This window comes from Centroberyx affinis, unplaced genomic scaffold (genome assembly GCF_046629955.1).
Source record: "Centroberyx affinis isolate AG114_WGS23_722 - 3 ecotype Tasmania unplaced genomic scaffold, CSIRO-AGI_Caff_v1 ptg001925l_1, whole genome shotgun sequence".
In the NCBI taxonomy this organism is placed as follows: Eukaryota; Metazoa; Chordata; class Actinopteri; order Beryciformes; family Berycidae; genus Centroberyx; species Centroberyx affinis.
In genome coordinates, this window is record NW_027280287.1 from 14,146 (window position 1) to 139,051 (window position 124,906).

The following is a 124,906-nucleotide window of genomic DNA, read 5'->3' on the forward strand; positions in this document are numbered from 1 at the left end:
CCCATCCGCCTTGCCGAAGTGCCCTTGAGCAAGTCACTGAATCCCTGCCAGGTCCAGGGGCGCTGCTCTGTCGCGGACCCAGCCCAGATAAGTGCCGTTCAGGGAACATACCAACTCGATTCAAAAATCTGTAAATTTGCTTATGGCTAAACGTACACACCTGGTAGAACATGACTTAATATATTTTACAAATGGATAGGGTCTTTTGGTAAATTTGGCATGCATGCGATCCACCAAGCAGCACTTTATTTCAATGAAATCTCAATTTTCATAATTCACTGTTCGCTGCCGCTCTGCACGGTGTTTTTGTGGAAGAAGATGACGAAATAACAGGCAATCAATGCTAAAAGTTATTATTTTATCTTTATTGAAATAAGTGCTGCTTGGTGTAATAGGTGTATGCCAATTTGAAGAGTGGCTCCTAGCTATTTGTTAAAGATTTAAGTCGTCTTGTACCACCTGTGTGCATTTGCAGATGAGCAAAGACAACATTAAACTGCCAGGTTTTTGAATGGAGTTTGGCATGACGTTCTCTCCATACAAGAAAGAACAGCACTTACCAGGCTACCGCTGAACCTGACAGAAGAAAAGAGCATTTCTCTACAAGGATCAGTACAGCATCTCATTACATTATCCCCCCCAAACTCCCCCACCCCTCTCTCACTTTCTCTATATGTCTCTCTCTCTCAGCAGACTGTTTCGGCCATGGCTTCAGCACTCGTACAGGCGGTGTGTCCTACATCCCCACCCTGTCCTCCATGAACCTGTTCAGCAGCTGCAGGAGAAGGGACCCCAGGGCCGTGGTGGCGGAGAACAGCCGCCGACTGGCCCTGCACGCTGGCTTCCACCCTCAACCTCTATGCATGGTCAAGGTACACCCTTACATGAATTGTTCCATATACGATATGATAACATAAGATTAGAAACTTAAACAATCCCTGTAAGGAATTTGGATGATGATGATGATGACACATGTAGTTAACTTAGATGTGCAGATGTACAGATGTGCAGACTTGCACACATGTGCCATTCTAGATGTTCATCTTATCAAAAACTCCAGATGGAGGTACCATATGTACAGAAAACCTGCTGATGTGCATTGGTGCATGCATGTGCATCATCGTCTCTGTTCTTGTGCTCAGTCTGGAAATATGCATCAAATAATATGCACAGAATGTAATGAACGTCCAAGCTTATGTCCTGTCCAAAAGTTAGATCTCTCACGCTGAAGAAGATGGTTGTCACTGTCCAGAAGTAGGTGGCTCCAGGTCCTATGAAATAACCTGTTGTTGGTTCTGTTTGGTCCTTGCAGGTGAACCATGCCAGCGATGTCTGGGTTATGGGAAAAGCCGAGCCAGAGAGCTATGATGCAGTGGTGACCGATCGGACCGGGATTGTCTTAGCAGCTCCAGGGGCCGACTGCATGCCCCTCCTATTTGCCGACCCGGTGTCAAAGGTCATCGGAGCCGCTCATGCCGGTGGGTGTCAGGATCACCTGGGAAAAATAAAACGGAGCATTGAGGCCACGATAGGTTTTGTTTCTTTTGCAGAAATTTTTTTAGCATCCTGAAGTATTTCAAAATTTATGAGATGAAACAAAACTTAAATAATCCCCGTGGGGAAACTGGGTCATTGCAGCGTCAAATAGTAATAGGATACAATTGGAAAAAATATAAAGTATAAACATAAAATAGACTATAAACAAGACTGGGTGTGCAAGAAAATAAAGAAAAGCCCTAATAAACATGATCAAAATGCATCTTAAGTTACCCTAAAATTCTTATACCATTGCTGATTCTTTTTTTTTTTAAGTAATGTTGCACAATTTTGCCTCCAAGCCCATTGTTACTCAGTTTATCCAAACAAACACATTATTTTCTACTTGCCCTTAGGTTGGCGGGGAACCCTGATGGGGGTTGCTATGGCAACCGTGGGCGCCATGGTGAGAGAATTCGGTTGCCAGGTGAGCGACATCGTCGTGGCGATCGGGCCGTCGGTGGGAGCGTGCTGCTTCACCATGGAGAGAGAGCAGGCTCTGGAGTTTCACTCCATCCATCCTGACTGCGCTCCTGATCCACACTCACCCAAACCGCACGTCAACATCCGCCTCGCCACCAGGTACAGCACACACCACACAGTTCACTACAGCACCGGAATAGAATAGAATAGAATAGAATAGAATAGAATAGAATAGTTAGGTATTCAACTGATATGAGTTTTTGAAGGCAGATGGCAAGAATGCTGGATCAAAGCTGCTCTTTAAATTTGACCATTTTCATACCAAAAAATAATAAGTATTCAGTGTTTCACCAGAAATTAATTCTTGTCAGGGTGGAAAAAGCCTTTGAAATCACATTTAGACCATGGGACACTAAAACACTCCATTGAAACCCAGGATAATACTACTACTACCACTACTACTACTACTACTAATGATAATAACAATAATAATAATAATAATAATAATAAATATAGTCGCAAGCAGCGATTGCGGGGTCCAAGCACAATTTGAAAAGACAGACAAAACAGACGGTAGAAAGACACACAAAAGCTGACAGGGTGTGAAGATCGGACACACAGTCTATTAGTTAAGGCTTAGCACCAGCTTTTGTGCTGGCCTGTGACTTCTGTAAAGTTCATCATTTCATTGCAACCATATTGTTGAAATTATTCACAATGGCCAGACTTTCTATTAGAACACATACCGCTTGTTCTTAACAACTAATGACTTCAGAAAGCCTGGATTTATACCCACAACTTTCCACATGAGAGGCAGACACTTTACCTACTGAGCTAAACTCCTGTTACAGGGTTACTGAGGAGAAACTAACTAAAGGGAGAAGTATTGTGATACTGCAGCCTATGATTGACAGCGCTAATCACTTTATAAAACATTGTAGTACTCTCCATTAATAAATAAAAGATTAGTAAGTCACATGGGCCAGAAAGCCGCTGCTGCACTGCTCTCTATGGGTTGAAAGGTCTGGCCACACCCCAATCAGTGATGACATTCAGGTATTTTGCCATTGACAGATGATGTCAAACACCTGCTTTGAGTTTTCTACACTCTGTGAAACTTCAAAATGGTCACAGTTCATGAGGGAGTTGAACTCACGACCTTGTGGTCCAAAGACCTGAGCTTAACCACTCTGCCAACTTCCACTTTGGTGTGTGCCACAGTGGGGAAACAAAACAAAGCGACAAGTGATAGGTCACAGGTGCTAGTCCAACCCATATTGAAAGCTTCAGAAAGAATATTACAACTGTACTAGCGTGCCACATTAATCAATTTACATATGACTTTACAGATATCATCTTGACAGTCCAGACATCATTTGTATTGTTTGTATTGTTTAGTTTGATGAAGATTGATCAAACTACCTTGAACATATCACATTGTCAATTTATCAAACTATTTGCAGCTGCACATTTCCATCTACTGTGCACTCAGTTTTCAAGATATCATTATAATTTTTGGGCTGTTTACTAATTAAGGTATGGCGATTTAAAAAATCATGTTGTTTTTTTCCTGTAACATACGGATTAGGAGGACAACACTGTGGGATCACAGTCAGTTTTTGCTATAAACAGAGGGGGGCGACATCAGAATCAGGGGTAGGTACAAGTGTACGAAAGAATTATCTCACTTCAGCCGACATGTTCTGAAAACTTCAGCTCTCTAGGACATACGGCTAATTTTTTATGAATTTTTGAAGTTGTGACTTTAAGACCAATGAAGATTTGGTTATTATGCAATAAGCCACGCCCACTTTCATCAATAATGACAAAATTTCATGGATCGACTTGGACATCATCCTAGAACGTGTAAAAATTTTCATAAAAATCTATGCAGTCAATTATGAGATATGAACTTTTTGCATTTGTAGCACCCACTAGTGGTAGAGCTGAAAATGCTTTTGTGGGTGTGTTCACGCAACACTTCTCAACTTGTGTTTCAAATTTTGCCTTGATTAGATGAACGGTTAATGGGCAATTTAGTGTTATGGCGTGTTTCGTTAAAAGTTTATTGGTCGATAAAAGCCAAACCATTTTGCCTATCAATAACCTTTATACAACTTTGAAAGAGGACGGTCCCAAGATTCTCCACACATGTGAATTGGATGAATGGCCTAGGAGGAGCTGCGAAAAATGTTTCTTAAATAATTCAAAATGGCGGACAATGCAATATGGTGGACATTGAAAGCAATATATGGGTTGGACTCGGCACATTCCAAAGAATCTAGGAACACAAGAATTTTCAGTCTACGACACACGGTTCAGAAGTAATTGGCCAAAATGTAAAGTTGCTTGTTATAGCGCCACCATCTGGCCAATGTGCATGGGCTGCCTTGCCTGAGTAGCGGTGCGCCGTAGGAGCCCACCTGCCAAATATGGCTGGTGTAGGACTTACGGTTTCTGAGCTGCAGATACTTTTAGCGGAAAGAAAGAAAGAAAGAAAGAAAGAAAGAAAGAAAGAAAGAAGGAAAGAAAGAAAGAAGAAGAAGAATTCCAGCAAATACAATAGGGTTCCAGCACTACGTGCTTGGACCCCTAATAATAAAAAAACATATTCATGCATAGTTGTGTGGAATCTGTCTGTGGACGGAAGTGGACTGATATCTGATTTATTTTTTTTAGAACAGATCAATATCAGCCTGATATATCAGCAAACAGATATATTGATCCAAACCTACTTTTCTCTAAAGCTAGGCTGTACGAGTTTCCTATTTGTATAAAAGTGACCTAAATTTTCAGTTCTGCTACTTGTGATGCGCTTTTTCAAAACCCTTAAGACTTTTATGACCTTTTGAAGCAAACTGGATTTTACAGCTCTCAGCTCAACATTAAGGTGAACTCATCATCAGGCTTTTATACAACACGTGTTCAAACAGAGTGAGTGGGTGACCCAGTTGATTTCCAATAAAGCCCTTGTCACTATAGCAACAGTTGGCCTGAAGTCACTTGTTTGATTGGATACAGAGAGGTCGTGACCTCCGAGCGTTCTCCTTCGTCACTCTGGGCCAAGCTATAGATTTATAGTTTCAGCATTGGCAGAAAGATTTAAGACAACATTTCTTGACAGATGACAAATGCACTTATTGACCTTTTGAACAGGCTGACCAACGACTGGCCAATGTGGTACCACATACACTGTTAAGATGGAGATTATCTGTGACATACAGTGAAATATTTGAGCATGTTGCAATTTTCTATGTGTTATACAGTATGATAGTGTTTGTCCGATATGGGTTTTAGAAAGCCAATGCCAATATTTTTTGATTGGAGCTGCCAATAGATTTTATGTGCCTAACCCTTTAAATTTGACCATTTTCACGTCTAAAAATTTCAAAACAACATCATGGGACACTAAAACTCCCATTGAAATCCCACTCCATTGAAACCCATACTAATGAAATTCTTAAGGTGGGTTTTGCAGACTGACACTCTGAAGCTGTGGAGTAAAATCCTCTCACACTGGAATGATTTCTCTGGTCAAACATATGAGCAGAGACGTATAGAAATTGGCTATTGGCTTGAAACGACATATATGAGTGACTTATATCAGCTGTTCTCCCCCTCTACCATGTCGCTAAATAAACCAAACGTCCAATTCTCCATCCCAGAATTCTTCTCCAAAAAGGCGGGATCCTACCTGAGCATATCCATGACGACACGGTGACGGACAAGCCTTGTGTGACACCCTGCACCTGTTGTCACCCCGAGGCCTTCTTCTCCCACCGCCGAGATGGACTCAACTTTGGCACTCAAGTGGGCTTCCTGTGGATCGAGGAAACAGGAGAACCGGGTCGGCCTTCAGCAGGCAAAACCGTCTGACGCACTTTTGTTGTTGGAGATTTACTCTATTCAGGGAATTCTTATGTAATAGTCAGTAGGTTGAAACAAATGGAGACAGTTTGGGGAAATTTCACTAAATGAATCATTGAAAGTTGCCTGTATTTGGAAATTTTGGTTGCTTGTAGGTTTTTTATTTAGTTTGCCTATTCTATTTTACCTATTCATTGTGAGTTGGATAAGAGTGTCAGCTAAATGCCTGAAATGTAAAGTAATTGTAAATATGATGATCATTATATTTTAATGGATTAATTTAAACTCCTAAATATACATGAAAGTAAAATGTTTAAAATAACCTCTTGTGAGGAATAATGACTGCTAAGTCTTACCGTACCGTTTTTTTTTCTCTTCTATTGTTTAAAGGCCCATTAACTGCACTGTAAAACAAGTTTTAACTGCGTTGTTGAAGTTCCAGCTGGGTAGATTTTATTTAACAGGACCAATTAAGACCAACAGCCATTCTTAATGTGTTTCTAATGTAGAGAAATAGAGATCAGTCCAGTATGGTTGCAGTGGTTTGGGTAATGGCACAAAACGGACACAAGAGGGAAGCATTTGCTGATTAATGAATCTGCATGTTCTTATGCAGAGAAGATGTGGGGTTGCAGGTGAATGTGCAGCTTTGTTATTGATGTAGAAAACTGTACTAGAAGACTGAGGTTGTACTGGGCAGCTCCCACTCCCAGTATGAATGTGTGGAACTGTATGAATCTGATTCAGGATGTTACTAGAAAAGAGCATGGTGCTGAGTTGAATTTCCCTGGATCAATAAAGGTTGAAAAGGGTATTTTGGTCTGATTGAATTGCATTGAAGTCCCACAGATTTATCACTTTCTCAAGGCAAGTGACATATCTTTCCTAGTTAAGGATCATGATTCTGTTGGTGTTAACTTTAGTACCACAGCAACACAGTTAATATACTATACATCATGAATACTGGCTATGTTTCCATGCCAGAGTCTATTGTCCATACTCTGGTTACAGTCTTATTCTTACATGAACCTTTGGTCCCCTGAGAGTGAGTCTCTTATTCCTGTTGCCATGAATAACCAGTTCACATTCCCCCTTCTTGTTTGACTGAGCAACAGTAGCTAACTTCTAAAACAGAAGAAAAATATGATGATCCCACTAGTAAGTACTGGTCGCTGCTATGTTTTTTGATGTGAAAGCAGTAAGATGTTTCCATGCCACAGTAACCAGTTTAATATGGGAAGCCAGGTGTCTTAAACACATTTCTCATAATCACAGTATGAGTTTTGCAGGTTATTCTAACCCAGTTATGACATTTCCATGTGTCGACACAAAGCAAGTTACATGGATAACCGGGTTAAGAAGGGAATTCTCTGTGAATGTAGCCGATGTTGATTCTGCACCTTTCTGCACTCTCACTGCTCAGGACAGGGCAACAGATGGCAAGTGTGTTAAGTGCCACTGATACCCCAGTGTATTACCCTGTCACCCTGCTGCCACACCTAGCCAGGGTGTGTGTGTGTGTGTGTGTGTCTCATTTTCTGATCATGGATTAGCACCTGTGTTGTAACAGGAGCAGGTATCCTCCATTATTCATTTGTCCTGTAGTTACTGACACTTGCGCGTGTGAAAAAGAGAATGTGTGTGTTTGTGTGTGATTAACCTGCAAAATGCACACTGAACAGGAGGAGGAGTATGATTGCGTCATTATCATACGAAGACAAGTATTTGTGTTTTATAGGCTTTAAAGCTGCATCAGGCAAGATTTTCATCCAAAATCCCCCCCTCTTAGTCTAAATCACAAAGTGGGACTGCAACAGTAAAAAACGTCCCATCCCCACTAATAAAGACGCTGTAGATTTCCCCCATTTGCCCAAATTAAATTCTGGTGTCGGTATGGACATGGATGGGAAATCTTCTCCACACAGGAAGTGACAAATCAAAACTTAAGAGCGAAATATAAACCGTGTCCGAAACAGCTGGGCTCTTTAACGATAGCAGAACCTTTTCACCACCCATCACCTAGAAGAAGACATTTACAGTAGTTTACTGATGTCACTTTACACGATTTCTGGGTAATGAAGTCCTCAAAATTCAAACATTTACCTCTCGCTGACATTTGGGGCCACCAACGTGCAAATTCGCCTTGTGCAGCTTACACCATTTAATTTAGGTATTTGTGTAATTCACTGTACTGTAGGTGCTTTATAAATTGACATTTGTGTTCCTGCATTGTAATCATTGCTTTGTCTCATTTCCCCACATGGATACAGCATTTAATGGGAAGGAACTCATTGTACAAGTCAGCATTTGATCACATCATCATGTAAACAATGTCTGAATCACATGAATGTGTGCTCAAGTGCATTTGAGTGAATAGTTTTGATTGACCTATTTCTTTTGTTGAGGAAACGGGAGAATTTCCTTGAACTTGTTTTTCCAATGTTCCCTCACTATTAGATTTAATTGAATTAAACTCCAGACCCAGAAAACTCCTGACCTAAAAATCAAACGTACAAAACCAGATTGATTCGATTCACTTGATACCGCTCAGACAGACGCTAAGATAACCTTTAGCTATGCTTATCAAATGTACTTTAAGGCCTCAGATGTCATCAGAGCTCCACCTGTCAACAAAAGGTCTTTCACACACACACACACACACACACACACACACACACACACACACACACAACGCTCTTCTTGTCTCTGCATTTACAGTAAATGATGTGATCTGCAAGATGATGAATCAAATTTTTTTTTGGAATTTTAGTGTTCTCAGACTATTTGGGTGCTCTCCAGAATGATCACACACACACACACACACACACACACACAGCCTGTCATTGAATATGTGTTTCTCAGTTGGTAGACTATCACAACACAGAGCAAACCCCAAAATAAAAGTACTCCAAAATAAAGAGAGTCTCTCTCTCTCTCTCTCTCTCTCTCTCTCTCTTTCTCTCTCACTCTCTCGCTCTCTCTCTCCCTATTGAAGAAGAAATTCTCTCTATCTAGTAAGTCCTCGAGTCTGAAGTCCTAATAATAAACTTCCTAAATAACAGAGTTCCCAAACAGTATGCAAGAGTGATTTTTGTGCATGTGACAGGTAGAATATGAATAATGGCCGACACTGAACCTCGTACACTTCTCATTCCATAACACATCTTGTTGTTAGTCCATACATTTCCTCTTTCCAGTCAGCCTCCATGACCCTGAACCAGGCAGTGAAACCAGAAGAGGTTCAGGGAAACACAGGATCTACAAAGTGTTTCCAAAATATCCAACCTGAAGGCTTTTGTTTTGGAAAGAATTTAGAAGACATGTCCTGAGCCCATAGAGACACACCAGCATCCTTCAGCATGCAACACACACACACACACACACACACACACACAGACACACAATATCTCTCTCTTAAGGGCTCATATTGCTCAAAAAGGATAAATGGAATATAAAAAGGGGATTCCAAACTTTTTCAGGCCAAGGATTCAGAAATAAACACACATTAGTCCATGGATTTGATAAGATGTTATCCTCTTGTTGAATTATATAACTGTGTAGACTAATGGTAGGGTGATAACCACACTGAGTACAGTGAAACCTCAGATGAGGACAGCCATCCTTATACACTCTTTCATTGAGTTAACCTTTAGTGAGTGAAATAATAGTGAAATTAATTCCTATTCCTTATATACTGGAGACCACCTGGAACCCCCTGAAGGACCCCTGGTGGTCCCCGAACCCCATTTTGGGAACCACTGAATAACAATATAGCAATACAAATGAGAATATAGCAAAGAGGGGGTATTGAAACATTAGAACATTCACAATTCACAATTTCAACATTAGAACATGTTAAGTAGAAATGTAAGAATGAAAAGTATGAAAAAATATCAATATAAACTGGATTCCATTTTGTAATGCTGTATTCTTAAAAGTGTGTGTGTGTGTGTGTGTGTGTGTGTGTGTGTGTGTGTGTGTGTGTGTGTGTGTGTGTGTGTGTGTGTGTGTGTGTGCGTGTGTGTGCGTGCCAGTTTGTGTGTATGTTTCTGTTGTAAGGTTTGTCCCTCTCATCCGGATGGAAGCAGACATGATAAGCTGTTATGTAAGAAGCTTTCTGCTCTTTTCTTGCCTCTCCTGCGATCTGACTGATTCTATCTGAGGTTTCAGTCTCCCTGACTGGCATCAGTTACATAAAATACACACAACTCTTACTCAGAGATATAGAATCACCACTCCCACTGCCAGACGCCCCCTTACTCTACAATATACAGTTGTATAAATAACTCTATCATCGTCATCCTTATCATGCTACCCACACAACATATTATATGAGGGAGCCCTATACAGTCAAACCTTATTCATAAGTCATAGCCCACACAGGGTCTGTTTTATAATATAAGTATAAATATAAGTTTTGATATTGGTCTTTGCCTGTCTGACTCTCCTCCTCTCTGCCTCTCCATCCTTCTCTCTTTCATCTGTCCTACTTCAGAAAGGAGGTGAACCATATACTGCTGCTACGTCAGTGGCTGTCAAAGTCGCACAGCACTGGCATATATTTATCTGGCAATATAAATGTATTTATAGCTAACTGACTCAAATAGCAGCTGTGGATGAAATGTAAAACTTGTAACTTACTACTTAATACTTCATGGTCTCTGCTCCACTTGCTTCAAATATAGAGCAGTGAAGTGTGTCAATGAACAAAGAAGTGAAAATCTTACGTCTGATATAACCCTCTCTCTACTACTACTACTACTACTACTACTACTACTACTACTGCTAATATTACTACTACTACTACTACTACTACTGCTACTACTACTGCTAATATTACTACTACTACTACTATTACTACTGCTACTACTACTACCGCTACTGATACTAATACTGTTACTACTACTACTACTACTAGTAATATTACTACTACTACTACTAGTACTATGGTTAGGATATTACTATTGCTACTACTGATATTACTACTACTACTGCTAGTACTAATACTAATACTACCACCACTACTACTAGGCCTTCTGCTACTAGTGCTGCTACTACTGTTACCACTGAAACTACTGTTACTACTACTAGTGATACTAACTAGCCTACCAGTGCTGCTACTACTACATTCAAAAGAAAACAGGTCAAAAGAAAAAAAATAATAAACACATAAAATAAAGTAAGATAAGTAAAAGATGACAGTGAATTAGCTAGCCTCAGGCAGGGCGTCCCACAGGTTAGGAGTCCTATTGGTAAAAGCAGGTATAGGCTGACTAACTCACTGGCTGGACAGAGTTAGTCACTCTAACTTACTGTCCAGCCTAAGGCCCCTCTGACCAATCCCACACTTAAGCCTGGGCACACATTGTTGGTTTCATAATTTGATTTTCATTCTTAACCGAACAGGCTCACTGCAGTGTGGAAAAGGTGAGGTTTGGTGTGTGTGTGTGTGTGTGTGTGTGTGTGTGTGTGTGTGTGTGTGTATGTGTGTGCGTGCGTGCTTGCGTGTGCGCATGTGTTCAGACTGGGTCCAGGTCTTGGCTGTGGCTTCAGTATGGATCTTTCCACAGAGCAGAGGCTGAGTAATGCTGAGGCAGCAGGGAGCAGCTCCTGCCTCCTCACCTGCAGGAGAGCCGCTGATACAGAGCCTGAGCCTCACATACTGTACCAGCAAATACATGCTGTATATTCTGTTTACAGCACACACTAATTCTGACAGACACAATGACCTAAATAGAGTGAGAAAAACACAAACTAAGAGATTCAGAGAAAGAAAGAGTTGGGGATAGAGAGAGTAAACAAGAACAAGAAAACATGTTGCCCCCCATGAAGGATGCAGGCACCCTTTGGGCCAATCAGTAACAAGATGCATCACCCTCCAAGTTTCATCAAATAGGACCAGTGATGTGTGAGATCACATTTGCTTTAAAAATGTTGACCTTTATCAGGCAAAGCACTTTCAAATGTCAGAACACAGTGCCAAAAAAATCGGAAAAGGAGTGATATCGGTGAGAGATGAGCAGAGCTGTAGAACGTCCTGACAGGCTACAGCACCTGGATGATGTTGAGCCATAACATTAGCTATGTTAGCAGTCAGTTTTACCTCACTTTATGTTGTTAAAGTTACATTTATCTCCAAATACGGTGACCAGACGTCCCGGTTTGTCTGGGATTGTCCCAGTTTCAAGATGGGTGTCCTGAGTCCCGACAAATATCTGTAAAACACTAAAATGTCCCGGTTTTCAACATTCACTACCAAATTGTCCCGGTTTTCACCACAATTGAAATAATAATAATAGTATTATACTTGTTTTCAGCACTTACATAGACGTTTATCATGTTCTGTCCCGCTCATTATTACCTAACCCAATCAAAAAACATAAACAATGCACCACGCGTCTGAATTCAACAATGATTTGACTGTATGTGTGTCAATCAATCAATGTGTCGTTGTCAAGGCTGTTGCTAGCCTATGACGCTTGTGGCTCTGTCTGACAGAATCTGTCAGTACGCTAACGGTTAGCTGTCATGCCAAAGAGAAAGTCGGTCTTTTCTAAAGACCTCCAGAAGGCTTACTCTTTTCTTCGTGAAGTGTTATTATACAGTTTTCAAATAAACTATGTTTTGGTGGATTTTTGGAGACAAAACATCATTTTTCGTTTGCTGAGGCACTGTCCATGGTGTTGAAAGGTGCAGTCACTAGGTGTGCTAAGCGCTGAAATAATTGTCCCCCATCCTGATGAAAACGCCTATGGTGCGTGCATAAGTGCATACATGTGCGCGTGCATCAACGTGCGGTACATTTAAGGGTGCCGGTTTGGGGGTTTGAAGATGTGGTCACCCTATCTCCAAACCAACTAAGCATAATTGTGTAAGTTGTAGCTGAAGCAGCAGTAAGCAGTATTTTTAACCAGCTAGCATCACTTAACACTAGCATTAGCTAACAGACACAGCTAACATCAACAATTTGACTGTTAAAGAAGTGCCACTAAGAATATGAAGCATAATGTTAGCAAATTACTAATACTAAAGAAGAAGGCTGTTAATGCTGATGATTATAAATTAGATCTGGTTGGTTTGGAGATAAGTATATTAATGTTAACGAAGTAGCTGAGTGCTAACATTAGCTTAGTCTATCAGTGGTTGTGAGGTTGCTGAAGCCTTTCATTTGGACCTTCTTAGGTAATTTGGCCTCCAGCTCTTCTCATCTCTTGATAATATTCAAGAATAATTTTGGAGTACTTTTTAAATTGTTTGTCCAAAGACCGGTTGAATTTACCTCCTTTGACTTCAACAATCTTGTGAGTGGGGGTTGGCTGTTCTTAGCCAGTGACTCTAGTGGTCAAAACTGAATAGTCGACTCTTTGTATCTGTTGATTCCACTTTATCGAACACTGATTTTTTTGGTTTGTGTACATAAAAGGTAATTTAATATGAAGGCGGGACTCCCTTTACTTGAAAAGGGAGTGGGCATTGGGCTTGGCCATGGAGTCAGAATTGACTCCAGATGTTGGGATTACCTTTAAAATTTGTGTGTGGATTATCCAGTACTTCTGGGTAGTGTTCCCCACACTGAGTCTATGGCGTAAATCAAACATGGCCACCGTGTGAATAAAGCGAATGGAGCTGTTAGCGTTTCTGGCTGCATCATCCAGCGAGTGCTGACGTCCAACTAATCTGCAGAGAGAGAGAGCTGAGGGCCTGTCAGAGCTGCAGGTCAGCAGGTTCAGGTTGGCAGAGTTTCTAAGACACACACACACACACACACACACACACACACACACACACACACACACACACACACACACACACACAGCTTGGTTGTATGCCCACATCTCAGCTGTGCTTCTCTGCAGAGAGGATGAGAGAAAGTGAGGCAGAACAGAGACAGAGAGAGTTAGAAGGATAGCGAGTGCCATCATGCCATCATGCCATCACTTTAACCCTCTTAGCTATCTGGCTGCAATTCTCTCTATGGAACAAACAAGTATACTGATAGCCTTAATGTGTTTTTATTGGCCCATGGTTAGCTTTGATACACACATCTAATCAGTTTAATGGCTCTCTTAAAACACTGCTGGCACGTAGAGGCGGACAGAAGAAAAAAGTGTGTGTGTGTGTGTGTCCATCCAATTGAGAGAATCTTCTAATATTCTTCCCCATGTGAAGAGCCAGGTGTGACTGTAATCCAGCAATTATCCCGAGATTCAACAAACTGCTCAGAGCGAACCTGACGAGTCTGGATAACATCAGACAGATCAACCGCCTGTTTCCACACATCTCGTCTCACAGTCTTAAATGAAAAGCTGCTGAGGAAACTTCAGAGAGGTAACCGGCTGAAAAATGTAAAGTTCAATACCCAGAAATCATGTAAGATGACACGCTCATTTTTGCCAACTTGAGAAAGAAAGAAAGAAAGGAAGAAAGACAGAAAGAAAGAAAGAAAGAAAGAAAAAAGAGGAATGAAGGTACAACGGTAGGAAAGGAAGAAAGGAAGGAAAGCAAAAAGGAGGGATTGCTGCTGCCAGGACTCCAAACACTGGTCTGCTGTGTCGGACCAGAGAGTCTTCCTCTGTCTCTCTCTCTGTGTTCCTCTATCTCTCTCTGTCCCGAGGGGGTGAAGGAGGGCAGAGGATTATGGGTAGTTGACCCAGTTACCTGCTCTGACCGCGACACTGGCCCGGCCCGGCCCGGCCCTCAGCTCCATAACTCTGCCATCGCCATTCATTCACCTCTAAACGCTTTCCATCCATACAGGAATACATGGGGTTTAATGAAGTGTCACGGAAACACATTACAGGGGAAAAGAAATAAACTCGTTCCAACCCGTTTTCAGTCAAATAAAAATCTGTATGGAAATATGTACTTTTAAGCGGTTGTAAATTACATACTAGGGTTTACAGGGTTTTTGAAGGTCAACGGCAATATATTTTGGATTGAAGCTGCCAATGGCCGACATTTCAGTTCAGTCTTGTGAGATTTCGTGAGATGAGCACAAATGTAAATATGTGCTCCATGCAGGAAAAGTGAGAGAAATATGTTTCCCCACTAGGAAAGCATTACGTGAAGGAGGTACGACTAGAAACAGGCAGGAGTTTGGTATTGAAATAGTGTGGTGGAAGGTATAGTAAGTATAGTAAGGGTGTTGTGGTGGATGGGCAGAGACATTTACCTTCAACTTCAACGACCCAGGTTCAATTACCAACTCATGACAAGAAGTTTTCTACTGGGAGTTTTCTGTTTTCAGCTAAGTTTTAGTTGCCTAAATCTAACCCTATCTCTATCCATTTTAGTTGCCTAAAGTGAACTGTTAGCCAAACTTTTCACGGGACAAATGTGAAAATGGCTTGTCTGGTTTGTGCTGTTAGGGTTTCATGATGGAAGAACACAATCTGCACTTCAGAGTTGGGAATTAGACCATATTCATGCCAAAAAATTATCAAAAATTCAATGTATCCCTAGAATTGGATTCTTGTCAGGGTGGAAAAAGCTTTGAAACAGACATGGGACACTAAAACTCTCCACTGAATAATAATAAATGAACAAAAATACTAGATAATAATAAGATAATAATAAGATAATAAAGCATATTCAAGCCTACTTGTGTGTAATCTGATCAAAATGTCTCAACCCTAGGATCAATTCAGGTTAATTGCTTCCTATTGACAACCAGTGTATTATTGATCAATTCTAAAGGAAACAAACTGCATCATATCCATCACATCAGAGGTGGACGACACTGACTTGCTCATATCCGATTTTGAATAAAAGGTCAATATCGGCCCAATATATTTGCAGACCAATATCTAACCCTGTCTGTCTAACCCTAATATATACACAATATTCACACAACACTGAAGTTTTGGTCACAAAGATGTGAACATGTTGTCTGTTTTAGCAACATCTCTTGCAACATTTTCCATCCGGGTGGAAACAACAACCCTGTCGACCCTGTCTGTTGGCTTCCAAGAAGGGTTTCAACTGCAAACTGACATTTCCTCACAGCCAAGTTGATTCCAGGCTCTCTAACTTCACTGAACCATCGTTTTCAATCTGTATCTCATCAAAATTCACACCTGAACCTGGCCAGGGGTATTTGTAACTCCATACGTCAAGGGAGGCTGTTTAACCTGTCTAACCTCTCAAGTAGTTGACCATTAATCCTCACGTGCTGCTTGTGCTCTTATATACACATATCCTGTCAGCTGCATATGCATATATATGTGTTTGTGTATTTTAATTCAGTCAGTGGTTTGAGAGAATGTGGGTTTTTGCTTGCGAGTGGCTCAGAGGAATGTGTGTACACATAGACCCCAGACAGAGGATCTGTGTGTGTGTGCGTGTGTGTGTGTGTGCGTGTGTTTGAACAGTTCTATTTGGCTTGGCCCCATGCTGTGTTGGATGTGTGTTTTTGTGATGGATGCCCCCGCTTCTCTCCTTCCTCGCTGCTGGAGAGGATGTTGACTGCCGCTGATCCTCAGTCAATAAATCTCTCTGGCAAACAAATTATAAATATGTGTGTTTTGGGCACTTTGACCTCCAGGTAGAAAAGTTTGCCGATACTGGCCTTATTATTTTTATATCAGATGACTGAATTTCATTAGTGTGGCTTTCAGTGTTTTTCAGAGTTTTAGTGTCCCAGGATGGTCTGAATGCTGTTTCAGAGGCTTTTCCACCCTGAGAAGAATAAAACACTGAGGGAGACACTGAATCCTGGTAGGTTTTTGGAATTTTCAGACATGAAAATGGTCCAATCGGCGCAGAGTATTGACTCTCAGCAGCTTCAATCCAAAACCACTCGTATCAGTCTTCAGAAAAAAATAATTAGGTTAGGATTTAAATCAGTCTTAAATTAAGGGGTTTGGGTTGTGCATATGTGTGTGCATATGTGTGTATGTGTGCGTGCATGTGTGCATGTGTTTGTTTGTGTCAGCCTGGTTCTGTGTCTGTCTAAACATTAGGCCTGTAACTAATCGCATGTCTTGCTGTCGTACTGTTTTACTATCTCACTGTCTTTCTATCCTGATTAGTTGACATTTTGAATTGGTAATCAAAAGGATCGCCTATCTAATAAAGCAATGGGAGCAGAAAATTAGATTTCAAATCACATGCATCACGAGTCTGTACCCCTCATTGATTTAGCTCATTGGCGAATTTGACAACAAGGTACATCTGTGTGAGACTGTGCGTGTGTGTGTGTGTGTGTGTGTGTGTGTGTGTGTACTGCTGGTGAGCGGCACAGGAGAATTAATGGGAGAGAAAGACATTTGACTGTTGCTACAAACCATATCATCAATCCAAACACGGAACAATGATGCAAGCAAACACTGTCGAGTGTGACGCTTTAGTTTCCAGGAGTCATCTGAATGGTATTACACAGGTAGACACACAGAGCAGCTGAGAGACAGAAAGGAGGACGGGAAAGGGTGTGTGTGTGTGTGTGTGTGTGTGTGTGTGTGTGTGTGTGTGGGAGGGAGGGGAGGGGGGGTTTGTATTCAGTGTTTTCTCCAGAATTGTATTCTTGTCAGGGTGGACTAAAACAGCATTTAGACCATCATGTGACACTGAAACTCTGATACCAATAATAACAACAAAACATATTAAATCATACTTGTGAGGAATCTGATCAAAATGTCTCATTAGAATCAGTTCAGGTTAAAGTCTTCCCATAGACAACCAGAGTAGAATTGATAAATTCTACAATAAATATGTAATCAATCAAACTGCATCTTATCCATCATATCAGATCTGATATTTAATAAAACCCTATATACACTCGCAAAAAATCAAGAAAGTGATGGCATGTTTTGTGATGACTGTCATAAAGTTTTGACTTCTCACTGCATTTCACAGACTCAGGACCAGCTGAAAGGAGGGAAGCAGATAGTGTTTGTCAGAGAGATAAAGCACTGGTGTTGCTGTGCGTTAATCAGCTGTTCCCACGCGATGTGCTCATTACTGCTACTTTCAGTGATCACTCAGGGTGTCATGTGTCACTACTGGGTAGGCTCCCTAGGGACACACACACACACACACATACACACACATACACACACACACCGCAGCCACCCGAGCCCTCAGACTGAGATGTCGGTGGAGCTATTTAATAAGAGCCAGGTTTGTGTGCTGTGTCAGCTACATGACAGACAGGTAACTCTGCAGCTCCCTGCCACAATAGCTCTTTGTCTGCCAAAGTGAAACCAAAGCAGCCCAGCATGGGCTGAACATCATGGGAAAGCTAAGGTTAGCCTGGGAAGGACCGCGGAGGGGTGTGTGTGTGTGTGTGTGTGTGTGTGTGTGTTTGTATGTGCAGGTGGATGGGTGCTTTGTTATTGTAAAATGACACTGTAAAATGTCCTTCGCTCAGACAAACCTTGATTTAATTTCTTTTATCTTTAGCAGACAAAAAATTGAGATCGTAAACATAAATGGCATGCAGTGATTTTTTTTTCTTATGGTCATTGGAAAAATGTATATACTGTATGTGCTTGTGAGTTTTTCCAAATTGAATGAGACACTAAATGAGTTATACAAATTATACTGACATGGTTCCTATGATAATGAACCAAAAACATCTCATTATGCTTATGGTAATGTGTCTAATAATCCTGGGTGGACTGAGTTTATTATTTTGGCTATCATGGCTTGAAGGATTCCGATAGAAGACTGACTGCTTGTTTGTCAGGAGCTTCAGTGACGAAGTCTGTTCAACTTGATGATTTTTTTTATAATGAACGGCAGCTAAGGTGATGTTGGCAGGGAAGTCTGAAGGTAAGACATCATAAGCTAGGGAGAAATGTAGAAAAAAGTGCATTTACTCCTCAACCACATTATCCATGCTTTGGTCAAGATGCAAGAGAAACACTGTCACTGTCTTCGACAAGTGAGTGGTGCAGAGAACGCAGGCATTAGTCTATTGGGTGGTGGAAAAATGTGATATGGTTAGATAAGTCACTCTTCACCATGTTCTCAACAAGTGGACAAGTGCTTGTTTGGCAGATGTCTAGAGAAGTCTGCGTGCCTGAGTGCTTGTTTTCCATGGTGAAGGGTTCTGGTGACTCTGTTATGGTGTGGGTGGCATTTTCCTGGCATGGTTTGGGTCCACTGAACCCTCTATCACTATTTATGGGCAGAATAGAAGAAGCAGGCTTTGTTTATTGGATTTTCCTTGTCAATAACACACATACACGAACGCAACCGTTCCGTAAGCATCATTTTTGAGACGTTTACTCCTTGTAGTCTTTCAAATTAAATTTGTAGAGAACTGGGAAGCTTTGAACGGCTGCTGGAATCAACTTCTCGGACATTTTGCACTTGCCAGGCGGAAATATTGTTCATAGAACTAAATCACATCAGTAGAGAAACTAGCTGTTGATGGCTGACGACCACAAAAAGTTCAGCCTTGGCTAAAGTTTCTGACTTGTTGAACATGTTCCTTGCAGTTTGAGCGCATGGTTACCTCCCGATCTTTGCGCTTCTTCTTTTGGTTGGGGGTAATGTTGGTGATTAGCTTATTCCACACCCACAAGTCCCAATGGATAAGAGAGTCAGATCAAATGTGCAAGGCCCTTACATTTTATTAAATCTAACAAACAAGAACAATCGCCATACATCTAATTTTCTGATTAGGGGTCCAAGCACCGAAGGTGCTGGAACCCTATTGTATTTGTAAGGATTCTTATTATTATTTTTCTCAGCTAAAAGTATGTGCAGCTCAGAAACCGTCAGTCCCAGAGCAACCACATTTGGCAGGTGGGTTCCTATGGCCCCCCACTACTCAGGCAAGGCCATTCACCCCATGTCGACCAGATGGTGGCGCCATAACAAGAAGTTACACTAAAAAGGCCATAACTCCCACACCTTAGGTCCAACTGACACAAAACTTAATCCACATATGCAGCTGAACGTGCTCTACAACTTTGCTACCATGGGACCACCCATGTCTGCCATACTGAATTGCTGCCATTTTGCATTTTATGAAAAACAGTTTTTTCCCTAAGGCTTTTTCAATTGTTGTTCTATCACCAAAGTTGTCAGACAGCATAAGGAGCTTGAGATACACAACGGTCTAAAAACTGGCCAGATCAGATAAACAGCATGTTCGCTGTCAACCATCAAACTTGAGAAAGTTAGTCTGGTAGCACACAATTGGTCATAAGTCATCAACCGTTTGTACAATCATCACGAAACTTGGCAGATCTGTTGCGTAAAGATAGTGAACCATATCTGCAAATTTTCATTAAAATCAATAAATAGGGGGCGCAACAAATGTCAAAACAATGGCATGGTGTTGTGAATTCCCTACACTCTTGGAAGAAATGGTTCCATAAAGAACCTTTTCGGGTTCTATGACTTACATATTTGGAACCCTCTAAGGTTCTATATACGTCATTTCATTTAATATGCCTTGCCAACTGCTAGCATACGTGCACACCATGCCAGCATGTATGCTAGCAGTTAGGGCCCCAGACAGAGAGACGTCTACTGCACACTGTCTAGTATTCTTTCTGAGGCTTTCAATATGGTTTGGACTAGCACCTATAACCAATGACTTGACCCTTTGTTTTGTTTCCCCACTGTGGCATAACCTGACTTGCCAGATGGTTTGTTACACAGAACCATCTGGGAAGTCGTCCTTGGAAACTGTTTGGAAAAGGGCAGGCCCTTTCAAAAAATACTTGGCAGGTGATTGGATGAACCATCTGTCTATCACCGTCTATCACAGGCTAACTTCAACCAATCAGATCAACGAACCATATAAGCAAACTCTTGCCGAAGCCGGTCGGGAGAAGAGCGAAAACATCTTTTCCATCCAGAAAAGCCTTCACTGCCGTTCTTTGCTCTTCTTTCAATGAAGAAATACTCTCCAGTTCAGAAATAACTGATGTTATAGCAGCATCTACGCTAGCCCCTTTAGGAGCCGCCATTGTTGTGAACAAACAGTCGCTTCTCGCTCTTTTCACACCTAAACCACGCCCCCAGCTGCCCTCATAGGACACTGATTGGTCCGCACCACTGTGGTTCGGCCACAAACGCATAACTTGAAGCCTGGCAAGATGGATTCTCGTGTGATCGTGATCTTGCGAATCCAGCTGCCTCACAAGGTAAACTGTGGCATGCACTAAAGTGGAAGTTGGCAGAGTGGTAAAGCTCAGGTCTTTGGACCACAAGGGTTGTTCAAGTCCCTGATGGACTTTGACCATTTTGAAGTTTCATGAAAAGTAGATCAACACTAAATCACACAATGCAGAAAACTCAGAGCAGGTGTGGCAAAATACCTGAATGTCATCACTGATTGGGGTGTGGCCAGACCTTTCAACCCATAGATAGAAGTGCAGCAGCAGTTTTCTGGCCCATGTGACTTAGTATTGTTTTATTCGTTAATGGAGAGCACTACAGTGTTCTATAAAGTGAGCACTGTCAGTCTGTCAATCATAGGTTGCAGTATCACACTACTTCTCCCTTTAGTTTCTCCTCAGTAAACCTATACCTGGCGTTTGACTCTGCAGGTAAAGCATCAGCTTCTCACATGGAAGGTTGTAGGTTCAAATCCAGACTTGTTAGTCATTAGTCACCATTAGTCATCAAGGACAAATAATAGGAAGTTTGGCTGTTGTGAACAACTCCAGCAATGTGGTTGCAATGAAAAGATTAACTTGACAGAAGTCACGGGCCAACACAAAAGCCGGTGTTAGACTGCATGTTTGATCTCCACAACATGTCAGTTTTTGTGTGTGTCTTTCTACCTTCTGTAATGTTTTGTCTATCTGTCTGTCTTATCAAATTGTGCTTGTCCTCAATCGCCGCTTGCAGCTATATTTTTCAATTTGTTCTTCCCCTCAACTGTTCCTGACACATTTTGGTATTTTGGTCTCAGCATGTGTGAGGCCCATTGAAGCACATGACTCCTCCTGTCATGTGGAGACCGACTGGGAGCCCATGATCCACAGTTAAAGACACCAGTTTCTAGAACATTCTCAGAGATGCCACGCTGTAGGAGGGGCGGGGTGTTACATTCCTATGTGTTGTCACCCCCCCACACACACACACACACACACACACACACACACATGCAAGTGCATCATACACACTCATACACTCCACACATGAGGGTCCTCCTTCACATCCACATGAGGAATGTTTGATTTAAACATTGCACACACACACACACACACATTAACACACACAAACCCAGCTAAACATTACCTCATGGGTGCCACTGGTATCGGTGTGTCATGGGACAGGAGTGTCACTCTGTTAGAGTGTGTGTGTCAGAGGAGTGTGTTTGTGTGTGGGGGACTGGCAGGGTTTCCAGAGAGACCGTTACTCTCCAGTAGGCATCCTGACTGCATGCATGCTATTATTTTCATGACTGACAGCCAATGGCTTTTAAAACCTTTTTAAAATCAATTGGAATCAGTAACAAACTAGATATGTACGCACAAAACACATGCGGTAAACTGGTATTTTTCACTGATATTGTTATTTCTTTGACGTCACACACTGACAAAAGAAAATGCCTCTTTGTGAATAAACCTCTTTTGTTCTGCTACTTTTCGAATCCGATTAAGACAAAATAAGGTTTGCGTCCATTTCCTGGAAAAGGATTCAGGTCCACATCAGAGGACATAGTGATCAAAATCGTGGCCACTGTCAATGCTGCCATATCAAAACAGAGACAAATTTGGAAGTAGTTCACAGTATTGTTTACAGTGTATGTTGATAATTTCATCATGAATCAGAAAATATTTTCACCCCACTTTGCTGATAAAATGCACTGCAAGAATTCAAAGCATCAGAGGATCTCACCGAGGCCAGCTTGGCAGAACTACTCTGTCCTCCAGCTGTCTAGTGCTGGGTAACATATTTAAACATGCTTTAATCCAGCAAATAAAGAAGAGTAAAGGCAGGAGACAGCACATTCATCATACATTGATTAATTCATTTCATTTAAGCTTGTCATCCTCATCTCTGTCATCCATTCATTTACCTGGAGAAAAAAGAAATCCTCTGTCATAATAGGAAGGGCAAACCAAAGTGTGCCATAGTCTTATCATAGTTAATTTGTCCATTTGTATTTTCAGTGGCATGTGCTGTTAAGAGCTAACTGTGCATAACAGGGTCAGGCACAATGGAGTTATATCTTGTTATGCTGTGAAGTGCTGCACTCTTTAAATATCTGTGATGTTTTCATATAAATAACTAAAAAAAATAACAAGTATTCAGTGTTTCCACCATTACTTTATTCTTGTCAGAGTGAAGGAAGAAAGGCATCTGAAGCAGCATTTAGACCATGGGACACTGAAAGCCAATTAAACTCAATCATAGAATAAATATGTGATCAAACATCATATCATATATCATATCAGAGGTGGGCGACACTGACTGGCTCATATCCCGTTTTTAATAAAAGGCCGAGATCAGCCTCATAGTATATCGGTCTAACTATAGCTACCACAATGGTTTCCCCATGTGACAGCTCCACAGTCCTTTTGGCACCAGGCGTGTTTATCACATTAATGTGTCACTGCAGAATATAAACATGTGGGAGTGTGTATGGCTGTATCTGTGCGTAAGGCGAGGTGAGTTTGGCTGTTGATGACTACAGAGCGTCCGTCCCCCTGGAGAGAATGAGTCAGCCTGTCTGGTATGAAGTCCCGTTAACTCATCCACCCAAACAGGCCGGTGGTGATGTCATCAAGGCGAGAAACGCTCCTCTGCGTTTCCAGGCAGTGGTTTTTCGGCTTCCAAAACACACCAGGTGAGTTCATGACACACACACACACATCCCACTCCGAGCCTCTTCCCGCATCGCCATCTGGGAGAGTCACGCCTCCTCCTCCTCGCTCCCTTTTCCTTTTTCTTGTATTTCTTGTATTTCAACACGGGCTGAAAACTGTTTTCCTCCGGGGATCGAGAGCGTTATATACGGCGGGGCCCGGACCTGCTGTTAATCTAAACACAGACTCGTTTAGACGTTACCAAGGGATGGCAGGGAGATTAATGAGCTACGGCAAACAATCCGCACTGTATGTTTATCAAGGGTTTCTAGGAAGCGGTGCGATTCATTTGGCTCTACCACAAACTCCTGAATGAATGTCAAAGGTCGCCGTCAGTCAAGTTGTGTCCAGTGGATTCTTGCTGTGTTGTGGAGTGGCCAGTGGGTGGATCCTCCAGTCCAAAACACTTCTATTAAAACACTTATTTAGGCTTGCTTCTGCTTGAACTATGCTCTGATTTCTGATCTTATCCTCTTCTGTTATTTGTATTTTTCCAAGACTTTTTACAAGTGCATTAAATACGTTTTTTTGGTTAAATGTTGGTGTGTTTATGTGTTTTTGTATCTTTATGTTTCCAGGGAAAGTTGACTGAGCTCCATGCTCTTTTCCAGTAACGTCCTGCTTCATATTCATACAGTTCCACACATTCAACTGGGAGCTGCCCAGTATGACCACAGTCTTCTGCTGTTGGCCACTGAGCAGCTCCACTGGAGACTGCCGTGCTTTCTTGTGTATCATACTGTATGCACATACCATACTCTCTCTCTCCCTCTCTCTCTCTCTCTCACACACACACACACACACACAGATGCTGAGAGCCTACTCCCTATGGAAATAAAGGATAGAATATCTAAATAAAGGAACAGTGCCATTTCTCCATGAATCCCTCCCTGGGCATCTGACACCAGCTAAATAGAGAAAGACACAGAGACAGAACATCTCTGTGTGTGTGCGTGTGTGTAGGTGTGTGTGTGTGTGTGTGTGTGTGTGTGTGTGTGTGTGCGTGTGTGTGTGTGTGTGTCTCGACCCAGTTTCACTGCTGTGGGCTGGCATCACCTGAGAGCCAAATGGACAGTGGGTCATTCACACACACGTGCTTGCACAAGAGAGAGAGAGAGAGAGAGAGAGAGAGAGAGAGAGAGAGAAAGAGAGAGAGAGAGGGTGTGTGTGTGTGTGTGTGTGTGTGTGTGTGTGTTGACCTTGGCTGTCTGAAAGAGGGACTCAGCACTCTTTAAACAGTTTTGGAGCATTTCATGGCAGGGCTGGGTCGAGGAAGGGAGGCCATTTTCCATGGTGTTTATCCAAAACACACACACACACACACACACACACACACACACACACACACACAGAACTATTTTTCTGATGGTAAAAATAAACATAAATTGGTGCATTTTAGTCTTCCTTGACGATGCAGTTTGACTGTTGTTGTTGTTGTTGTAGTGCTGCCCTCATCTTTATGTCATCTGGCACATACAGGGCTTTAGAAAACATGAGTTTGTATGGGCACACCCACACACACATACACACACACACACACACACACACACACACACACGCATACATGCACACAGAGCGAAAAAAAGGATAGCTGTGCAGAAATAATTATGTTATTCCAGCCTGCAGAAAAGTTTTGCGAATACGCAAAACTTTTGCGTATTCGTGGAGGAATTCATAGAGGAAGAGTATTTAAATGATGGAGGAAGACCAAACCATCAAAAGTCTTCTTCTTATCCCAAATTAAAATGCACAGTCAGACTTTGACACCTCATTGAGGGCTTTTTGAGACTTGTTTCCGTTAGTGTTTCCGAAGTGTTTCCATTATTGTGTGTGCAGATACGGAAAATATCTACAAATTTGACTATTTTCATGCCAAAAAATAAAAGTATACAGCGTTTCCCCCAGAATTTTATTCTCATCAGAATGGAAAAGCCTTGAAACAGCATTTCCACCATAGGACACTACAACTCTCCATTGAAACCCCTGATAATAATAAACTAACATCCAATTTTCAATAAAAGGCCAATAATCATCCCCATATCGGCAAAGCCATATATCGGTCTAACCTTCTTCGTTCATCTTATTTTTGTGGTGATGAGCAGCTTTTTCAGCCTTTCTGAGCCTTTCCACCTGCTTGTGTCCCATTTTAGCCGTTTGAGACACAGCCTGGTGTCATGCAGCCTTACAGTCTGCTCACAGGTGAAGGAGCACACCTGAACGAAGCTCACATGGCTCAGAGAAATAGAGGGGACGAACACAGGCACAAATATGACTGTAAATCCTGTAATTGCATGCTGCTGACATTTACAGAAGGGCAATAAAACCTTCAGGAATCTCTGTGTGAATTCTCAGACTGCTAAGCCGCAAGAGCAGACGAGTGGAAAACAGGGAGAATTGAGAACAAATGAAAACAAAGAAAAGATGATGGATACTGAGATAGAAAGAGAAAGAAAAGAAAGGCTGCAAAACAAGTAGAAAATGCCAAGGGCGGGAAAAGGAGAGAGGGAGAAAAAGAGGAGGTAGAAGTGAGGAATGTTGTTGTTAAGACAGGTAAAAAGAAGGCCAGGTCTCGGCTTACAGAGAGCCCAGCATCAAAGGAGTTGCTGTCACGCACGCACACACATACACACACACACACACACACACATTTGTCTTACTACACTTGTGAGGACCTTTCACTGATTACATTAATTTCCTAACCCATAACTAACCTTAACCCTCACCACTACATCCCTAATATAAACCTAATCCTAATTGTAATCCTAAATCTGGACTGATGCTCATATTCAGTTATTTATTTGTGCATTCTTAACACCAGAGAAGAAGAGCCCAGACAAGTCCATCATCCTTAACTAAAGCTACAGGGACTAGAATCAGATTTGTTTTGACTCTCTCCACCACTAAAATCTCTAACCTGGCAGAATGACAGGTTACTGAAACTCTGTCCAATAAACAAGCTACTTGTGAGTCATGTGACTTTTGTTTACAAGCCCTGGTTCACCTGTAATTAGGCAGCGTGAACCTAAACAAACCAAATACAAAAACAACAAAGTAACAACAAAGTAAACTTTGCCACAAACAATGGGTATGATCACACCCTAAAACTGAAAATGGATCTTACTAAGATAGAAGTACAACAACAACACACACACACACACACACACACACACAGAAGGCTGTCTGGGAAGCAGGGTGGGGCACACACACACATACTAAAGGAGAGAATGGGATGAGTTTGCATGACTTGCGGTGGCTGATTTTGCTGAATTTTTGCTTGCTTCTGCATGTATACTTGGGGGTTTTCCCACGTGTGTGTGCATGTGCATGTACATCTTTGTCTGTGCACATATAAGTGTATGTGTGTGTGTGTGTGTGTGTGTGTGCACCCCCTGTCCCTCATTCTTGCGTTCTCTCGGGTGTTCAGGCTTGCCGTCATTGTGCTTCTTTTGTCCGCTGCTGCTTTGTTCCCCTAAAGGTTGGTCAGTCAAACAGCAGCGGTTAGTTGCTAAACCAGCGCGCGGGTTTTGTCCCGCTGCAGCAGGACAATGTGAACCGGGTTGGGGCTACATAACCGCTAGAAGACCCGCACAAAGAAGAGCTTGGAGCACTAATCGTCAGGACAAAGAGGGATGAGCAGAGATCCATGGCTCTGGTCCTGTTAACCCCCCCCCCCCAACCCCCACATCCCCAAAAACCCTAAAACCAGCTCTCTGGCCCCTGCAGCCCCCCCCCCCCCCCATGTCCCCAAAACAGACAACATGACTTCAGTTCTCATCTCTCTCTGCAGTTTCTGCTGTCACTGATACAATAAAAACATTGTTTGTTCATTTTCAATATTGCGTTTCATTTCAAGATGTCTAATAGTCTATATATTTTGCAGAATTATTAAATATGATTCCCTCAGGAAGTGAAAAGGAAGCCAAGCAGGGAACTGGAATAGCCAAACCTAAATTTGCCGCAACATCTTTTTCTCCTGCTGATGATGCCAAGTTGACACTTGTTCAGACGTTCTTGCCAAGTTGTCTTGGAGGCGGAACAAAAGCTAGAAGGTAAGGACTGCCTCATGGGCCAAGATACACAAGAGACCAGCTTCAAATATATTGTACAACATACACTCCGCAGCAATCGGGTATAATATTCTCACTCTTTATTATTTTTTTCTTCTTCATACTTCATACTTGTTGTACCTTTCATCTTTTATATATAAGCCTTTCTACTCTTCCTACTGTTCATACTACTAGTGCCTTCCAGCTTTTCACATAAGCCTTCCTACTCTTCCTACCAACTGTATATTTTTATACCCTTTTACTTCTTAGTATTGTTACATTTTAGCACATTTTAGTACATTTCCACTCTATTTCACAGTAGTTTCTGCTGCACTGCTGCTCTCTTACACATGCAGCTCTTGTGCTTATTTCACTCTTCTTCATTTCAACATGTTTTTTACATATTTTCATACCTTTTTACTTGTTAGTATTATGACATTTTAGTACATTTCTAACATTATTACTTGTCACAGCCTTCCTACTCTTCGTACTCTTCATACTACTAGTACCTTCCAGGTTTTCTCTCACTCACGCTGTTGGATACACACACACACACACACACACACTTCTCATTTTTTCACTCTTCTCCATTTTAAAGTGTCTTTTACAAATTTGCTTACCCTTTTCTTCTCACTATTGTTACATTTTAGTACATTTCTAACATTATTACTTATCACTTGGACACTCATTACAGCTCCTTCAAAGAAGTGTTTTAAACTGCCACATTTCCCACAGTTTTAACATTACATACACATATTATACTTTGGTTCAGCCGTTTCAATTTGAACAGACGATCCACAGTTAGTCATGTTAAGAAACATGCACACGGACATGCCCACGCCCACACACACACGTGCCTACACACACCACATATGCTAGGTATTCGTTACTATGGGCTGTCAAGAGCACCAGTTTGCACGCTCAGCAATCACACGCATTTTCTCCAGAAAATGCACCTTTCTAGTATTCAAGAAAGAATTGTCTGCAGTATCAATGCATTGTGTAAGGTATCCATAGTAATTTAGGCCTTTAAACTTCTGGCAAGACTCTACCCATGACTCTCATGTGCAACATTTTGTAGGCACTTAAAGTGATAATCCATGAGAATCCATGTTTTGTTTGGTTTTTCATTTTGTCTCCATCTTTGTGTTCCACTTCATTAAACAGTCTCATTCTTAAATCATGATAATGTGGGCAATACAAAACAAAATTAATCTCATTTTCAATCAGTTGTTCAATGTTGTTCAATTCAGGTTGTTTGTGATACAGGACATTAGTGATGTGCGGATCGGCTCTGACGCCATCCGAATCCGCATGTACGCATAAATCATCCACCCGCCACCCACCCGAACAAATTATTTTCTACGATTTGTAGACCCGCACCCGCCCCGCACGGACATTTCACTCCACCTCTATAGTGCCTTTTAAATTATGTCGAGCAGCGTGAGCTTTCTATGTGATTTCTTTATTGTGTGTTCGTTGTATTGATGTATGAGTGTTTTCTTATCGATTTACTTTAAAGATTAGAGAGGCTGCTTTCAGTAATTAAACGTTTCCATGGTGAACTGTGCCTTTGCAGTACAGTTTCATGTTTATGCTGCGGTCCCGTTTCTCTCTTGTGTAATAGAAATAATTATTAGTGTCTACACAGCGTCTCTCTTAATGGGGAGACGCACTTATCGTTTCTGCTGCGGTGGGATCGCTGCAGGTATTTAATGAACTCAAAAAAGATTTTTTTTTTATGCACACCACACATTACCATTATTTCTCAGTGGGATATATGTAAGCATGATGATATGGTAACATATTACACTGAAGTAGGATGGTTTTAAATAAATAAACATTTATTTAAGTTCTTCTTTTTTGGTAAAATGAAAATGGCAACAGGTATTTCCACAATTTTAGAGAATGTAATTACTATTTTCCTCATTAATGATGTATTATTTCACCCACCCGCAACCCATCCGCTATTAATCAGAATGTTAATTTTTATGACCCGACCCACCCGATCCGCGGATATAACTGCAATCCGCGCATCACTACAGGACATTCACTATCAAAACCACATATGTCATCAATCACCAAGCATGCCAGTCATATCCCAACCTCATCCCAAACTGGACTCTGCCTTGTGTTTGATACCTCAAGTAGACTAGTCATAATGTAATTAGAGATATATTAAATTAGCATTTTGACTAGTCATAATGTAAAAAAAGATATCTTAAATTAGCATTTTCACTAGTAATAATGTAATTAGAGATATCTTGAAGTAGCATTTCGGTTGGTCATAATGTAATGAGAGATATCCTAAATACTAATTTACAATATCGCTCATTACATTATGACTAGCCAAAATGCTACTGTAAAATATTTCAGATATCTGTAATGAGAACTACTGGAATTACCACTGCTAGGCCTATACTGCTGCAGCAGCTGTAGTAGTAGCAGCAGCAGCAGCAGCAGCAGCAGCAGTGTTGTTGCTCACCACTACTGACTAAAACCACGCGGCTTAAAAGTACTGCAGCAGCAGCAGCAGCAGCGGTACCCACCGCATTCCCTGGAGCCCCTGGTAAAGCTCTTACTGTGGACTTTGACAAGGGCCTACAACTCTATAAGATTAGATAAAATGAGATAAGATAGCATTAAATGAAGCGCCACCACTAACCGCCAGACCACTTCTTTAGGTGCAGCAGGACACGAACCGTACCTCAATCGCGACCGTCAGACCATCTTTTGCAGGCTCCTAGCTGGCAGGCTAGCTTCAGCGGGACGCTAGAATTTCTAGTTAATTTTGATAGTTTGGACTGGGTAGTTTGGATAGTTTGGACTTATTTCTAGTTAATCTTGATAGTTTGGACTAGGTGGCGGGTTTGCATCTCTTTGAACCAACCACCAGCTCTTCAAGGAACCGCCATCGCTAACCGCCATCGCTAACCGCCAGACCATGCCAGACCACTTCTCTGTTCGTATCAACCACCACCTCTTCAACGAACTGCCATCGCTAACCGCCAGACTGCACCTTTGGAGCGGCTGGCAGGTTGGCTTCAGCGGGACGCGAACTGCGCCTTTCGTACCAATCACCAGATCTTCAACGAACCACGTGCACTAGCCGCCATCCACCCTGTCCAAACTATCAAAATTAACTAGAATTTCTAGTTAATTTTGATAGTTTGGACTGGGTAGTTTGGATAGTTTGGACTTTTTTCTAGTTAATCTTGATAGTTTGGACTGGGTGGCGGGTTTGCATCTCTTTGAACCAACCACCAGCTCTTCAAGGAACCGCCATCGCTAACCGCCATCGCTAACCGCCAGACCATGCCAGACTACTTCTCTGTTCGTATCAACCACCACCTCTTCAACGAACCGCCATCACTAACCGCCAGACTGTACCTTTGGAGGGGTTGGCAGGTCGGCTTCAGCTGGACATGAACTGCGCCTCTTCGTACCAACCACCAGCTTTTCAATGAACCGCGTTCACTAGCCGCCACGCCACCTGGTCCAAACTATCAAAATTAGCTAGAAAAAAAAATACAAATAAAGAGAAAGTCTCCAAACACGCCCATAAAAGCGTCCAATAGCTACTGTTCTGAAATTAGGGCCGTGTAAAAAGGTTCCCAAAGAGAGCCTCTTGCCGCGGTCCAAGCATCAGCTTTACCAGCGCCCAGGGGAGGATACCTTACCGAGGTAAGGTATGAAGCTCAAGACCTCGACCAAGGCCTTTTATCCCCTGGGCTGCTGCGACCAAACACCAGAATTCTGATTGTGATGTCATCAGTGCAGCTGAGACAGGCTCTGATTGGTGGACCAATGATGTCATAATCGGTCAGAATGGAAGCATGCCGAAGCGAAGCCGTGTTCTGATTGGTTCCGATTGAATGCCCAAAATGAGTTTGGATTATTGTGTGATTGCTGAGTCAGGTATAATCTTCTCGCTCTTTATTATTTTTCTTCCGTACGTTTTTTGGCACCTATCTACTCCTTCATACTTTAAGCTAGAAACTCCATTCAAACTTCTAAATGTTCAGCTTGTTTAGGACATGCGGGCTTGTATTCAACTTTTTGATATCTATTCTACTTTTTAAGATATTCTACTTTTTTCCACTTTTTTTTTATAATGGAAGTCAATGGACGGAATGTTCAAAGTCAGCACTTTTTGAACTCTAACTACTCGTTCATACTTTCAGCTAGAAACGTCATTCAAACGTTGAACTGTTCAGCTTGTTGAGGACATTATTACATGTATTCAACTTTTTTATATGTTTTATACTTTTTGAACTATCCAACTTTTTAGTACCTGTTTTTACAATGAAAGTCTGTGGGAGGACTGTTCAAACCATGCCCTCTTTGAACTCTAACTACCCTTTCATACTTTAAGCTAGACACTCAATTCAAACTTTAAACGGGTCACCACTTTTAGTACTTTATTACTCTTCTTCAGCTTTTTGATACCTTTTGTACTTTTTGAGAAATCGCAGTTTAAGTTTTATACTTTTTTCAACCTTTATAATGGGATCCTATGGAGCCAGCCTAGAGTGCGTGATGTCATAACACACTCTAGCAGACTGTACAAGCTGTACTTTTTACTAAATTCACACATTTTGAAACTGTGACAGTTCGCACAACTTTAACACTACATACACATATTATACATCAAACCCTTCAGCTACTTCTGCTCTCACTCACAGTGTCAATATCTAAGCGATGCGATGTATAGTTTTTGAGATATTAACGTTTGTTCGACACTAGTGTTCCACTCTATTTCACAGTAGTTGCTGCTGCACTGCTGCTCTCTTACACATGCAGCTCTTCTACTTAATTCACTCTTCTCCATTTCAACATGTCTTTTACATATTTTCATACCTTTTTACTTCTTAGTATTATTACATTTTAGTACATTTTAGTACTTGTCCCTTTCTTACTTTGTTTTTTTTTCTACTGAATATATACCTACTCTTCATAGTTTATACTTGTTGTACCTTTCATCTTTTATATATAAGCCTTCCTACTCTTCCTACTGTTCATACTACTAGTACCTTCCAGCTTTTCACGTAAGCCTTCCTACTCTTCCTACCTACTGCATATTTTTATACCTTTTTACTTCTTAGTATTGTTACATTTTAGCACATTTTAGTACATTTCCACTCTATTTCACAGTAGTTTCTGCTGCACTGCTGCTCTCTTACACATGCAGCTCGTGTGCTTATTTCACTCTTCGTTTTTTACATATTTTCATACCTTTTTACTTGTTAGTATTATGACATTTTAGTACATTTCTAACATTATTACTTGTCACAGCCTTCATACTTCTTCATACTCCTTGTACCCTTCACCCTTCACAAAATAGCCTTCCTACTTCATACCTTTCATACTCCTTCCACCTTTTACACATAAGCTTTCCTACATATTTTCTTACTTTTGTACTTGTTACTATTATGACATTTTATTACATTTCTAACATTACAGCTCCTTCACAGAAGTGTTTTAAACTGCCACATTTCTCACAGTGTTAACATTACATACACATATTATACTTTGCTTCAGCCGTTTCAGTTTGAACAGACGATCCACAGTCATGTTCAAAAACACGCACGCGCACACACACACACACACACACACACACACACAGCTGCTGGTGCGTACATAGTACCAGTATGTGTACCAGTATGTGTGAGTGCCAATGCGTGTATAGTCTGCCACATGCATTACACATCAGTACACATCCACCCGCATACACACACACACACACACACACACACACACAAACACACAACACACACACACACACACACACACAGCCACTGGTACATATATAGGACCAGTATCAGCACCAGTATGTAGATGCAGTCAGTTGATGTTACCTATCCCTGTTTTACCGAGAGAATGAGACAGCAACTGAAGAACAGGGAGAGAGTGAAGCAGATGAGACAGAGACAACAAGTGGAGACAGACATAAATATGTGACATAAATACAGCCATAGGATAAGAAAGAGGGAAAGAGGAGAGTGATAGACCAGTCACAGACAGCCAACAGAAAGGGTGAGCTGTACCCACACTAAACTGCACCAGTGTTTTGTATTGACAAGCCACACTTTGCACTCTCAGAAATCACACGCATTTTCTCCAGAAAATGCACCTTTCTAGTTAAGAATGTTGTTCTGAAGCACTGGCATGTTTTAAGTAGTGATCCTGCTGTGAAAGATGCTTTGGTGGCCTTCAAGAAAGCTCAGAATATAAGGAGCAGAGTTGTTAAGGCTTGCCCTCCTGTACAGTCCAAGCAAACTGCTTGAGACAAAGAATGTGATATACATGGTTTCATGCCCCTGTGAAAAAGTGTATATTGGTGAAGAACTGAGCGCTCTTTAAAAGAAAGAGAAATAATTAGTTCCATTAAGAGAGGCCCTTTGGATCTTTGAGGTTTAACATGCTGTAATGGTCTTGACTGTGAGATGGAATTATATGTCCTTAAGCGGTTGAAACCAAGGATGCCTCTTACACCAGGTGGTAGCAATTGTTTTTTAAAATACTGGCATCTGATTGGTCTACAGCGCTATTTGTTGCTGTCTATGCATGTAATTCTGTCATTCTGATGAAGGCTATTGCAGCTAAAACATAACACTTAATTCAACACAAATCACAAGATTTGCAACTATTTCACCAAGTGGAGAGAACAAGTCACAATCATTGGCTGAGGAGATGAATAAGCCATAATGGCACATGGCTTGTGATTGGCTGAGTGAAGAATCGTGTCTCTGACCCTGTGTGTTCTATATGCAGCTGTTTTTCCCCTTCCTCTGTACGTGTGTGTGTGTCTGGTTGTGTTGTGTGTGTGTGTGTGTGTGTGTGTGTACGCGGCTTCCTCTCTCTCCTCTTCTCTGACTCCAGTGCAGTGTTCTACGTGGCAGTGACGGGTGCTGCCCTGGCTCTTCGTCGTCAGTGCTGGCCTTGCTCTTCCCTGCCGCTGTTCCCACCTAGACGCTGAATTAAGACTGCTGCTCCTTTCACTGAATTTTCAATCTTGGAACCCATCGTCTATCGGTCTAAAGACGTTTAGACTCTGGGGGCAACGGCCAATATTTCGGGGTTTCCGGTGTGACATCCGGGCCAAGACTTCCTCTTCCGTGCACCGGTCATTGTTTACAGTCCGATTAACAACTTGAGACGCGAGAATGGAGTTGGAGTTGAGTACAATACACAAACATCAATACTTTTTGTAGGTGTTTTAGGTCCAGACAACATTTCGGCTAATCTCTATAAACAGATATCTGCATATGCGACGTCGTCTCTCAACTCCAACTCCATTCTCGCGTCTCAAGTTGCTAATCGGACTGTAAACAATGATCGGCGCACGGAAGAGGAAGTCTTGGCCCGGATGTCCGCTGGCTACACCGGAAACCCAAAAATACTGGCCGTCGCCCCCAGAGTCTAATCATCATCACACCGATAGACGATGGGTTCCGAGATTGCTGAATTTTTAGCGCTGACCTCAGCCCCTTCTTATCGCCACATGCTGCCTCTCCTTCTTTTTGTCTCTCTCTGTTTTCTCCTGTCATTATTGTTGCCATGACTCTGTCAGTGTTTTGCCTGGCATCTATTGCACACTAAGCCGTCCCGGGGCGGGATCCCTATTTGACTCAGCCCGCCCAAGATTTCTTCCAAGTTTTCCTACTCAGGTTTTTCTTGGGAGTTTTTCCTTGTGTGCATTAGGGTCTAAGGCTGGGGTGCCGGGTAGGTTAGGCTGTAGAATCGGTAGATTGTTTGTCTGCTCTCGCCTTCCTTGTGTTTTTAACTTGACTTGACTTGTTGGCCCACAGCCAACGAGTCGAACAAGGCGAATGCCTTCCAGTCGACGCTCAGGGAATAACAGTCCCTTGTGCCTGGATGTGTGTCTCAGGAAGCTGAATCTGAATTAAATAAACTGAATTTGTGTTGGGAAAACCAAATTTGAAGTTATAGCTAAAAGTTAAATTCAATAATAAACACGCTTAATTTTGAGTAATTGCATTTAGTTTCAAATTAGTAGTGCATTCAGCAAATTCATTTTTTGGATTCAAGGGTTCAGTATGAGCATGACAAATTAAATTCTGGACTATGCCAAGAGCATGGTTAGATTGGCAAGAAGCATCTCCAGTGACTGTGAACACCAACTCATGCCATCAGGAAGGCGTTCACGGAGCTCACAGTGCAGACCTAATAGATATAAGAGTCCATTTGTCCCAGAGCCAATGAGAATCCTTAATGAACATCTGAACAGAGAGATGAAATGTTACAGCTGCAGGGGCTCACAATAGCAACTCTGGGGGGTTAGATATGTCCAATAACTGAGTGATTACAATACACCATGATCAAGAATATTCAAGTGATTCAATGATGTATGTATGGAGGGTTTTAAGGGCCGAAACTAAATATATAAATACATAAATAATTATATAATTAAAGGCTTAAATAAATGAATAAATATGTAATTATATAATAAAATGCTTAAATAAATGAATAAATAAATAATTTTAAAATGTAATGCTTAATAAATATATAATTATATAATTTAATGCTTAATAAATATATAATTATATAATAAAATGCTTAAATAAATTAATAAATAAATAAGTATGTGATTTAATGCTTAATTGTCACCATAAATAAATAAATCACAAATTAAATGAGACATTAAATATATAAATGTTACATTTATTTGTGTATTTATTTATTTACATATATTTATATATTTACACATTTGTATATTTATTTATTCATTCGTATATACATTTATGTATTTACTTATTCATTTATTCACACATTTATTTATCTATTTATAATTGTATTTATTTATTTATATATACTTTCATTTATCCATAGTGTAACTTGCTGCAGCGAAATAAATAAATCTGTCAACTTCATCCATCAAAGGTCAGGGGGCGGACAATCTGTATGCTCTTTTCAGTCAACAGGAGAGTTGAACACACAGACCTTCACCTGACTCTGCTTCATCACCTGAGTCGTTGAAGGAAGAGACAGTGAATGGCAGTAAGTGTGTGTGTGGTGTGTGGGGTCAGGGTGAGAGCAGCACATCAGCAGCCTTAAGAACATGTTGATCATGATGTTTGTAAAGGAGAGCGCATGTTGAGCTGGAAACATCTGACTGGAGAACTGATGAAAGATCAGATAGTCACACTGACACACAGGAGGAAACTACATGAAAAAGAATTAAACTGTGAAGCAACTAAATCACAATCAAAGGCAGCTGCACAGGTGAGTCATATTAAATTGATTACCAATTAGCAGTATGTGTCAGATTTAAAAGAGTCTGACAGTCATCACTTTTATATAGGAGCTTTCAAAGCAACTAACAGAGATTCAATGAGGTGTGTGTGTGTGTGTGTGTGTGTGCATGTGTGTATGTATGTGCTTTCACTCAGAAGCACACACAGCATTCAATAGTTCTGATAAACTTATGACATAAATCTGACTACCAAGTAGAACCCAAAATGTGAGAGTATCAGCATACAAGCATATGCACACTTGCGCTCACAAACACACACACACACACACACACACACACACACACACACATACATCCCAAGGCAGTCCTTGAGTCTGGCATTCAAAGTGGGTCACATAGCTGAAGAGGGTGGGGGGGGGGGGGGGGGGGGTTAGTACATAACACCAGTACACCTCACTCTCCCAGTCTCAAGGGACAATTGGACCAGTTTAGGGAAGCCTGCAGCAACTGACCCCATGCCAGGATTTATTTTGGTCTTCTTTCTGTAGATTGGTGAGAAATCTCCCTGGCTGCATATTTAGCCTCCCAACCAACTGAACAGTAGACTACCTGAGTGCTCGTCTAGCAGAAACCCTCTGCATGTCTAATCCCTCCCCATACATCTGATGCTAGGTTCAACTGGGACTCATCCAAACTTGTGCTGTGTGGTGCATCAGTGATTCTAGCATCTATACTCAGCATCATGTGGGATTCCCCAGACTGTGTCACTGTGTCAGAGCAAATCCTGAAGCAAAAGTAAAGACAAATCAAGCCAATCATAACGCATCACAGTGGGTTACCTTCCTGTTGGACCACACCCGTGTTTTTCAACGCTGGTAAAAGTGAACTCACCTCATGCTAGGGAACACTGCTTCCTCTGTGTGTGTGTGTGTGTGTGTGTGTGTGTGTGTGTGTGTGTGTGCATCCCTATGTGGAGAAAGACTATCATGTTGTCCTGTTCTTACTCATTTTGCTGTTTCTTCCTCTTCATACATTTGACTATTCTTGTTGCTATGCCTTCCTTCAAAGCACTTTGTTAACTCTGCCATATTAATAAAGTTTACTGTAACTCCTGTGTGCTGTCTGTGTTTCTGTCAGTGCCGATCATTAACCGAAACAATAAGTAACTCAGTCCACTAAAGGAACACTGGCTGACCTTCATAGCACTGAACTAATCAGACACTTTCTGACTCCATCTGGCCCCGACTCTCTTCTGGTGTCACACTGATATTTCAGGGTGATATTGGCCTTTTATTAAAAAATCAGATACCAATCGATCAATGTGGTCCACCTCTGATATGATGGAAATTATGCATTTTGTTTGATTACATATTTAATGTAGAGCTGATCAAAAGCAAAATTTATTTATAGAGCACATTTCATTCAGTCATGCAACAAGTGCTTGACAAACATAATTAAAAAAGCATTTCAAACATTTGAAAGTATAAGTATAAAACAGATTATTATTTATTATTCTTATTCTTATTAACCTGGGTTTCAGTGGAGAGTTTTTCTGTCCCATGGTCTAAGTGCTTGTATTCAGAGGCTTTTCCGTTCTGAGAAGAATAAAACTCTGGGGGAACATTTGTAATTTTTTGGATTTTTTTTTATTTTTTTTTAAACTTGACTATTGGCACAAAACATCAGCTAACAGCTGCAATCCAAAAAATATCAATAATGTCCTTCAAAAAGACTAAGCACTAAGAACGATTTTCTCATTTTTTGCCTTCTGACTGAAAAAAAAACAAAGTTTTCTTTGGACAGCAGCCATATCATGTGATTGTGAACAGAGGAGGTGATGAATAAGTGAAAGTGTTGCCCGTTCTCCCTCCTCGGTCCCACATATTCTCTCATCACTGCTTTGCTGAGAGAGGAAGAAAGAGAAGGAGGGAAGTATGTATTCAGCTTCAGAGGAACAAGTCAGTTTCCTAATTAGTTTCGTCGTGACGTTCAACTTCTCTCTGTATCTGCATTGACACCGCCAGCTCAAATCTGCTTTGTTACCAATCAGATCTTTTCATTACAGCTTTTTCAAGGTTTGCGTCACGTAGGTAGAGAATAGAATTAATCAGAATTAGATTACAGCGGCTATTGAAGGGATTCACCTCCCTTGATGCTTTGCACATTTTTCGTGCAACAGAAATTTGGGATTTTTGGTTTAAAATCCACACAAAGCATCTAGTTGTTTCAATCAAAGTTGCATGGAAACTCAAGAAAAAGCACATATTCATTCTTCATCTATAGGTAATAGTAAGACATTTTGGATAGATTTTCTTTGTTTATTTTCTTTCCAAAATTGCTACATTTCTTGCTGGGAAATCTTATCCCAAGAAAAAATAAACTACTGTATCATTCTTCCATCACTAAGTATGGTGGTGTGTATTTGTCTCTTTTCCACCGCTTTAACAGGTTGATCTCAACACAAGCAGCCTGTTCGCTACTCTATTCTCGTCCTCCTCCTCCTCCTCCTCCTTCCCTTCAACTCCTCTTCTCCTCTCCCTGGGTGCATCCCAAGTCTCTCCACATTTCTCTCACTTGCGTCTTTTCCTTGCGCCCTGCTCTCGTGTCTCCTCGCTCATAGCTCCTCAGAGATCCCTCCTCGCTCCTCCATCCTCAGAGCAGAAATAAGAGCTTTGGGACGACCTTCAAAATGGCGGACCAGAACGACTTCCGGTTCAAGCGAGGAGCAAGGAAATATCAAATAAGAGACTTGAGACGTACCCTCTGTCTTCTGTCTCATTCTTTAAACGGAGGTTTCCGGCTTCTCTGAGGTGGGGATGACACATTTCCTCTTGATGCCGTGCAGGAGTGGGAGGGGAGAGAGGGAGGCAGAGGAGAAGAAAGAGCGAGCGAGCTGAACAACTATAACGCCGCATGCATGAGAGAAACTTCTCACAGCGGGACTCCTGCTTATAAATGGGATTCCCAAAATCCCACAGCGCGGGTGTTCCGTTACGCCGACGCGGGCTTCTTGATTGGCGTGCAGCGGGTGTCGGGAATCATTACTGATGATGTTATAGCGATGTGCCCCATAGGAAAGGCATGCAAGGTCATGATGAGCGTAGGTATGGTGAGGTCAGAGTTATATCATTATAATGGAGTGCAAAGTTCACCAGAAATCACCAGAAATCTATTTGGAAGCCATATCTAAATAAAACAAATCACATCAGAGGAGGCATTCAGGACTAATGTCTAATAATTGATCACATTGACCAAATAATAGGCTACTATACTGCCGTGCAAAGGCAAAAGGCCTTAATTTCAATTTTGGTCGAAAATGAGTTATTGTTGAGTTATTTAGGTAGGAGTTAAGGTACTCTGCCTTTGTTTTGCTGCGCATCAAAGTGAAGTTACTGTTTACCGTGCTGGAGTTACGGTGTTATGCCTATGTATTAATATTAATAATATCTGTCATCGAAGCATTTCTGACGCACACACAGTAGCTTGAATAAAGTGTAAAGTAAATAGTGTTGCAGTGATTGTTTTTACTAACGTTACTTGTTAGCTAGCTAGCTAGCTTAGGTTAACTACTTGACAAACAAAACCAAACCGCTCCCATATACGATCAGAATGCCAACAAAGCATTGGAAACAAACAATAACTAGATGGCTTGCCAGCTATAAGTAATCGTAAATCATACGCAAAGAATGCTTTTTTCATGTCATGCAGGCTAGTCAGTGCCAGCCTGTGACAGCCTGACACTGACAGCCAAGGGAACAGTGTGAGTGGGTTAGGGCTCACATAGACACACCACACACCTCCTAAGTAGCCTAATCACACACACACGAGCTCAGCAATTCACAATTAAATAGATAGTCTACCTTTTCTTGTAACCTGATAAAAATCCATTGCAAACAACATCCTCTGAGAAGTTAAATCCAACCAAGTGAGCGATCAAATGGAAGTTAATGCCTTTTGCCTTGGCATGACCTCTTATTATTTTGCAGACAATGCAAAGGCAGAGTACATTAACTCACGAATAAGGGTCAAAGGTCAAGTTTGAGCTCAAGATTTTATGTTGATAAATAACTTCATTAAAAAAAAACAAAGAATTGCCACATTTCCAATATTCTGCCTACAATTCATTTGGCTGGACAACAAAACAACTTTAAAGTCATTTTTCTCAGTTCTACACTCTGGCGAGTTAAGGTCTTTTGCCTTTGTAGGGCAGTATATTGTCAGTAGGGCTGGGTATCATTTAAAAAATTACGATACCAGTACCAATACCAGTACCCTTAAAGTGATACCGATACCAGTACTTCATTCAATACCTTTTTTTTTTTTTTTACGTTTTTACGTAAATCGAAGAACGCTTGCGGTGATTGGCTCCAAGCAAAACCATACAAGTAGTCATTTTTTTCTAGATCTGTGTACAAAAAGTATCAAATGCAGGTATCGTTTGACTGGAGAAGTTTCGATACTGCTTTGTACTGGGTTATTTCGGTCAATACCGAGTACCGATACCCAGCCCTAATTGTCAGTCATTGGTCATTGCTTCACTTTGTCCCCAGAAATGTAATGAATATAAGGCAGGTTTTGGTAGTAAGTGATATTTAACCGTCATCATCATCATCATCAAGGCCATGCACTGTATTTGCACATGTATTACACCAAGGATAAGCAGTGCAGAGCTGGTGCAGTGGAGAGCTCTCAGCAGAGCGCTCAGGTCCACTTCAGAAGTGTCGGTGTCATGTCACACTCATGACAGCGGCACCGAGGGACTCAGAGAGCGGCAGCAACACTTACAGGCCGATGCCCAATGAGATTAAACAGCTGCACCAAACCCACAGAAAACTACACAAGCTCTCTGACGTGAAGTAGACTGGGCATAGCGGGCGATAGAGGTGTCAGTGTGTTGGAGTGTGTTGAGGTCGATGTGTGTGTGTGTGTGTGTGTGTGAGGTATCTGAAATTACATGTGAATCACCGGCTCCCTAAGCAATTACTGCAGTATCGAGGCCAGTGTGTGTGTGTGTGTGTGTGTGTGTGTGTGTGTGTGTTATACAGGGGAAAGAGGGGAGAGCCAATGAGCCGAGCGATCAAAAAGAAAAAGGGAGCGCTTGTTCGGCGGACCGTAATGAGTTTCAACCCGGAGACCCGCCTATAAGATTTCATACAGAGCTTATTTTGTTCATGTGACACCCTCACACGCTCAGACATCAAACATGACCCCCCCACCCACCCCCTCCCTCCATCCTCCTCCAAGGCCACTCCACCCTCCTCCTCCTCTCTCTTTACCTGAATTCATCTCTCTCACGTTTCGGGTTTGTTTTGCTTAGCGCTAACTGCTATTTACCCTCCAAGTGCACGCTTGTGCTTTGCAGGCAGTGTAATTAGGAGAGCAGGTCTGAGGTAAACAGCACTGAATTTAGGTCAAGTATTCTCGATGTTACATTCCCAAAATAGATGCGGAACAGGGGGCTGCTGCGGGTGGGGCTGTTTGACAATGGAGAGGCTTTATAGTGACAATGGACGATGGGGTGGGTTTGCACCACGGCAGTGATATACTGCATATGTGTGTGTGTCTGTCTTTCTGTGTGTGTGTGTGTGTGTGTGTGTGTGTGTGTGCATTGGGCAAAAATGCCTCCTCCTAGTCCTTGAGGGCGACATCTCAGGTATTTCTCCATGGAAACGCCAGGCAGAGTCGCTGTGCTCGTTCTGCGTAATTATCCCCCCACAGCAGCCTCACCTCTGCTGTCGGCTTTCTGTTTAGTCTGACAGAGAGCTATAAAACAAAATACAGGCCGCTCCGAGCCATGTGCTGCACATGTATGTGTATTATTACCGGCAAGGTATGCTGTAAACTCTACGGAAGAACGGCCGTGCTTGCAATTATTTTTTTTTATGCCGTTACCTCGAGATCACGAGTTAATTTTCTTGTGAGCTCGAGAAAACAAGCTTTGTTATCTAGAGATAACGAGATAACCCATTATCACGAGAAAACAAAATGTGTCCTTATATTACTTATAATTTTTATCAGAGATCACGAGTGCCATGCCAGCATGCATAGATGGCGTCTTGACAACTGACAACAACGTAACTGCAGTAAACAAAACTACACATTTATGCCTTGACTTCCTGTTCAGTTATGAATCCTCCCCCGACAGTCATGACAGTGATCTTGAAGGCTGAAATCAGGTGTGATCAAATGAGCCAGACACTCATTTTCGAGTTCTCCATAATTATCCCGTGATCTCGAGAAAACAAAAGTCGTTTTCTCATGATAAATTATCTCGTTATCTCGAAAAATCTGCCTTTTGTTTTCTCGAGATAACGAGATAAATTAACCCGTTATCTCGAGAAAAAAAGCTTTGTTATCTCGAGATAACGGCATTAAAAAAATAATTGCAAGCACGGCCGTTCTCGGCTTCTGTAAAACTCGCATATTTGTTTTCTTCATATTCTTCCCATATTCTTGAAAGTAAAATCATCTACTGGCAACGATTTGGTCCAAAAAGGATGAAAAAGAGAGCGGTTGCAAACACTTACAGGCAGCTGTTGGCGTCGGCTATTCTTGCATATATTGATATTTTTGAATTTTTAACTAATTTCACACTGCATATATTTCATATTTGCATATTTTTCATTCCTTTTTTCTTTCTCTCAGTATGTTCAACAGCTGTCGTTTTGCACATCCTCATAATGCTGTTGTTTATATTTTTTCATACTTTTTCAGTCATACATTTCTTCTTAACTTGTTCTAGTGTTGTAACTGTCAGTTGCATTATGTTTTAATTTGCCATATTCATATTTCTATTCTATTTTTCTATGTTGTATCTTATTATTACTATTTGCTGCTGCAACAACTCAATTTCCCCATGGGGATCATTAAGGTTTCATCTTCATCTTCATCTTCATCCTCCCTGTCTCAGGCCTGGTTGCTGCTGAGCTGCCAGGTCAGAGTGGAGTCAGCAAACAGAGGCAGTTCAGTTTAAAGGTCATGATCTCAGTTAGTTGAGGAGCGCTAAGACAGAATGCCACAAGGCGGTACTGCAGGGTGTAGGGAATGACCTTTGACCTTTATGGAACTGCTCTCTCCTAAAGGCTGGGTTTCCTCTCTCTGCTCCATAAGCAGGCTTCTTGTTACTTTAAAGGGAAAAACAACCAGGGGATGTGAAAACATCCCCTGGTTGAACCTTCTAGGACGCTTAGGACATCTGGTGCGGCCTACTGGCTGTCCCAAGAGTTAGAACAAAACACGGTGAAGCAGCGTTTTGTTATCATGCAACACAGACCTGGAATAACCTCCCAGATGATATTAGACAAGCCCCGACTCTGACCACTTTTAAGTCAAAGCTAAAAACTTTCTTATTTTACATTGCCTACTCTACCCTGTAATGGCTAAAAACATATCTTTTCAGCTCAGCTTTTAAATAACCTTAATTTTAACTCTTTCTGTTCAGGATCCCAACAGAGCTGACACGGGCAAGTACGAATCTTCATTCGTCTTGTCCAGGTAATGCTTACTTGCGCATGAGTGAACACTATATGTGGGGGGGGCAGAGCTTTACCCTGTATGATTCTCATCCATCTCTGGATGGTGAGGTTTTTGACCAAGAGGAGAATCTATGATTCTCGTCTGCCTTAGGCAGTGAGATCTGACGTAAATATCAGATCAAGAGTAGAATCAGGAAGGACAGGGGAAAAGAAAATTACAGAAAAACATATGGGTTCACTCACAATGTGCATCTAAAAGTGGGAGTGTTTGTCGTGTTTGTTGTGTTCTTTCATCTTTCTATCTCATTTGATTTGAACTGCACTAGTTTACTTTTAAGTCTTTTATCTTTTGTATCTCTTGTCTGTACTTTTGCACTTTTTAATTGTAAATCTTTTACCTTTACTGTATTTTTATCACCCTGTAAAGCACTTTGAATTGCCCCAGTGTATGAAATGTGCTATACAAATAAAGCTGCCTTGCCTTGCCTTGCCTTTGTTTTTAAGTCTTGATGTCATATCTGTATATCCACCTCTAACTATCTGTTGTGTTGAACAGCATGCAGAGTCTCATAAATCTCATCAGGTCACACTGGGGTCAATAGGAGCGCTCACATAACTGTGTTTATCAGCGATCGACTGTTTTCTTGTGATGGTCATCGCTCGCTCCTACCATAGAGTTCATTCAGAACAGAGAGGTTTATGGGACAGTGGCTGGCTGTAACGCACTGTGCTGTCTGGATGATTGAGCCATGAACACACACACACACACACACACACACACACACACACACTCCTGCGCTCAGGTCACAAGCTCAAGGGGAAGAGCTGTTACCCTTTGACCTGTTACCAAACTGCACTCACCTCAAAGTTCATGTAACATGAGCAGGCCGCTTCTTAAAGGTAAAATTATGTAATGGTGAAGATTTGGGTTGAACTTTATTTGGATAGTCCAATGCTGATACTCAACTTAGTGTAAGGTGACTATAATGTGTCATTAAAAAGTTTACTGAGTTTCAAGTGATACAGTAGTGTGAAAATTGGTCTGTATATATTTAGCATCTAGGTTAGAGTTAAGTAGTAAGTAATCCACACTCTTTCCCATACTTCCCACTCTTACTCTCTCCTTACTGTGTTGAAATTGTTCATAGAACTACAATTGTTTATATTCTATTTTTTTGTTTTTCCATTTTCCTTTGTTGCATCCTGCTCCTATTTGCTGGAGGATGAGATCTAAACTGAATGATCCGTTGATGTAGCTCCAGATTATTCGTTCATGTCCGCAGAGAGAACCCGTCACCTCTGTGTCATCGTGTTGCAGATGTATTGCGGCGCGATGAAGGTGTTGCTTGCTTCGCGGCGGATTTATTCTGTTTATGTGATGATAATGCGTAATGTTGTTATTTATTGCTCTCTGTGACGTGATCAGGATGAAAGGATGAAAAGCAGTGAAAGAGTGATTACAATTGTATTCCTGGCAGGGTAGAAAAGCCTTTTAGACCATGAGACACTAACACAGTATAATGGAAAAATCCACCCTAAAACACTTTAACACTGTTAGAAACAGCTACTGGTGATGTACTTTGCATTTGTGATCACAAAGGAGGAGATGTAGACAAAGAGAAGCAGACAGAGAATGATTTGATTTTAGTTTTTTTTTTTATAGTGCATGGACTAGAATGAGAAATGCAAAACCTTCTCATAACATCAGGTGACATCTCTCTCTCTCTGACTCTCAATCATTCTGTTCATCTCTGCTTGTCCTTGCTTTAGGCTGACACTCTTCTCCATTACAGTAGAGTTGTAGGACACACACACACACACACACACAGTGGAGACCCACGGGAGGGGAGAGAGGGAAGCTTGAAATCCAGGTCATGCTATGCTGGTGAAGGACATTTGATCTACAGCCAGCATTTAATGAAGCACAGAAGAGTATGTTGGTAATAGTAATTGTTCAGCTCAGTGGTTGTAATTACCAGACCAGGGACTAATCAGTCAATTTACTGCCCACATTGGAAGCAAAACAAAATGAATGAGCTGTTTGGTTGCTCCGCACTCACTGCTGAGCAGGACGAACACGACAGCATGCCTTCACATTAGGGAATACACAGCATGAAAGGCTGCAATAAGGCAAAGTGAGATTAGATTAGATGAAACTTTATTGATCCCTGTGGGGAATGGGCTTGTTGCAGCTGCAGGTAGTAATAGATACAGCAGGGGAAAATTGTAAGCATACAAATAGAGATAGATAAAATAAGGAATAAAAAAGTTCAATGACTTTTCAATGACTTTCAAGCCAGTTTGGTGAATTTAAAGGACTAAAATTTGGACTTGAATTAAAAAAACAAAATCAAGTATTTTTAAAGCCATCCATTCATTTTCAAAAACATTCAAGGCCGTATTTTATTTTTCTCAAATCCACAAACTTTCAAGGCTTTTCAAGGCCCATGGGAGCCCAGCAATAAAAAGCAATAAAAAATAGAACAGAAACAATTGTGGTTATATAAACATTTACACATGTTCAGCAGACTCTATGAATGCCATAAATGGGAAAGAGCATGGATTACTGACGTGTGTGGTTTTACTTACAGACATTACTAACAGTATTGATTGCCTAAAGCATATAGTATAGACCTACATACTATACATACATAACAGTAACAATCATAATTGTGAATCCAAATGAATCATCATGAGCCGGCAATTAAGACTATAGTACAGTCAGCCTTCTCTTCTTCTCTCCCCCTTTCTCCGCTCCTCTTCTTATTCTCTCCCCTGGCAGATTTTGCTGTGCAACCCTACCCCCCACCCCCCACCCCACCACACACACACACACACACACACACATACACATACACACCCCTTGATGCAGTTGCTAGGCAACCTCTGCTCTTATTAAAGGAAGTTCCTCTAAATGCTACTGCTCCTGCATTCTCTCTCTCTCTCTCTCTCTCTCTCTCTCTCTCTCTCTCTCTCTGCCATCCATCTCTCTAAGCAGCCAGCTAAATTCTCAGATTGAGTAGATGATGTAATGCAGACTAATTCGGCTATAACTGACGCTGCAGATTCAGAAACCTCTGCACATTACCAATAGCTAAAAACCATCATGTCCATGGCTGTCAGTTGGGTTTGGCAAGTTGTGGCCGCTCTCCATTTCCTAGCCTGAGTCCAAATTTGATCTTGAAGAGCTAAGATCAAACAAAAATCGCCAGAATTCTATAATTGGGGAAAAAAAACACAGAACTTTAATGATAAAGTTCATAATTCATTGATTTGACATTGTTAAGATTTGAATGGAATCGAATGTAGCTTTGTATTCATGCATTTAGTAAAATAATGTAATTGATTTTTCTAAACTTAAGAAATAGTCTAATTGAATTTACTGCATATCACTGTAAAGTTTTTTTTTTCTACAGTAATCTACTGTACTACAGTAATACTCAACAATAATTGCAGTAAGTTTCTCACTGTAAAACAGAATAACAGTGAGGATACTGTAAGGACTTGGTTACAAAACTGGCAACACTGTTGCTAGCAAATGACTGTAAAACTGTAAGGGCTTAGTTACATTACTTTTTTGCTGTTATATTGGTATAGTATGCTTATAAACTGTATTATAGTAATAGAGAGTTGAAGACCTGGTCTGTCGGTTATATTTTACATTGTTTCAAATGGAATCAATCAGAAACCATTAACGGTAACTGGGCGCGCACGCCAGTTCCATAGAGGCGCGATGCTGGCCGCGCGCAGCAGGTGCAAAGGAGCGAGCTGTGTCAAGCTGCCAGAATGAAGCATGCAACTTCCGGCCATAACCTTCAAGATAAAAGTTTTGACCGTGTTACGAAGTTTAAATGAGAATGCAATTGCTGTATTTTATAAAAGGTCATTTTGACCTTTTATAAAATACACACAAATACCACGTCAGTCACTCAAAATAAACCTCCACTAAAATGCCATGGATTGTCAAAAGTGAAATATTTTACGCTCTTATTTTTAAGGTAACGTCGGGTAGCTTCCGGTTTTATTCTAGCAAACCGTGGCTGGCTTGACGCAGGGTGCCGTCGTCAGCCTGCAGCATCAGAAAACAACGGGCTAAGTGGCGATAATTAATCCGGAGTATTATTACCGTCCGGAAGATGGTGGCCAAACAGAGGATCCGCATGGCCAACGAGAAACACAGCAAGAACATCACACAGAGAGGCAACGTAGCCAAGACGCTGGTGAGCCGCTGTCTGACCAGAGAGATGCGATCATGACAGGAGCCCTGATACGAGACGTCCACTGTAGTATGGAGAGAACGTGATGCCAATCTGGCCGTTTAATGTTTCCTTGCTTATCGGCAAACGTACATATCTCCTACAACATGACTTAAGATGTTTCCTGAAGCGTTATGGTCTTGTGGTACTTTCGGCATACATTATAGTCCACCAAGAGCACTTTATTTCAAGAAAATCTCTGTTTTTTTAATTGGTTGACACTGCTCCTTACCGCCCTCCACGGTGTGTTTTGGTGGGAGAAGACTGTGGGAATAACAGGTGAAGCAATTATAAAGGTTGGGATTTGAATGCAATTACTGCTGAATGGTGTATTTGATTTATGCCGAACTGAAGAGAGGATCTTATTGATTAATGCAAGGTCTTAAGTCATTTATTACCAGGTATGTGCCTTTGCTGACAAGCAAGACTGCATACAAATGCGAGATTTTTTAATTGAGTTTGGTGTGAATGTCATGTCCATACAGGAGTGAGTGCAACGTGTCGGGGCTAGCTAGCATGACATGGGTATTTTCTCCTATTCATCCTTTCAAACAGCTGCATGATAGGTTTTTCTTTTTAGTCATACATTCATTTTACATGTAGCGTGGTTGTGATGATGGAGATGATGATGGTTGGGGGATCTCAAACGTTTCCATGTCGCGGACCCTCAAATAGTCACACGTTAGACCCCCCATTTGATCAGATTTAGTCTCAGAGAGCCATAGGGGAGGATTACTGTTGTTGATTTAGTATTGAATTGTAGAACTGTCTACAGTGTGTCTGGGGAGATATTGAGAGTGACTTATGATGAGAATAGTCCTTCCTATACATTCTGTAATTGGGATGATTTCTAGTGAATTAAACATTAGTGACATTAAACTCTTCCTCATTTTGCTGAGGACCCCGTGGAACCCCCTCAAGGACCCCCGGGTGTCCCTGGACCCCGCTTTGAGAATCGCTGGCCTAAGTGATAGAAAGGCTACCAGTTTCCAATTGATAATGAAAGATGAAGCTGAGTTACGCCCCCAGTGAATACTTTAGTACAATCCCCATGTCTCTCCTCATTTGAAGCCCATGTGTGTTGTGATGTAACTTGGGCTGCACCGGCCAGTCATACCTGTCACTCATCAGTCAGATGGAGATGTGCAGACAGTTAGGCCTTACCATGAACTTTTCAGTCCATACAAGAATCTGTGGTGAATCTGTGACCTCGTGCCTGGATTACCAACAGGGCGTGCAGGGCATATTCCCTGTATCCCAGGACCCCCAAGCACCCCGAAAGCACTGGGCTTGCATATATTTGTAGTTTAATTGTACATTTGCACTCTTGTACAAATTTGCATACTGTCTCAGCTGTCTTTAATAGTTGTACACTGAGCAGTTTTTGTATCATTTCATTAGTGTACCAGATGCTGTGGGTAATTGACTGGGTGGGTACTAGGAATTTTTGTCCCCAATACCAATCCTGGTTGTTAAATATTGAGTATGTGCCGATACCGAGTACTGAACCAGTATTTTTGTAATTAATTGAAATTTTTTTATTTTTTATGTAATTAAACAGCTGCACATCCTCTATTGCTTGCAGCTTGGGCCCAGACTTCTTCTGAGCTATCTGTGACAACTTGTAGTCCTTCAGCTGATGTTTCCTCAAGTGTCCAGTTAAATTAGTGCTGGTGTAATTAGCTCTGCTGCTGCCACCCCTCATTTCCATCAGTAGAATCATGCTCAGTGTGCACATTTTAACACTTTCGGTAATTTTGGTCCGTGTAACAGCCAGCGGCCGTTCATGACATTGCCAACTTCAAGCCATTGAAGCAGATTAGTTGATCATATGATAGACTTGCTTTAGAGTTAAAGGATAAGTTTGCCGATTTTGGACCTATATATAATTTGCACTACTGTTACTATAAGTACTACAGGTATGTAAGAGACCAATCATATATAGGTCCAAAATCGCCAAACTTGTCGTACCAATTGAAAGCAAACAACTTGGAATGCACTCAAGCTGCTATGAGCACCGATGGGAAGAAACAAGGAAAACTGAGGGAGCATTGGATTGTTATTATAATTACTCTGAGGACTGAAAACAGGGAAAGCATTGAATCATGTGTTTATGGGATGGGCAGTATTATGCTGTACACACATCACATCATCATCCCAGGTAAAGAGGAGACTGGTTGTGGCCTGTTTCATGCAGAGGATTTCCTTCTGTTTCTCTCTCTCTGACACTAAAGGGGGTTAAACAGTTGGTTAAACATCAGTTATTGAGGAAAAGTGGGCGCTGTTCATCTTGTTTCCTTCTTTCCCTCTTTGAGATAAGTTACAGACATGCTGCTGTTACCGTATAAAGAAAACAAGCACGTTCCCAGCATCATTTAGCTCATCACTGTGTCATTGTCCATAGCGGCCTCCCTCACCAGCAGCAGGCAAACATGGAGCCTGTCCAGGCGCATGATGATATCATCTTGTGGTGCCGATGGTCGCTCTGGAATCGGTCTAGACCACCGACTCGTGCTTTTCCACTCATCTTTTCCACATGAGCCACACTGTGTTCAAGTCTGAGAAGAACGGCTACATGCTAACGGTGCAGATTTCAGTTTATAATTAGACTCTCGGGTTCGTTCAGTAGGCTACGGCCGCAAAGTTGTTATTGTGAGGGCTTTGGCAGAAGGCGGCATAACAGCTTACCTCACTGGGAAGCTCGCCGTCTTCTGCCCCATGTTGTCGGGGTGGAAGGTAAGGCAAGAAACAACAGAGAGTCTAATGACATGCTGCCGAAAATAGGTGGCGGCAGGATGAAGAGAAAGGGCGACCTAAGCAAAAACCCGCCCAGTGTCAAAACAGTTTTACTTTTGCTCTGCAGCATCTGGCACAGTTCTGTAGTGGCAATCATACTGACGTGTGTGTGTGTGTGTGTGTGTGTGTGTGTGTGTGTGTGTGTGTGTGTGTGTGTGTGTGTGTGTGTGTGTGTGTGTGTGTGTGTGTGTGTGTGTGTCTTTCCCATAGCGACCACAGGAGGAGAAGTATCCAGTGGGGCCCTGGCTGTTGGCCCTCTTTGTATTTGTTGTGTGTGGATCAGGTAAATACCTCTTATATCTAGAGCCGTGTGTGTGTATGTGTGTGTGTGTGTGTGTGAGAGAGAGAGTGAGAGAGAGTGAGTGAGAGAGAGAGAGAGGGGCCAATGAAGGCTATCTGCGGTTCCTTAAAAAGTCTAAATCGAAGGCATTAAAGGAATAGTTCACCCAAAAATGAAAATTCAGTCATTATCTCCTCAACCCCATGCTGATGGAAAGTCAGGTGAAGTTTCTTAGTCCACAAAACAGTCCTGGAGCTTCACAGCAAAACAGCGTTGCAGCATTCTCCTAAACAACCGAAGTTGCTGGGGACTTGTTTTAAAACGTAAAAAAAAAAAACCGAAAAAAAACATAAAATGGCTCCATACAGCTCGTCCGGCGTAATCCAAGTCTCCAGGAGCCCCGAGTTGACTTGAAAAGACGTCATTTACACGCTTTTTTTTTAGACGAAATCTTCACTCTAGCCGCTGAGCTCAAAGCCGCGTTCACGTTAGCACGCACCCCGTCTGAAGTGGGTGCACGAGCTCGAAGTTCACTAGTATTGAACCAGTCCCAGACGTAATACTATATAACAATATAAAAACGTATGGTGCAATGTAACAAAATATGTAGTCCATGAGATATCAAGATCCTCCAGCGGTGGCATGAACAAATCTCATTCAATGAAGCAAAGGCTGTCTTCTTCTGTTGCCATTGGTTTACATTTCCTACAACTACACCACCAGGTTCCCAATGTTCTCTCTCTGTAGTCCGCTGCTGGCTGTGGGTCTGGTTGAGCTGCTGTTCCGGCTGCTTGATCTGTCTGAGTTCCTCGTCTGTATATTCTGGCTCAAACAAATAAGGCTGAGCAAAGAAATTATGTTCCTCTTCCATATCGAAGTCCTCAGACTTTTTCTTCTTTGTTTGAAAGTTTGAAAAGTAAACGGTAAGCGTTACAAGTCACTGTGTGAGCAGAGTGTGTGTGACGCTAGCTTCTGGGTAGCAGTGTAAACACGGAGGTATGCAGAAATCGCGAGTTCTCGTAGATCTCGTCTAGCGGTGCATGTACGTGCCTTCGAGCTCGTGCACCCACTTCAGACGGGGTGCGTGCTAACGTGAACGCGGCTTTGAGCTCAGCGGCTACAGTGAAGATTTAGTCTAAAAAAAAAGCGTGTAAATGACGTCTTTTCAAGTCAACTTGGGATCTCGGGGCTTCCGGAGACTTGGATTACGCCGGACGAGCTGTATGGAGCAATTTTATGGGTTTTTTTCAGTTGTTTTTTTAAGTTTTTAAAACAAGTCCCCAGCAACTTCGGTTGTTTAGGAGAATGCTGCAACGCTGTTTTGCTGTGAAGCTCCAGGACTGTTTTGTGGACTAAGAAACTTCACCCGACTTTCCATCGGCATGGGGGTGAGGAGATAATGACTGATTTTTCATTTTTGGGTGAACTATTCCTTTAAAAGCCTTAAAATGTCTTAAATACAGTTATAAGGGGTCTTATTTTTTTCACAATGCAGTGACAGGTTTCTTTGTGCTGCATGTCCACTCTTAGATTAATAGAGAACAGGGTCAGTAATACAATATGCGTCCTATCTGCATGACATACTTTTTCATATTCTGCCCATTTATAGTTTCAGAGCTTTCATTAGCTGTGCTCAATCAGAAATAGGCTGATTTTACCAGCTTGCTTTCTCATTTTGCATGTTATATTGGCCTTAAGGTCAATTCCAGGCAGCATTAAAGTTTCTTTGCATAGCCTTTAATCACAGTTACAGTCTCAAAGGGCTTCACAGTAAGTGGTAAGGATTGAAAAAGATCTTAAATTTGAAATTTGAAACCGGCAGATACCCTGCCATGCTTTTGTCACTCCAGGTCGCTCCCTGACCGGAGCCGTTCTGTGCGATTTCAGCCATATTTCAGATCATCCAGAGCATCCGGATGGGAATGTGATCCGTAGGGAGGCTCCTCGCTCTCCCTTCCCCCCCTCGCCCCCTCACTGAGCCTGGGTAGCTCACCTCTGCACACACCCCCCGCCCCCCTCCAGAGGCCCGGAGACCGACAAGGAACCCCTCGGATCCACCAGACCTCGGGGCAGAGGAGCGTCCCCCACCACCACCACCACCACCACCAGCCCTCCATCCTGCCATCCCTCCTCCTCTTCCTCCTCCTCCTCCTCCTCTTCCTCCCCTCGATCAGTGTTTACAGTGTTGCAGACTGTGGGACTGACAGCTTTTCTATGGACAGTCTAAAACCACGCCGGCTGGAGAAAGTGTCTGTCTTTATCATTCACTTGGCTCATACCTGTGTCTGTGTGTGTGTGTGTGTGTGTGTGTGTGTGAGAGAGAGAATGTGTGAGACTCTTAATGAGAGAGTGTGTGTGCAGTCAATGATGTGACTCCTGCTGACAATGTGCCATACTAGTCTGTTTCAGTATTTGTCTGTGTTGCGTGAGAAGAATCTTTTTTCAAATAAATGTGAAGAGCATTTAGGAAGCGCCTGGTTTCACTTCTGCTTTTGTCCTGCTAGAATCTCTGCTGATCAGCACACACACACACAGGCTTTTGTAGATATGAGAGTGTGTGTGTGTGTGTGTGTGAATGCTTTTTTAAACTTTTATGACCTCTGAGAAAAAGGCAGATCACATCCTGAAAAAGTCTGAAAATGTTTTGAATATTTACTATTGAACATAATCAGCTTTTTTTTGGCTGTTTCTTCTTCTCATTTTGCCATTTTCACATTCAGTTCAGTGGCCTTATATTTCATTCTAACTGGAATTAAAAAGTCTTTATCTAGCTTGATGAAACATACAGACACCCTGTGAAGGACGGCTCATCAGACCATGTTACTTTATGTTTTGTGCTCCTTACATCAGGTTATGTGTCTCTGTGCATTGGCCTTTGATACAAGTCGTTTCTGAATGGCATCACTGCTGTAAATACCAGCGTTGTGAAGCGGTTTTTGTTCACAGATTGACTTCTGGTCATTTTTTAAGTGGTTTGTAGTGTTAAGCAGCTATTCTGTTAAGTGTCCATCTATCCCTATTGGTCAGCTCCAACTTGCGACCCCTGTGCCTCTTTGCCGATGCAGTTTGTCTGATTGGAAAACATAATTCCCCTTGTCACAGTTCAATCATTTTGCAGTTTCTGTGACTGATGCATCTGCAATCCAGCCACCTTCTGTTTGATCTCATTGGATTTCTCTCATATAAAAGTGATGACTGTCAGACCTTTTTAAATCTGACACATACTGCTAATTGATAATCAACTTAATATGACTCACCTGTGCGGCTGCCTTTGATTGTGATTTAGTTGCTTCACAGTTTAATTCTTTTTCATGTAGTTTCCTCCTGTGTGTCAGTGTGACTATCTGATCTTTCATCAGTTCTCCAGTCAGATGTTTCCAGCTCAACATGCGCTCTCCTTTACAAACATCATGATCAACATGTTCTTAAGGCTGCTGATGTGCTGCTCTCACCCTGACCCCACACACCACACACACACACTTACTGCCATTCACTATCTCTTCCTTCAACGACTCAGGTGATGAAGCAGTCAGGTGAAGGTCTGTGTGTTCAACTCTCCTGTTGACTGAAGAGGATACAGATTGTTGCTCATGCTGTGTGAAGCTGTGATGTTAGAGGTGGCACAAACCAAAATTACAGTTGATGGAAATCAGTCAAAGGAGAGGAAACTATTTTTCCATGTCCAGTATTAGATCCCTGCTATCCGCTCTCTCCATCTCTCCATCAGCATGACGTGCCAATGTTAAGAAGACGTCTTCCTTTACTGAAGCACACTGTGTGAAGACTCATCTCCAGAGGTCAATACCCTGCCATATACTGTATCTAAGCCACACTATCTAAGATGAGATAAAAACGGAGAAGAAATAATATTGATCCTTGAAGGGAAATCGGGTTGTTGCAGCAGCAAATAGTAAGATCCAGCAAAGAAAATTCAAATATAAACGTAAAAATAGAATAGAACAAGAATATAGCAAATTTACAATCCACAATTTCAGTATAAATGGGAAGCATGGTAAAAGTATGGATTGCAGCCGGTAATATGCAAGACTCAGAGCATCAAGGAGGAAAACCTCTAATGTAACTGTGATGTTCTACACTCAAATCTGGCCTGCGACCTTTGTTGCTTGTCATCCCTTCTCTCTCCCATATTTTCTGTCTCTCTTCTCTTCACTAAAAGGGCACTTCTCCAGAAATGCCCTTTTGCAAACTCATTTTTAGTGACTTCCTTACAGTGACGTGTACACTTTCAAGGGAGGAAATGCCATATAGTTGCATTCCAGACTTCTCACTGTGATTAATATGCAATCCAATCTAAAAATTACAGGCATGAAATTAAATGCAATGTGAAATGAAAAGACTTTGATGTATCAAATAGGACCCTACCAAAGTAGTGTGTTTGTTTAACAAAATTACCATTAGTTTCCATTTTCTGGCAAATAAGAAAAATATTATGTTTTATCAGTAAGAGTCAAGGCTCAACTGTTTTTGCCCTGAAGAATTCCAGCATCAGGCTGCTGAAAATCACTTTATTGACAGTTTGACATGCTATTTTAATTTTGTTAACTGTGTGAAAATTGGACAAGACAAATATGGAGAGGATGAAAATATTTCTGTGGCCTTAAATGCTCCCTGCTGACAAATGGAAGTTGTTGAAGAGAGGTGAGCCATGTGTTTATGTCTCTGCCAGCATGACTTCATATACACATTCCCACAAGTTAAAGTGCGTTTGCTGTGCTGCTTCTTTTAAACACTGACGTCACTGGCTGTTATCCTACAACTTTACAGCTAGTGCTCAATGCATACAGTCTAAACAATCACATGACAGGTTTGATGATGGACTTTGTGATTGACTGGACACTATTGGTATAGTATTATGGCAGAATTGTTTTATTGGTGTGTGGTGTTTTGCAGAGTATTTTATGTATAATGGATCTATACAACATGTCAGTTAACATCTAAATCCTTTGTTGTGTTTTAAGTGATTGGGTTTAAGATGCCTTTATAATAGCATTTAAACTAAGCTGCCTTAAATGAATATGTCAACACAATGTAAATTAGATGCTGTGACATGTTTTAATGAATGGGCCTGCTTTAGCTCTCCTGCATAACATCCTAAGGTTAGGAATGATTCATCTGGTGTGGATGGCTTTTACTCCACAGCTTCAGGTTTGTCAACCTGCCTCACTGCCTTAAGGAGCTGCTAACACGCCTAAAATAATTTCATTAGTGTCACTTTTAATGGAGAGTTTAGTCTAAATGCTGTTTCAGAGGCTTTCCCATCCCGACAAGATTAACATTCTGGGGGAAACACTGAATCCCTGTCATTTTTGGGTATAAAATTAGTCAGATTTGAACATATTCAGTTTCAGCACAGATCAGCTGGTGGCAGCTTCAATCCAAACACTTCATGATTGGCTTTCAAAAATCCCTAGTGTTTGGTCCCTACTGCTAACCAAAGGGTTCAAAAACAACTTACTAGGCAATCATTAACCCCAAGTGAACAAAAGCCCCTGAAGCAGATAGGAATTCAACTGCAGACCAACTCCACATACCAAGCCTGCAGCAAGCAGCATGATCCTACATGTGACTGGAGGAGCAAACAGCCAATCAGCATCCGGAGGCTTGTTGCTCATTTGCATGGTCGCACCCACTGGACTGAGACCGCCAGTTACCCACCATCAAACCAGTCATCAGGAAGGATGTAAAAAAAGATCGTGGTGAGCAAGTAGTTATTCTTCCTTAAGCATTTTTATTGAAAGTTGTGAAGTGCAGCTGTCAAGTGCAATTGTGTTATGTATGTTACAATTTCTCATCTGGTTTCTGAGGAAACATGCACAGAACATGAGCATACAACTGATACATAGAATGCAAAAAAAAAAAACATCTTCAGAGTTTGTTTTCATGGTATTCAGAGTAAGTGTTAAGTTTTAAGAGTTTGATCATCCGGGAGTACCTCACTGTCAAAGAATAAGATGGGGGGGGGGGAAATCACAAGGGTGCAATACTTCAGAAAAGAAATTCAAGTGAAAAATGGTTTTACAGTAAGAGTTAATGTTGCAGCAGGGGATATGGACACCATTGTTGCCTGTCTGTTGTCAGTTAAATAACCTCAACTCCTGTAGCTCTCCATAGTCCTGAAATACAGCATTAAAAATAGACGACACAGACCGGGCAGCACCAGCACATTACCGACCCGCCCGCTTTAATCTGTGCGACCTAGATAGCATCTGTTGTTGTTTTTCCTCTTTTCTCACTATTTTACACAGTACTTACACTATACAGAAATATACATCATCTTCTGCCCATCAAAATTTTGGGGAAAAAAAACACAAAATGCAGCTTAGCCCAATGTCTCAACCCTGCTTAAGAGTATTTCATAAACATGCCACTGCAGGGTTGAGAAAACAGCAATGATGAGCTTTGTCCAGGGCAAATGAGGAGCTCGAACCTTAAATACTGAAAATATAAGAATATCATCATCATCATCATCTCCATAATAAACCAAGTTTGTTTTACCCCCCTTCAGCCCCCAGTTAAAATAATGTGGTCAATGCTGCCAAGTGTTGTGTTCGAACCACCTCCAGTTCCCTGGTCGCTCTACATCCCCCCACATACCCCATGCCAGATGGGGACTTTGTGATGATAATAATAATTGCTCACATTCTTTATTTGTCACGCAGTTAGGCTTTTCTCTCCCACGTCTCTCAACCTGTAACTTTAGCATCTAGCCTTGAGAGAGAACCGATTTTATTTACATTACATAATTCAGCAAAGCGTGGCGACAACCAGTACAATCCTCCGCCTCCTTCTCTTCATCACCATCATCAATTAAATCGACATCACTTGAAATCCATTGACACAGGCACAGTGATTTTTTTTTTTTCTGTAGTCAAGTATAATGTCGCCACTGATTAGTTGTTTTTGTTTCTTCTTCGTAAGACATTCTAGTTGATATGTCCAAGGGTTATTTGGCAAAAGTTCATTCATTCATTCTCCTCCGACATCGACCCGTCAGGATTGTCTCCTTTCACTGTGCCGTAAAGCACCGCACCACACCGGCTGCGTCCTTCTGAGAGTTAAATATGTGCAAATTCTTGTCTTAACAGCGTAGCCTCCCGCTGTAGGAGGCATGGTTTAGCTCTGCTGCCGTAGCAGAATTCAGAAAGCTGTCAGTCAGTCTGTGTGGCCGGGCCGGGCTACGCCGAGGGGCCGGAGCTGTGCGAGACGGGCTGGGCGAGGGCGGCGGCGCTCTGGGGCCCCGGGGTGGCGGCGACGGCCGGGGGGGAGCCGGTCTGGACCTGGGCCTGGAACTGGGCCATCTGCTCCGGGCTGGCCAGCGTCTTCAGCAGGGTGTTCTCCTGCTCCAGCTGAGAGTTGCGCTCTATCAGCTCCTTGATCTGCTCCTTCAAGACCTCCACCTCCTCCCGAACCGCATACATCAGGTGGCTCTTCACCAGGTCCTGACAGACAGAGAGAGAGAGATGGGGGTTGGAATAAATCAACAATATCAAATCAACAACACTTGCAAAATAAACAAATACTAAAATCAAGCACTAACATGATAACTGATTATGTTGAACTACACATAAGATACATCCCATCACTGCTGTTAGGTGAAAAATGTCAGGTTCTCAGGTAATAAAAAATAAAAACAGCCATTTTAAAGCTTGACCACCATGCATTTCTGAGCTAATCCATTGTGGTTTTGAAAATAATTTCCTAAATACCAAGGGTGGAGGAATTTTCCCAACCCATAGAGTACCACCTAATCCTTCAACATAAGTTCAAAGATAAAAAAAAATAAAAAAAATGATAAAACCAAAATTGGAGTTACAAGGTTTTCACATGACAATAGTGATATGGGAATGTTACAAATGGGTTACACTGCCTGAGCTAGTAACCAAGAACAATATGAAACAGTTAACTATTATTTTCAAATATGGATTTGTGTGAGTAAAGGTTGACCCTAGTCCAGACATCAGTTGTTTAAGATTAGATAAAGCTTTGATGATTCTTGTGAGGAAATTGGGTCATTTCAGCAACAAATGGTAATAATAGGATGCAGAAAAGAAAAAAAGAACAAAATAGAATATTGCATTTATATTCCCATTTATATTACAATTTCACATTTGGCAGACGCTTTTATCCAAAGCGACTTACACATGAGATTTGCATACAACACAAGCAAGTTTCTAGATATATATAGATATATATATATGTGAGCAATGTGAGCATATATAGCTGAATATATTTGCTATATTCCCCTCAATACAGTAAACACCGCCTATTTAACATAACAATCAACAACTTCAATACTAACCTGTTTGGGTATTAATGAAAGGTATAAAAATGCAAAATAACATCCAAAGAACATATTGAAACAAAGAAAAAAAAAGTGTACAATATGATATTATACAAAAAAATGTTGGGTATATGTAGAATGAAAAAAGTGAAAATGTATTAAATACAAAGATATATGCAATATATAACCGCTACGAATATTAAAACACAGTGAAAACAAAAACGTGAGTAGTTCAGTCTGAATATTCCCAGGCTTCCTACTCTTCACTCACGCTGCCTTACGTCATTAACCCTGCCCATATTTAAGTCTCAGCCAATCAGAGGCCGAGATATTTATAACCAGCTGTCGGAGCCTCACAGTTTGCCTAGCAACAGAGTCGACGACAGCAACAACAACAGTAGTGAAACAGAAAATAAAACTGCTAGTTCTGGGGCTTTCCACGAACAAAAAAAAAGGCGTGTATTTCAAATAATTACTTTGGTAACATGGGAAAGGGAGTCTGTTTACGTGCTAAAACATTTATTACACCCTTCAAAAAGATGCATCATTTTCAACACACTCCTGTTGTCCCAAGCTAGACACACGGGATGAGTTGAGTTGGAAGTAACGCAGCCTTTTTAAGACTGTAGGCCTACTGTAAGTCACTTTTACAGTAGCGCAAACGAAATATTGTGCCTGGATCAGGATTTATAGTTAATTTCTGAATGTTGAAAGCAAAGTCCAACACCAAGTATCATTCCAGTAGCTATATACAGTAGCTTAAATGCTGTTGCTCTGTTACCCAAGTATCAAGTGACGATCTCTACTATAACTTGTCCTATGGTCCCAATACATACACATGGACAGGGACAATGCACAAATACAAATGACACAAAGAGGTAGGAGCGTGTAAAGGAACGTAACATCCTCACGTATTTCAGCGCTGTAATGTTATGTAACCCATTTACTCTCTTCTTGCCTGATGCAATCCTGTCATTCAAACGATCATCCACTGCATTGTATTATTGGGACCATACATGTCATTGTGGCTGACATGTCCCACAGTATGTTCATGTAGAGAAAAAAATTTGAAAACTCACCATTGCTTGCTCAATCTTGTTGTCTATGGCCACAACGCTGGCTCCTGACGAACTGCAAAAGAACAAAAGAACACATTATTAATATATTTTAAACCAATGCTGGCAACCGATTATAAAAACCATACCAGGCCTGAGCCTACGGCAAATCTCCAGTTCCACACGTGAATTTCGCCACAGGAATAATGCAACCATCTATTGAAATGCAGGCCGTATGAGGAAGCCTCTGGAAATTTCGAGAAAATCTTCAAAATCGACAATACCGCTTTATTCTTCATTTTTTTTTTTTTTTTTTTTTTTTAACAATGCAGCGTGCCCTTTCTCAGTAAACGATCCGGCAACTGCAACCTCTGTGTGTGCGTGTGTGTGTGTGTGTGTGCGTGTGTATAGGTGTAATACTGTAGCATCCATCCACTGAAGCTGCCAATGTCAGCCAGCTCAGCCCTCCATCACACACACACACACACACACACACACACACAGCAGTGACATTACTCGTCAATCTAACACAGACTGCAACATCATCTACTGCCGTTGCTGAACACAGAGATAATACGTGCAGTCATGGAGCCAGAATATGAGCTGCTGCTGTCGGCTATCGGACAGTGAGCCCGGCCGCGGGACTGCGGGCAGAATGCAGAGGAGCTGAGCTGGCTCTCATCAGAGGACAGCAGCTCGTGCAGAGCCAGCACGAGCCCAATCACATATTTACCTATTGTCAAGCTTGACGTGCGAGCTGTCGGCGCCCAGCAACGAAGACAGAAACGATATGGAGAAATTTCTCAGATGGCAGACGCCTAGATCCATGGCCACGGTGTAGCACGGCGTATTCATGCTATTCATATTTATATGTCCGTCCGTCAACAACAGCCTCGTCCCGACTCAACCTCCACGCGGCCAGCTCCACGATCCACATCCACACGCGCTCTGTCCGGTGGAGCTCGTGCACCGACCGCCGCGATACAAAACACAATCCAAGGTCAGCTCATCTCCGCGCTACACAAAATCTGCAGCCCGGGACAAACCAGTATAATTTATCCAGGAAAAACAGGGGAGGTCGGTTCCTATTGGCCGAGACAGGGGCGATTTGAATAATGTATTCAGGAACGCCCCCACCTGCCGCTCAGCTGACGTGGTTTTTGCATAAACTATTCAGGGAGCGGAAAGGAGGGGGATGAAACCGGGAAAAACCGGATGGAAGTGAGGAAGAGAGGACTAAGAAAAGGCTGTACAAAAACACATAGGCAAGGAATGAACGTCTATTGATTATGGCAAGATGTAACACTTTATCTTTACTGGGACAGCGCACATTCATCAGCATTTGTGTAAATGTGACAATATTGGTCAGCTGGCTGGTTATACACTGGGTATGACCACCATTAATGTCATTCGCCATACCTTTGCCTGAGTGACTGAAAATTTGATGTTATTGTTTTTACTGTCATAAGGAGAGCAAAGATTTAGCCATATCTAACAAAAAAAAAATCACATCAGAGGAGCATTCAGGACCAATGTTCCCTCATAAGCTGGTGACCTTCCTATAATAATTCATCACACTGACCAAATATTATCTGGTCAGTCATCAGTCTTTGCTCCACTTTGTCCCCAGAACGTTCGTGGCTATAAGCAGGTTTGGGGGTTTTGATGGTGTTATTACTAATTTATTAATTATTATTAGATACAAGGACTTTGCCATATATCAGGGCTTGGTGAAGTGATGCCACTGAGGCAATAGGCCTGCAGGTTTGTCCTAACTGAGAATCCAAAAATGATGCCAGGACTCACTACTACCCACAACAATGGTTACAAGCCAGACAGTCATATTTCACAACAAGCATCTGAAAATAATCAACGTGAGCCATACAGCCAACAGTCACAACATTATATCAAGACACTAATTACTAAGTAGACACTGATTCTAAAGTCAAGCAGAATAAAAGCCCACAAGCTCTCTGCAGGTGTAAAAACCACATTTTTATACTTCATTGAAGTGGTATTATGTCTTTATGTTGCCCCCTTGTGGCCCTATATATCATTACAGAAAAAGGTGGCTGAGCCACACTGATAACAGGCAGCCCTGATGCAACAAAAAGATCCAAATTGTCATATCAAATTATTGATGTGAGTTTCACTTACCACAAAGGGTAAAGACTAGATGTTCAGGCTGTCAAGTGTGAGTCTGGGGTTCAAACTCCACTATCATTTGGAGGCGTATACATATCCATCTGTGCAAATAATAACCAACGTCTTGGGAGGAGGGTTGGAAATGTCATCAGTGGCAATCAAACAGCAAGATCCATATTACTGAGTGGAGGAAAGTTGCGTAGGCGGATGTGATAAGCAGCCTGGCAGTAATTACAATAATCATATATAAATCTGGGAAAATCTAATTAAACCAACAATGGATTTATCAAATGCTATCAAAGTATGGAGGAGGGGGAGAGTGGATGCCCTGACAAGAGATAAATGATAGAATCATCCTGTTCACACAAAAAAAAAATTGTTCAACCATCAGAAACCACAGGAAGCTGATATTAGTAAGATAAACACGTCTCATCCACAAAAACTAGGACTTGGAGTTCTCAGTCTCCTATTCTCGCAGTGCTTTACCAAACCGAGCAAACAAGGATCATCTTTCCAACAGCAACTTGGTGTTCGGATTACCTTTCTTCCATTATAAGCCATTTAAACAAAGAGATGGTATTCGAGCTAGGATGGTTTGCAGTAAACTAGGTCCGAGACTGAGCTGTTTTGTGTTGGCCTGGCTATCCATCTACTGCAGTTTACAGCAGTGTAAACAGGGCAAGATTAAGCTGCACTTTGAAAAGCTGACCGCTTATTGCACTCAAGAATAACTCAAGCCCGTCTTGTTAGGGCGGATGAATAAAGGCCTGAAGGGAGACTCTAAATTTTGAAGGGATGAATCTGATAGCTGTCAAGTTGTCAGTTGAACAGCCTGCATTTCAGCAAAATAGAGACCTGCCTGGGCTGTCATTTACTTGATTAAAAACATCTCAGGTCCTTATGAGATTTTAAATAAGAGTGAGCTGTTGGCAGACCGAGGATCATTCTTAGGCCATTTCCAAACTCGGGCACTGGGAGTAAAGATTCCCATATACGAGGTCCGATCAAATATCATAGTAGCCTTGACTTGTAGTTTTCTTTTACAGTCTCCCACACAGAAAAACTGCCCTTTCAGCACTTTGCGAGAGGGGGTTGTTTTCATGTTGAACAGTCATACAGACACACCCAAAAACAACTCCTCCACACAGAAACCTCAAAACTCACTTCCCACCTCAGACATCCTCAGGACACAAGGTCCATGCATACGTACACCTCCCTACACACCCTGAAAGGCAACTCTCACACATTCCATACACACCTCAAACCGCTGATGTGTACACACCCTTGACATTCCTGCCTCTGATCATACACACCGTACAGACCCTGTGTGGTGTGTATGATCCTGCTTTCTGCTTTGTCTCTGACACAGATATTAGTGTAGACAAGGCCCAGCTCTTTAGAGACCCAGTGGATCTCAGAAACATTGACCAAAAGGCCATGGTCAACTTTCAAAAATAACAAGGAGAGGCTTAACATAAAGACAGAGGGAGGGACTGACGGGTATGGCAAGGCCCAGAGAAAATGGTGCAGGACAGAATGTATGGGGGGAAATCATGGCTTCATGGCTTAAGTTTCCAACCTTTATAGAACTAGGTTTTCATTCTACCTATCTAGTCAGGGACTGATTTAGATCTGAGACAACAGGTGAATGCAATTACCTACCTGGCAGAATAGAAAACAAGCAGTTTTCCAGACCCTGAGGACTAGATTTGAGGCCGCTGGTCAAAGCTATAATACTGACTAGGTGTCTAGAGGGCAATCTGACTAGAATGATAACTGACTTGGAATGATATTTCCACTGCTCATTACAGACGAAATTTACAAAAAAAAATAGCATGGCAGGTAGGTAATGGTGAAATGTTTTAAATGTGTTTATTTTTAATGAAAAATACTATATATAGCTCCCTGTACTAGTGCCTAGCCTATTAACAGAAACATATGACACAGTAATCATAATACTTTATGGGATGTATAAGGAATGCTTAAAGCTAGCTACTGGACATTTCATACAACACAAGCCTATTACATCTCACAGGCTGGATATTACATGTCCGTATTGGTCTACACACTATATGCACGCAAACATACAAGCACATATATTTCTGTGCTAATGGCCTGCAGCTTTCCCAGTCTACTGTTTTCAACTAATTCTGTCTAATAACACCTGAATACAGTTGTAGTCGGTGCCTTGGAATGTCTGCTCTTCTAATGCAACACAGGACTGTCCGGACAGCTTCCTCACCAACAACACTACACACCGTGAACAGTCCTGATGAACCAGCTGCCAGCACACTCCCCAAGGCCTACAAACCTCGCACATAAAATAAACAGCTGTCCAATCTCCGAGCCCTGGATTCCCAAAATGATTGTCAAGGGGTCAGGCGTAATGCAGGGCGTCAATTATGAGGGTAACGTTTGTCATCAACCATTTTAAAAGCTTTCAATTTTGAAGGCATTTCAGCTTGTGGAGTGCAGTGGAGTGCGACAGGAAAGATGGAAGAGAGAGGGAACAGGTGACATGCAAACAATGTCAGGAGAAAAATTCAAAAACAACAGAGTACAGGACATACATCTTAGCCTGTCGATCACCCAGAAAGCCAGCAATCAACTTTTACAATGGAATAATAACGATAATGATCACACCATACCAGAGTCCTGGCTTAGCATGCAACAGTACCGTGAATTCAACAGAGGTTCAAACATAGCTCCCTAGGCCCAGCGCTGCATCTCAGCCCTAGATCACCTCTGATCCCAGTCAAACGCTGCAGCGCTCCACGCTTGGTAAGAGGCTCAATGCCACACTTATCTCTTCCGGTCTCTTCTTTGACTGGAAGTGGGTTTAGCCAATTACCCAGACCCAAATAGCTGCTATGACTGCAGCTCTTGAGGATTGAGATTAACCTCTACTGTGGTCACATTCAGACACACACACTTTCAGACACACACACTTTGAGTGAGTGAGCGTCTTAGGCAGGAGCTACACTAGGTTCCATTGACAGCTGGCCAAGAGAAAAATTAGATGATGTTCCAAGAAAATTCACTTTGAATATGTTCTCTTCTTCTAATTCAATCTGATCTGCCTGGGCCAAAGATAACCACTATCCCCAACAGGCATGAAAAAAGCCACTGGTCCAAGTAAGAGGGACAAGGCTGGCTTACTTCAAACTAAATATCCAAATCAAAGTCAACTCTATGTGTGTGTGCGTGTGTGTGTTTGTTTGTTTATATGACGCTTACACCAGATGTTTCTTAAGTGGCATCTCACACCAGGAAACGCACAAGTGTGAGAAGTGGCCAACCACTGAGGTTTCCAACTGGCTACAGCACTGAGCCCTATGTCCTGCCTGGCCATCACTTCACAGTCGGCCATCGATCCTCACCGCGCTCCCAAAACAAGCTGCCAAAACTGAAACATAAACCAGGACAAATGGAAAATGTTAGACCTACGCAGGGACAACATAACATCTCTCCTCTCCTTTCATCACAGTGGTCTAAAGCAGATCTGATTGTTGACAGCGGAGACTGTTGTAGGTCGCTCAGCCGATCGATGGCCATGCTGCTTTACCATATAAGGATACTTGCCAGGTGACCTACTGAAGCAACTCAAGAGAGAAATGACCTGACTCTATGCAGCCTAATGCTTGATGTCCATTAACAGAGGAAAATATGTTAAAAGCAATAGATTTTATGGTTCACTGTGTTTCATAGCAGATCTCTGGATTTTGATCACTCTTCCAACTCAACATTGACAACCAAACAACATTTTTCATATGGAGTGCAGCAGGTATAGTCATACCCTTCCTTCCCCTGCTCCTCTCAACATTTATATATAATATCATTAGAAAACATTCACATGAACCATGCAACTATGGGATTAATACAGATACATACATGTGTAGCAGCACTGAACAATAGAGACCATACCGATCTAAAAACTACAGACATAAATGTGCACTCCCATTTACGTAAGAATATCATCAAGAGCTCTTTTCAAAACAAACAGGCTTTCTACAGAGTTAATGGTGCAGAATCTAATTAACAGTCGTTACATCCAAGAGATAAAAACAAGCAGATGTTACAAGCAGAGTTATAATCCAAGTAAAACAGCCCCTGATGTTTTGACTCTGGATCATTTTCATGGAGCACACCCTTCCATTGGGAATCAAACCGCTAACTTTGGCTGGTTTCGCCTAATAAATGTTTGACTGTGGACTGTAAATACACAAACTAGCAAGTATACACAATTTTTTATGTGGCGCTGTGTTCGAAAGCATTTCTATTTTGTGCAAGTTCAACTTCGTTGCAAGCCTACCGTCTCCTTAAGCATAAGAATTTACTGAATTTTCTCAGAAAATAATACAATCGTCACGGAAATGTTAACACACCACACATTCTGAGTACTGTAGTAAGAGGTCAGTCAGAAGACAACAGTGAAAGGGAGCAAAACTAGCCTAACAAAGGTGACAGTGATAACAGCGATACTAAGCTTCATGCATCTCCAGACTGATAACGGCAAGGAGAATAGGACCACTTCATGTGACATGATGGAGCAACTGCACCAACATCATGCATGAGTTACAAAACTGTTTCATATTGCAAGCAGTGCAATGAAATAACAAAAAAACAATGTGTTGTGGGTATAGTAACTCATGGTCTAAGTATAACCCATTGAGATTTTTAGCAAAAGCATACTACCGTAGTAAGCAGAATGGGCCTACATGTATACCTTACAAGTATGCCATGTACACAGTTTGCATCACATTTCTATGGTCTACTGTACATTAAATAAAATGACCATGTCAGACTACACTGCATCACATCACCAAACACCCTCCAATTAACTTACAAAGCCTGGACAGTAGTGCGTAAACTAGCTTACAGTACAGTGTCTGTTTGCAGCCAGTGACCCACTACCCATCTCCACCAACCCTGCCTGTAAAGTCAGTAAAAGCATCCCTCCATCCTACTGCTACCCCTGCAGCCATGAACGACTGAATAAGAAGTAGAGAGAGGGAGACAATATCGCCCAGGCAGCCCTTTGTGTGCAGCTACTGTAGTGAATGGCTCGGCGTCTATTCCCAGGCAGCGCTACAGTGCACCGACGGGGGTGGGGGGGGTGGGTGGGGGGGAGTCCCTTTCTTCATTTTACCTCTTGAGATGCTGCTCCAGCTCCCAGAACAATAGCTTCATTGCCATCTCGTCATGGCCTCGCACCCGGATCCCCCGCTCTCTCATGGAGCCGTTGGTCAGCGGGGAACATATACACTCCAGAGTCACAGGACAGTATCCCCCAGCTTCTTTCTTTAGCCTTTTCTGACACCGCTTTTCCACGCTTTCTTCCTTAAACACGGCGGAGAAATCTCGGTCATATATCAGCCTTTATACGTGCATTAGTGAGTACGGCTAGGATGGGGAAGATCTATGGATGCGTGCCAGATTAGGATTGTTGTATGTGTGTGTTAAGAGTTAGTATGCCTTATAGTGTGCGTCTCATATCTTTTCTCTCTCGCTGTAACCCCTTTGTGTTTGTGAGGCTGACTGGTGAGTGAATGACTGAGCAGAGACAGTAGCGGGGCAGGTGGTGACGTATGGTCATGTGATGCTGGGAGTTACATAAACCATCAACAGAGATTAGCATCTGGCCCAGTGATTTCACGGCTTTTACACCACTAGGCCTCAGCCCACTAACACCATAGCCTGAGATAGGGGCCCACGCCGAAACTTTCAGTTTCAACTTTCAAGTGTCCTCTGTCATCACCACCATGGTTTTTTGGTAATCTAGGAACTGAAGCATATTCTACTGATGCACTTAGTACGAGTCGCTCTCGATATCATGTCAGCTAAATGCCCATTATGCAAAATGTACAGATGCACTGTAACTGCAAATGTCTTTGTAGTCTCTTACCATCTCCCTCCTCGTTATCCTCCTGGGTTTGAATGTGATATGTGAGGGACTAGAGAGTACACAGTGTCCCAAATGTCAGGAATCATAGGATTAACAGTCAAGCTATATATTTTTTCTTGTTACACACACAAGTCAGAATCACCAAGTGGTTTAAGGGGGCTCTAAAAGGGTTTTGATGCTTGTTTAGTTGGCGGTTTCCATACGCGTCCAGACTTTTCGGACACCCTGTTGGTTTGTATGCCAGCCGGTCCGTGTGCTAGGCAGGGCCCCTGTGCTTCAGGGTCTTATCCTGTCACTTCTCATTGAAAGGTCGCCTGGAGATGGCTTAGTGCCTCGGCAGGCAAAAAACACAACATACACTCACAGAGCCTCCGCCGGCTTAGAGACGGCCGGCCAAGAAACAACAGGTAAAGAATGAACACAATGCAGGGGATTTCACTTGTCCTAACAGACTGTGATGTGCTGGGGTGAATCAGTGTCACAGGACTTCTAGGTGGGTCGTAGTCCTATGGCAGCCTGGGTACAGCATTTTACTTTAGCTTACCAACCTATCCCAGAGTAATAGGCTACAACCGCCTAATATCAAACATTCAGCCTCTTATCGTGATGGTGGCGTTTGAGCTGTCCTGAGACTCCAGATTTGTGACAAGTGAGTAAGCCACAGTCTTGCAAATCTGTTCAAGATGCAAACACAAACTGGAGCTCATAGTTCATATAATGCAGTTCATGGTAAGTCATTCATTCCCAATATTACAATATCTTTTAACTTCACAAGGCTCATCTGTTGGCGCGTGTAAAAATAATCAAATTCTCCAACCTACTTTGTAATGAAGGATAAGAAAGTCACACACTGTGATGATGGATAAAAGGCTAAAAGATCTCTTCATCTACCACTGCAAACATCACCAAATTATAAAATTACAAAGTAGGAAAGCCAATCTAACCACATAACAGGTTGTATACTTATAGGAACTACAAGTGATGGTTCTATTTTCACAGTAATGTAGCTTCATTGTTTTCTGAAGTCCTTTACCTGAAGGATTGGCATGAACTGCTCGAATGTAATGGCTTATAATCTGTATTAAGACCGAACACCACATTGGCAACTAACAGGCCTAACTATACTATCTTTAGTCCTTTCAACTATGGTCAGACAAGTGCTATATGTGTCTACATGTTTCTGGTCTAATGCCTGGCATGTGACAAATCATCTCAACAGGCCACAAGAGGAGGAAGGGCAATCACATTTGCTGTGATTTTGGGGAAATGCAATCTCTAAAAGGTAATGGGCCAGGCCTGGCACGTCCCTGCCATGGGAAAAAAGAGGCCTATTGAATTGTTGAATTGTAAAGGCTTTTGGCTGAGCTATAGTTTGATAGTGTAGAGTCCACATAGACTTTACCAGTAAGCCCTGGTAGAGGTTTTCTAACACACCCTGACTATGGAGAATGACACAGAGCTACTGAGTGAGTCAGTCAGAGAGGCAGGGAGGAATGATGAGTGGCCATTTTGGCTTCCATAAGAGAGAGAGGTGCTATTGGAGCATTTGGGCTGACAGCAGCAAGTCCTCAGTCCTCGCTCTATACTGATCTCACACACACCAGGAGAGAGAGAGAGAGACACACACACACACAGCTAGAATGGCCTAGATCCACCGCCTCAGCATCTCTACTGTCTCAAAGAGTCATGGATAGAGGGACAGCAGGAGAGAGAAGAAGAGACACAAAGACAGATGTATAGAATAGGGTTCGAACGATATGGGCTTTTGAAGACCAATACTGATATTTTTGGAGTGAAGCTGCGGATGGCTGATATTTGTGCCAATATTCAATCATTTTAAATTTGTCAATTTTCATGGCAAAAAAAATGTAATTAAGAAAAGATGTATTCAGTGTTTCCCCCAGATTTGTATTCTTGACAGGGTGGAAAAGCCTCTGAAAAATAATTTAGTCCGTCATGTGACACTAAAACTCTCCACTGAAACCAAGGACAATAACATCATACTTGTGTGGAATCTGATCAAAATGTCTCATTTGAATCAGATCAAGTTAAGGCCTTCCCACAAACAACCAGTAGTATTGATCAATTCTACAATAAATATGTAATCAAACATCAACAACTGCAACAACAACTGCACCATATCTATCATATGAGAATGACGAGGTCAACGACACTGACTGGCTGATATCTGTTATATCATGTATATCAGTCAACACTAGGGGTGTAACGGATACCGAAAAAAAATCAGAACCATTCGGTTCGCGCATGCATGCCGCGGTTCATTTGGTTCTGTGTCCCCCCGCTCCCCACGTGGTTCCGATCTCCCTGGAGAGTATCTGTCCAATTAGTTGTCAGAATTACATGTCAATCTACGCGATGACATTACAGCTGGATTAGCCTGCTAACACAGGAGTAGCCTGTGGAGCAAATTGTGGAATTTTAAGTTTCACTTTCAGACTCTGCTGCTGCTCTGCTGGTCTGTGAATCGCCAAATGACAAACATGATGTGATGTGCACATCGGCGCATTAGAGACAGATTTGGATCAATTTGACCAGCTTTTGATTTTGTGGCTTCCGTGTCGATATTGCGGCAGTGCGCCACAGAAGAGCCCAACGTCATTCACGACCCGCGCGTCACTATTTGTTTATAGCAAAGATTTGTAGCCCTGTTCAGTAGTGGAAGATTTCAGTAACTACATGATTTAAGTTGCATTTTATGTTGATGTCCTGGAGTAAAGCCACTGAAGGTTGCATTTTATGTTGCAATTGATGTTGATGTTGGCCTACATAGCCTACAATGCAGGGATATTTTATGTTAAAATAACAAAGAGCCAGTATTTACTTTACTTTTGACAGAGAGTCTGTTGATTTAGTTAGTTAGTTATACTGGACCTAAGATTAATACATTGCGTAAATTGGAATTTGCAATTGTACTTCCCCTGCCCAGTGCACCAGATATAGGTCTATATACCGTACCGAACCGAAACCGTGACCCCAAAACCGTGATATGAACCGAACCGTGAGTTTTCTGAACCGTTACACCCTGAGTCTACACCTTGTATAGAACACCAACATGTCAACACCATTTTGGACATACGTCGGTACCTTCTCTGACAAGAACTGTAAACTGTTTGGGGATAGATGCAAACTGACCAAAACACTCACTCACACACACACACACACGCACGCAAACACACGCACACACACACACACACAGAGCAGGTCCATGTTACGTAAGTGTGTGGTGTGTGTATGTGTGAGCAGCAGGTTTGAGTAATGTGGGGTGAAACTTGGAATTAGCAGGATTATCAGCCAAAGAACACACAGCGCTCCCAGTCCGGACCTGACAACACAGGACAGACACGATGCTGACAGCAGCCGTGAAGACAGGGAGGGAGGGCAAAAAAACACATAACGGGGCGGGTGGGTGGGTAAGAGGTAAGAACAATAAGCAGTGTGGGGATAATGTCAAAGATATCACCATACAACATACCACCATATGACTGAAATTCACTGTGCGATTGTGATTTATGATTATGTGCATTATAGAGCTGCAACGATTAATCGATTGTCAACTATGAAATTAATCGGCAACTATTCTGATAATCGATTCATCGGTTTTCGTCGGTTTTTACGAAAAATAAGTCAAAATTCTCTGATTCCAGCTTCTTAAATGTGAATATTTTCTGGTTTCTTTACTCCTCTATGACAGTAAACTGAATATCTTTGGGTTGTGGACAAAAACAAGACATTTGAGGACGTCATCTTGGGCTTTGGGAAACACTGATCGACATTTTTCACCATTTTCTGACATTTTATAGACCAAACTAATCGATTAATCGAGAAAATAATCGACAGATTAATCGACAATGAAAACAATCGTTAGTTGCAGCCCTAGTGCATTACTGATATGGATTAGAGGACATCTCTCTGTCCTTTGTATCCGTCACCCACAACTGCTTATAGGATGATGGCCTTCCATTTCAGGACAGGTATGTGCCTTCCATCTGCAGCCTATAATTTGAGGGATGCAGTGCAGATTTTCAAAGCGGCGGGACACCTCATCCAATGTGTCAACCTTGATTAAATCTTGGGCAACCAGCACCAGGATCTTACAAAATAGACACACAAACTTCTTTACGGTGCTTTTGTACACACCAAACTGGTCGGCTGTAACTCGGTATTCCACACAGCTTCTGGGTTTATACAGTGTCAATCACTGAACCCGTTCCCAGCAATCCTCACTCTGTATTAATAGTATTCAAAAACTTTGGAAGCCTTCAGTTTCGACAATTCAATTCAAGACATTTTCAGGACTTTTGCAGGCACCATGATGAATGAAGGAGTGCTTCAACAGAGACAATTGGGAGCAGCCGATGGGGGCAGAGGGAGAACGAGATAGATGGATAGACAAAGAGACTGATGACAAGACGTACAGTACGTTGGTTCTCTGTTAGTCTGCACGTCGTACACAATGTTCTGGTGGTCAAAGGTTGGACAAGCGAGAACATTACTTCCACTTGAGCTGTGGGTGCAGTTCTGAGGGAACTCTGGCTATATGTGGGGACACAGTCCAGAGGTAGACTGATGTATCATAAACCTTTTTATTAAAACAGATATCGGCCAGTCAGTGTCGTCCACGTCACGTCTTTTTTCACTCAACAGCTTCAGGATTGTCAGTTTGTAAAACCTGCAATGAAACCTGTCTCACCTTGCCTGAAGGAGCTGCTAACCCACCAAAACAGCCCAAATATAGTCACTCTGAATGATTATGGGTTGTCAAATAGAACCACACTGCAGCTTAATCTAACCCAACTGACCTTTCTATGCTATTCAAATATATTTGACATCACCACACCCATATGTGTACATTTCAGACTTCTCACACCCTCAAGGATGCACTCATCCCCAAGAACACTCCGTCATATTTGATATCTTCCCTTTTTGGAAGAGTCTGACGGCGGAGGAGAAATTACGCACACTGATATCTGGGTCACATAGCTTTACAACACACACACCTGCTACACAGCCTCCACCGTGTAGCTAATAAAATGGTGTGTGTGTGGGTTGGGTGGGAGGCTGTCTGTCCTTTTCCAAATAGTCCACAGCACCACTAGAACAACTGAGTCATCTCTCTCGCTCATGCTTTAGTCTGGCCCACAACATGCCTCCCTCTCTCTCCCACACAGTCAGCAGGTCTCTCCGCCCATCCAGTACAACCAGTGGCCAGATGGACTGGTTCTGCATAAGGATATTTTTGGCCGACAAGATTATGAGTACCGGCGGGGACACTGTGTTCTTATTAGTGAGCTGATGAGATATACATCTACCAATGACCTCCCCTGGCTATGGTAATAGTGCTTTTCCATCTTAACACAACCAAACATCCCTTATCATACATCCATTTTACATGTGTATTCTGTACCACGAGTCAATCTACAGTATTTTAGGCCTATGAACTCATTCCTCCCCCTTTGAATTCATATCACCATTTATGTCTCCAAGCTCCCTACTTATACTAGACTAATAAATATAGCCAAATTCCCCACCGTTCTCGCCCTCCCTGATGTACATTTCCATGACTTTTCCGTGACTTTCCATAACTAAGTCAGAGCACTTCCATGACCTATAAATGTCATTCCCTCCTGGTTTGTTCATGTTGTTTTTCAGCTCAGAGACGTTGTAGAGGGATGAACGGTCTGGGTGCCATTACAGTTGGGCTGCGGTGGGTAAAAACTGCTGAAAACAACCAAATAAAGCAATAAATGTGTGAAGCAAGTTGGAAAACACATCCTGGTATATTCCTATAAATTGGCTCAATTGAAAGATTCCCTGATATTGCCCGAACATTTTTCGAATTCCCTGACTTTCCTTGTCTGGAATACACCTCTCACAATTGCATGATATCCCAGAAATTCAGCTTCATCAGTGGGAACCCTAATCCAAATCTGTTCTATAATGCTGCCAATTAGCCTGGCTTGGTTTTGGAACCAACACAGACATTTAAGTTTTATGGTTCTGCCTCTGTTCCCACCCTTCTCTGCCACCCCCCCTATACATCTTTCCATCCGTCCATCTGCCATCTCAGTTGATGACGTATGCGTGTGTGTTTGTGTGTGTGTGTGCGCGCTTGTGCATGAGTGTGTGTGTGTCCTTGCTCTGCTCTGTCCTACTTTGTACTGGAGCAGTACAAAGTAGGAGAAGAGAGGGAGAGTGGAGGGCTATCTGGCATCATTCGGTTTGGAGAGAACCAGGCGGAGTGAACAGAGAGAACAATCGAGTGAAAAATACAGAGACAGTTCAGGAAGCCATCAATCACAGACAAATCCTTTCCACCTCCACCACTACTCTACATGCTTGGAAACTGATATGCTTGCACTCATATGCTGGCTAAAATATTCTGGTGGATCCTGCTGAATCAGAAATGTGTTGTCGTGCTTTTATCCCTCACACCACCTCCCAGTCGTCTGTTTGCATTAGGGATGCACTGATCAATTGGCGAAATGAATATTATTGTATTAATTTGCCATTTTCGATTGTTGATGTTCAGCTATTCATTTCATATCCTAAATATCCAATACGATTTGAAACAGTTGACTACAGCATCAAGCACATAACTAAACTAGTTTTGGATAAAAACTATGATTTACTTCCACATGAGGTTAGGCAGTAATGTCATGCAGCTTTGAGAACAATCTGTTGAACACAGTGTGATATTGAAATTGTACTGTTTATGTTTGCTATGCACTTTTGCATGATGTGCCATTGTTAGCAGATAGTCTGGGTAAAATGCATCAATCAGATCAGTGATCAGCTGATCACACCTTTACAAAATGGGTAATCTGAATCGCCCCCAAAAAACCTGATCAGTGCATTGGACCCCTTTCTCATTTCCCATCCAGGCTTATAGACCCTGTGTGCTGTCCCTCTCCAGCCCATCACCCACACTGGCACTGCACATGACACTCGATCTTTACAACAAACAGTTATATAAGAGAGCAGAATCCATCCTATCTGATTGTTCCGACATGCACTAGCTAAAACAAACAGATACAAACACTCCTTTATACCCTCTGCCATCTCCCTCCTAAACTCTAAGAGGAAAAGGTAGTTATTTGCATAATGTTGTATCTTTTTAATTGACTGAGTATTTTTACTGTGTATTTATGTCTTTTGATCTAGTGTTGTATTTATGTGCCCTGTGTTTTATGTGTGCTAAATGTATGCATCCCACTGCTGCATAACCAATTGCCCCACCGGGGACAAATAAAGTTATTGAACATAAAGTTATTGATGTTGGTTCCAGGAGCTAGCTTAGTTACATTTTCCAAATACAGAGGAGATCCAATTCTACTGATTGAAGTACCAATTATTTTGACTGGGGATCAAATTATTCTGATTACATTCCATATTGGACAGTTCGGGAAAAAAAAAAGTTTATTCAATTTAAAAACAATAGTAAACAAAAACTGGAGAAGCCCTTTCCTCATCACAGCCGTGCATTCCACTAGCTTATAGCAACCATAGAAAAACAGCACGTTTTGTTTTACATGCAAATGCAATCAGCAGGCAACGCCAACCAAACTGTCTGTGATTCACCAACAAGAACACTTGACATTTGTTTGCAGTCAAGAGACTTTCTCTGTGTTCTGATATTTCAAACAATTTCCACAATTCATGACAGGGCTACTGTAAATGGATCGACTGATCACAGTAAAAATGGGTACTATGCCACTGAGATGGTGTGAGAGAGACAAGAGAGACATATATACATAATGTCACTGCAAATTTTGTATAATTTATGTTATACTAGGGCTGGGCGATATGGCTGAACTCAACATCATGATAATCATAAGGACTTTTCTCGATATCAATATATATCACGATATGGTTCATGTATGCAAAATCACATTAAATAATCAAATTAATGTTCATCTCATTGAACCGAATGGTAATGTTAGGTGTGGTGTCAAACAAAACTGAAATTTTCAAATTATATTCCTACCATACCTCATTTTATGAGATTTTTTAAGTTAAATTTGCGTGTCATCAATTTAGACAGCAGAAATGTGTGTCACAATATCAAAATATCTTCATATCATCACGATATGATTCCACTGAAAGACGATAAACGATAATATTGAATTATCGCCCAGCCCTATGTTATACATTTATTAAGTGTGGTAATAAAGTAATACAAATGATACTGACCAGAATATTGACAAAATACTGCTAAGGAAACCTCCTGTAGTCTCTGAGAGATTTTGTTTTATTGTATGTATGTGTAATTGTCTGTTTTGATTCATTTTGTTCTATTAAAGTATATATGTAAATATTGTGTGTATGCATATTGGTCATGCTAATGCGTGCAAGAGAGAGAATTTGTATACATGCACCATGCAAGCCAGAGAAACTTAGTGAATGTGTCTAGTTTACTGTGTGTGTGCATGCAAGCCAGAGGAGGTGCTGACACAGGTATGTATAGCATATATTTCATATTTTGTTATATTTTCATATCATATATATTCTACACTTACTTCTGCTGCTATTTTGCACACCTAATAATGCTGTAATCCATACTTTTCCCCATACTTCCATTATACATTCTACTGAACATGCGCTGAAATTGTTGGTTGCAAATGTTTATATAACCCCAATTTGCTATATTCTTGCTTATAATCTATTGTTATGTTTGAATTCTATTTTTCTTTGCTGTATCCGGTTACTGTTGGCTGCTACAATGGCCCAATTTCCCCATGGGCATCAATGAAGTTTAATCTAATTTTACCAGTAAAAGAGAGAATGGGCAGCTGCCTGGTGTGGAGAGAGAGAAAGAGGCAGAGACAAACAGAGAGAAGGGCGGAAGAGAAGAGAGGAAAGAGAAAGTGATACCTATTCTTGCCTACTTTGAAGAGAGATGTTGCCCTACCTTACTCCTTCATTAGCATGAATACAGCATCTGAACAACTAAGATTACCTTACACACACACCCCAATTCATTTTCCTAATAGCCAGTAATGTAATGTAGTCATGTAATTTCCTCATTAGGTGGTCATTTGTGCTGAATTGTTCTATTCATGATGCATGGAAGACGTTGTGGACACACACCTTTTATAAAAGTGCTGAAACTTCTTTATAGCAAAGCCTATCTTGTAGATGGGGGATTAGACTAAATTCTGGGGTAAAAAACAAAGGTGATACTCAATTTAATGGGGAGGTAAGTCAACATTGCAACTGCCTATTTAATACATCATAAATAAAATAGTATATGCACACTATGCAGTGTACAGTTATAGCTTTGTCATGTGTGTCACAGAATAGACCCTATACTAAATTTAACAATAAGGCTACGCAATGAAAAATGTATAATTGCATATCGCAAATTTCGACAATTAATAATTATAGAATATTGGCACATCGACAATAGTGAAACATTTGATTTCATGTAGAACACCATCTGTAATTTAGAATAGTCAAGATGCTAATAACATTCAGAAAGTGCAGTAAAGTAGTTGTGTCACTCAAATCATTAACTCTAATAATTATTAGTAACTGCAACCACAATATCTACCAAAAATAATCAGGATTATAATTTTCGCCATAATCATGCAGCTCTATTATTTAACAATTATTTTCATGTTGTCAAGATTCAGAGCTTCATTTCACACAAAACTTCCATCTATAATGAGGCAACTTCCTGAATTTGGACAAGCTACCTAACAAGCATCAATCCTTTCTTTTCTCTATTGTCAGCTGAAAATAGATTATTTTATTCAAATGAGCGCAAAATTTAGCCAAGTGCAATCATGACAACTTGAACTTTGTGACCTGCCACCATATCCAACTAATATTAATATCATATCTCCCCTGCAGCCACTTACTGTAGTTATTACATGTATTTTGGGTATACATGCAACACAGCATTACACCAATAACTGTACCCACAGCATTGCAAGGCAGCGTCTCCAGTCCTTACCCAACTGAATGCTATGCTGCACCATTTGCTTAGATGAAGTTGATGTTCTTGGCATTACGTACAGCTACGCTACAAAATCGGTTAGGATTTTAAAACTCCTGTAATCTGAGCCCAAGTTAGTGGGTCTACACTAGATGCGGCTACTGAGCCCGCCTTCTGCTTCACCTCCTGGTAACCATCAGCTGCTCCAGACACATGTCAGAGAGAGTTTAATCAAATCACCAACACTGCAACAATTAGGCTACAGGCCCTGACCCCATTCCCTGCCTTCTCCTCACTGTATGTGAGAGTGAGTGAGTGAGTGAGTGAGTGAGTGAGTGAGTGAGTGAGTGAGTGAGTGAGTGAGTGAGTGAGTGAGAGAGAGAGAGAGAGAGAGAGAGAGAGAGAGAGAGATAGTGTATCTGATTAGATGTACAGAGAATAGGACGAGGCAGTGAGTGGATTAACTAATGATGACAACATCGTCAGGGCCTAAATCTCTGACGACAGCACAGCTATCATAAGCACAGCTTAGTTGCATTCACACAAACACACACACAGTCAGGCCACTAGAGAAAGTCTATCCATTATGCCACCTTCACAGAGGCTATCCTTCTACATGTAGCATTCCTGACATAAACAATGTAGGTCTATGGATGGCAAACCAGCAGGCTCCATCCTAGGACTGTGGCATTAGAAGAAGAGCCTGTCAAAATGCAAACCCTGCTACAAATCAACCATTGCCCAAGGACTGTCTCAATCCAAATGCTCACAATCTCCTACTAAAAGTTATTTTAACTGTATATGGTGGTGAGTGGTTGGCAGTGAGGATATAAAGAGACTAGTAGCAGAACGCAGGAAAGATTGCCAGGTTTTAAGACCTTTTCAATTCTATCTGGAACTGAATTTAAGACCAATTTAAAAACCAAAATAAACAAAATTGGCTAAACCAGCCGAATGAACACAGGCACGAAAACAAAACGGACACCAGCAAAGTAATTGTTAAGGGACATGAAGTCCAAATGTGTTTAGTAAAGCAGATGAAAAAACAAAACCATGTTTTGTACATTGTACTACCAAGGGTGTTCTGTATTAATCTAATAGCTCAGAGAAACCAGTCATCATATGGTGAAAAAATAAGATGTCTAATAAATGTTTTTCAAGATATCTTAAAGGTTTTGAAGGCCTTAAATTGAGACTTTTTCCAGACATTTATGACTTGCGTACCCCTCATAACACATAACACCACCAAAACACAAACATTTGTGTTCCTAGGTGCCAAGAACTGTTCCTTTGGCAAGTTTGCACATAAACATATCCGTCAAGTTTTCCATGTAAATGTACCATGTAGGGTGTAGGGGTGACCAACACAGGGTGACCGGCTAAGACTGGAAAGCAGCCAGAGAGGCAGATAGGCTGGGCAGCAGCGTGAGGCAGCAGCAGCTGTATCTGTGTGGGTGGATGCAGGCAGAGCCGGGCCGGTCTGAACCAGTCTCTAGCAGTGACTCTGGATGCCAGGACAGACAATCTATGACACAGCGCAACACTCACTGTGATCATATCAAACCTTCATAACTCCAATTCTGGAGATTTTCATGTTTTAACTTCATTTGAAGGATGGCATGGTTCTCAATGGCAGTGGTTTTCAAAGGGGGGCCCAAGGTCCTCCAGGGGTCACCAGCAGAAACACCACCATAAAACCCTGCTGACCACTATACACACCCTCTGTCCATGAGCCAATCAAATCAAAGCAAAACAATGGCTCTGTATCAAACATGCTCCTGATTGGCTGCTTAAACTTTTGTGTGTGTGTGTGTGTGTGTGTGTGTGTGTGTGTGTGTGTGTGTGTTTCAAAATTTGAATTCCGTTGCACTTGATGAATAACACAATCAACCCTTTGTATAAGTGAGAGAACGAGACTAAATTAAAACCCAGTACCTGACATTACTATGAAAAATGCATGTTAATTATTTTGGTTTAATTAATTATTCTTGGCAGGTAATTTTTTGGTTTACCAGCCCTTGGCCTGTGAGCCAAAAAGCTCATTTTGGACACTGCATTTATCATAATTAACTGGTAGTTGAGGAAATGGAAGCCTCTGCACATTACTATGCAAATCAGTGGAGAAACACTAGAAAAACTGAATAGGAGATAGAATAGAATTATCCAAAATACTTTCAGCTACTCAACTCTACATCAGACCGAATCAAGTAAATAAAAAACAACAATAAAAACTCTTACCTGTGTGATGCAGCAACGGGGCAGGCCACCATACAAACATGGAAGAAAGAAAGAGGTAAAATAGAAAAGATTAATGACAATATTCCACAAGCTCAAGATCTGGAGACAAGCTCTTTCCTACTTGCTGAGTATCACAGGTCATTTCTGGACAGGCTGCGATAAACACGGTCGGTCTAGGATGTGCCAGTGACTTAGATATAAATTATGAAGGAAACATTTCATAATGAGGGAAGTAAATAGATAAAGGGAGAGGTTGATTGATTGATCAGTTTGACTGATTATACTTTCACACCCACCCCCTACTCCTATGTTTTCGAAATTACGTGATGATGATAAATGGCGATGGAAATGTCACATAAATAATGACGTAGGCTTCAACTTCATTGCACAACAGTTCAAAATGCCTGTGGACTGTCTGAAATGTTTTTTTTGTAAAATATCTGTCCACCATGACCTCCCAGAAATGTCATACATGTTGCTTCTACTATGTATAAGTCCCCATCATGGCTGTATGACCAGGTGTATTAGAATATTACCAACACCTAAATCGCATTTTATTTTTTGCGACATTTCAAAAGTTTGCATAAAACTTGCTTGACAGTCAGATGGAAACAGATCCTAACCGATCCTAAGCTGCTGATCCTAACTGCTGGTCCATTCAAAATAACCACTACATCTAAATGTTATGATGATGCTGTCAGTGATTTTTTTTGTCACTATACCATGCACATATATAAAACCGCTGACTCAATCACCTGCCGACACTAGCTTTACCTACAGCCCTGAACAAAGACCTGACTGAGAAAAGCAGCCTGCTCTACCATTACACAGGGCGTTACAGAAATCAGTGAAGACAATTGCGTGGCTTCACCTGATTTCTTTGAATATCTATACATGTACACAGTGCTGTTTTGTCAGGGTGCATATGAACCGTGCCACTGGCTGTTACAAGATGCATTAGACTTCATGAGCGGAGTATGGGCTGGTAGGCACTGCCATCTGGTGGAGAGCAACAGAGCTAATACAGTGTTTTACGACTGCTTTGACTCAGCTTTCTCAACAGAGTTCCAATGTACAAAAATAATGCACATTAAGGCAAAGAGCCAAAGCAAGTTGCCAAAATCTTACGTTAAGACAGAATCTACAGCACAGCATACAGCAGTTACACTCTAAATCACAAGCTCACTTGTCAGAATACACCCACTTCATATGAGTATAATGTTCCAGCGCAGATCACTGAATCAACTCCACATGTATTTTCAATCATGTCTCATTAATTAAACAGACACTGTCCTTTTTAGTAGCACTGAAACCTATTGTACATAATACTTCACCACTAGAACCTGTATGACTGTTTCTAAAATACCAACCGCATATTTGGTTCCAATTCCTATTTTTATGTTTGGTTTCTTTGGGTTGCAGTTACTGTAAAATGATGTTATGTATTGAGTTTCTGTTTTGTGTCCACCTTACTGTATTGTGCTGCTATAGAAATGGACACTGTATACTGTACATTATTTGCTGCATGTACACATTTTTAGTGAATCTCTCTGTCTCTGAATTATTTTTTTGTTTGATGGCATGATTTGATAATGGTCATTTCATTTTAAAATGCAGCAATGACAAATTCAACAAAGAATATTCAATGTTCTGGTGCTAGCAACATTTTGCATGATGTAGGATCTCATTTGACAAACTTGTTTTTATTTTGCATGCTGTATGGGATTTTGAGTCCAAAAGTAGGAGTTTTGTACCCTTAGCAATCATCAGAGCAATCGTAAAAACAAACAGTACAGGCCTTCCAGGATTTAAGAGGGTTATGGTTATTACTGTGAGTTGAAACACTTGAGTTTATGGCAGCTCAACCCAATTTAGAGTGTTTTTGTTTTTATTTGCAGTGAAAAGGTGAGGAATGACAAAAATTGGGAGTCTTAGCAACAAATTGTGATGAATCCCTTTTGACAAGTGCTTTGGATGTATTGCTATTTGTTCCAGTAAAAGTACAGCTGAATTCCACAGTCAGCTGTTCAATTCTTTCGTTGGCATGCAGCCAATCAAACTCAACTGCTTTGGGATCACAGATGTTTTTCCCCTGAATCTATCTGTTTTAATCTGTTATGCCTTACTGATCAGAGAAATGCTTCCGTCTGTCTCAGCACAAAGATCAAGATTACCAGACAGGTCACATTGCCTATCCCCTTGAACACAAAGTCTTTAAAGGGGGCTTTAATGTCTGATTGGTTTTGGTTGGTTTCTTTGGTTGGGCGAAGATCATCACATGAAGCCTTAGCTATCAATTAGCTTTCTGACAAGTTAAGTTACTTTACTATCTGGTGGTCTTAGCCATGATGTGGTAAACTGAATACACTGAACAATATGCTTGCTAACTTAGAATGTCACTGGCCAAAAAAATTGTGTTTTTGTGTTTGTTGTGATTTAGCTGCATATTCCAGCTCAGTTTCGGAATGGGAAAACATATTTTCAAATGTTGGTCAACTGGTTGGAAAGAACTATGTAATGTGGCTGAACAAAGATGTTCTTGGCCAAGCCCAGCCCCCAAGCTCGGCCCTCAAGCTCTTCTTAGTGCAGACAACAACCTTCTTCCTCATATTACTGCCATTGTCCTGTAGTGTTTCTTAATAGCCACTAGATGGCCCTATAGCATAATCTTTCTTTATATAAATCTCCTCTAAGGTGCCTCTGTTAGCTGCACTGATTGCCAGTGGGTGGCATCAAAATCAACTGAAAGGCATTACTCACAGAGATGAGAAGTGTCATGGCTGATTCAATAGCACAAATACCTGTCAACCCTGACTTCTCTCTGTTCTGCACATAATAACCATAATGGCCAGTGCAGCAGTGGCTCAACCTGCAACACTAGATATCCACAACTCTACAAGGCCTCTGCTCACAAAATGTGCCAGTAATTATAGCCTGGACGCCCAATGAAATCACATAAACATTTCTGTTGGCGTGTGTGTGTGTGTGTGTGTGTGGGTATGACTTAAATCACTTTCAGGGACACAAACCAGACTTAAGACCAGTTAACTGGGGACGGCTTGTGCAATTGGGGACAAAAGCCGTGTGCCCAATTGGTAAAAAGCTGATTTTTGGGTCAGTGGTTAAGGTTAGGGTTAGGTTAAGGTTAGGGTAAGGGTTAGGGTCAGGCAAGTAGTGGTGTGGGTGTGTGTGTGTGTGTGTGTGTGTGTGTGTGTGTGTGTGTGTGTGTGTGTGTGTGTAAAACAAGAGAAATGGAAAGATAGAGTGAAGTCGTGAATCTAGAATAATAAAGAAAATATTACCACAACAAAATCATGTTAAGGTAATTCGGTGCTTCGGGTTTTAATCCATTTCACTGAGACAAGTCTTGTCTGACAGGCAATATGTGATTTGTAGTACAGGGATTGTGTACAAGAATACTTTTTTTTTTTTTGTGACTGTGACTTGGAAATTACAAGTCAATATTGCGACTGTGAGACCCTTCTGAGCGAGCGTGTGTGTATACATGAGGACAGCCTATGTGGGTTTACAAGTGTCAGCATATAGGCTACGCGTATGTCAGTTTAAGAGAACATTGTGTCCTCCCTGCAGGCAAGACTAATGCCCTTTTCCATCAAAACATATGACAAAATCAGTAGACTCCCGCACACTGTCTTCACTTAACAAGAATTTAATAAATGACACAACGTTTCGATCAAGCGACCTTCGTCAGGTATCTGAATAAACAATACAATGGGGCCTGTTTATATAGAGGAACAGGAAATTAGATGGTCCAATCATAGGGCCAAGGTAATCAGGTAACCTCACGGTACAAATCAGTGCCTAGTGAGGTACAAGGGTCCATCCAGATGGCAAGGTATGGCAATCAAAAAATTAATTAACAATCAGAAAAGTTTTTTGTTCTTTGGCACCCAGTTCACTTACAGACTTTTTTGAGCTTTCAACCATGAGCTCTTTCCAAGAAATAAATGTGCTCACACTAAAAAGCGCAACTTCCTTCGAATTCTCCAGTGAAGATGCCCAAAGGATTTTACTACCGAGCATCGATATAAGCACATCTCTTTCCTCCAGTGACCTGAAAGTCAAATTGGAAAGAATGCATTTAAAAGAGACACGTTTGTCAATGCATGGATCAACACTCAGTGAATACTGGAGAAACAAGAGAATCCCGAGAGGATTACGGATTCAGAAAGCCCCTACTATAGGGAAATCTAACCTGGACTTTATCAAACGATGGGGAGAGATTCTTAATAAATGTTCCCTTGACCTGATGTTATTGATCATTGAACAGGTCAGCACCGAAGCCCAAGAACTAAAATCCTAAATTTGCACACAAGAAGAAACAATGAGACAAAAGTTTGGAGAGACTTTTACGGCAATTGAACAGTCGATCAAAGACACCGTGGCCACACGTGGCCTGATAAACACAAAGACATCGTCATTAAACCTGCTGACAAAGGTGGTGCTATTGTTATACACTTGACTAATGAAGACTTCTACAAAAAAACCTTCCTCTGACCCCACCATTCGGTTTCAGCAGGAGATCCATATCTTTCTGGAAGGGGCTAGGGAAAGAGGTTGGATCTCCAAATCTGAATTTGATTTTTTGTATTGCCAACATCCTATTAGACCCTATTATTCCTATTATTCTCCTATTATTTTTATACACTCCCCAAAACATACAAGTCATTGACAAATCCTCCTGGTCGCCCCGTTGTGGCACAAACCAACTCCTTACTAGCTCCTCGATCAGAATTTGTTGATTTTCATTAATAAAATCTCGTCTGACTGACCTTCCTGAAGATGTCCTTCTCATGACATTAGACATAACAAGCCTCTATACTAATATCCCCCATGATGAAGGTTTAGAGGCTCTACACTTTTTCTTAGAAAGTCGTGATCATATAGCCACCCCTCCTAACCACTTCATAATTGATTGAAATATAATTATTTCTGCTTTAATGATGATTTTTACTTGCAGACCTCCAGAGCAAGTATGGGCTCCATTTCAAATTCAAATGTATAGCACCATCTCATACAAAAGCAGTTCAAAGTGCTTTACATAAAAACAGAATAAAACAGCAGAAATGTGCAAATAAACAGAAACATCCAAGCATACATACACATAAAAACACATATGCATACACACATACAAAGAAACATAATGTACTATACAATGTTTGCGCCCCTAACTATACAAATTTATTTATGGGGTTTTTTTGAGAGGAATTTTGTGTTCAACCACAGTAGAAATGTATATTTACCCAGATTATTGAAATACTATAGATTTATTGATGACATTTTTTGTGTTTTCCAAGGGACTTCAGATGATTTGAACAACTTTGTGTACTTATTACACAGTTTTAAGACTAACTTGCGTTTCACATGCGAGTTTAGCATTGACAAAGTTAATTTATTGTATATGTGGGTGATGGTGAATAATGGATGTCTGTCCACCACTCTGTATCAGAAGGAAACAGATAGAAACACTTTGTTATTGGCAACGAGCGCACACCCCACTCCACTTAAAAGAGGTTTATCTGAAAGCCAGTTCTACAGATTGAGAAGACTCTGCCATACTACACAGGACTATATAGAGAAGGCCGCAGATATGAAATCTAAATTTGTTGCACAGGGTTACACCACTGACGGGGTCGAAGATGCATACATTACACTTAACAAACCCTGTCCCGACCTTTTAAAGAAAGAGTCAGAAAAAAGAAGAGTTTTTCTGTTACATGTACCACAGCTTATTCTCCTCACTCACATTATTTCAAATCTATTTTCACGTAAAAATTGGCATATTTTATAATCAGACTCTGAACTATCCCACACTTTCAAAGACCCTCCATTGTTTGTCAATAAACATGATAAAAATTTAAGAAACCAACTGGTTCATGCAAACTTCTCTCAGAAGAGTCATATACAGTCCACGCAGACGCTCCTCACCCTGCTCCCTAATGGAAATTATCGCTGTGGGAGTTGCGCTCAATGCCATAATACCTCCAAAACCGCGTTTTTCCACCATCCTCATACGGGAAAGAAATTCGCTATAAAGAGTGTTACCACCTGTGCCTCTACTCATGTGATCTATATCATACGTTGTCCTTGTGGGCAAGACCACCCGTAAAAACAACGTGAACATAACGGTGTGTTCACACAGGACGCATAACAGCCGCAGAACGGCCCCGAAGCTTCCTTTCGGCGCCCATGTTAATGGGTCATTTTGTATTTTTTTTGTATTTGTATTTGTATACTTTATTATTCCTGTGGGGAAATTTGTCCTCTGCATTTGACCCATCCTATACGCAACACTAGGAGCCACAGTACAGTGCCCGGGGACCAAATCCAGTTCTTTTTGCCAGTGCCTTGGTCAGGGGCACTGACAGGAATATTAATCCTAACATACATGTCTTTGATGGTGGGAGGAAACCGGAGCACCCGGCGGAAACCCATACAAACACGGGGAGAACATGCAAACTCCACACAGAAAGGACCTGGGACGGACTGGGGTTCAAACCCAGGACCTTCTTGCTGTGAGGCAACAGTGCTAACCACTGAGCCACCGTGCCGTCAGGTAGTTCACACTGGCTGCTGCGCGGCGCGGCGCGGCGCGGCGTGGAGCTCGGCTCGCGGCTCGCGATCTGGAGTGCCAGTTTTGGCGTCTGGAATCCATCTGCACTGATGCAAGTTTTAAATGCAATACATTGTAGGATGATGATCTATCTGGTTATGAATTATCACTTGCCTTTTGAAAATCGCGTCTGTTATTGGATTACCACAAAAATAAACAAGGATACATTTTTAGGTTTGTTTATTTACAGGCTACTTAATTTATTTAGGCCTATATGTCATTATTTAAAGAGATAGAGAGAGAGGGAGGGAGAGAGAGAGAAAGAAAGAGAGAGAGAGGGAGAGAGCGAGGGGGAAAGAGAGATATCTAGGTCCCCCAGGCTTTCCTAATTATTGCCTGATCACAAGTCACGACTCTTGCTGAGAAAACAAATAAACGTGACAGCTTTGATATGAGGGAGTTTGTGAAGAAAGGGAGAAAGTGAAGAATATGGAAAATATAAAGTTCATCCCTGATGTGGAAAAGTACAGTGAGCTGTCAGCAGTGTTTCTACACGGACAGCAGTGAACAGACGAAGCTTTGGTGGCTGTTGGAACACAATGTAAGCAGCCTACAGCCTGTTTCCACGGGGTTTTCTCCTCCTGTAGACCAGGAGAGCTGCTGGCCGGCGCAGAGAAATGCGCTTCCTGTGTGAACAACCCAACTGAGACTCGCACGCGAAATCATGGTACTTGGCAGCTACGCGTCCTGTGTGAACAAGGCGTAAGAGTACGATTATGACAGGGATTACCCAATAGCTTTCCATTTTAATGAAATGAAACATGATATTTCTTCCCTATGCTTCTATGGTATCGAGAAAGTCTTTCAGCCACCTAGAGGTGGGGATCATGATCTGTTGCTGAAAAGGAGAGAGGCCTTTTGGATCTTTACTCTACAGACTCTATCTCCAAAAGGCCTAAATGACGAATTATTACTGAATGTCATGCTTTAATTTAATTCTTTAATGTTTTTAATTAGGGTGGTCTTTCTCATACTTATTCTAATGTTTTGGCACCCTTCTTACTATTATGTATGCTTTGTATTATGATGTGAGCATCTACCAATGTCCTCACATGGTCCACTTGACCAAAGATTAGCCTACCCTACTATATGGCTTGGATCTGCCTATCTCCCATTGGGATTTCACTCCTATGTAGCTACATCTTTAGGTACGATTCAGTTGTGATTGACTTTCCTCCTTTTTGTATAAACCCACATTTCTGTGGTCTTTAATCCTTTTTGATATATGTTGTTTGGAGTCGTAATATTGGATGCTATTTATGGATGTTATAAAAAAAACTGTTCTGATTGTTAATTAATTTTTTGATTGCCATCCACCTGGATGGACCCTTGTACCTCACTAGGCACTGATTTGTACCATGAGGTTACCTGCTTACCTTGGCCCTATGATTGGACCATCTTATGCTGCTTTTCCACTGCATAGTACCGGCTCAACTCGCCTCGCCTCGACTCGACTCGCTTTTGGTAGTACCACTTTGGTTTTCCACTGCAAATCGTACCCCCTCAATGTGCCCCGCCCCCCAGACTGGTCGTCATAGCGACGCTGCGACGCTGCATGAAACGCGACACACAGCTACTATGGAGGATATCGAAGCGATGGTGTTCTTGATTCTCGGTATGTGGCTGTTAAGTCACAGCAAAGAGACAGATTTTTATTTCAGAAGAGGCTGAAGGCAGTGAGACAGCAGACTGCTCTCTGGCTGCTCAAGGCGACGCAAGAGGGTAAGCTAGCCTGGTAGCTAACGTTAGCATATACGTCCCGTGTCGCGATGACGATCTGACCAATCAGTGGTCTGCAGTGTTTTTACTGGTATCGCCTCAGCTCGCTTGGAACCTCGACGGAGGTGCTACGAAAAAAAGTACCAGGCACTACGTAATATGGTACCTGGTACCTGGTACTTGGCCAGTGGAAAACCAAAAAAGGCGAGTAGAGTCAAGTCGAGTCGAGCTGGTACCATGCAGTGGAAAAGCGCCATTATTTCCTGTTCCCCTATATAAACAGGCCCCACTGTATTGTTTATTCAGATACCTGACGAAGGTAGCTTGACCGAAACGTTGTGTCATTTATTAAATTCTTGTTAAGTGAAGACAGTGTGCGGGAGTCTACTGATTTTACTTTGTCCTGCTCCTCCGACGCACCTGGCGCATACGGTAGTGCAAAGATCACCTTTTTGTTTACCATCTCATATCTGTCATCACACACCAAAACCTATAGACAACAACTACAGGTATGTAAAGATGCACACAGCCAATTCTCAAATGACAGTCTACTCTCTCCATATAGCGTGCTATTGTTCATTCCTAGCCCATTTAGTGTGCGTGTAAGGAGGGAGTAACATTAACAGTATGCTTGATATAAACATCAGACCTGATAAAACTAAAAGTATTTTATTTTGAAGGATATTCAACTTGAATATAGAGACTTTTCTTTCTCTTGAACACCACTTATTATTTCATGTCAACAAAAGGCCTTCTGCATGAGGGGAAATCAAACCTGTGTGAATGTAAAATGCCTGGGTGAATATGAAATAATCTACTTTGAAAGTGCTTAATTTAACTACAAAGCATTTAAAAGCCTGAAAAGTGGTCAGCAAATCACATTCAAGATAAATCAAGCGCTGCTAATCACCATTTACACACCACAATTTGAGTGGTATTTCTATGGTAGCACAGAAACAAATGCTTTTTAATCTGTTTGCTAGTTACCACTCAGAAGCCTTGTGTTTTCAGATGGAAGCAAACACTGCCTCATGCATATGGAAGCAAGTAATTCTGATTGCTTTCAGTTAAAGCTGGCTCAACTTCTAATATTACAGCACAAAACTCAAATAACAAGCCTTTCATCATGACAGGGACCTGGATAAGTGATTTATCAGGCCTGTAGTACAGACCACAGTAGGAGAAGTGATCATTCAGGGATACGGTTAGAGTTAGATTCAGAGATGGTAAATGTTAGTTTGAGGGTAAATGTTACGCATGTTGAGGTGAGGGTAAAGGCCAGGCTGTGGGGTTAGGGAACGTAAAAGAATGTAGTCACAAGGAAGGCTGAAACGATTCCTCAAGCTACTCAAGGATTTTCACTTACACTTGTGAAAAAATCTCTTTTTGTTGAGAATGCACTTGGAATGGCTATTAAGATAGTAAAAAATGGAACCAAACTTAACAAATGAAACAGAAATGATAAATTCAAATTAAAGGAATAGTTCACCCAAAAATGAAAATTCTGTCATCATCTACTCACCCTCATGCCAGCTGAAACACAGGTGAAGTTTGTCCATATAACACACAGGGAGGCTGCCAGCACAACTCCATAGCAGCCTTCTCCAAAACAACTGAAGTCAGTAGGGACCAGTTCTTCAGAACAAATTTCACCTGTTTCATTTGGCATGAGGGTGAGTAGATGATGACAGGATTTTCATTTTTGGGTGAACTATTCCTTTAAGGGGCTTATGGTATTCTAAACAGTAGATCAATTTCAGTGGGAGAGCTTCAGCCTTTATCCCCTGGGGTTTTTTGTGGCTTATTGTGTATTTATCATGCACTGCTGGGAAAGTGTATTTTATTGTGCAGCAGATGACACTGAGGGAAAAATGTACAGGTGCCGAGTTACACAGGCCATAGCTGCCTGGTTCATTTTTTTCAATAACACATTAAAAAGTAGCATTTATTAAATTTTCTTATTTAAATAACTTGATTAGTTATCAAACTACTTGCTAGAACATTAACCAAAATAACTGATAGTTTGTGTGTGTGTGTGTGTGTGTGTGTGTGTGTGTGTGTGTGTGTGTGTGTGCATACATAAGATCAGAGAAAGATTATTATAAACCATTCTTACAAAAAACTCCTTTCATGTTAGCACAACATGCATTTGGAGGCGTGATAATTGCAGGGTATAACCAAGCCTACAATCATGACATTTAGATTATGAATAGTCAGACATATGCACACTGCACTTCGAAAGATTTGCAATTTTATGGCCAATTGATCACACTATTGTGATTATACAAACATAAACTCATTTACAAAGTCACACATACACACACACGACTTTAGGCCCATAGGCTAGTGATTGTTATTACCTCCTCCAAGGAGGTAATGTTTTCACCTGTGTCTGTGTGTTTATCCGTCCATCTGTTAGAAGGATATCTCAAAAAGTTGGGCATGGATTTTCACAGAACTTGGTATGAAGGTTGGTTATGGGCCAAGGAAGAACTGATTAACTTTTCATGTCGATTGGCCAAAAGGGGGTGTGGTAGACATGGAGGTCTGTTCTAGTTTAGTGTATGCTCAGTGTTTCCCACACATAGACTTTACTTGGGCGGGCCGCCCAGGTATATTAACGGCCGCCAAAGTATATTTGGCGATGCATTTTAGCATTTTTATGCCTCCACGCCGACGACAGCCGTGGCCGGAGGCATTATGTTTTCGGGTTGTCCGTGAGAACAACGCCATCCGCGATCAATTAACTAGTGGACAATCTCCCCTCGCTCTACCCTTCCAGGGTTTCCCACACATAGAAAACTTTGTGGCAGGCTGCCACAATATCAGCACTGACTGCCACAAATTTTCTTTTTTTTCACTATTTAAATCGTAGAACTGGGTGTAGCGCATTGATTCGCTCACCCGCTCTCTCACCAGACCCGTCTGTTCGCCTCCCACTGCACACGCATGAGGGATATTTTTTTCCATGCCTGAACTCCCGAAAAGAAGAACTAACAGTTAACGTTACTCGGAATACAGCTGAGTTTCCGAGATTAGCACGCTGTATAGCCTAGCTGCTAGTCAGTATCCACTGAGTGGACTGATAATGTTAATATTAACTTTTTAACTCTGACTCTGAATGTTTGCTCCCTCAATCCAGATTAATATTGAAAAATATTTTCAAAGAAGGCAAAGGACTCGTCCTGAGGAGGAGCAGGGACAGTCTGGACCAGAGGAGCTGCTGAGCAGTAAAACAGAGTAGATAATAATGTCAAAGGCTAGTAATTTAACGATGTAAAGATACAGGTGACACTGACAGCACAGAGAGATGTAGCAGGGCAGAGGTGCAGAAAAGCAGATTTCTCTGTAAAAGGGGTCTCATTTCTATTGTTCACCTTGTAGATAAAAGCAGAAAACGGAGCACTGTTTATATTTTTAAGTTATGTTATCTTTGAGACAAAGTACTTTAGATATATACAGGTTAGTTATTTGTGTGACAAATGAAACTATTTAAAATGGAGTACATTAGATAATTTTTCAGCCATCCAGGTAATGGGATCCTTTATTGATATTAGCCCATATATTGACAATATTAAAGAACACAAGAATAAAAAGGCACTCAACCCCCAAATTCTGTGGGAAACACTGATCTATTTGCCAGATATCAGACAGAATTGTCAACTCGTTACACTCAATTTCTATCTTCAGTCTGACATTGCCTCCACTCTAACCGATTTCCGTGGGGGAGGGGGATTCGATTTTCCCTAAAATCCCTAGATCAACGTATCCACCTGAATCTAACGTCATTTTAAGTCGCCACTGATGCGAAAAAACATCTCCCCTTTGAATAAATGCCTTCAAAGCAGAGTGCTGTTCGGATTTCAAAGTAATTGGTACTTTTAATCGATTTAGAACAGCCTCGACAGCAGCGTCTATCTTGTCTACAGCGGTCGTCATTGTTGTTATTACTCCTCCTTGGTTCCGGCGCACAGCTTGACAACGCTTGACAACAGCTTGACAACAACATGTCAGATTTTCACCAAAGGTTAATCATTTCTTCCATGGCCCATAACCAACTTGTTTCACTTCAGGAGATGCACACATTTTCATGACTGGACCTGAAATGGGACATGAGATGACACTTATAAGCATTTTAGCCAATTATCGCAACACCACATGGCCGATCATTTGTTCAGTGGCCATTAGGGCAGCTCTTCTACCACTGTAACAAGTTTTAGAAAAATTGGCAGGTATGTCTAAAACGGAAATGAGCTCTCCAGTGTTTGATTGAGCCAATAATGGAGGGTTTGCCTCTTCTGTCTGCTGATTGGCCCCTTTGGCCAATCAGTGTGAAAAGTTAATCAGTTCTTTCTTGCCCTATGACCAATCTTTCCACAAAGTTTCAAGCAAATCCATTCAGAACTTTTTGAGATATCCTGCTAACAGACAAACAGATGGATGGGGCGACAACATAACTCCGTCCAACTGTGTTGGCAGAGGTAGCAATAAGCTGGAAGCAACTGTCATACTGCTGCCTGAGTAAACACACACACACACACACACACAGGTAATAGCATGGGTGGAAACTGCCCATGCTAAACTACTAGTGAGAGAATAACCAGTAGTATAATGCAAGCTTGTAAAAGACAGTATTAGGCATGAATCCCAGGTAAACAGCAGTAAACAGATGCTGTCAGGATCTCAACCAGCAGCTTCCCTCCCACTCCCAGCAGGTTTCAGCTCTGCTGCTCAACTTCACCTCCAGCAATCAGGCTGAGACATCTATAAGGGGATACTGGGAAACTTCAGCACTCTCCAATGGTCATTTGACAAGTACACTAATGTTTGCTGAAATTATTACAGCTGAACTGATATGGGCTTTCGTTAGTCTCCGGGATAGTATTTTGACCGTCACGTGACACTAAAATTTTCCAGTGAAAGCCAGACTAATGGCTTTTTAGTTGGGTTAGCAGCTCCTTAAGGCAGGATGAGGCAGGTTTCATTGCAGGTTTTAAAAGACTGACACCCCTGAATTACAATTAAGGCATTTAGCAGACTCTTTTATCCAGAGCTACTTACACTTAGTGCAACAGTAAAATAAGTGAACATTCCTCAAGCATCAACAGGGTAAGTACCACGGTAAGTCCCATGAAAACAAAAAGTACCACATTAAACAAGAAAAGTAAAGTAAAAACATCACTCCTATCAGCAGTTATGTTAACTCAATAAGCACTTGTAAGTGTAATAATCTAATAACTAACTGCCTAACGTGTGTGTGTGTGTGTGTGTGTGTGTGTGTGTGTGTGTGTGTGTGTTAGGGGATACAATCCCTGGGGAGGGGGGGCAGGATACGAACCCTGGCATAATAAGTAGGGGTGGGAAAAAAAATCGATTCACTTAAGTATCGCGTTTGGGTTTTTTTTACGATTTTTTATTGATTTTTTTTATTCCTGAATCGATATAATTCAAATTCAATTGCTTCGTTTTAGTCTATGCTTATTAGATGAGGTGGAAAGAAGTTACCGCTTTTATCCAGCAGATGGCGAAATCTATTTGTGTCGAGGTAGAAGGGTCTAGACCAGGGGTACTCAAATACAAATCTTAAAGGTCCACAAAGAAAATTTTCAATTAGACAAAGGTCCGTTTATTAAGGTCAGTCAAGCTTTTAACGAATTATAATTAAATTATTAAATTAATAATATAAAATTAAATATAAAATATATATAATATAAAATTAAATTATATAAAATATATAAAATTAAATTAAATAAAACATAAAATTACATGTAAAATTAAATTAAATTAAAGCTACAAATCACCATTTCCCCATTATCCCCATCCCCCAAACCCGGTTCACACACCCAGCCACCAAAGGTGAATCAAACCATCCTAAGAATCAAAGTCCAAATAAGTCCAGAACTATTGTACATTGTGTCAAACACTGTTGCTTAATGAGAGAAGTGGCACCTTTGGTCTGCTGCCAAGACTTTGAACTTTGGCACAAAAGGTGTGATGACCAGGCAGAGACACTGATGCAAGTGTTCATGGGTGAGTCGGCTGCGGTACTCGTTCTTCACCGTGTTCATTGTTGAGAATGCAGACTCACTGCTGTAGGCTGGCCACCTTTGAACACGCCATTTTAGATTGATTCACGTTCCAAATCTAGGCTAGTAGCTAACAGCTGACGAAACGAGCTGCGCTGTCAACTTGATTACACCGGTCTTTGTTCTCTTCTCTTGTAAAAATAAAGTTTGAAAAAAAAAGTGCGGCTCTACAGTATGACGTCGCGTCCGCGACTCACCGCTGTCATGGAGATGACGGGACGCTGAATGTGATTGGACCAAACCAAAGCAGAGTAGACGTCCTCACACAGACAGTGGAGCAGTCGGGCATTCAGAGCGCTGCTTGCAGTGGAGAAAACGGATAATTTTGACTCGTTGCGTTGCGGCGAAGTCTCGCAGATAATACAAATAATACATATGAAAAGTATAATTTGCTCAGAGTCCGGAGACAGTTGTGGTTCGGTCCGGATCCGGACCGGAGTCCGGACTTTGAGGATGACTGGTCTAGACTTTGATGGTCAGCAGCTCCAGAACCGCACCCCCTCCCCTCGACTTGCCTGAGTCCTTTATTTCTGTCTTGCAGATAGACGGAGAAAAAACCCTCCGGCGAGACGAAACAGTCGGGCACGCGGGGCTCCAGCCACGTCTCGGTGAACGCCGGAACGCACCGGCTCCTAATGTCCCCGTTGGTGTTTAAATCCGTGCGTGCAGCTCGTCGAGTTTGTTGTCCAAGGACTGAACGTTAGCTAGCAGAATGCTGGGCGGAGGGGGTTTGTTGTTTCTCTGTCCGGTTCTGCTGCACAGAGCCCCGGCACGCTTCCCTCTCTTTGTTTTCCTCCGTCGGCGCGCAGGTAGACAGAAGAACCAGGGGAGTACGTGGTCTGCGATGTCAAAAGTCGGCTTAAAGTCCGAACTGGCTGACAATCGTAACTCCAAAAGTGTTTGCCGATCATACTGAATGAGTGAAAGTACCGGATGTGCAAAAAGGAACCAGTAATACAACGTAAATCCACACAAGTTTGTTGAGTTGACACGGAGCTCTCGGGTGCATTCCATTTGGCCAAAATGCATCCTCTCCTCCGTCCTCGCGACCTCGTCTCCTCGCTGACTCGGCATCCAAAAATGAGCTGCCATCATGAAGGACGATCCAATCGATCAAAAAACGCATGAAGGATCCTTCATGTCTCCTCGTCAGTGCGGCTATCGCACGGCGCACCGGAAGTCTTTTGAGCACTAGCTTGATGAGCAGGAATTTTTTTATTCATTCTATTGTACATTTTATGTACAACTTTTATAAGCAGTATAGCAATGATGCTGCTGAAATTAATCTCAGAAAGACTGACTGACGTTGTTTTTGCATTGTTTTTGGAAATATGACTCATGATATACAGTCTCTAGAAGTGTATGATTCAACTTTTTCCCATGGTCTAGTGTTAAAAAAGCAAACGCAAATCGTAATAAATTGTAATATCGAATCGCAATACTTGTAGAATCGCAATACTTAATAATCGCAAAACATAAAGAATCGGCACCCAAGTATCGTGATAGTATCGAATTGGGAGATAAGCATATCGTCCCAGCCTTAATAATAACTCAATATCAGCTCCATATTGGCAAAACAATATATCAGTCTAACCCTCGTTGCCATAGTAATGACTAATAGTTGGTGCATATATGAGACTTCGGGAGCTGATGTGTTACCAAGGACAACATCTCACTTAACACTCTAGAGGCAGAACACATACCTCACAATGAAAACACACCTCAAAATATTTTGTCCAATAAAATCTGCTCTGCTGCCTCATTCATTGGCAAACACTCAACATCTCTCTATCTCTCCATCAGTTATTTTTTACTTGTCTCAGAAACACAGTAATGCAACATAAAGTAAGCTAAGCTGCATCCAATTTGTGTGCGCGGGTGTGTGTGTGTGTGTGTGTGTGTGTGTTTGTGTGTGTGTGTGTGTGTTCTGTTGAGCTGAGAGATTCATTGAGGGTGATGCAGTCATTCTTGGCTGTGGAATGGCTGTGCTAAGAGCTTTATGCCAGCCAGTCATGCGGGTAGGAGCTGAAACACAGACAGACAAGCAAGCCAGTGGCTACATGCAAAGATAAAGGGCACCATCTAAAAACACCATGTAAAATACTCCCTTTCTTGCATATATTAACAGTAGGAGGCCTAAAAGATAGCAGCCATCTTGACTAAGACCTCAGGATCCATCCATTCATATTGACTGACTGACTTGACTGATGAAAAGCCATTTATCTACACACACAGGCTGAATTGGAGCTATGCAGGGGAACACAAGCTTGTACCTCCAGTCATGTTAGATCCAGGGTTTCCTGCAGCACTTTACAGTCAAAGCATGCTGCCTTAATAAATCACCCCTGCCAAGCCTAGAAAACCTAAAAAATCCCAAACTCAATTATTCCTGCGTTATTAATTTTCTAAGCAACGTTGAACCCAGCATCCAACAGCTGCATTTGCTGGCCACAACTGTAGCTAGAATTAACACAATTTTTAGCTATGTTAGCAAGTAGGAAGGATACATTTGTTCAATAATTTTTTCTCCCATGCCAGTGCAAACCATGACTTTCGCATGGTGATTTTCTCTGCATTTAATGGTAGCCTTCATGGGCCAACAAGCAAGTTGATGAAGTTCGACTTGTCAAACATACTACACACTAAATGAATGGAGTTTATTTCCCTTGCATTTTAAAAATAAGTGGGAGATAAATGTGATTTTTTCCAGAGTCAGGCTGAGGCTCCACAACTCTCAGCACTGGCTCTGATACTTCAGAGTTATGGCTGAACGAAGTACACTGCAGCTAAGTTTCTGACTTAGCTTGGGGAAAACACTAAATGTGTTAAAGGACTTATGCAGCCAAGCTAGCGATTGAAGCAGCCAATGATAGAAAGTGCTGAATTATCTTTGCTACAGCTAGATTAAGGGTGATTCTGTAGCGTCTGGTCATCCATAGTAGTCGCTAACTTGGTAGCGGTTCTGCTGCCACACAGTGGCTTGTGAGACCTTGCTTCATAATTCAGCACTTTCTATCATTGGGTGTAGTAATACATTAATCATATAACAGGTTTAGTTCTTCCCCAAAGAAAGAAAAACATTAGTGTGCAATTGGCCTCCAGCCATAGCAGCCCAGAGAGCCAGGTATACAGTATGTAGGCAGTCACCAGCTTGCCGACCTGCAGGGGGCAGTGGAGCACTGGTGACAGTGCACAACATGCCTGGCAGCCGGGTAACGGTTGGCACTAATGCTAAAAACAATGACTGTGCTAATAACAATCAAAAGGAAAATTAATAGGCATGCTAAGCTAAGAGCAAGACATGACAGCTAATTACCATGAGACAGCATGTAACATGCTAATCACTAGTCTAAGCTAAGGAAAAACAAGGTAATGTGAATGGCGTATGGATACTAAACAGCAGGACAAAGAGATGATGCAAAGCCAAGTGTCTCTGTGCTCTATGCATGCTAATAATGTTAGCAGAGAAGCAGCTGGCTAAACTATTGGAGGTAAAAAGTCCCCCCCCTCCTTCCCCCGGCCTTCCTCATTCATCCACAGAGCATAGAGAAGGGGATTAGCTCAAACAAAGTGAGAGTGAACGGCTATCAAACCCAGTGGGACAAGACACACACTGGCTGGAGCTCTCACATCATCACAGCCACAGCAGAATGGTAAAAAGAAAGCTCCATCGGACTTCATCAAGCTAATCAAACAAGAAATAATAGTGTCAACAATACACCTAACCCTAGAACACTTCATGCTGCCCAATTTCACTGAGGTCCTGACATTTCAGCAAGTCATCTCAGTTATAGGAAGGGTCATAAAGTTTCAAGGGAGGTTTGAGCCAGAGGTACACTCCTTTGGGAATCATGGTGGCTTATACCAAATTGAAAACTGTAAATGTAATATATATATGTATAAATATATATGGAGTTTCATCTTATCTTAATGTTTGCCACTTTGGACATATTAAAGACGGTGGGATCAGTGTGTGTGTGTGTGTGTGTGTGTGTGTGTGTGTGTGTGTGTGTGTTTGTGTTGCAGGGTTTCTTAAGAAATTATTTTGTGCCGGGTGCTCTAATATCACAGGGCCTAGCCTAATTTCACACGGGTTCAGCCTGATCCACAGGTAACACCAGGAGGGGAGATTTCTTTGGCTATATTTAAATGCACACAATAATGGAACTTATTGACAATACTCAAATTAGACAATAGTGCTTAATTAACTGTTTGCATTACTCTGTAAAGTGACACCTCCCTTAATAATCTGGTTTACATGTGTCATGTAGCTACTGCAAGTATCGAAACAGAAACAGTAAAATCCTTGTACTCCACGTACGTTACTTTGGTTACACAGAGATGTGTGTGTGTGTGTACTGTATACACAACTTTAAAAAGTAATTTAATTATTGATTAATTAATTAATTCAATTTAACAGCTGCTTACGACAAGTATCACCCTGACTGATTTCCAATCAGTAAAACCCAACAAAGCGAGGAAAGATAAGCTTAATACTCAGTTAAACAACTGCATTAAGAATAAGAAATGCATGACTGCATTCCTATCATCTTTAATAGCCTTTGTCATTGTTACACCATCAGTCAAAAGTTTCAACACACCTTATTGAATGTCATTTTGATCTAAAGGCTTATGCTAAATGCGTGAAATGTGTTTCTTAGACAAATATAAATAGTGAGGTTGATGCCTATGTATGAATTTCTTTCCAAAGCCTTTGCCTTTCCATCAAGGCAAAGTGCGGCTACTTTAAAGAATCTAAAATATAAGATAGTTTTGATTTGTTTAACACGTTTTTGGTCCCTGCAGAATTCCATTTGTGTTATTTCATAGTTTTCATGTCTTTACCGTTATTCTAAAATGTGGAAAATAGTAAAAATAAAGAAAAATGTACGTGCCAAAACTTTTGACTGGTAGTGCATGTTCAAAACCTTAAGCATAAAATTAAATACCTTTCCATTACACTAACAGTGATAGCAGCTCTGTTGCTGCCGCCCCTGTAAATACTGGCATTGCAAGCATTACACATAGCTGTTGGGCTAAAATAATCCCACACTGTACAATTGATGGTCCTTCAATACCATGATGCACCTCACTGATGTAAGTGATGGTGGATAACGCCTGTTTACGGCACATACATTTTTACGACAACTGGAATAAATGGAGCAGAGGGGGAGATATATACACACGCGCATACACATATACCCATACATTCACCTCAAGCACAACACATATATATATATATATGTGCACACATCTGTACCTATATACGGGAGGAGGGCATTGAATTGAATGGAACAGCTGCACTGAATTTAAACTGAATATGAAGGGAGAGAGAGGGGATGAGAGAGAGACAGGCATAGAGTGATAGCAAAGTCATCCACTGCATTCTCTCTCTCTCTCTCTCAGTATTTGTGTGTGTGTGTGTGTGTGTGTGTGTGTGTGTGTGAGTGAGAGACATTCCTGGAGCTGACTGGACAGTGTGCTGGTCACAAGAATGCCGGCCATGATTCAGCACATTGCCAGAATACTTGGGGGAACTACAGTCAGTGCCAGCCCACTAACGCCTACAAATAAAAAAACGACTGGCTGAACACTTTATAATCTGATACATTATACAAACATGCAACATACATTAGATGTAACATTATCTATAACAGAGGTTCCAAACATTTGCATGGCAGCGACCGATACCCATTTCAGAACCAGTGATCTAGACAACTCTCTAAGCACCCCTAGCATACGGGCTGCATACAGTATTTATCTTTACAGGCCTCTATTCAACCTTTAATTCAAGAAAAACAGATTTTTGGGAGATTGTTCAGTTAGTCAGCTTCCCCAATAAATACTGATGAGAAAGTAGCCACCTAAATCACCCACGTGTCCCTAGTGCTCCATGCTAACACTTAAGCATGCACCATGTTGAGTAGGGATGTTGATGATTAATCGGCGATCGATTTATCACCGTTAACAATTTGATCGATCAAGCATATATTAATCGATAATGTACGTTATGTGCCATTTCTCATTTTTTTCCGGAAATGATTTATCGCCACAAGGGCGCAATTTAACTTTCAACGCGGAAGAAGGAAGCCAAGCAAGCGGGTGGAAGCATTACACCCGAAAAGACAAGAGTGTTCATTGTAAACATTGTAATACAAAGTTGAAATAGCCTACAGCACCTCTATAAGCACAATGAAAGAGAATGCATTCCCTGGCTGGCGAAGTTGGCGCGACACTATCTGTGCCTCCCGACTCGGGACAGCTGTTCCCCCGGAGCGTGTGTTTCAGCGGATGGACTGACTGTCACCAGGCTGCACACTGGACTCATCCCTGACCACGTAGATACGCTCTTATTCTTAAATAAACCAGTAGATTGTCGTGCCATTGTTTCCAATACATAAACTGTGACGGCGCGACACAACGGCCGGCACAACATAAAAGGTTAATCAATGTAGAGAAATTGATCTAAATCGCTCTGTAATGCGTCTAATGTGCGCATCACGTCATGTCTGTCATTTGGCGATGCAGCAGCTCTGTGCTCAACCTGACAGTCCGTCTCCCGTTCTGAAAACGTTTGTAAAAAAATATTAAATTCCACAATTTCTCTGAACTCGCATGTGTTGTAACGGTAAAGAGTAACTTGACACTTTTCAGTCGGACAATTCTAACACTGCTCAACACTCAGAAAGTTAACATGAGTGCGGTGCAGAGACTTCACTGCATATTCCACCAGCTGGGTTCCGTTGGACACAATGTAAAGACAATTTAAAGTAATGAACCCTAAAGAAAATACATTTTCAGCCTGTGGGAAACACTGACGTCCGTTGTCAGGGGTCCCAACTCTTTTGAATTATGCCTGGTTGAGTAACTTGTTGAGTAGGCCTAAAGACAGGTGTAAAAACACACATTTTCTATTTTCTATTTTCTATGTCAAAAGCTATTTTTTACATAATGATTAATCGATTAATTGGTGATTAATGTGACCAATGATCAATTAAGGAAATTTCTGAAAATTTGCATCCCCAATGTCGAGTGATAGGTGAATAACATTGTAACAAATGTGAGAGAATGAGAACCTGATGCAGCTCTAAAGCTATAATATTAAATGATAGACAGCCAAGTCTGGCAGATTTATAATTAATTTAATTAGAGGTAAAATTCAGATAAAATGCGTTACAATTAAAGTAGTGTTTTGAACGGACAGGGACTACTTCACCTGTGGAAAGGTCTCTGTTCCCATGAGGCTTAGAGTGTGATCAATGTGGCCACAGGGGCGCCGGATTCATTTCAGAAGTGCGGGGGCCAAAAAGTGTGTGTGTGTGTATGTTAGTGTGTGGCGGTATAATATATCTTTGTTAGTGAAATATCCTTCAAAAAGTGAAAATTAATGGCTTTCTACTGTATTATGATTTTTCTTATGTTACGTTGAAAAATCATTGTTTCTCCCGCCGGGTCTGCTTAGAAATAAAATAAAGTGCAGCAGCACGTCAGCTGGTCCTCTCTCATAAAGAAGATGGTGAAGAAAGAAAAAGATTCAGGTAACGTATTTAACAACAAACTTTATCTTTGAAAAAACAAGCAAACAGAAATAGCTCAGTTTATTTCCTAACTGTGCTGGCATGAAACCTCAACACTTTGGCTCCCTATACTCACAGGGATTACAAATATTACATTAGTTAACTAGAAGGGCACTCGGAGAGCGCAGACCTCCGCCAAGGTTCGTGCTATTATTGCTTCTTCGGGAGTTGGAGCCGGATCCGCTCCAAAATTTAATGGGTTCTTCCTTGGCCCATGCTACACCCTTCCACGAAATTTCATGAAAATCGGGCCAGTAGTTTTTCCGTAATCCTGCTAACAGACAAACAGACAAACAAACGGCACCGAAAACATAACCTCCTTGGCGGAGGTAACAACACAATATTGAAAAGAAAATGTAGCCTAACAGCATTTGTAAGTTCAACGTGCCACTCGAACTGGGGCATATCACCAACGCTGAACTGTTAAGTAGGCCTAATAAAGTTAATTCATCTTCCCCTCACTTTGCCAAAGTAAACCTCCCTTCGCTCACTGGCAAAGCAGATGCTGCTGAGCACTTTTTGGAGGTCCAGGCCATCGGTCAAGTCTTTGTGGATGTGGAGGAAGAGGAGACTTAGGCGTCACTCGGACATTGTTGAGCGAAGGCAGGTTTTCAACCGCCGGGGGCTGGAGAAGCTCCGCTCAGCTGTCGCATTTGACATGGGCACCGTCAAATACAGCCGAAGCAGCCTGTCGACTTCACTAAAGAGGGATTGTGTGCCTCGTCCCTGTGCTGCCAGCATGTCCGCAATTGTGGCCACCTTCGTCACCCGACTGATGGGTCTTTCAGCAGAACTGTTGTGTGCCTGCAAAACTACTGGAAAAATTGACAGCTGGGTGGACAGCTGTTCCATGTCAACATCGCCTGTGTACATGTTGACCACATTTTGGGGGATGCTGATGCTGCCGAATCCCGGGGGGTTGCAGTGTACACTGTATGCATTTGATGTTGTCCTCTTTGACTGGATTAAAATGTAAATATTCTTCCCGTTTTATATTTGCCTGCTTTATTTTACCTAATGTCTTAGAGTGGGCGGGAATGATTGAAACGTCTTTTACCATAAGTGTTGCAATATAGGGGCACTTGAGGGGATACAGTGATTCGCGACTTCAAAAGAAGGCGGGAGGAGGGAAAAGTGGGGGGGCCCCTTGGCCGGTGTGTGGCCATGAGACAATTAGTCATACAAAAAGCCTTCAGCTCCAAAAAAGCCATTCAAATTGATTAGGCCTACATTGTGTTGATCAAAGAGATCCATCAATCAAATTATTTCGGCTTTATGATCAAATCACAAATAAGTTTTGACTGATTGCAGACCCTCACTGTGGCGTAAGGAAAAGAAAAAAGGGGGCTAGAGGAATTATCAGAAGTGTTTCCACCCCCCACCCCCCAAAACATAAAAGGTAAAAAAAAAAAAAAAAAAAAAATCAGCAGCAGCTAGGGGTTTTGGACAAGGTTAGACAATCAGCGCTGTGTGTGCGTGTGCGTGTGTTTGTGTATATATAGGGGACTTTTTTCCTCACAGATGAAAGGCAAACTAAAAACACAAGCCATTATCGTCCATTACTAGCCATTAGCTTTCCCACCACACACTAAGTGAAACAATCCATGTATTGATGGAAAAATAAATCATCAGAAAGAAGGGGGCAGAGACAAATGAAATCAGTGCACATCTGGGACCAAAGCATACTAATAAGGAAGAGAGAGACATGGAGAGAGAGATATAGAGAGAAGAGAGAAAGAAAGCGAGGTAGAGAGAGAGAGTAAGACAAAGAGAGAGCATGCGAGTGATTTGTATCAACCTCTATTTCACCAATACAGAGAGTAACTCTGCAGCCCCGCTCTCATCCTCCTTGTTCAGTTTCATTCTCCCATTCATCCTTTCACCGCTTGCGCTGGGGTTGAATAGGTATGGTAAATATTCAGCAGGGTGTAGTGAGACATCACTCACACGCACACATGGACACACACAAACACACACACATACGCACATGCGCACGCACGCACGCACACACACACACACACACACACACACACACAGAGTGTTGCTGCTCTGCTGTGTTCTGGTGTTCTCTGGCTTGGTCTATGTGGTAGGGATGGGGGAGGTGTCAGCAGCATAACAAATAACAAATGCTGTTTACTTTTAGCAAAACACTTTGCAAATACAGACTGAGCAACAATGTGCAACTGTGGACAGAACAGAGCTGTATATAATAGGCCTAGCTATATTCTGGCACACCAATAGTAAACTGGAAAATTGAGCAACATGCTTACTAAGAACTAGACTGCTTCTGTCCTCCCTGGAAGCTACTGAATGTTAGCTGAGGCAAAAACAACTGGCCTTACTACACAATCAATGGTTTAACATGTTACCGGAGCAGAAGCAATAAGAACAAGCTTGCCATAACAAAATTGGATAGATGAAACTTCATCCCCATGGGGATATTGAGACATTGCAAAAGTAGGCCTAAGTAGTAACAGGATATAGCAAAGAAAAACTTGATATAAATAAGAATTCAGTAAGGTGTTATATAAACACACACAGCTGACAATTCCAACACATTTTGAGTTGAAAATGAATGAATGAAAATGTTATTAAAAAAGTCTGGATTCCAACATTACCAGGGTGTGCAAAAAAGCAGCAGTACTATCAGTAGTAAGACTGTCAGAACAAATGTCAATATTCAAATTTCAGTCATGTCAAAAAATTAATTAGAGTCCCAACCTGCCCATTGAATATGTCAAAAACAGCATTTTTTAAATTTTATTTATATTTTTTTTTTTTTACAGACGATTGCCTAACTCCAACCCTAATGCATCCCTGACTTGACATTCTGTCGCTTGCGTGATACTCTTCTACGAGCCTGCTAGTTTGTTGTTAGCACACACACATGCCTGCTAGCGGCATCATGACAGAAAACACTCCTGACAAGGAGATTTATGCTCCTCCGAAGCGATGTTTGTCAGATGTTTGGATTCCAAGAGCCAAGAGTCACCCAGTGATTTACTCTCATCTTCTCTCAGGCAAATTTAAAACAAAATATCAGCCAAATCTTTCAAAAAATTTGAATAATGGAAAAAAACATGTTGTAAATCAACTGCAGATAGAATCTCTATCTTTTCACAACACATTGTCCTATCATTGTGCCCTGCTTTCATGTGTCAATATTACATACATTTTATCATTAATATTCAAATTTCAGTCAACTCATAGTCAAAAAAATTTTTAGGAGCAACTGACAGCCCTAATCACTAGCAGTAGAACTTACTGAGACAGAATGAAAATGGGCAATTTGTGCAATATCAAAAGGTGGAGAATTATAAAAATGTTAAAAGGAATATGAGAGTACAAGAAAATAATTAGTCAAAAGGCTGCATAAAGATCTAATAATAGTGCTAATTGTTCTATAGCTCAATTAGACTTGAAAGTATATAACAGGTAACCACAAGAGAATAGACCGCCTCCCAGAAGATTCACACAGACAATGTTTGGGAGAACCATGAGAGTTAGACCTATACATGATTGTAAACAATCCAAAAGACATGCGATACAATAGGCCTCTAGTAGGACTACTTAGTAAACCAATCTAAAATTCAGCCTGTCAGAGTGACCGCCTCTCTCCCCCTACCGGGTTCAAGTGAGGACAGAGAAGGTGATGGAGAGAGAGAGAGACGGAGCCGAGGCCGGCTGGCATTTTAATTGGGTTCTCACGTTTCAGTGGTGCTGAAGCACTTGTTTGTTCTGCTGTCTGACCTCCAGTTTAAAAAAAGGAAAAGAAAAGGAAGAAACAGAGGAAGGGACCGGGGTAAGAAGAGCCAATCCTGGTGACATCACCACCCTCCAGGGATGGAGACACCCACCATGATGTGAGCCCTCTGACAAAGATAAACTGGAGGTGACTTCATCAGCGTAGACAAGTCCTTACAATCATACAATAAAACATGCAACATTCAGTGATGCTAACCCTCATTAGCAGAGAGAGTTTTTGAAGGCCAATACAGATATATTTGGATCTGATGTTTTATGCAAAAATTCAGTATCATTATATGTGACCGTTAAAAAAAACGCCCAGTAAAGGCAAGTAAATATTGGCCCCATATGTTAATCTACACAGATGTGAATACATATACAGTAGGTGTGGGTCATGTTGCAGATAACTTCCAATTCCCTCAGTGAAAGTTTGACTGATGCAATTCTCCATCCAACCAGCTGATGACAACATCTTATCTGGTAAGCCTACATTTCAACTGAGATAAAAAAAAAAGAGCTTGTTAAAGAAGAAGCAGAACAGGTGACTCTGCTCAAACAGCAAAGCCTTCCAACCAATAACAAGGGTCATAAAAACTAGCACTAAACTCCCGGCACAAAATAAATTCCTGCTACCAGTCAGTGGCTCAGGGTCAAGCCATTCTTCAAATTTAATTTCAATATTTGGTACTGTACAACTTCTACATAGCTGGTGGCACAGTTTCATGTTCTAGCCACCCTATTGACAGAACTTAGAGCAAATCTGAGATGGGTCAGGGCTCAACCTGGGACAGTATCTCCTCTAAATTCATTCAGCCATGGCTGCAGCAGTTACAGAAAATTTGACGTGAAAATGATTAGCCTTCATGCAGTCTTACTGACAAACAAACAAACAGATATGGCAAATGTTTGATGGTCAAAGGCACTACTGACGTCACTTCGTAACTTTTCCCTCCTCCATAGAAATGGTGTAAAAGAAGATTAATTTCTGTTTAACGGTAAAGATTTACAACAACTTTACAACTTAAAAGAACCACCCTTTAATCACAGTATCTAAATAAGAGCCATTTTATAACTGCAGCTGTGTCTAGAACTGCAACTAAGATGGACACCAGGTCTAACACCAGACTAGGAAGTAGTATTCTCCAAGCCAAAACTGGTACAAAACAATCCACAGAGGAGACACTGATGAAGGAAACAGTGGAGCAACACAATGGCAGGATTAGCAGACTCAGAACAATGATACACAACTCTGTTCAGTCTGGTTCCATCTGGTCTAGTCTGCTGTGTCCCCAGTTGTGGTCTCAACCAGCTTCAGTGGACCTGACCCAGTTGGGTTGGGTCGGATTGGGTCACTTCCTCAGTGTGTTGTGAATTTTGGGGATCTGGTTGATCTCAACACAATGAGCGACCGGCCCAGCACCCACCGGCTCCCTGCACTGCCAGGGGGAAGATCACATTCAAAACAGAGCCAGCAGTAGAGATAGCCATCACACTGCCAGCCAGCCCACATTCCCCTGAACCCTCACACACACACACACACCGTTCAGCGTTAATGCTTGTCCAATTGTCCGGGAGTGGCAATTGGACTCAATGTGGTTGGCACGTATTTCTAAGTAAGAACAAACAAAAAAATGTACAACTACATCAAAGAAACGGCAAAGAAACTAGTCCCCTGATTTGAATTCAGGTGTTATGTTCTCTCTGCGCAACCGTGTGCATTGGTGTATGCGCTTCAACAACTTTCAATATTTCTATTTACCTAACTTACCTAATTTACAATATTTGCAATATTCTGTTTGTTAGGCTTCATGTTTCTGTTTCACAAGTAGCTAGAGCTCTTGAATAGCAATAAATGTGGTGTAAAAACTTTGAGGAGACGAGAGAGAGAGAAATGGAGAGAAACCAAAGAGAATCAAGAGACAACAAAAAGCAAAGCAGAACAGAGGAATTATTAGGTGTTTGGGAGGAATACCTTCAAAAGGGCCAGGCTCTGTGAGTTAGGTCGTTTGTTAGTTAATTTGTTCTTAACTCTTTTTGAAGTGTGCAGTGCTTAGGGAAATTACTGCATGCTCTCTTTAGGCACTTATGCAGAGCCCCAAGAGCCCTGCATAAGGAAGATACAGTGGGAGCTCACATAGCAGGCAGTACGGTACAAGTCACAAGCATGGATAGGGTCCTTGCTGCAGCTTGCAGACGTCAGGAGGTAGCTCAGTGATTTTTTAACTGTAGTGGCTAAGTCAATGCATGAATTAAACATTTTGTTCAAAGATGCTTTGGTGCCAACAGGTGGCATTTCACTCACTCCAATACTGCATACCCCTCCATCCAAGCACCTATAACGCATTGTATATTAGTTTTCTTACAACCATCAAACCAATTATCCCCATCACTTATCAACTTTCTCATTAACATCCTCACCCATTTGACCTCTCTAGCAATATGGCTGATTCTCTTTGCCACATGTATCCATCACCAGTGTAAACAAAAGGTACGTACCCTCCCACAATTCACGTTCTTAAAAGTCACACACCCCAATTCCACAAGAGAAGGTCGCTGAGAGTGACACAGATTTTTAGCAAGCTACGAGTTGCCAGTTACCACACAGGACACAGGACTCTGATATTGTACAGTAGCCAGTTGTCCACTACAGGGCTAAAGGGGGTCACCTGGGTTTACACATTATCTGTCTCAATGATGTTTAGGCAATTTGTTTAATATTTTGCTGCCATCTTACATCATCTTTACTATGGACTATAGTTTCAAATGAAGAACTACAGAGCTTTGATATTGAGTTGTTGTAGAGGGTGAAGAGGATGCTGACCTGAAGGCCTGGCTTTTAGTCTGCTGTCTAGTCTTGTCAAGTCTAGTCTGTTGTCTTTTCAGTCAAATTGGTTGGTTTAATAGTATGCACTCTACATTCAGTTGCAGTTCTGGCATTCATAATTGTTAATATGACAGAAAAAAGAATGCATACACTGACATGGTGCTTACCATAAGCAGTAAAAAGAAAGATTATAAAGATAACAGATACATTTCTACAATTCTATTCTGTTTAGTTTATCACTGGTTGTGGATGTAAAAGTGTTTCAACAATTTCACATTTTATGTTTTCTGTAAAGTTTTGTTGACCTATTAAATTACAAAAATGGTCACAATGGATACACAAACTGGAAATCATTTTCCAATTTGGACAAGTACATCTGCAGGAAAAGTGAAAATTTGATTCTGAGCTTTCCTTTGAACAAGTGGTTGATAAAGTTGATATCAACCCCTGCTTCTAACCTAAACTCAAGTCCTAACCCTAAACTAGCCCCTTGTAGAAGTGAGGACCAGCCAAAATGTCCTCAGTCTGACTGGTTCTGACAAGGATAGAAGAGACATGCATGTGGAAATCCACAGCACTTAGTGCATCTAGCCAAAGCAGAACGGCTGCTCTCAGATGAGCTGCATTTTGCCGAGACTAAGAAACAGCTGGCCACTGACTGATGAGGCCGATATATGGTATAAAGTCTTTAGCTCATTAGCTCCGTCCATAGGGTTAACGTCAGAGTGTCTGTCTATACTATACACACACCAACCCCCTTTTCTAATCACACCTTTTCTCCATTAATGGCCTTTAAACCCCAGCAGTCAATCAGCAGAAGCCCGCCCGCCCACACACACACACAGATATCTCCCATCCTGAATATATTCCATTAATGACTTGTCAGTGCAGACACAGCAAAATACACAACTGATTTGACACACTCCCTCACTCACTCTCACACACAGTCTACAGAGACCCTGGTGTTTTACAGCCCTGCCTGAGGCGGCGATTTATGAGGGCAGGGTCATCCCACACATGAAGACAACATGGCGTCAGGAACCACAGAGCAGGCCAGAGGAGCTATACAACCACTGATGTGGCACACTGCCTGTCCAGCCACAGCACGCTCGTAAATGCATTCCTACCAGACAAAGAACGAATCAGCTATTATGAGAGGGACTGGCTCCTATGCAATTAGTACACAAAGGAAAAAGGGCCCAATGTATTAGCGCTGCCTGCACTAAAAAGTGAATTTAAAATCTAGGCTTCATGGACAAAAACAATGTCAAACTCCAGAGAGGTCATCAGTAGTTGACCTTTTTTGTTGGCATGTCTTAATCACTCATCTCCTCTTCCAATGCCAAAAGCAGGTATTTTTTGGCTGTGCATACACTGCACACATGCTTGTTCTCCTTTCTCAAACACTTTCTTCACAAACCTGTAGAACTGTGGTGACTGAGGAGAATAAACAATTGCACAGTTTGGCTGTAGTCAAATAAAGAGAGAGACTATAAAAATCTTGACACTTTGCATTCTGCATGAGATAACACATGGGCCAAATGTAGCATTAGAAATCTCTTCAGGAAACAAGCAAGTTAGTGTTGGGCCTGTTCTACAAGCTAAGTTTACTGGAAACGAATCCAAATGACAGAGCTAATTGTGCAGAAAAAGTCCATTGTGCCGAGTGAGAGGAACGGAGAGCAAGGTTTGCAAGCAAAGATGCCAGTATCAGGAAGCCATATGGGCTGTAAATATAATCCAACAAAACAGTGTTCTTTCAGTCAGCAATAATATGCCCTGCAATATGCACTGGTTCAAGTAATGTAGCCTATCATTAAAATGTTGCAGTTATTTGAAACCCTGATCAGGAATAAAATGCACAAGGGAGTTGCAGCGATGAGTAGGCTAATCCTGTAGAAAATTGTTTTGTTACGTTGCCCTTTTCAGAGGTCAGCTTAAGCCTTTTTGGAAGTCTGGATGACTAGAAATGATAGAAAATCAACAGCCCATGACCATTTACAAGCCCTAGTATATGGCCTATTTTGTCAAGCCTCTATGGGCTGTGTGTCATAAGGACATGCTGGACATAGACAGCTGCTATCAGAGATATCAGTCACTAGGCTACATAATCTAACATATCTCAACTAAGTAGACTTGGTCCTACTTAAAAGTATTTTAGGTGACGAAAGATATTTTTAATCCAGGTTGCTAAACATTTTGCTAACGTGATCAGTCTCCAAATTTTAGTAAAAATGTGTCTATGATTACAGCCGCATTTTGTTTCGATAACACCCTCTTTACACAGGTGACCTGGCTAGAAAATGCTGGTACGCGTCTTATGGATACCTGGATAGCTAGATAGCATTCATATTAAAATATGATTAATTTGGTCCAACTAACTGGTTATTGTGGCTACCAAGATGCTGCATTTTTACTTACTTAATCTTATAGTCACGTCATGGCAAATAGCAACAGCTAAAAATTGCCATTTTGTTTGCCAACTATAACTCAAAGGCATACATTTTCTTTCACGTTTCAAGTAGCAAATTGTGTTTCCCTTATTAACAGTGAGAAACTGAATCATGCCAGCAGTGGATCTTTAATGTGTTGTTCACAATACATCTTATAAACTGGACAGAAATAAAGTTAGATCAAGTTTTAAAAAGAATTTAGGAAACTCTTAAGGACTAGGCTATCTCAAATCATTAAGCAAATTCCCTCTTTTTATCCTAAGGGTTATCCTTGAAAACAAAGCAGAATTGGTCCCTGAAGTGGCCTGCCCTATGTGACAGGACTGAAAAAATAACTAAATATAATATAATAATAAATCTCTTCAGGACTCTTGGAAGCGTAGCCCTTTGGCTAAAAGAGGTCCTAATAAAACTCAACTCACACACAGCCTAACAGTATTATACTAGGTGTTGGTACGTCACAACTTTACAAATCAACATTTATATTAAAGCTCAAGTTAAATAAACATGGCTTGCCTGCCAACAATAATGAACAACAATGAAATAGTACAGTGTATTAGTTTGTTCTGTAATGACAGTTTACTACTGTCATGCACTAAATCAGAATTTATTCTGAAATAGGCCTACTGAGCGCAAAATAAAGTGATAGGCTATTATAAACACAGACAACTGCCGGCTGCTGCCAAAAAAACCCAGAAGCGTAAAAACTGCATTGTTTCTGTCTGATTATGAATGTTTTTTCCTGCCTTAAAATGGCAATTTTGAGAGACCCCTGTCGCGAGGGCCAGATGACGTAACACAATAAACTACATAGTAGTAGCGTCATCAACAGTCCAAGTGACTGTCTGTGTGTGTGTGTGTGTGTGTGTGTGTGTGTGTGTGTGTGTGTGTGTGTGTGTGTGTGTGTGTGCATAGCATCAGCTGATGAGCCTGTGTGCTGCTGTCTTTGGGTTTACTTATTTGTAATGTTGCTTTGCTGATCAAGAATGGGAGGGAGATGTTCCATAGCCAGCCCAAGTCCCAGCCATTCATCAGTAGGGAGGCATGGCTTTCAGCAGGCTCTGTCAAGTGCTTGCACCCCTCTGACAGTGCAGGTAAAGCACAGAGGGGTAAACTCTGAGGCTAATTCACTAAGACAATCTTCTCATTTGCGTCAAGGGCTTTGGTTTCACTCAAATGCTGCGTTTTATCATCAAAGACAATAATCCACCTGATCCCCCATAGATTATACATTCCTTAGAGTCGCCCGTCATGTGATAACAGTGGCCATCCTTCACTCTCCACCTAAGTGGCCCATGAAGACAAGCAGGCCTGATTTCTTCATTGAAGCAAAAACTACTATCACTAGATCTAGCAGGTCATCAACAATTATTACCTTCTACATCAACAGTCCAATTATCAAAAAGGACAACCTATCTTGGTTTCTCCTACTCACCGGTTTATCATAAATCAGGCATGCTCAACATAGTGTAAGCTTAGGCTATTCTAAAAAAAATTCAGAAGTCAGGTAAAATAGGCTTAGGTTTATAAGAGTGACTGAAATGCTAGCTACATTCTGCTGCTAGAAGGTGATTAAAATTCCCCAGTAACCTCAAAATCAGTACTTAAAACTTATTAAGGGGAAGACATTCCATGGGATTTTCCTCTGGTTCATAGAATTAACCACTAGCCCAGGGCAGTGATGGAGAGATGGGGGAGAGAGAGAGAGAGAGAGAGAGAGAGAGAGAGAGAGAGAGAGAGAGAGAGAGAGAGAGAGAGAGAGAGAGAGAGAGAGAGAGAGAGAGAGAGAGCACTTAATAAATAAATAAGCTTTCAGGCAAGGGTGAAGTACTTCTGTGCAATACTTTTCATGTCAACAAGGAAACTGTCGACTCTTCCCCATGAGTTGATCCAAAAATAGAGGGAGTGATTCTTCACCTTGCTTAATTAGGCAGACTGTAAAACACAATTAAATCTTGGTCGTAATGTGTGGTGTCATCTGTGAGATGAGACACGGTTTATTCCATTGCTATTGCTGTTGCACCCACCTGCCTCATTCTGTCTCTCATTAAATGTTCATACAACCTACACCCTGTTTCCTGCTTTGCAACAACAAATGTGCTGAGAGCGTGTACAGCGAGCTGTGTACCCAGCAGAAATTGTGCCCTGTGAAGCAGACAGAGGGGGTTCAGGCAGACAGGGAGGCGGTCTGCTAGGCTAAATGCCGAGTCACTGCAGCCTCTTGATAAAGACAAGAGACGTCACATCCAGCTGAGCCCTGCGCTGTGTCCCACTGACAGAGGACAGACAGACTGGGTCAGCCTGGCCACTGTCTGCTAGCTATCTGGGATAACAATAACACACTTTTCTTCCCTCACAGCTGCCACAGCAACCAGTTGAATCATACAGCCTCAAACAGACTGAGTGCTGAGCTGCGCTACAAACACCCACTTGGTAGGGAAACATCCCTCAGTAACCTTCTGATCCCTGACTTCTCCCCTACAGAGTGCGCTCACTTGGAAAGGTCACTGTTTGTACTTCTGATTGCAATACAGCAGTATACTGCTCAGGAAGCAGGATGTAAGCAAAGCTTTCAGATCATCAAAAGAGAAACTTCATCACCCTCTCAGAATTTTTCCGATATGCAACTAAGTTACTAAATCACTGCAACAAACACTAAGGCCTTTATTATCAAGTGCATGTGTGAAAGTGCATCAAGACTATAGCTTTTGGTATTTAAGGACAGGTAGAATACTGCGAATACTCAAAAACCTGATATTGTAAGGAAATAGCCTACTGTTTGCCCTGAGGATCATTGTATACTGTGTTGAAACTATTCAAATCTCAGGAATTCAGCTGCAGCATCCTCTCCCCTCACCAGTTAAAATCAATCAACCGACCAACTGAACATAAACAAAAAGATAAGAAAAAGAGATCTCTTACCCATCCTCCTCTCCATCTACAGTCTTGAGGAGCACAGCTGATGCGGTTAAGGCACTGGCGGTGGCGGCATTGCCCTCAGCTTCCTGACCCTGGCCAGTGCTGGACCCTGAGGCAGCCTCCCCTCCGGACAGCTTGGGCAGCCCCAACAGGGCTGACTGGTGCTGGAGGAGCAGCCGCTGGGCATCCTCCAGCTGAGTGGTGGTGAAGGTGGGCAGACTAGCATACAGGGCACTGGCCTGGGCAGCGTGGGCCTGGGCCTGGGCACTGCTGAGGTCCTGGGACAAGCTGACACGGGGAAACTGGAACTGGGCAACAGACTGGGGGGGCACCTTAACACTATTCCCCCCATTATGGGCTTGGGGCTGGGCGTCACTCTGAGGGTTGGGAGGAGGCACACTTGACGCAGCCACTTGGCTAGGGTGAACTGTACTGGACAGCTGGGTGCCAAGGCCCGGATTTTGAGCTTGGGTTTGGAGTGACTGCGGCTGCTGCTGTTGGCGATCCAGAGGGACAGGGTGGCTCTGAGGCTGCTGGCCGAGCCCCGCTACTCCCATCTGAGCGACCATAGTGGAGGTGGCAGCCTGGAGGGAGGTCGTCTGCTGCGGCTGTGTCTGGAGAAGGACCTGTGACTGCTGCTGCTGTGGGCCTCCCATCATCTGGCATGCTCCATTCCCTGGCCCAGGGGCAGCCGATCCAGCCTGGTGGGACAGAGGCTGAGGTGCAACAGGCTGCGGGAGACCTGGGTGAGGCTGGGTGTACTCAGGAGGCCTGACCTGCATTGGGGCAGCCTGTGATGTAGCAGGCGGCTGCTGGGGGAGGGACGCATAGCCCGTCTGCTGCTGTTGTTGAACCCCCACTAGGCCCTGGGTGGAGCCTGTGGGTTGAGTAGCGACTGCCTGAGCATAGGTGAGCTGCTGCTGCTGGGGCACAACAGCGGTAGGATGCCCTATGGTGGTCTGGTGGCCTGACATGGGAGCAGGCTGATGAATGCTGGTGGGAGCAGAGGGGGCCATGGTGGTCTTCAGGTGTGCGTGGGTTAGATCCTGGGGGTGCATGTGAGGTTGGGTATGGGACACTCCCATGCTTAGGCCACTAGGGAGGAGTGCTTGGAAGCCCTGAGGGGGGGAGGCATAATCCTGGGCCTGCTGTGGTATTGATGGTCCCCCAGCCTCTCCACTGCCCACACTCTCTGTGTAATGGCTCAATGTACTGACGGTGCTACTCACAGAACTACCACTGGTGCTCTCCCTCTCTGAAGCCCCAGCAAAGCTCTCAGGCACAAACTGACGCATGCTGGGACATGCAGCTTCAGATGCAGCGGAACTGGGAGCCGAGGCTGGGGTGTCCTTGTCATAGTACTCAGTGCATGTCCATCGCCCCTTCTTGAAGGGCTCAGAGCTGGAGTCCAGCTTCACCACCCTGAAGCGAGAGCTGGTGGTAGCCGTTGCAGGGGCTGGAGCTGGGGCAGGCTGGGGCAGAGTAGAGGGTGCAGGGGCTGCAGCCATGGCTGGGACAGGGGCACCCCCAGGCTGAGACAAAGTAGATCCAATTCTTCCCTGGGTCCCACTGGAGAGTCCCATCACCCCAGAGGCACTGGCAGCAGCAGCAGCGGCAGCAGCAGCACTCATAGTGATGCTGGAGTTGATGGTTTGGTGTTGCTGGATCATGTTAACATTAGGGTTGGTAATGAGGTTGCCCCCGATTGCAACAGTACCACCTCCGCTCCCCCGACTGCTGTTTATCACACTGGGAGGGAAGCCACCACTGCCACTGCTAGCACTGGTGCTGATCCCCCCCCTCACAGGCACGTTGGCAGAGCTCAACATATTCACATTACTAACATTGCTGGTCTGGGGATTAACTATGCTAACCGTAGTGCCCGTGGCAGAGCTGTGCATTCCAGGGACAGATCCTGGGGCCACGGCCCCCACAGGCTGAGCAACAATACTTGGAGGCCCAGCTGGGGCAACATTCTCTTGGGGGACCCCCATATTAGAAGGCATTTTCTGGGTGACACAAGGTAAAGCTCCAGAAATGAGGGCAGATGGGGCACCCCCAGGCCCAGAGGAGATGGGGTGAACCTGGGCTTGATGAGGATGATGATGCGCCGGATGATGATGTTGATGGTGGTGGTGCACAGTCCCATTCACCATGGTCCCTCCATGCTGGGGAGCCTGATTCAGGGAGTGGAGGTGCGAGGGCTGATTAGGGGAGATAGCTCCAGGGGTCTCTGCCTCATGGAAGTTATTCAGCGTCTCCTCAGAAGAGCTTCTCTCTGCTCCTGCTATGTCATTGGCTCTGGAGAGGGACACATCCAGGATTTCTGAGGAAGACAGGTCCTCTGTGTGGGATTCATCCAGGTCATCATAGCTCTCTGTGTCCTCTGCAATACTGTTGTTGGTGCTCACAGATATCTGTGCTGGAGTCACACTAGTAATCTGGAAGCCACTCTTCTTTTTCATCTGAGCTCCTGTCGACTGTGTGGGCTGGGGCTGGGAGTGCAGATTCAGGCTGTGGGGGGGAGGATGCTGGGGACCAGGGGAGGATGAACCGGCCGGAGGTTGGGTTTGAATCAACAGGGAGGTTTGATAATCATCGACCGGGACGTGGCTGTTATTGACCACCGAGTTTGCCGGTGTTGACAACGTGGAGCCACTCCCGCTGCCCGTGTTGCTACCCCTTCTAGGAAAGACTGCCGGGTGCGCCATCTTTCTAACACTGCCAGAGTCTCCTGCAGGGTCCGGATGATGCATTTTGAGAGAATCCGGGGGGTAGTTGGTCTCTGACAGTAGTATCCAGTAACGTTGCAGTTCGTTAACGCCGCCGTTTTGACAAAGCTACAGTCAACAGACGACACGACTCAAAAATAAATATTTGAACCAAGTATTGGATGGCTCTCCTCAAATATAAAGCAAAGTTGTGCCGCTATTTCCACCCTTCCTCAGACGATTAAATGTTCTCCGGTGTTGGCGCGGCAGAGGAAGCTAGTGGCCGCTAGCGTAGCGAGCTAACGTCAGCTGATGAGCTTGCCAGTTGTAGTTAGCTGGCTAGCTACCTGTGTTAGCTGTTTGCGCCTTTGTTACACACAAGCTAACATTTCATGGTTAGTGTAATAAGATGTTATACTGAAATAATCACTCGTCCTTTAAGCAGAATCACTGTGCAGTGTATATTAAATGCTAGACTGACAGAAAAGTAACGTCAGCTAGCTAGCTGCCACAGTCTCCATCACCGGCTAGTTAAACACAGACTATGGTGAGTCGCATTAGCTGCTGAATTTGCTCAAAGGGAATAAAACGAAAACAAGCAACCTTTTATCCGGTGCACGGTGATGCCAAAAAGTATACGTTCACAGAACAGTTGCGTAAAAAGGCTTAATCCATTCCGTCGAGTCTTCGTTTTTAGTCCAATCTTTGCTGTATCACTCCTCCCCAGCGGTAGCGTTTATCCTGTGTCGGTACGCCTCCTGCACCGCTGCTGTCGGTCTGTGACGAGACGGGAGGGGAGGAGTGCTCGGTAATATGGCGACCGCGCATGGTCCCTGCCGGCCGAGCAGCCAGACATAAAAGCAGTCTGGGAGCAGCGGGGGGAGCGGCGGCGAGGCGGCGAACACGAGCACAGCTTCGCGAAATGTTCCGGAAATTGCCGAGGGAAAGGGCAGCTGGACTCCTATTGGAAACGGGGTTTTGGGAAATGTTCGGGAAATTACGAAGAGAAAAGTATTTTTTTTTTCTATTAAACACAAGCACGTACAAAAGAAGACCGGGAATATTCTACATGTCACGAAATGCACAGAGCAAAGAGTATGGAATATGATATAGGGTACAACCAACTAGGAGAAGTATAGAAATCATGAATAAAAACACTAGGCAGTAACATGAAAACGGGTAGCCTACTGGATGGAAAATAAATGTGTTAAAAAGTAAAGACTGGGGCATGGACATTCTTAGGCATATTTTTCATCATTTTGTGCCAAGGGAAAGGAGCATCAACTGCCCTAATATCACTTTTGCTCACTCCCATGTTAGTTGTATAATTATTGTCTCAAGATATAGCCCAAGCCTGACTAAATGCTAAATTAATTTCAAATGTTTTTCCCACTAATTTGGGAAAAATACAGGGCAGGCCTGACAAATTCATATGGTAAACAATCTTATGCTTTCTGACCTAAAAAAAAAAAAAATGAATGTTGTGGATGGAGCAAAACATCAACACCACAACAGTGTTTCTGAAACAAAGGTAGACAGAGAGGTGCTAGATCTCTCTGCAGACACATGTGTTCACCACACTGAAGGATTATTCTACATACAGGTACTGTTTGGGGCCTCTCTCCCTCTTTCTCTCTCTCTCTCTCTCTCTCTCTCTCCCTCTCCCTCTCTCTCACACACACACACACACACACACACACATACACACACACTTCCATATCTATCTGCTGTAACAAAGAAATTAGACATAAGAATGGCGAGAGACAGAGACATGCTCACTTTAGGTGTTTTACTCTTTTTGTTTCTATGTTTATTTCTTTGTTTTGTTTTCCCTGAAATCTATTTAATGTCTTTTATTGATTATCTTTTTCATCCATTCACTTAGGAAAACACAGGAATGTATTTGTCATGTCAATAAAGCAAATTGAAATTGAAATTGAGGGGGGGAGAGAGAGGGAGAGAGAGAGGGGGGGGGGCAGAAAGAGAGGAGAGACAGACAGAGAGAGAGGGAGAGCGAGGGAGAGAGAGAGAGAGAGAGAGAGAGAGAGAATGTACACATTTGTGGGTGTGTAATGTCGCTACAGGTCAATGAACTCCCATGTTAAAAAGAGACAAGCCTATGAATGTGCATCTCCATTTTCTGTGTTCTGGTGTTTTCTGTCCATCTCTGGACACCAGGACCCCGTTCTGTAAATGACTTATTCTACAGCAAATATCATTTCCTCGTCTCCTCTCCTCTCCTCTCCTCTCCTTTCCTTTCCTTTCCTTTCCTCTCCTCTCCTCTCCTTTCCTCTCCTTTCCTTTCCTTTCCTCTCCTCTCCTCTCCTTTCCTTTCCTTTCCTTTCCTTTCCTCTCCTCTCCTCTCCTCTCCTCTCCTCTGATGAAAATTGCTGCCGATTTTGTGTATTCATGTCTCACATGACTAAGAGTGATAAAGGTTAATATAACATTATTATTATTATTATTATTATAATCATTATTATTATTGTTAATTGTCATCATCACAATCATCATCATCATAAGGTTTATTTATATAGCAGTTTACAAAGTGAATTACAGGAAGGCATAACAACAAGAACAGTAAACTTTACAATAAAATAGGAAAAACAGAATCCAAAACACATGAAAGTATACAAAAATGTGTTTTAGGAAGAAAAAAAAACCGATATGATGATGATATCTCTCAATTGTAGGAAGCAAGACGGCACTACTGTCTGTCACTGTCAAAACTCATCCACCTCCTCAGTTTCTGGCCACTGGCTTTGTGTTGGAGGAGAGATCCGCAATATTTAGAAGAAGATTTCTGATACAACTATTTCAGATTTTCTATTGCTGAGTTGTAAACAGTTCTGGGACATCAGACACTTACTGTTTGCGAGGCGATTCTCCAGTGTTTATAGAGTTTGGGTCCCTAGGTTTTAATGGGAGGTATAACAAGCCAGTCAAACAGAATACTGCTTTATAAAAAAAAAACGTGAAGTGAAGTGAAAAGTTTTATTTTTTTTGTGTGATTTTTCATTGCGATTCATTGTCTTCTGTGAAAGTACATCAGTAAATATGCGTGTATATAAACTTGCTTTTACCTGTATACATTTTATATTTGTTCTTATGAATATTCATGAGAGCTTTGGCAAGGTGGGACAGAGGAGAAGAGGGGAGAGAGACAAACATTTGCCAGAAATAGAGAGAGGAGGAAGAGGAGTTGAGATAAGTGTCAGCGAGGAAGGCAGCAGGGAGAGAGAGAGAGAGAGAGAGAGAGAGAGAGAGAAGAGGGAGAGAGAGGCAGAGATTGACTGTCAGGCAGGCAGACAGGCTGTACCCATCCATACAAATGATGGAGGGAGAGAGCCAGCTAGAGCCTAGTGCAGTGTAAGCGTCTGGTGCTGTCAGCAGCTTTAAATCACACTGGCACTCCACAACAAAAAACACACAGCACTATTGTGCCGCTGCGCTAACAATAATGGTCAATTTACACTCTGGGCTCTGCATTCATTTTGTAAACACTCACTCCTGTAGTGGGTGAAAGTAACAATCTACGACATCTTTGTGTAAATAAATGTCTATTTTGCCACTCTCTATCATTGATAGTGATTCAACCCATCCCCAGGTCATGAAAGGTTTTCCATTGTCTGTTCTAGACACCCGCTGTCTGGTAGGTCTTTCCCCCTGCCGCACAGGAGGTGACGCGTTTTATGTTCCCGGTTTGTTTGTAATAAATAGAAGAACTGGGTAGTAAGCATGAGCTGTGATAGCCACCATGACTGAACAGACAAAGAAAAGAGCTCCACCTACAGAAACTCAAGCTGCATCAACAGAAAATCCAAGGATGAAGACGTCACAGTCCCGCCCACACTGTTTGATTGACAGGTGATCTCTGAGAAGAGCAGTGCAGAAATGAGCACCGAGCTGAAAAAACAGGATCTTGCGGATTACTAATTGAAATAAAAAAGTATTCCAATGTATTCCTATGTTGTGTGATTTCAAATGACCAAAGTACTGTCTAGCTCAGTTGTCTATGAGAAGGCCCGTGGTCAGGCTATAGCTGCAAGTAGTGATTACATCATCCACTACAGGCTGTTAAAAGGCAGGCAGTTGTGGGGTTTTGACAATAAAGAGATGGAGCTGTCACAGTAGAGCGGTGATGATGGTGGCGAAACCGATGTAAAATTCCTGAAACAACAGAGGCTTAGGCCATGGAGAGCAGCGGGCCATGCCCAGTGATGCGGGGCAGGGTGTCTGTGCCTCTGTCTGGGGCTTGTGTCCACTGAGCCTCCCTGCTCTGAATGGAAGCCAGCCTGGATGCCGGCTTTATTTTTGTTGGACGGCCCTCTAAAACAGAAAATTGCAGTGTGTTGTACTCGGTGTTTAAATACCCGGGCCCAGCACATTCATTCATGACTTTTTCTTCCCACACGTACTGTAGCCCACCAAACCAGCTGGGGCATTGCTGCAATTTCACTGTATTGGAATAAAAAAAAGAGAAAGTATGATTAAATAAGACTGTGTAGAATAGAATAGAGCGGGGCGTTGCTGACTCTAAAGCCTAGCGCCCGCTTTATATTCATACAGTTGCACACATTCACGCCTGGAAGCTGCCCAGTGCAAACACAGTCTGCTGTGGGCAGCTGAACAGCTCCACTGGGTGAATCAGAGGTTATGTGCCTTGCTCAAGGGCAGCTGGAGAGCATTACTCATTCATTTTCCCAGCCCATATTTGATGATCTGAACCAGAGACCCTCCAGTCATCAGCCCAGTCAGACCACCCACACACCTTACTCCACATCCAAGGGTGGAAGTTTCTCATGTTACTGTAATTGAGTAGACTTTTTTGTGTACTTGTACTTTTTTGTGTATTTTTCATTAATTTTACTTTTATTTAAGGATGTTTTCACTGAAGTAATGTACTTGTTCACTACATTTTACATCACATCCATTACAGAATACAAATTGTCTGGCTCTCCATAAGCAACAGAAACTAGACAACTGTAAATTGACAAATTGCAAAGCCATTCACAGTGAGAAAAGTAATCTGGCTTTACTTTGTCTCTGCACCTTATTTTATAATTCTAATTTTTCCAATTAAAATAATCTAGTTTGAACTCTGTCCTCTCATCCTGTTAGAATTGCATGGGAAAGATCACATCTAACAATGTTCTTTTTTCTAAAAAAGTAACTCAGTAACCTTTACTCTGAGGACATTTTAGATTAGCTAATTTTTACTTTTACTGAAGTAGATTTTTACTCCAGTACTTTTACTTCTACTTCAGCAAAGTATTCAACAAATATCAGCAAAGTAACAGTTTTTCTACTTGAGTAGGATGTTTTAGTCATTTTCACCCCTGTCCACATCATGATTTAATGCTCACTGATATAATTTCATCAAAATTGATTACTCAAATATTATATTATAGAAATTCATAGATTTTTTTTCCCCTGTCATATTGTTGCATGCTAAAGTTTGAAAGCTACAGGGTTTACATCTGCATGGTATTCTTGTTAGGAAAGTGAGAGTGCTTGTTTTATGTCCCAGGTAAGAGACCCACACAATCTACAGCAGGAATGTATATTCATACACATAACCTTTCAGTGTTTGTTGATGGCTTTAAACTGAATGAGGGTGAGGGCCAAAGGACACGTGCTTTCCATAAGTGTGTGTCAACTAACATGCTCACTTTTGTCCTGGAAGAGTCAACTGGCTTGAGAAAGCAAATCCCCAAGGCCTGATCTCTGACTGTGATAGAGTCAGCACACCAAAGAAATGCAGCGGAAATCATTTTCTATCTCACTTGCATCAGTGATCATTTAATCACAGTGAAAGTTAGAAGACGCAAGCACAAGCATGTGTGTAACTGTATGAATGTGAAGCAGAGTGTTGCTGCAAACCATAATTGAATCAATAAAGGTTTTAAAAAGCCTTCAGCTATGTTTTTATTTTAAAGAATCAATAAAAAATAGATCGGTTGGCTTCAGATTAATAATGTCTCACAAAAATCTGGATCATGGCTTTGCATGTAAAAAGGGCATGTTATCATTATTCATCGTTATTCATTCAATAATTAATTGCACTAGTCTAGCAGAAAGTCAACATAATGAATTAATCAAAACGGTAACCTTAGATCCCCATGCTTGGCTGATGACTGAAAGGGAAACATGAGAGCAGCCATTGGAAATACTGTATTTAATAATAATGAAGGAGAGCATCTAAGATGGCGCAGGCTCCAGGCTTCAGGGCTCAGCTTGACAGAACCAACCTCCTGACCTGCTGGAGCTGCTGTAGGCAACAGGGTTTGGAATGGGTGTTCATGGATGTTGAGTACAGAAATTTCACCATGTACACAACGTCGTTCTTGACTTGTCTTAAAAGGAAGGTCCAGGATTTATAGAAGCCAATCCTATTGATCACTTATCAAGCCCCCGCTTAGGGTATTAAAACATTTTTGACCCCAGAATTTAGTTTCTGAAAAGTTGTCGCCAGCCTTCTGTTAGCATTTGCTGGCAGGTCTAGGGATTACTCAATTTATTTAAACATGACATGTAAGCCATCCCATTTACTTAAGGGTTAGGGTTAGGGTTAGGGCTAACCTTAACCCTAACACAGAGAACAAGTAATTAACTGTTGCATTGACTTGTATGTGATTTTGAAAGAAAATGGTTTCATTCCCTGACATTTCCTAGCGAACGCTTACAGGAGGCTGGTACCAATTTTTCAGTGTAAGCATGTCTTCTCCCACAAATGATGCAGGCACCCCTTGGACCAATCAGTAACAAAATGCATCACCCCTCTAAGTTTCATCAAAATTAGACTGGTGATATAGCAGTTATGGCCTCTCAAAGTTTGAAATTTTGACTTTTAATTATAGCGCCTCTACCTGGCCGATCAGTGTATTTTCCTAAATGCTGGAACACAGTTCAAAGTTGCATCATCCTCCCTACGTTTTGTCAAATCAGACCAGTGCT

The 124,906-nt window shown here is 41.9% G+C and overlaps 3 protein-coding genes across 5 annotated transcripts in view; 2 read left to right on the forward strand and 1 right to left on the reverse strand.

Annotated features, from left to right (window-relative positions):
• Positions 1-6,622, forward strand: part of lacc1 (laccase (multicopper oxidoreductase) domain containing 1) — a 7,414-nt gene extending 792 nt beyond the window's left edge. Inside the window, exons 2-5 of one of the 2 annotated variants that reach the window (XM_071530396.1) lie at positions 691-872; positions 1,313-1,478; positions 1,893-2,118; positions 5,625-6,622. In XM_071530396.1, the coding sequence (XP_071386497.1) occupies positions 691-872; positions 1,313-1,478; positions 1,893-2,118; positions 5,625-5,835 (785 nt within the window). In that variant the 3' untranslated portion in view covers positions 5,836-6,622. The remainder of the gene's footprint in view (positions 1-690; positions 873-1,312; positions 1,479-1,892; positions 2,119-5,624) is intronic. The other variant, XM_071530397.1, reaches the window with a different exon arrangement.
• Positions 6,623-48,480: 41,858 nt separating this feature from the next.
• Positions 48,481-53,604, forward strand: serp2 (stress-associated endoplasmic reticulum protein family member 2). The gene is made up of 3 exons (XM_071530405.1): positions 48,481-48,564; positions 51,607-51,679; positions 53,564-53,604. The coding sequence occupies exons 1-3, from the start codon at positions 48,481-48,483 to the stop codon at positions 53,602-53,604; spliced, it is 198 nt and encodes a 65-aa protein (XP_071386506.1).
• Positions 53,605-57,416: 3,812 nt separating this feature from the next.
• tsc22d1 (TSC22 domain family, member 1) lies at positions 57,417-118,191 on the reverse strand. Of its 2 annotated transcripts, none has more exons than XM_071530398.1 (3): positions 115,242-118,191; positions 61,058-61,109; positions 57,417-59,136 (listed from the first exon to the last, which is right to left on the reverse strand). In XM_071530398.1, exons 1-3 carry the CDS (start codon positions 117,992-117,994, stop codon positions 58,873-58,875), a joined length of 3,069 nt encoding a protein of 1,022 aa, XP_071386499.1. In that variant the 5' UTR covers positions 117,995-118,191; the 3' UTR covers positions 57,417-58,872. The 2 variants fall into 2 exon arrangements, with proteins under 2 accessions (XP_071386499.1, XP_071386500.1); XM_071530399.1 differs by lacking the exon at positions 115,242-118,191 and adding an exon at positions 61,767-62,044.
• Positions 118,192-124,906: the final 6,715 nt, after the last annotated feature.

What these genes read in the sequence shown, in the direction of transcription:
- serp2 (XM_071530405.1), top strand. Translation starts at nt 48,481, where the DNA reads ATGGTGGCCAAACAGAGGATCCGCATGGCCAACGAGAAACACAGCAAG. An exon ending in GCAACGTAGCCAAGACGCTG is followed by an intron (nt 48,565 to 51,606) that starts GTGAGCCGCTGT and finishes TCTTTCCCATAG; the next exon opens with CGACCACAGGAGGAGAAGTA. An exon ending in ATTTGTTGTGTGTGGATCAG is followed by an intron (nt 51,680 to 53,563) that starts GTAAATACCTCT and finishes GTGCGATTTCAG; the next exon opens with CCATATTTCAGATCATCCAG.
- tsc22d1 (XM_071530398.1), bottom strand. Translation starts at nt 117,994, where the DNA reads ATGCATCATCCGGACCCTGCAGGAGACTCTGGCAGTGTTAGAAAGATG. An exon ending in GTAGATGGAGAGGAGGATGG is followed by an intron (nt 61,110 to 115,241) that starts GTAAGAGATCTC and finishes GTTCTTTTGCAG; the next exon opens with TTCGTCAGGAGCCAGCGTTG. An exon ending in ACAAGATTGAGCAAGCAATG is followed by an intron (nt 59,137 to 61,057) that starts GTGAGTTTTCAA and finishes TCTGTCTGTCAG; the next exon opens with GACCTGGTGAAGAGCCACCT.